This window comes from Rattus rattus, chromosome 16, assembly GCF_011064425.1.
Source record: "Rattus rattus isolate New Zealand chromosome 16, Rrattus_CSIRO_v1, whole genome shotgun sequence".
Lineage (NCBI taxonomy): Eukaryota > Metazoa > Chordata > Mammalia > Rodentia > Muridae > Rattus > Rattus rattus.
In genome coordinates, this window is record NC_046169.1 from 3,737,339 (window position 1) to 3,881,517 (window position 144,179).

The following is a 144,179-nucleotide window of genomic DNA, read 5'->3' on the forward strand; positions in this document are numbered from 1 at the left end:
ACCCCCAGGCATTGCTATTTCTGTTTCTGTGTTAGAATATCAATTTTAGTAGGACACTTTATTTACTACACGAGCTTCAAGGACAGGAAACAAGATTATCAAGCCCCTCAAGAATTCCTATTTGAAAATTTATATTTATGTATTCGTTTTCCTAGCATGAGCTTTTACTCTCATTAAAATTCAAAAGAGATCAGTGACCCAAATTTTTAGAACCACTGTCACAAACCCTGGGCTCCTCCAGAAACAGCTTGTTTCCCCTTTTGATATGTAAAAAGATGTGGGTGGGGGTGGGCCGAATGTCATTTTTGTTCTTGGTAAATGTGAGAATGAAGGTAACTTTTAAAAGACACAGGATTTCTTTCCCCTTTTCTCTTTTTGTTTGATTTCCATGGGAATTTGTACTTGAGAGCCAACTCCGAGTGTGTTTGTGGTGTGAATACTGGGTCAGCTACAGACCTAAGAGTCTGCCGGGGGCAGGGTGTGACTGTCAGAAACAGTACTTTACCGAATGGAAATCTTGCATCAAGACAGGACAAGGATTTCTGCCATTTTTTCAACTTTAGCCTCTTTAATGGGTGCTGGAGAAATGGCTCAGGGCTTAAGGATACTTGCCACTCGTGTCTCTTCCAGAGGACCTAAGCTAGGTTCCCAGCATCTTCAACAGGATGGTCACAATTGCCTATATAACTCCAGCTCTAACAGATCTGAAGCCTTCTTCTGGTCTCTGTGGATACTTACACTCGCACAGACACACAGACACACACAGACACACACACACAGACACACACACAGAGACACACACACACACACACACACACACACACACACACACAGACACACACACACACAGACACACACACACACACACACACACACACACACACACACACACACAGGGCAGGAAGCATTTTTTAAAGTTCCCTAGTGGCCATGGAGTTCTAGACTATTTAATATATTAACCATTTCTTTTAAAGGATGCCATTCGGGCTGGAGAGATGGCTCAGCAGTTAAGAGCAATTCCCAACAACCACACGGTGGCTTACAACCATCTATAATGAGATCTGGTGCCCTCTTCTGGCCTGCAGGCACACATGCAGGCAGAATGCTGTATACATAATATATAAATCTTTTAAAAGTTGCCATTTTAGGTAGATGCCCTAATAGAGGTAGACGCCCCAATACTGACAATTAACCCAATGGTTGGCAGACTGTCCCAGGACAGGTTTGCAATTGGTGAAGTTCTCCTGGCTGCCTCTCCTCATGTTAGCCAGCTTTGAAGGTGCAGTTCTCATTACTGTCCGGCACTTTCCAGCTCACAGACACTGATGGCTGGAAGATCCATGCATTTGCCACATTTTCAAAAGCAACCACAGCATTTTCAGGTCTAGGAGGTTCTTGAAGCACAGAGTACTCATGACTCTTAACACAATGCAAAGCTTGGCTTTGCTGGGCAGCAAAACCTGTAGGAAATTAATCCCTAACGTTAGAAACTGGTCGACCAGCTTCTGGAATTCTGCTGACATGAAAAATTACAGTGGTATTTACTGACTAGCATACGTACTGACTGGGGGCCCATGTGCAGATAAACCAGAGGCCGCATCCTGCAGAGAGACACATGTGGACAGCGGGCAGCCCTTTCCATCCATGTCTACGTACCGTGGAGAGCTCTAGTACCTTGATTATCAACATGCAATCAGGCTAGGCTAAATCCAGTCTCTTTGAAGACAGAAGCATGTACTGCTCCTTACATGCTCAGAGAGAGAATTTCCAACATGGTTAGGCTTTAGGAGTTGGTAATGTATAGAGTCCAGGTCTTTAGAGGCATCGCTGGGCAGAATTGCTTCTGGCTTTTCCCTTGCACAAGCCCCTCTTTGCCCCCCAGTGGTCTAGGAATGGTCTTTGGTTGGCTTTATGAACCTCAAAAGTTACTCTAAGGGAGTAGCACCTGTGATTGAGTTGGCCTTTATCTATAGGATCCTAGGTATTTTCTTGAGATATCATCAATTTCCTCCTTATGGACTATGTAGTTCTATTTCTGTGGTTGTATTTTTAAAACAACACCTTCCAAGCTCTGTAATTAGAAGCACTAACCTAAGTATTTAATAGACATAGTGTGGTGCTTTGAATGAGAATGGCTGCCATAGGCTCATATATTTGAATGTTTGGTTCCCACTGAGTGGAACTGTTTGGGAAGGTTTAGGAGGTGTGGCCTTATTGGAGGAGGTGCGTCACTGGGGGAGGGACTTGAGGTTTCAAAAGACTCCCACTATTCCCAGTGCGTCTGTCTTTCTGCTGTAGGCATAATGTTTCTATGCACTGTGGGAAGGTTACCCTCATGTTGTCCAAATGCTGATTTCTCTGCCCTCATACCTTCTTTCAATCCAGAAACTGCGTTGTTGTTGCTGGAATTTCCAACCCCAATAAGCCCATATAAAAACACACAATCCAGTTATTGTAATTATAAGCTATATGTCTAGATTGGATAGATGTAACACTATACTAACATCCCCCAGCTGTAAGACTCCTTGCTACCTGTGGTTTTTCCTGGCCGCATGGCTCTGGTCCATCATGGCTTCCTCCTCCTCTCCTTCCATCTTCTGTCCTTCCCCCCTCATCCTTCTCTGCCTCTCTACCTGGCCCCACTCTCAAACCTCTGGTCCCTCCTTTCTCTTCCACTGCCCAATCACAGGCTCCAGCCTTTACAGACCAGTTAAAAGGGGAAGAAGGTTCACTCGCGATCTCCTGAGTAACTGATGGACTGGAGCGACCCCTCATGAGCAAGTAGAATTAACACCAGAATTCAAACAACAGCAGGCCAACCCACAACACACAACAAACAACACCAGGCCAACCCACAACACACAACAAACAATACCAGGCCAACCCACAACACACAACAAACAACACCAGGCCAACCCACAACACACAACAAACAACACCAGGCCAACCCACAACACACAACAAACAACACCAGGCCAACCCACAACACACAACAAACAACACCAGGCCAACCCACAACACACAACAAACAATACCAGGCCAACCCACAACACACAACAAACAACACCAGGCCAACCCACAACACACAACAAACAACACCAGGCCAACCCACAACACACCACAAACAACACCAGGCCAACCCACAACACACAACAAACAACACCAGGCCAACCCACAACACAACACCAGGCCAACCCACAACACACAAACAAACAACAACCCAGGCCAACTCACAACACACAACAAACAACACCAGGCCAACACACAACACACAACAAACAACACCAGGCCAACCCACAACACACAACAAACAACACCAGGCCAACCCACAACACACAACAAACAACACCAGGCCAACCCACAACACACAACAAACAACACCAGGCCAACCCACAACACACAACAAACAACACCAGGCCAACCCACAACACACAACAAACAACACCAGGCCAACCCACAACACACAACAAACAACACCAGGCCAACCCACAACACACAACAAACAACACCAGGCCAACCCACACACATTGCAATGCTTAGGTCAAGCATCTCCTGTCTCAAGTCTGTGTAAACAACTCTTACCATTTATTCTCCACCGTGACAACAAATGCTGATCACCCAGTGGCTGAGTAGAAGAGAGAACAAGCGGGACTTCTACCAGACAGGGGAGGGGAAGAGGAGGAGGAGATTCAGATCTGCCCCAAGGATCCAAGAAAACACCATGGGAAGACACATCTAAGGCATAAAGAGCCAGATTAATAGTAATATGTAAGTATTATGGGATCCTGGGTGGTCATTTAGCTGCCCAGATATTGCAGGGCAGCTTGAAATAAATCTCAGTTCCTCTGTGTGGTTATTGGGGACTAGCAAAGGTAAAGAAATAGTCGGCGAATTAATTTACTGATTACATTTGTATTAAAATAATTTTCCGCTGTGCCTTCTACTTGTAGATCAAGATGTGAGCTCATAGCTACCACTTCAGCGCCATGCCTGCCTACCTGCTGCCATGCACACCGCCATGATGGCCATGGCCTCTCGCTCCCTGGGAACGTAAACCCCCATTAAATGTTTACTTTTACAATCTGTCTTTGTCAAAGTGTTTTATCATGGCAAAACTAGGACATACAGTTTCTGATTTGAGGTCACGGCTTAAAATTGTAAATGTCTTAGCCTCACAATAATTGTAAAAGTGAAATTTATAATAATATGCTGAAAATATACCCAAATTACCAGTTTTTACAATGTGTCACGGAGTCAAGTAATGAATGTTGATGAATTAGAAAATGGTGCTTAAGGAGCTGTTAGGATAACTAAAGGAACAAAGGGCCATGGGTGCGGCTCAGTGCTGGACCACGCGCTGAGCATGCACGCGGACCTGGGATCAATCCCCAGCACTACCATAAGAGGTAAATAGAAAAGTCTCAGTATCTTCTCTTGGGGGAAAAAAAGAGACAATTTTAGATTCAACCATAGTTCAGAAAAAAAGGTAGGGTTGGGGATTTAGCTCAGTGGTAGAGCGCTTGCCTAGCAAGCGCAAGGCCCTGGGGTTCGGTCGGTCCTCAGCTCCAACAAAAAAAGAAAAAAAAAAAAAGTGAAGGTGTAAGAGAGGCATCCTGACTGTCATGGAGCACATTAGCATAGTAACGAGGTCAATTATAATCTATAGCAGCATATAATTTTCAAAAAGGTAATTCTAATTCCTCTAAACATAAGGAAAGAGAAAATGAAATATTGCACATGCTATCTAAAGCAATGGCTATCAACTTAAGGTTTGCGACCCCTTAGGGGGTTGAATGACCTTTTTACGTGGTTACATACCAGATACTCTGCATATCAGATATCTACATTATGATCATAGAAGTAGCAAAATGTCAGTTACAAAGTAGCAGTGAAATAATTTTATGGCTGGGGGTCCCCACAGCAGGAGGAACTGTGTTAAAGGGTCGAAGGTTAGGAAGGCTGAGAACCACTGATTTAATGATGTAAATGTGCTCCTTTAGTATTCTAAGATTCCAAGGAAGAGCTGGGTGAAACGGTAAATACCTTTAATCCTAATATTCAGGAGGCAGAGTAATCAGCTGTGAGTTCAAGGCCAGCCTGGTCTATATAGTGAGACCCTGTCTCAAAAAATTACTTTTCAAGAGACTTTGAAAATATATTTTTTCTGCTATATTTTTCATTATTTATGATTTTCTCTTTACAATGTTTCTGGTTTTGCTCTTTAAACAATTATTTAATGTTCATAGCTCTATATATGTGTTTGGGTCTCACCCACCTCATATTCTTTCTTTTCCATTTCTTCTTCTATTCCTCCATCATTTTAACCTCCAATTCTGTGCTCTCTCTCTCTCTCTCTCTCTCTCTCTCTCTTTTTTTTTCTCTTTCTTTTTTTTTTTTTTTCTTTTTTTTCGGAGCTGGGGACTGAACCCAGGGCCTTGCACTTGCTAGGCAAGCGCTCTATCACTGAGCTAAATCCCCAACCCCGTCACTCTTTTTTTTAAAATATCCATTGAGCCCACTTATGGTTGTGCACAAGTACAGGACTGGAGCGTGGGTAGCTTCTCGGCCTCCATGCCTGGAGAGAACCGACTCTCCATCCTCAGGCAGTCTTCACTTGCTAAGAACTCTCAGACTGGGAGGGTCTTCACGAGCCCCTCCCCGTCTATGCTGGGTTTTGCCTAGCTTGATCTTGTGCAGGCATCGTGCGTGTAGTCACAACTGCTGTGTGTTCATGTGTGCAACTGCACTGTCACGCCTTAGCACTGTTTCTCTACAGACAACCTCCTCTGGCTCTTACAATCTTCCTTCCTCCCTCCCTCCCTCCCTCCCTCTCTCGTCCCTTCCTTTCCTTCCTTATCTTGAGGAAGATATCTACACGGTCTTTCTGTGTAGCCCTGGGTGTCCTGGAACTTACTATATAGACCAGGCTGGCCTTGAACTCACGGAGATTCACCTGCCTCTGCCTTCTGAGTGCTGGGATTAAAGGGCTGCACCACTATGTCAGCTACAATCTTCCAATGATTATTCCTGAACCTTGTATGTGTGGGAAATATACAGATGTCTCATTGAGTGCTGATCACTCCATGGTTTCTTATTCTCCGCACATCAACTGGTTATGGATGGATCTCTGTATCAACCGCTGGCTACTATAAAGAAGAAGCTTCTCTGATGTGAGCTGAGAGATGCACTAATCTCCAGGCATACAAATAAGAACTCGAGGTGGTGGGTTGGGGATTTAGCTCAGTGGTAGAGCGCTTGCCTAGCAAGCACAAGGCCCTGGGTTCGGTCCCCAGCTCAGAAAAAAAAGAAAAAAGAAAAAAAAAAAAAGAACTTGAGGTGGTGCTAAACTGGGAGCATGGTAGGGCTAAGGTGGGAGCATGAGGCTGTCGCTGGCTGCTGCTATCTCCCACCACGGTCCCTCATCCCTCATCCACCTGTTAAGGAACTTGCTCACAGGCCTAGTTCACCATGAACGCATCAAGGCGACATGGGCACGCGGGGATGAGATGAGGGGCTATGCGGAGAAGCTCATTGACTATGGAAAGCTTATTGACTCATCAATGAGTGAGCCAGGCATATGGCTGACTTCTGGCTTACTGAGAAGGACTTGATCCCAGCGCTAGCGCCTCAGTTCCACAGTCAGGATGGGAACTGTACAAGAATGCTACAGATCCCAAATCGGAAGGAGCAAGATCGGGCCAAGGTGGCAGTGATAGAATATAAGGAAACCAGCCTCCCTCCCCTGCCTCTGCCTCACAGAGACAGCAACCTACGCTCCTAAACCAGCTGCTCCTGGGACTGCAGCAGGACTGGCACCGTAACCAGGAAGCCAGGCTTCACAGCTCCATACGGTTCAAACACCAGAGACTTAACGGGGGCTGGAGACTTCGTAGGTGTGGTGCCCGTGTTCGTGGGTCTTGGAGCTCTTGTAGTGTGAGACCTGGAAGTAGCATTGTAAAGACGTGTCAAAAGGAGGCCTCCCTGCTGACTCAAACAATCCTCTTTGCACAGCAGATGAAATTCTTGATATGAATATAAAAATAAGAACTCACGGAGCAGTTTATTACAAACTATTTAGTGGAATCAACATATTAGCGTCTCCCCTAGGGTTGACCTATGGCACTGTGAGTCAGTGAACAGCACCAGGCACAGCTTTCGTAGTGTGGAGCAGGCTTTAAATCTAATGAGAAAGCAGGTGGCTACTCCCATAACCCGTGCCAATCTTGCACCAATGGGCGGATCTTACCAGGCTTATTGTTATTGTGACTCACAGGCGTCTCATCTGGGTAATATCAATGGTTACTTTTTTTTCCCCTGATAGTGTTGGGGGTCAAATCTATTGTTTCAGTTCTAATAATTTCTGAAATTGGATGCCCCGTGTTTGGTGTGTAAATGTTTAGAACTGTAATACTCTGGGAGGAATGGTTGTTTAATGAATATGAAGCGACATTCCTTATCGATCTCTCCTGACTAGTTTTGGTTTGAAGTCTATTCAGACAGTTCTGCCTACTTGTTTCTTGGTTCCAGTGGTTTGGCATATTTATTTCCTTCCCTTTACCCTAAGCTGGTGTCTACCTTTGATAGTAAGGTGTATTTCCTGGAGACGGGATGGAGGTGGATCCTGTGTCCCATCTCATTTGCTAGACTGTGTCTCTTTACTAGGGAATGGAGACATTATTAAGAGTTACTGATGGGTGCTGCCCACTGATATGACTCCTTTCTTTTTGTTGCTTTGCCATGTTTTCTCAGACCTATTTGATGAACCATTCTGGGATTATTTATCCCTCATGACCTCTTGAGATATTTATCAGTGTCTTCAGACTGAAATATTCGTTCTAGTATCTTCCGTAGCTCTGGTTTAGTGGCCATGAATTCCTTTAGTCTGTCTTTCTCACAGAACTTTTTTTTTTTTTTAATTTCTCTTTCAATTTTAATAGCAGTTTTCCTGGGTATAACGGTATGGGGTGACATTTGTGGCCATTCAGAACTTGTAACACACATCTTTCCAGGTCGTTCTAACTTCAAAGTTTCTGTCGAGTAACCAGGTGTTATTCTGATGGACCTGCCTTGAAGCTTCTCTCTCACAGCTTCTTTTTTTTTCTTTTCTTTTCTTTTTTTTTTTAGGAGCTGGGGACCGAACCCAGGGCCTTGCGCTTGCTAGGCAAGCGCCCTACCACTGAGAAATCCCCAACCCTTCTCTCACAGCTTCTAATACCCTTTCTTTACTCTTGCTCTCTGTATTTTAACTATAATACATCATGGTGGGGGCTTCCTTTTTGGATTTCTGTTACTGTTCTTGTACCTGGATGAGCATCGCTTTCCCTAGGCTTGGGCGTCTTCTTGAAAATATTCTCTGCACCTTCGCGATTACATTCTCCTCCTTATGCTGTGTCCATAGCAGGAAAGTTAGGTCATTTCTTGGAATCTGAGAACCTCCCGTTTTTGGCTCATATATCTTTTAAAACCTATTGTTGACCTCGTTGACCTTCACTAACAGATTCAGTTCCTCCTCATTGTCTTGCATCCCTGATTCTTGGTTTTTTTGTTTTTTTGTTTTGTTTTGTTTTGTTTTGTTTTAACATGATCCATGCTGTTGGTAGGGTTATTTTTTTTTTTTGTTTTTTTTTTTTTTACATTTATTTATTTAAAGTCCACAAGTTTTTTTACTTACTATAACCTACCCCCCCCGTTTTTTAAATCCCCAGCCCGGTAGGGTTATTTTTTAACAGTTTTTTTTTTTCTTTTCTTTTTTTCAGAGCTGGGGACCGAACCCGTTGGTAGGGATATTTACACTGACATTTTCAGTTCGGTTCCTTAAGTTTTACATTCCCAGGATAATTCTGGTTTGAGTTTTCTTCAGCGAGTCCATCTTCACTTTCGTATATCTTGAATTCCTTGTCTGGTAGTCCTTCCATGTTATTTTCTTTTTTTTTTTTTTTTTTTTTTTTTTTTTTTTTTCAGAGCTGAGGATTGAACCCAGGGCCTTGTGCTTGCAAGGCAAGCGCTCTACCACTGAGCTAAATCCCCAACCTCTCCATGTTATTTTCATTAGGTGCCATCGTCACGGAATTGGCGATTTGTGGAGAATCACGTTGTCTTGGTCCTAGTGTGGTTGAGGAGTCAGTCACTTATCCAGTACTCAGGGCCAGAGCCTCTCGATTTCCAGTCTTCCTCTAAGAGTCAGGTGCCTCCCCATGTCAAATAGAGCCTCCTGCCTGCCTTAACTGTGAGTTACAGGCCTCTCCACAATTGTGTGGTGCTTACCCTGGGTCAGATCTGGTTCCCACTTTGGGATTTCACTGGAGCTCCCAAGAGATATGGAACTTCCAAAGCAGAGCCAATCTGGTACCCCAACTCCAACGTCTATCCGTACAATATTGTCATTGCCCTTGAGAAGTTATGTGAGAAGTTATGTGAAAGCAAGTGTGGGAGTTACATGAAAATGAGTGCAGGTGCCCTCTGGAGCTGAAGTCACCAGTGCCTGGGAGCCTCCCAGTGTGGGTCCTGGGAATGGAGCTGAGGTCTGAGGCAAGACAGCGCAGTACACAACGCTACCACGGAGCCATCTCTCCAACCCCCGTTATCATCTTTCAGTAATGAGATTTTTTTTAGGGGGGGCGGAGGTGATTTCCCCCAAAACTTTCTTGGAAGAGTTAAATTTACACAATAAGGACCAATAAAAAAAGAAAGGCATGCTGATAAGAATGAAAATGGGACTCAGCAGGAACTGTTAAACATGCAGAGGTGGAAGGCCCAGCATGACATCTTCACGGGGTGAATAACGGGAAGAGGAAATCCACCTGGAAGGAAAGGTTGAAGAGTGATGCTTAACAAACCTACTCAGAAACCTAAGGCTTCTTTCTCCCAAGCCGTCAGACACTAATCCAATCAATCACGACTTTTTAGGATTTAAACATGGCACAGATAACACCAGTTCAGATCTGCTTTTAAGGAAAATTTCACCCTGAGCATGGTTTTTCCTCTTTCCTGGGTCCTGTTCTCTTTCCCTGGTATTTCCCCTTCCCGTCTCCCAGGCGTACGCATAAGAGTTAGAAGGTGAGGTCCACGAGGAGAGAGGACGTGTGCTGCTTGTCTTTCTGAGTCTAGAACATCCTCCCATTTCCAAAAAGCCTGGAAACTGAATGTATTGTTTTGTCATCGGACAACAATACTAAGCTCATTTCTAAAAACTCCTTCTGTCTTTCCCCCCAGTGACATCAAGTAAAGGAAACACCATTCACTTCTGTTTTATTTCCATATCAGGCAATATCTCCAGTAGTTACTTATGAAGACGCTGACTTGTTGCTATGCAAAACCCACAGGTAGGGCACTCGATCTAATATTCTTTCTTAAAGGATTTACTTTTCACTTTTATTTTCTGTGCATGAGTATTTGCCTGCAAGTACGTGTGGACGCTCAGAGGTGGGTGGCCTCTCTTGGTAGCCGCTGCAGAGGATTGAGAAGACAGAGTCTTGGAAAAGAGAGAGGTGGGGAGAGGGAGGGAGGCAGAGACCGAGGATGGGAAGAGGTGTTTATGAAACATCAGAAAAGATACCTTTACACTTAACACAAGTCCACCGTCGAGGCTGTGACCCCCAAATCTATCACCCGTGTCCCAAAGTTTTGGGGAGGGGCCCAGGATCTTTATTTTCAAGAGGTTCTCTTAGTCAGTACTGACTCTGACCTGAGTTTGAAGAGCGATTCATCCCAGATCCCTCATCCCAACTTGGTCTTCTTCGACTCAGTGTTTTAATTGTGTCTCCCTTTTCCAACCCAGGGTGAAAAATTTAGTCCCCCAAAGTGATGGGAGCTACAAAGCCTGAAATCTTGGTGTTGACTGATGTGTTTTTAAAAAGATAAAAGAGTGGGGGTGGAGGGGTTAGGGGGTGGATATGTTCAGTAGAGGTATGGGGAAGGGGGTACCTTGGCAGGCCCATGCTACCCCCATCCCCTCAGGGACCAACCACGGTATAGTTTAGAATAGAATTTATTCAGGGTATAGGGAGGGGAGTTAAGAGGGTAGTAGAGTCAAAGAGAGAGAGCGAGAGAGAGAGAGAGAGAGAGAGAGAGAGAGAGAGAGAGAGAGAGAGGTAGATGTCTGCCATGAGCACATGGAGAGAGAGGGTGAGCAAGAAGGGAAAAGAAAGTTAAAAAGAGAGAGGAGGGAGCAAGCAGCCCCTTTTATGGTGAGTCAGGCCTACCTGGCTGTTGCCTGGTAACTGTGGGGCAGAGCATACCTGGCTGTTGCCAGGTAACTGTGAGGGCGGAGCTTAGGCAGAATGCTAACATTGAAGGTCTGTGCTCTTTCTCAAAAGCTTGTAGAGAAGGCTCGTTCGTTTGGTTTTGTAGTAGCTGTGGCAGCACCATTATAGTCTCCACCACCATCTTTTTTCATGACCAAATCCCCCCATCCATGTGTCTGTCTGCCACAGTGGCTGACCTAACAGTCTTACGTCACGTTGCTTACTTGTACAAGAAAGTTTCTCAAGAAAGTTACAATTGCAGGTGCCAGGGGTTGAAGCTTAAGCAGATATCTTTGAGGGAAAACACCATCAAGGCATACATGCTCCTGGTTTGGAAAGATGAAACGAACCATTAAAATGTATGGAAGTTGGAGGCTACGGTGATGGCTGAGCTGAGCAGGGGCCGCTTCTGAAGAGAAGCAGAGTTTGATTCCCAGCGCCCACATGACTGCTCCCAAACCTGTGTAACCCCAGCTCCGGGGACCCACAAAACCAGGCACGCATGTGGCACACACGTGGGCAAGCCACTCACACACAGAAAGTAAAACTAAATTTAAAATACTTATGGAACGAAAGCAGTAGGTCAAACCTACGTTTATCTAGCTTCGTTCTTCTACGTGAGTGTCCCCAGCACCATTTGTTGAAGAGGTTGTTCTTAATCTTCCTCTGGTGTAATTCTTGAAGGCTTCTTTGTCCAAAAAAACAAAAATAGGAAGCTTGCATGCTGTCTCTTTTAGTTATAGAATGCCCGCTGGCAATCCTGGCGCTCGAAAAGGACAGATGTCACTGAGTCATCCACGAGGCACGTGTACAAGGCTTCTGCATTTCCTCCGGGTTGCAGCAATCCTTCCCTGGACCCCGGGCGCGCCTTCACAGGAGTATTCTAAACTGCTGGCAAGTGTGGAGGATATACTCACACCGTCAGCTGCTGTATTCACAGGCGCTTGCAGATGAAACCCGACTGTCGAGTTTTGGCGAATGGAGTACAGCTTTCTGGGAATTCTTTGCTCACTGAATGTGTTTAGCAGTTCTGCCGATTGGGTGCTTGGAAAGCCGCAGATCGATGACTGGCTTTCTTTTTCTGATGTAATTATTACTGCACAAGGTAAATTACAGCACTTTTGAGAGGAATTTAAACAAGGGAATTAAAACATTCATAAGCCAACTACCTGAATAAATAACCACTGATGTGATTTTTTTTGGACCTTAATGTTGTTGTAAAATGAAATAAAACAAACTGTCTTTTACCCCCACTAGATCTGGCACCATAGTGCCCCAAGATACCTGATAGATGTCTTCATCTCAGTCAGCAAAGCCTCTCACCCGCTTAGCTCCATCCCATCTCACGCTGCTGATGGCCTCTCTCTAAGCCTGGCAGCAATCTCTCTACCCATCCAGTTCCCAAGGCAGGCTGCCACCATGCCAGACAAATACATCCCAATTCCGTGGCGGCTTAGTGACTCCGGCCACCACACACACTCTTAAACTTAATTCGCCACAGAAAGAACACACAACACGATAACCTCTGATCCGATTGATAAGATATAATTGCCCACCTAAACATACAAAGCCCTATACACATCCACCCCTTAAGAACATTCATAACAACCTGTAAATGTGCAGAGTGGAATCTTAACATCCACCTCCATGTTCTCTAGGCGGCTTCGTCTCCAGTCTCCTTCCATTTGTTCCAGTCTCCTCCTCTTCCCTCAAACTTTTCTCCTGCCCATCCTTCCTTCTCGTCCAACGACAGGCCTCCTTCAATCTTGTGTCTGCCTCTTCAACTTTATGACATCATCCTACATCTTTTTTTTTCCCCAGAGCTGGGGACCGAAACCAGGGCCTTGCGCTTGCTAGGCAAGTGCTCTACCACTGAGCTAAATCCCCAACCCCATCATCCTACATCTTAATATGTACACACACACACACACACACACACACACACACACACACACACACACACACGCGCACTTCCTCCGTCATGATCCCAGCATATATACCAATCATAGTATGCTATTCCTTTTTGCAAGGATGACAGAGAGCTATACTTCTCCTTTGACTTAGCCACCACTATCCTGTTCTTTTGGGCTAAGCATGGTGGATCTAACACAAGGAAGAAGTGGCTGAGTGCAGAGAGAGGCTGGGAGGTCAGACGGTGAGGGCAGCCCTCAGGAGTCTGATCTGGCATATTCTGAATGCTAGGAAAGGGAGATGAACAGGCAGGGTGAGGAGAGAAGGCAGACTTAAGGAGACACTCAGTTAAGCACGGACATCTCGCACCTTTTAAATTCGTAAAACCGCTCGCACTCATGCTTGGTGTGCGGTGGCACGCTCCTACTCTGGACTGACCTGGTGGGTCTCATTCTGGACATTTTCAGTGAGAACAGGAGCAGCTTCTCCAGTGCCTCCCGGTAGCCCCTCTGTTTAATCATCACCGTGTCAGGGATTTGATCCAATACATGTGAGCAATCCACAGCCCACAAGCCCCGCTGTGGGGAGTGAGCAGCTCTGCATGCTAACAGTGGTTTCTGTGAGACAGGGTTTTGCTAGCAGCCCATGTTAGTTGTGAGCTTGTAATTCTCCTGCCTCAGCTGCCCCAATTCTAGGATATAGCTATGAGCCACCATACCCAGCTATAGGAACGGAGGGTTTCTTTTTGGGAGGGGGGATTCATTCAGCTTACACTTTGCTGTTCATCACCACAGGAAGTCAGCACTGGAACTCACAGGTCAGGAAGCAGGAGCTGATGCAGAGGCCATGCAGGGATGTTACTCACTGGCTTGCTTCCCCTGGTTTGCTCAGCTTGCTCTCTTATAGAACCCAGCACTACCAGCCCAGGGATGGCGCCACCCACAATGGACTGGGCCCTCCCCCCTTGATCACTAATTGAGAAAATGCCTTACAGTCGGGTCTCATGGAGGCATTTCCTCAAGGGAGGAAGAATGGAGTTTTAAGGTTCCAACTCTCAAGTTTTAGGAACTATATCACATCTGGGCCCCCGAAGCTGAGTAACAGCTAGTTTATTAATCTGCCCTTTGTGGTTGCTGGGAACCAAACCCAGGTCCTCTGGAAGAGCAGCCAGTGCTCTTACCTGCTCACGAGCCATCTCTCCAGACCCGACAGAGGAATTCACTTGCTTCAAAAACATTATTACTCGACAATCAAACCCGTTGTCCAACTTTTTTCTTATTGGCCAACAAAGAACACATTCGTAGGAGGGGAGAAATAGCTCACTGTTTGAAAGTGCTCCCTGCTCTCCCTGAGGGATCACCGTCAGGTCCCAGCACCCACACTGGGCCCACACTGGGTTGTAACTCCAGCCAGGGGATCCAACTCCCTCTTCTAGCTCCATAGACACCTGCACTCATGAGCAGTACGCTCAAGTAGGCACTCACACATAAGCATTAAAAAAAATCTTTTCAAAATTCCTAAGAAACGAAGAGTCACCCACTTTAAGGAAGACTACAAGCTGCAGAAGAATGGGAGGCGGGGTTGGGGATTTAGCTCAGCGGTAGAGCGCTTGCTTAGCAAGCGCAAGGCCCTGGGTTCGGTCCCCAGCTCCGAAAAAAAAAAAAGAAGAATGGGAGGCAGGTGGGAATAATTTCTGCCTCAGTGGCAACGGAATACAACATTTGTCTCTAAGACTTCTAACAAAAATACAACTACTACAACAACAGAGGCCGTGTCAACCAGAACCCATGTCTCAGTCTGTAACTCCTCCTCCATCACTCCGTGGGATCTGCTAAACTCCTGTTGAACATCAGGCTTCCTGCCACTGCTCCTGTTCACGTGTTTTACTTATAAACCTTTAATTTTTAACATTTTTCAGTCAGGACCTTGCTATGTAACCCAGGCTAACCTTGGAACTAACCTTTCACTATGTAGTTCTGACAGTCATGAAGTTAACGTGTACTCCAGGCTGTCCTCAAATTCATCTCCCTCCTGTTCCGGCCTCCCCAGCACTGGATCCCAGTGGGTACAAACACACCCGGCTAAAGGGCCTTGTGGGTTAGTTTGCTTCTAGAGGCTGGAGGTGGAACCCAGAGCTTCGCACATGCGCAGAAGGTACTTTAGCACAGAGCCCACAGCTTCTGTACAAACGGACCTCTTCTTTTTATCGTGCTTTATAACAGGTCCTCGCTCTGGAGCCCAGCCTGGCAGAAAGAGTCTGTGTAGCCCGACATGGGCATCAAATTCCCAGCAATCCCGCCTACCTTAGCTCTAAGGTCCAGGAATATAAGCACTACACTTGACAAGAATGCATACTTTAAATGGTCATGTTTGAAGGTTCTGATCCCGTACCGCAAAAAGAAATAAGGGAAAAGCAGTAACTGCACACATGTTGTCATCTTGAGACTTAAGGCAAGGGAATTGAAATGTTTTTATTCTTCGAGTCAGGATTCGATCAAGGTGTTTTATTCACGTGTCCACATGCCGCCTTCTGACCTGTCCCTCTCTCTCCCTACTTCCTTTCCCAGACTCTTCTGCTGGCTGCCTACCCCCTGATAGTCTCCTATCTGCTATGATGTCATGTGTACCTAATCCCCCTCTCTTTCTCTCTTCTCTACCCTTAAGATATCTCTCTATCATGTCATGTCATGGTCCCTTTTATAGTTTCATTCCTACACATTCAAGAACACATGCAAACATTATGTATGTACATACATGTACGCACACACATAAATAATTACACATAAAAACAGAATAAATATGTTCCAATGATGAAAAGATTTAAAAACTCTGAAAAATTAATAAGTGATAACTAGCAAAGTAATGTTAAAATACCTGGACATGTGGGAGGGGGCCACTCAGGGGAACAAAATCAAAAAGAAGTGAGGGAGAGAAGAGCTTTATCCAGTAATGAGTCGACGAGTAAAAGGAAGAAAGTGTGCAGGAGAGTAAGAAAATCATTTAAAAATCTAAACCACGATATAGTATAAACTCTGCTAAAGTTGTAGTAGACGGAGTAAAGGGGGGGTGCGTCACAAAGAATAGACTAGAAAAGCCCAAGACAGCTACGTTCTGAGGTCTGGACAATCAGAGTTTACGCAGAGCATGCGTAGAGTCAGGTGAACTTGAGGGCTCGCGTCTTTCTATGGCTATTCTCTAGAGCCTGAGTTGCCCTCACCTGGGCCATGATTCTCAGCCCGCTAGCGCCCTCTGCTGGCCACACGTAACGTTGCAGTCTCTGTGTTAGGGTGGCTAATATTTTAGCTTGTAGACAGGCTGTCCTCCATGTGTGATGTAAGTCAGGGAAGCAACCACAATGCTGGGAGGTGGAGGTCTTTGTGCTTTCAGGACCCTCTCACCAAGTAGTGTCGATCACCGTGTTGGAGGGAGGTGACTGCGGGTATTAACACACTGCTGGGCCTTCAGAAGTTTTTCCATCTAGGGATAGCGACCTGGCTGCTGAGGCTGACGCGTCTGACACCCTCTGCTCAGAGATAGCAAACTCCAGGGTTATTCTCAGTTATAAGATGGGATCACTGCCACCAACAGACAAGGGGCGGGGCGGGGGCGGGGAGAGGGGAGAATAGGGGAGAGGAAGAGAGAGGGGAGAGGAGGGGGAAAGAGACAGGAGAGAGTGATGTAGGGGAGAGGGGAATGGAAGAGAGAAGGGAGAGGGGAGGGGGGAGGAGAGGTTTTCTTCCTTCTCTGCAAGCTTCCCAGTGGAGCCTCCTCCTCTGCAGGGTTTGTCTCCCCGGCAATCTGCTCTTAAGTGCACAGCTGACTCCCAGGGCATCCTTCACCCGAGGCCTGTGACAGGCCAGCTAAGTCTCCCTGACTTGCAGTTCTTTGAGGAAATTTATTTACTTTTTTTTTTTTTACTTTTATTGGATACTTTTTCATTTACATTTCAAATGTTATCCCCTTTCCTGGTTTCCCCTCCAACAACCGAATATTTCTCCCTGCTTCTGTGAGGGTGCTCCCCCCCCCACCTCCCCACCTTGACATTCCCCTTCTCTGGGGCATTAAGCCTTGACAGGGCCAACGGCCCGGAGAAGGCCCATCCTCTGCTACATATGAGGCTGGAGCCATGGGTCCCTCCCTGTGTACTCTTGGGATGGTGGTTTAGGGCTTGGAAGCTTAGAGGATCCGGTTGGTTGATATTGTTGTTGTTCTTATGGGGTTGCAAACCTCTTATACTCCTTCAGTCCTTTCTCTAACTGCTCTGTTGGGAACCCTGTTCTCGGTTCAATGGTTGGTTACGAGTATCTGCCTCTGTATTTCTCAGGCTTTGGAGCAAACACCTATATTAGGCTCCTGTCAGCATGCACTTTTTGGCATTAGCAATATTGTCTGGGTTTGGTGGCTGTATGTGGTATGGATCCCCAGGTGGGGCAGTCTCTAGATGGTCTTTCCTTCAGTCTCTGCTACAAACTGTGTCTTCATATTTCCTCCTGTGAGTAATTTTGTTCCCTCTTCTAAGAAGGACCACACTTTGGTCTCCTTCTTCTTGAATTTCATGTGGTCCGTGAATTGTATCTTGGGTATTTCAAGCTTTTGGGCTAATATCCACTTATCAGTGAGTGCAAACCATGTGTGTTCTTTTGTGATTGGGTTACCTCACCCAGGATGATACTTTCTAGTTCCATCCATTTGCCTATGAATTTCATGAAGTCGTTGTTTTTGATAGCTGAGTAGTATTCCATTGTATAGATGTACCACATAATCTGTATCCATTCCTCTGTTGAAGGGCATCTGGGTTCTTTCCAGCTTCTGGCTATTGTAAATAAGGCTGCTATGAACATAGTGGAGCATGTGTCTTTGTTGTGTGTTGAAGCATGTTTTGGGTATATGCCCAGGTATAGCTGGGTCCTCAGGTAGTACTATGTCCAATTTTCTGAGGAACATCCAGACTGATTCCCAGAGTGGTTGTACCAGCTTGCAATCCCACTAACAATGGAGAAGTGTTCCTCTTTCTCCACATCCTCCCCAGCACCTGTTGTTGCCGGAGTTTTTGATCTTAGTTATTCTGACTGGTGTAAGGTAGAATCTCAGGGTTGTTTTGATTTGCATTTCCCTGATGACTAAGGATGTTGAGCATTTCTTTAGGTGCTTCTCACTCATTCGGCATTCCTCAGCTGAGAATTCTTTGTTTAGCTCTGTACCCCATTTCTTAATAGGGTTATTTGATTCTCTGAAGTCTAACTTCTTGAGTTCTTTGTATATATTGGATATTAACCCTCTTTATCGGATGTAGGATTGGTAAAGGTCTTTTCCCAATCTGTTGGTTGCCATTTTGTCCTAATGACAGTGTCCTTTGCCTTACACAAGTTTTGCAATTTTATGAGATCCCATTTGTTGATTCCTGATCTTATAGCATAAGCCATTGGTGTTCTGTTCAGGAAATTTCCCCCTGTGCCCATGTGTTCGAAGCTCTTTCCCACTTTCTCTTCTATTAGTTTGAGTGTATCTGGTTTTATATGGAGGTCCTTGATCCACTTGGACTTAAACTTTGTACAGGGCAATAAGAATGGATCGATTTGCATTCTTCTACATGCTGACATCCAGTTGAACCAGCACCATTTGTTGAAAATACTATCCTTTTTCCATTAGATGGTTTTAGCTTCTTTGTCAAAGATCAAGTGACCATAGGTGTGTGGGTTCTTTTCTGGGTCTTCAGTTCTATTCCACTGATCTATCTGCCTGTCTCTGTACCAATACCAGTTTTTATCACTATTGCTCTGTAATACAGCTGGAGGTTAGGGATGGTGATTGCCCCAGAAGTTCTTTTATTGTTGAGAATAGTTTTCGCTATCTTAGGTTTTTTGTTATTCCAAATGAAATTTTAAATTGCTCTTTCTAACCCTGTGAAGAATTGACTTGGAATTTTGATGGGGATTGTATTGAATCTGTAGATTGCTTTCAGCAAGATAGCCATTTTTACCGTATTAATCCTGCCAATCTGTGAGCATGGGAGTTCTTTGAATCTTCTGAGATCTTCGATTTCCTTCTCCAAAGACTTGAAGTTCTTGTCATACAAATCTTTCATTTGCTTGGTTAGAGTCACATGGCTCGATCCCCCTTCCCCATGGCGAATGCTAGTGGGGCAGGTAGTCATGGGGAGATCAAGTTCCCCGTTAGGGCCATCAATGTTGGGATTTAAATCTCAGCTCGAGTCCAGACAGACCACACCAATCCAACATGGTTCCATGTGGAGAGGTTTAATGAGAGAAGAGGAGGAGAGGAAAGGCCGGCCTGAGAACGTGGAGGGAAAGGGAGAGGGGGATGGGGAGAGAAGGGACAAAGGGGAAGAGGGCAAAAGAGCAGAGCAGAGCAGAGCAGAGCAGAGCAGAGCAGAGCAGAGCAGAGCAGAGCAGAGCAGAGCAGAGCAGAGAAGAGAAGAGAGAGCAAGAGAGCGAGGAGGGGCCAAGCAGCCCCTTATATAAGGTCAGGCTCAGCTGGCTGTTGCCAGGTTACTGTGGGGCGGAGCATACCTGGCTGTTGCCAGGTAACTGTGGGGGTGGAGCTTAGACAGAATTCCAACATTTGTAGATCTTAAACCAATTGATTAAATACGTAACAGCACATTTCCATTTTTTTCTTTTTTGAGACAGCGTTTTTCTGTATATCCCAGACTGGACTCAAACCCATGGCAACCTTCCTACTTCAGCTTCCCAAGTTCTGGGGTCCTGATACTCAGGTCTAATTCCCTAATTGGTTTTTCATTTGTCAATAAAGAAGGCGGGGAGCCAGTTGCTGCGGGGGACGGCACAGGTCACACTTCCCAGGAGGAAAAGGCAGACACAAGGAAGGAGAGGGGATTTTTCTGCCATGCTTTGGAGGAAAGAACACACACTACGATCATGTAAGGCCTTGGGACAGCTAGGGCCTCTGGCCTCCACTAGGAGCGGATGACCAACGATGTTGGCAGGGCTAGCTGATAGAAGCCACTAAATTTAGGGTGGAGGGAAGGATGGAGATAATAAACCAATGAGGGCACGCGTTTCCAGATAGGAGGTATTTGCACACAGTAATCATGCTAGCAGACAAGTCCTAAAGTAATAAAGCTGTTTGAGTGTCTTTTAGCGGAGGATTCAAGGGTCTCGGGATCGGGCTGGTGTCGACCCCTCCTGGAAAGGCAGAGAGAGAGAGAGAGAGGGAGGAGGGGGAGGGAGGGGAGGGAGGGAGGGGGAGGGAGGGAGGAGGAGGAGGAGGGAGGAGGGGAGGAAGGAGAGGCTGGGTGGGAAGTGACGAACGGATCCGGGCTGGGATAGGATAAAAGGGAGCCAGGAGGGGCCAGAGTGGGGCAGCTCCCAGGGAAAGGCGGTAGCATACATTAATAACTACACCCAACACGGGGGTTGTACAAGCGAGCCATCGCACAGTCATAAATGTAGCCGACTCTCAGTGGGGAGGATGGAAATGTACCGGAAACACCGGTGTACTTTGCCAACGAGATTCATAAAAGACCGTTAAGATCTAAGACACTTAGCTTGTTTAGGGTCCAGGGTTTGATCCCCACCAAGAAAACAAAAGATAGATAAGATCTTATAAACTTCCCAGGCTGGCCCGGAACTCACGATCCACCTGCCTCTGCTTCCCAAGTAACTGTGGTTGCAGGGCTTGTGTGGCTGTGCCGCACGTGGCTTTAATTTTTCCTGAAGAGTGTGCAATGGTAGATCAGGAAGTTAGTAATGGAATGATTTTTGTTCTTGAACGTCAATGTTTGCATGTTTAACACACAGAAAGTCTGAATGTGTTTGTTTAAATTTTAGTTTTATTTTATGTGTATGGGTGGTACCCCACGGAGGCCAGAAGAGGAGGACATCAGATCCCTTGGAACTGTAATTACAGATGGTTATGAGACACCATGCGGGTGCCGGGAACCAAACTCTGGTCCTTCTAAGAGCAGCCAGTGCTCTTAACTGCTGAGCCATCTCTCCAGCCCCTCCGAGTGTGGTTCTATCTAAATAACGCATAATAGGTCTTAACAGGGCAAGTATAGGACATGTTTACCTAATCCAATTTCAAGGAAACTCAGTTACCACAAAGGGAAGAGTAGGTTGAACCAAAGCTGCCCTGGATCTCACTGTCTCACATGTGCTTGGCTTGTAGCAGGAGAGGGGTTTGACTCCCATTGTAATGCTGACTCCTGCACCATTGCCATAGCCCCTCCAGTACAGAGAATCAGTAAGCCATTCCTGTTCCTGGATGGGGCTGGGGAGATCGCTCAGTGGTTGAGGTCACACATGATTCTTCCAGAGGACTTGTGTTTGATTCCCAACACTCAAATCAAGTGGCTGTCAGTCACATGTAAGTCTAGCTCTGAGAGGGGATCTGATTCCTCTGGGGTCCACAGGTCCCTAAGCATACTCGATTTATGCTCCCACATAACACCTAAAAGGAAAAGAGCGTTTGTCTGTTCTCTGGTGGTCTAGACGTAGCTTTTGTTATGACTGGTTGGGACTTAGGTAGTGTCCCTGTGGGTTGGAGTTTTAGAGGGTTTAGGGAGTTTAGTGGGTTGATCTGTGGGGGTTTTAGAAGACTTTAGTTCCATTCAGCGTGTCCTAATTGTCCTAAGTTTCATCTCCGGTAACCCATCCCTCCTGTCTGTGCTATATGGGGAAACATCCTTCCAGTGACGTGTCACGAGCACACAGGTTTCAACCAGTTTACAGGATGTAGGAAGCATTTCTCTGGAACTTGGAGGGGGGCTTTCTCCCCAAATCACTGAAAAGAATAACCTCGGGTTGATTATGCAAGTAAGGACAGGGGACATTCTTGCATCTGTCACAGGAGGTGAGGCTCAAATTTGGAGAAAGAGGCCTTTTTGAGCCCAACGTGTCAGTTTGGGCTGAAGGATGAGTTAAACTGCCTGGAAATCAAAGTCTTAGCTACTGTGCCCACAGCCCTGATCTTCTAGCCCCATTCTGCCCACAGAGAGTAGCAAGTTTAAGGGAAGCCTTGGCAGAAGTATTCATGTGTGTGAATTAGTCAGATTTAACGCATATGGTATGGCTTTGCTGTTTTAGTTCGACCGCCATAAAGAACATTTTGATAAAGCTTCAGATATTGAGGGTGACTCCCATAGTCTTCGTGTTCTCATGAATTCTCTCAATGCTTGTAACAGTATTGCTATAGAAAAAAAAAATAATAAAATCAGCCTTCTTTTCTGCAGGGTTCCAGAGCCCTGAGCGGGGGAAACTGAGGCAGACAACCCATTTAGGACGGAGAATTCTAAGTTCTCTCACTTCTCACTCTCTGCACATTGTCTAGTTGTCTCTGCCTCTATTCTGATACACTGCAGGAGGAAGTTTCTCTAGTGATGGCTGAGCAGAGTACTGATGGGAGATTAGAGCATTATGTCCTTAGAAGTAATCTTGTTGCTATGTTTCTTTAGCAGAACAGTAGTATTTGGGGTTTCCTCCTGGTACCTGGCCTATTTAGTCTTGGGCTCTTGGCCACCCAAGCTGTGTTGGAGACAGGCCCCTTCTCACGGAGTGGGCCTTACAGCCCATCAGATATGTGTTGGTTACTCCTGGCTGGTCACACCAGCACACCTTGTTGCATGCAGGTCGTCATTGAAAATCACAGGGTTTGCAGGTGGCTTGGTGTTCACCCTTTTCCTTTATAGAGCGCAGAGCACTGCGCAGCATCCTGAATGCTGGTCAGTAGGGTGAAGGCTCCAGGCAGGTACCAGCTCAGTTTCTCCACGTTCAGTGAGAGGAGGCAGAAAGACTGGAAGAGCCAAAGGGTCTGGAGAGGATCAAGGACACATGGCCTCGTAAACATTGCAGGACTGAAGCACACATGAACTCACAGAGCCTGTGGCAGCACGCACAGAGCCTGCACAGGTCTGGGCCTGATGGAGTCCCAGTGTCGAGAGTCCAAGTGGATGCAGGCCTCCATTGTAACCCAGAAGCTCTCTCCCATAGATAACCACTTGCAAAGGAAGCATTGGTTTTCATCAACGGAGTCTTACTGGGTATGCAAACCACTCTTAAGACCAGACCGCAATCCCACCATTGGACAGACAACACAAGACAAACTCAGTAATATTTTTGGAGTTTTTGTTTTTGTTGTCTTGTTTTTGTCTCATAATACTTTGTCTGGGGATTCTTTTTTCTTACCCTACAGGTCCTTTGTTTAGATGTTACGGTTTCCAACTTTTTTTTTTTTAAATGGGATGTGTGGGATGATGTCATTACGCAGGTGAAAGCAGGTACAAGATAGAACGAGGCCTGTCATTGGACGAGAAGGAAGGATGGGCAGGGGAAAAGTTTCAGGGAAGAGGAGAAGACGGGAATGGGAAGGGGGAGGAAACCGCTGACAGAACACAGAGGCAGATGTTAAGATTCGTCTCTGCACATTTACAGGTGGTTATGAATGTTCTTGAGGGATGGATGTGTACAGGGCTTTGTATGTTTAGGTGGGCAATTATATCTTATCAATTGGATCGGAGGTTATTGTGCTGTGTGTTCTTTCTTGTGGTGAATTAAATTTAAGAAAGTGTGTGGCAGCTGGCACACTAAGCTACCACAGAATTGGGATGTGTATGTCTGGCATGGTGGCAGCCTGCCTTGGGAACTGGATGGGAGAGAGATTGTTGCCAGGCTCAGAGAGAGGCCATCAGCAGTGTGATATCAACAGGGATGTCTGTGTGGCTAGTATGTATGTCTCTGCTTCTGTACGTGTTTCTTGTGTTTTTTTTTTCCCTTTGTCTCTTTGTTTTTCCTGTTTGTTTTTATTTTATTTTATTATTTTTTCTTCTTTAGATGCCTGTTGGTTTTCTTTTCTTTTTTTTTAAAAAAGGATTTATTTATTTATCATATATAAGTACACTGTAGCTGTCTTCAGACACACCAGAAGAGGGCATCGGATCCCATTACAGATGGTTGTGAGCCACCATGTGGTTGCTGGGATTTGAACTCAGGACCTCTAGAAGAGCAGTCAGTGCTCTTAACCACTGAGCCATCTCTCCAGCCCTTCTGTTTGTTTACTAATGCAAGCAAGCAAAAAAAAAAAGCTGTGGATTTGGGTGGGTGGGGAGGACCTGGGAGAATTGGGGTCAGGAGAACTACAATTAGGATATAGTATATGAAAAAAGTCTATTTTCAATAAGAAATAAAATAAAACCAGATTTAAAGTTAAAAACAAATTAATTAAAAATAAAAGAATAGCTTCATCTTGTGGCTTACAAATAAACATCATCAGTTTTAAATATAAATATGCATATTTTACCTCCTATCAACAGGACGTCTGACAAGAGACCTCTGTTACAGAATCATACAAACAGATAAATATAGAGAGAAAGCTTTGTGGTAAGTTTCTTATTCTCTAGAGTAAGAGAGTAGAAAAATAGGAGCTCCTTTAATGGTTTTTTCTTTCTTCTCTCCTCCTCCATCTCTTCTTCCCCTGTCATTCATCCCTCCATTCTGTCCTTCCTTCCTTCCTTCCTTCCTTCCTTCCTTCCTTCCTTCCTTCCTTCCTTCCTTCCTTCAATAGCTCTCCAATAGCCCGGGCTAGTAGTCTTCAGTTTGGGATCCTTCTGCCTCAGTCTCCAAAGATCTGTCTTAGTTACTCTTCAATTGCCATGGCAAAACATCATGACCAAAGTAACATATAATTTTTTAGAAAGCGTTAAATTTGGAGACTCACAGTTCCAAAGGTTAGAGTCTGCGATCATCGTGACAGGCAGCAGGAAGACAGGTGGGCAGACATGATGCTGGACCAATAGCCGAGAGCTCACATCTGGTCTAAAGGCAGGAGAAATGACTAACTTACTGGGAATGGCATGGGCTTTTGAGCTCTGAAAGCCTGCCCCCAGTGACATGCCTCTTCCAGCCAGGCCACACCTCCTAATCCTTCCCAAACAGTTCCATTGGTATGCAAGTTTATGATCCTCTGGGGGGCGCCATTCTCATCCAAACCACTACAGGTTACTTCTGGTAAAATGATAACATATGTCTATTTATGCCATGCTACTAGCCCCTCACACAACATATCTCCACACCTCACATGTATTCCTGGTTTGATCTTGAAGCTGAAATTCTAGGTTATGCGTAATTTTTTTTTAGTCTCCCATTTCTCATTTCTGTGGTGTGCATTCTGTAGCTCTCTACACTGCTTATCAAATGGAGGCTGATACACAGAGGGTAAAGAATCAGCAAGTATGGATTCAATCTGGCCCCAGAGTACCCTTTAGAGTACTCTTAATTTCTTTAAGAGAGTGAAGCTGTGTGGCTTGCCCATGCTAGGGGCGCCTGTGAAAGGAGCTGAGTGGGCTACGGTATATGAGAGGTGAGAAATGTATACTGCTGCCATTGTCTGCATGTCAAGCTTACATTTGTTTGATTTCTTTAAAACCCGAGTCCCAGTTTGCTTTCTGTTACTGTGATAAATACCATGACCAAAAGCAACTTGGGGAGGAGAGGGTTAATCTGGCTTACAAGTTATATCCTTCATTGTGTAGGAAAGCTCATGGCAGGAACTGAAGCACAAACCACAGAAGGATGATGCATACTGCTTTGCTCATCCCCCACCTCCTATTTTTATATAATCCAGACCTGCCTGCCTAGGGAGCGTACCGCCCATAGTGGACTGGGCTCTCTTGCATCAGTTAGCAATGCCACACAGATGAGCTCACAGGCCAATCTGATGGAGGAAGTGCCTCAGTTGAGAGTCTCTCCTCCCCTATTTGTTGCTTTGTGTTTCATGCTAGGCTGTGTCAACTTGACAAGAAAACTAACCAGATAGCCTGTGACCTATCTAAAAGAAGGTATTTTAGAAATTGTGGTGGGTGTAAACAATTCTATTAATAAAAATAATTGAGACTTAAGAATGAAATAAAAATTACATAAAAAAACCTAAGTTTTTCTAGACTTCAATCTTAGAGTTTCTGTGGATCTTTGAGGGTGTGCTTTTCTCTTTAAGAGAAGATGCCCTTCATACACATGCAATGTAAGATTATGGAGTGTATGGCTTACCCTGATCCTTTTCAGTCAGGGGTGGCACAGGCTACAGCCTCTCTCAGATGCTGAAGTGATATATACCTGATGTTTAAATGGTCAAAAAAAAAATCCCGAATTTACATGGTATTTACACAGCTACATAGAAATCTGGGTTTAGAAAACAGGTTTGCAGGAACAAAAGGTATCATTCAATTGAAATAAAAGGATTTCTTCCTTCCTTCCTTCCTTCCTTCCTTCCTTCCTTTCTTTCTTTCTTCCTTCCTTTCTTTCTTTTTCTTTCTCTCTTTCTTTCTTTCTTTCTTCCTTCCTTTCTTTCTTTTTCTTTCTTCCTTCCTTTCTTTCTTTTTCTTTCTCTCTCTCTCTTTCTTTCTTTCTTTCTTTCTTTCTTTCTTTCTTTCTTTCTTTCTTTCTTTCTTAAGACTCTACCTCTTTCTTCCTCCTCTACCTCCTCCTTCCCCCTCCTTCTCCTTTTCCTCCTCCTCCTTCTTCTTCCTCCTCCTCCTCCTTCTTCCTCCTCCTCCTCCTTCTCTGACACATGGTTTCTTGGCCATTCTGGAACTCCCTCTCTAGAACAGGCTGGCCTCTAACTCACACAGATCTGCCTGGCCTGCCTCTGCCTCCAGGGTGCTGGGATTAAAGATGTGTGCTGTTAACCACACACTAGTGGAAATTCTTATCTGAAAGAAGACATATTTGTGAATGTTTTCTATCCCTGTGACAGTGTAGGGTAAGATTATAAATCACTAGGCTGTTAGATTTAACTAAATGCTATGGTGGTATCAGGTTGCTGACTACCATGTGGCTTTTAGTTTTCCATAAAACTGCCAGCTTTCTGGAAGCTTCTATCATTTGTGTCTCAGGCCTTCCATTCAAGAACAACATGGACATTGTGATTATTTGTATATACTCAGTCCAGGGAGTGGCACTTTTAGAAGGTGTGGCCCTATTGAAGTAGTTGTGGCCTTGTTGGAGTGGGTGTGTGCATGAGCTTTAAGACCCTCACCCTAGCTACCTGGAAGTCAGTGTTCTGCTAGCAGCCTTCAGATGAAGATGTAGAACTCTCAGCTCCTCCTGCACCATGCCTGCCTGGACACTGCCATGCTACCACTTCGATGACAATGGACTGAACCTCTGAACCTATAAGCCAGCCCTAATTAAATATTGTCTTTTATAAGACTTGCTTTGGTCATGGTGTCTGTTCATAGCAATAAAACCCTAACTATGACAGAAGTTGCTGTGATAGACCTGACCGTGCTTTTGTTTAGAAGAATGTGGATTTTGGGACTTTGGATTTGGAAAGTGGTGGAATGCTTTAAATGGGACTTAATGGGGCATCCTAGTAGGAATATGAAAGACTTTTCTGCTGTGAGTAATTTGAGCTATGTGAATCTGGCCCAAGAGGTTTCAGTGGAGAACTTCAGTATGTGGCCTAGGGACTGTTTTGAGGTATTTTGGTGAAGAATTGTGGCTGCTTTTTGCCCTCGTCTGAAGAGTCTGCCTGAGCCTGAGGTAAAGAGATTTATGTCACTTGCATTGACAAAGGAAGTCTCAAAAAGGCCCAGTGGAGACTTTGTTCTCTGGTTAAGTCTCATGAAAAGCATTTTAAACAAACAGCTGAGAAAGGAAAAATATAAAATATATAGTTTAAAAATTAAAGTGACACCAGGGAATAGAATGAAGCTGAATCCTGTGTTCTAGGAGAGAGCAGATTAAGGGAACAGGACTTTGGGGCAAGATCCTACCCAAATAAGTTTAGATCCAGGCATGGTGGTACATACCTTTAATACCTGGAGATAAAGCCAAACAGATCTCGGAGTTCAAAGCCAGCAGGGACAGAGCAAGTTCTGGGTGAAGGAAGCTTAAGTCCAGGTGTGGGGGTACACACCTTTAATCCAGCTTTGATAAAGTAACAGAATGGGGCGGGGTTGGAGGGAGCTATGTTCCAGCCCCATCAAGCAGCAGAACTCAGCGGTTTCTGCCATTTGGCTCTGGCTTCAGAGTCAAGAATAGAAGGGACGACTGGGACAATTGATGCTGGTTAGCTGGAGCTAAGAAATTAGTGATGACTAAGAAGAGACCAGCATCACCAAGGTGAAATCTTCTGGGAAGTGTTTTCTAAGAGCACAAAGAAGCTGTGTTCCAGAGATAGCCAAGGTTGTACCTCTTGCTACAGCTGTACTTGGTAATGTGTAAGAGTCACCCAGGTAGTACTGGTTTTGAAGGCATGAAGAGGTCATGAAGACCGGCTGAGGCTTTGCACTGTGAGAGGCCATGGAAGGTCAATGGTGAAGGTGCAGCCTCACCTGTTGTTGACATCCAGAACTAGAGGGGTCATGCAAAGGATTTGAGGCTTGACACTTTGAAGAGAGCCTATGAGAGGTTACTGGTGAAGCCTTGTTGCAGCAGAAGACCCCAGTGAATTGGAGATGCCAGTACCATGGGATGATCACCAAGAACAGCAGTGGCAGTGGAGTGGATCAACCTGAGCTTAGAGCTCTACAGAGGGCAGAGCTGGAGAAGTGACGCCAGCCCTTTGGAGGAGCCCAGAAGATCATGTGTGGATCCCAGACATTGAAACAAGAAGCTGGAAGACTGAAGTTGCCTTGGAGACTCCAAGATGCTCAAGAAGCCAGAGTTGTGGGCTATCTGTTGAGGAAAGCTGCTAAGGGAGTGGAATCAGCCCAGGAAAAGAAGTTTGTTTCAGTCAACAAAGATGAAAAGGAGTTGGAGATCCAGAGACGGCTCTGACATCAGCCATGGAGATGCAGAGTTTGGAACTGGTTTCCTGTCTTGCTTTGGGGATTGTAATTCAGTGATTGAATGAATCTCAGAAGAGATTTTGAGCTTTGGACTTTTAAATTTGTTGAGGCTGCTATAGACTGTGGGGGCTTTTGAAGTTAGACTAAATATATTTTTGTTATGTTTAGGTATGGCACCCATAGACTCATGTTTAAACAAGCCTATGGGAGCCAGGGAGTGGAATGTTATTATATATGCTCTACCCAGGGAGTGGCATTATTAGAAGGTGTGGCCCTGTTGGAGTGGGTGTGTCACTGTGAATAAGGGCTTTAAGTCCCTTATCCTAGGTGCCTGGAAGTGAGTATTCTGCTAGCAGCCTTCAGATGAAGATGTAGAACTCTCAGCTCCTCCTGCACCATCCCTGTCTGGATGCTGCCATGCTCCCTCCTTGATGATAGTGGACTGAACCTCTGAGCCTGGAAACCAGCCCTGATTAAGTGTTGTCCTTATAAGAGTTGCTTTGGTCATGGTGTCTGTTCCTAGCCAGAAAAAACCCAGACATTGATGATTGACAACTTTGAAATTAGATAACTGAGTATTCTTGTTTGTTTCTTTGTTTCTCTGATAAAACACTGATAAATACCACCAGGAGAGGGAGGAGTTTATTTCCTTTTACACTTCATGAGTCACACTCTATCAAGGAGAGAAGCCAGGACAGGAACTCATGGTAGAAATTGAAGCAGAGACCATGGAGGAATGCTGCTGGTTACTTGCTCTCTATGGCTTGCTCAGCAGCCTTTCTCATACAGAGGAAGCCCATTTATCTAGGACTGGCACTCTCCACATTGGCCTCCCACATTAACCATCAATCGAGAAAATGCCCCCACCAACATGCCCAGGGTTCAGTCTCATGAAGGTACCTCCTCCTTTAAACTTCCTTTGCTCTGGTGTGTCAAGTTGGTGTCAAATTGACAAAACTAACCCCACGTAGTCGTGGGCCATGGACAAAGATTTTGGGTCAAAACTGAAATATTCTAGACCAAAGACCTAGTCTGTATTAAATTCTTTATTTGGATCATGGATTTGGAGAAGGCCTTGCAGTGATTGTGTCCATTGGGTTTCCATCATTGATGAGTACCTGAGCTGAACATTTAAGGAGGCAGTGATTTGGCATGCACTGTCAGAGGTGTCAGTGGGGCTCGGCCTGTGTTGCCTGCACAGGAGGAGAAAACTCACCTCCTTCACAGCAGCTTGGAAACAATGTAAGGCAAGGGCCAAGATGCCAAGATCCTTTGAAGACCACTCCCCTGGTGATTTAAGAAGGTCCCACTTCTTCCCTAAACTCCCAACAGTGCCAACACTTGGGGATGAAGCCTCCAGAAGCCATTAGAAGGCATTTGTGGTTAAGGGCTTTAACAAGATGCCAGCAACACTGCATAACCAGTGAAGAAGGAGGAAGGGGAACAACACAGAGAGGCTGAAACCCTCAGGGAGGAAGGCAGTCTTGTTCACAGTGCCATTCATAGAATCCAAATGAGAATCGCTCCCTGACGGAAGGAACATTCTTAGTTAAATGGAGGAACTTGTTTTTATGATTTTAGTCAGTGTTAGGTACCAAATAAACCAGGATAACTGTGTTTTTTTTTTTCCTGGATCCTACAGGATAGAAGGATGTTCCATTCACTCTGTAGAAAAAGGTGATACAGGGTGCTTAGATAGATGCTTTCGTTTTTCTCTTCCATGGAACTGGAAAGAAGGGAAGGGAGGTGATGAAGTTCACTTACTGTTTCATGCTTTGGCAACAGAAAAACAGAAACGTCAGTCGTGTCTGGTAAGACAGTGGTGTGCACCCTAGGGATGCCACAAGATGTGCTCAGCCCTCCGGAAACCTACCCACATTCTTTGTCAAGCTTAAAGTAATACACAGACAAATGCAAAATATAAATTTATTCATAGTATTCTTCCCCCTACATTTATAAACTTTCAGTATAAAAGTGTCCAAGTCTTCATAAACATTTTTCACTTTCAAAAAACAAAGCCAGCGCTTCTGGCATTTCTGTGTGGGACTGGGGGGAATTTGTGCAACTGAGCGAATGGCCCCAGATCAGACCCATCATCCTGTGTCACCTTTGAACTCTCCTTGTCTCTGTGCTAAATGAGAAGAGAACTTACCAGCAATAGAAATATTGTTCTAAAGCATTTGAGAATGATAACTCTTTGGGGAAGTTCAAGTTTCTGATTTCCTTTGCTCCGTGGGTACCTTTAAAAAAACGTCTAAGATCTCAGCTTTTCTGAGCTTAAATAGGCCAAGAGGCAACCGGCTCTAGGCTCCCACAGCATGCCTTCTGCTCATCTGGTCATGCTAGTCATGATAAACTGGTGTGAGGAACTGCGTTCAAAGTTGCTATTCCAGAGCCCTGCAGATACTGTCAAAAGTACCAATAAGAGGCTGATGGTTTCATTCGCTACCGAAAGTGTGGTGACAAAGATGTTCATTTTGTGTCGTGATGGTCACACTGGAATAAGATGTCACGGATGCCCATACTTAACAGACAGTGCAACGTGATGTAAGAGAAGGCCATGGCGGTGGCTACATGCGGGCACCCCGGGGCTAGGCGCGCAGTGCTGACTACCTGGAGATCCACCATGTAGCAGTCTACATGGATTTGCTTGTGCGTGCCAGGTCTGGGCTGGCAGGAAGGAGAGGCTTGTGATGCTATTCTCAGCTTGGTCCACAGGTCATAGAGCTGTCACCCGGAATGCGGGGCCAACAGCCGTTGCACTGTGTCCCTGGTGCTGAACAGGTGTCTGCTGGCCAAGATGGAAACCGTCTCAGATGCCATCTTCCCCCAATTGCACCTTGTTTTAGGTAGTACCCTCAAAGTCCAGAGATCCAAAACCACTACGGGGAGACCGGCTTCATTATACTGTCCCCGAGGGCTATCTTGTTCAACACTCCAAGTTTAAGTGAAGAGTCGTCTGTCCACACAATGGAAGCGGATAGACTTTTCTTCTTAACTTTGAAAATGGATTTCCTCCGATGTTTGTGCAGCAACTGTTTCAACTTGTCCTTAAAAAGGGAGGTGGTGAGAGTGTACAGGATGGGGTTTAAGGCGCTGTTTACCGGAAGGAAAAAAACCACGATCCAGGAAGTGATTGTGCCTGGAGAAATAAAAGAAGTTTGAAAAGAAATAGAAAGTGGCTCCTCTCTCTCTGTTGCCCCAGACCCAGTCCCTCCCCATCTCCTCCCTACTGCTGCAACAGAATACCAACTGCAACCTCGCCAACAACATCTGTAGATCCCACACACGTCCTCACCTGACTCCTGTCCCCACTCATGGCTGACTCCCAGCCTGCAACTGCAGCAGGTCATGCCTGTTGGCATGATCTATGTTCCACCCAGCAGTTACCTAGCAACAGGCATGTAGGCCAGGCTTGCTATAAAAGGGACTGTTTGGCCTCTCTCTCTCTCTCTCTCTCTCTCTCTCTCTCTCTCTCTCTGTCTCTGTCTCTGTCTCTGTCTCTGTCTCTGTCTCTGTCTCTCTGTCTCCCTCTCTGTCTCCCTGTCTTTCTCTCTGTCTCTCTCTCTGTCTCTCTCTCTCTCTGACTCCTTTCTCTCTCTGATCCCTTGCTTCTCCCACCCCCCAATTTCCAGGCTTGCTTCTTTCTCTTTCTCTCTCCCCTCTCCTCTACTCCCCTCCTCTCCCCTGCTCCCTCCTTCTGTTGTTCTCTGTCCCCTCTCTCTGCCTCTACTCCCTTCTCAACTTCCCTTCTTCTCATGCCCCCAAGTAAGCTCTCCTCTGGGGGAGCCGTGCCTCAGCATGGGCCTGTGGAGCTGGTACCCCTTCCCAAGGCACCATACCTCGCTCTATAAAACATATCCTTGGCTTTATAGAACACAGCAATGCCTACCAGAAAGCCAGGCAGGCTGTCCACAGACCTTCTCTTCTCTCTGTTCCCCCAGACCCAACTCCCCAATCTCAACCCCAGCGCTGCAGCAGAGTGCCATGGTAGCCCTCCCTGCCCCCTGCTCCCTGCTCCCATCTTCGGGGCATCCCACAGCTCTTCCCTTCCTAACTTTCCTCCATCAACTTGTTTTTTTGTCCCAGACTCCAACTCCAGCAGGCACTCCCCTGCTAACCCAAGGGCCACTACTCACAGGGCAACAAGGAGGCTGAAGACGGACCCTCTCCCTCTACTCCTGCAATCTGATGGCCCCAGTCATGTCCCAGCTCTGTAGCAGGAAACCTGCTGAGGTCTCCCTTTCCTCTCTGACCCCATCCTCAATGGATCACGAAGACCTTCTCCTCCAACCTTCTTTCCCCCAATCCATCCCTCCTAGCCTTCAACACTAGTAGCCACTCCCCATGGACATACGAACTGATCAGGGCAAAAACCAGGTAACACACAGCATCACGTGCTTCAAATTCCCGAGAGGAAACAGAAGCCAAGGAACAAAACACCCACCCCACAAAGACACACCCAGCAGTCGGCGCCTAGATATTTAATCATCGCCAAACCAGATGCTGAAAGAAACACCGGTGTGAAAGCAGAGTCAACAACGGCCAGGGCATTAACTCTCCAGAAGAGTTCATCTATTCTACCATAGCAGGCCAGAAATAGTCCAGCCTAGCCGAAGCCCAAGAAAATGACCCCATATCAGCCTTTATGAACATGGTAGTATTTCCTTAAAGAAGAGGAAATGAAGAAATCCAGAAAAACACAACAAACTAGTTTTAAGGAGATAATTGGCATGTTCAAAACCTGAAGTTGGGAACAGAATCAATAAAGGAAACCCAAACTAAGGGACTTGAGGACCTGCAAAAATTTAGGAATTTTTTTTTTTTTTTTTTTTTTGGAGATGGGGACCGAACCCAGGGCCTTGCGGTTGCTAGGCAAGCGCCTACCACCGGGACTAAATCCCCAACCCCAAAAATTTAGGAATTCTAATGGGAAGTACAGATGCACGCATCACCAACAGGAGACAAGAGACGGAAGAGAGGATCTCGGGTATAGAAGATATGGTAGAAGAAATTGATCCATTGGTTAAAGAAAATGTTAAATCTAAAAAACTCCTGACTCAAAATACCCAGGAAACCTGGGACGCCATGAGAAGACTAAACCTAGGAATCATGGGAATGCAGGAAGGAGAGGAAACCAAGCCTAGAGGCCCAGAAGATGCTTTTAATAAAATCACAGATGAAACCTTTCCTAATCTAAGGAAGGAGATGCCTATAAAGGTACAAGAAGTTTACAGAACACCAAATAGATTGGACCCTGAAAGGAAGTCCCCGCGGCATATAATAAAGAAAGCACTAAGAACATACAGAACACAGACTATTAAAAGCTGCAAGGGAAAAATACCAAGTCACATATAAAGGCAGACCTATTGGAATTATATCCAACGTCTCAATGGAGACTGTAAAAGCCAGAAAGTCCTACAGACTCTTAAGTGATCGTAGATGCCAGCTCAGATGACCATACCCAGCAAAACTTTCCATCCCTGTAGATGAAGAAAATAAGTTGTTTTATGATAAAGTCAATTTTAACAACATCTCTCTGTTGGAATTCTGTCTAAGCTCTACTCCCACAGCTACCTGGGAACACCCAGGTATGCTCCGCCCCACAGTTGCCTGGCAACAGCCACCTGTGCCTGACACTATAAAAGTGGCTGCTTGCCCTCTCTTCCCCTCTCTTACTCCCCTCTCTTACTCCCCTCTTACCCCCTCTTGCTCTTTGTTCTTTGCCTCTTTTGTCCCCTCCCCCCCACTCCCCCAACGTGCCTATGGCCGGTCTCCTTTCCACTCTTCTACTCTTCTCTCATTAAACCTCTCCATGTGGAACCATGGTAGCTTGGTGTTTTATGTCCGGGTACCGGCAGAGATTTAAAACCTGACATTGGTGCCAAAACCCAGGATCCAACCAGGAACCCTAACAATGGTGCCCTGTGAGAGAACCCTAACAATGATGCACCCTGTGAGGACATTGATCTCGTGTGGTGCCTGGCGCCCTGTCGCCGGCTGCAGCGGTGGGAACCTCGGGGCCGAGGACAGGCTCGTCCCACGGCGCGCCTCCGCTGGCCGCCCAGGCACCCTAGCCTGCCCTGGGCCCCGGGCCCAGGGCGCGGTCATGGTCGTGTGCTCCCTCGGAGCTACGGTCCACCCTGGGCCCGGGGCGCAGTCGCGGTCACTAGCTATGGGCTGCCTGCTTGCACTGGCTGTGGTGAGGAAGAATGGAGATGCACGCCACTTCTGCACACAGGACCCGAGATCGCCGCCTAGCGTGCTGCTGTTGGGCTCTGCCGTTAAATCTGCCGCCGCTTCTGCGCACACGTCACACGAATTCGATCGCAGCTGCTGCCTCCACCACTCCATCTATGCCATTGGACCACCACCACCTGCTGGCTGCTGTGGGACTCAGGGCATCCATCACTCCAGCAGGCTGCCCCATCGCCATGATGCCCCGCTTACAGCTGTCCACCAAGGAGAGCGCCCTCTTCAAGCACGTGCTGGTGTGCGCTTTCTTTACCTCGGAACTTGACTTTCTATAGTGTACACATGGTTTCAGGGGAGCGTTCTTGTACTTGGAACGACCTGTGCTGTCTCTGGGGATGAATCTTTTTACTGACTCTCGTTCTAGGACCTTTTCTCTTGGGCGAGACTTTCCCTCTCTCTCCTTTTGAGACAATTTAATGCCAGGCCAGGCCTGGATAAGCTGCTCTCTGGCTCAGGAGCACCGGCTCTGAGAGGAGCCCCAGCGCTAGTAGAGGCAGTTAATCCCTATTCTCACCCACGGGTCTATACGTCTTTACCGCCTGTCCCCATTTTCTGGAATGTTTTGGTCTAATTTACACTAAGCATAAAACAATATCTCGGTCTGGCCCCATCCCCAGGTCTCCCCCTCCTCCCTTCCTCGTTGCTGTAGCTCCTGGTTTGGGTTAACTACACCCACTAAAACACAGGAAATAACCTCACACCAGCAAAATCAAAAGAAGGGAAACACACACACCAGCAGCAGCAGCAGCAGCAGCAGCAGCAGCAGCAGCAGCAGCAGCAGCAGCAGCAGCAGCAGTGACAATACCAAAGTAACAGGAATCAACAGTCATTTGCCATTGATGTCTCTTAATGGTCTCAATTCCTCAGTAAAAAGACACAGTCTAGAGGATAGACATTACCTCAGGGTAACAGGTTAAGATAAACATATTCTGAGCACGTGGACCTAAGAAGCAAGCTGGGGTAGGCATTTTAATATCTAATAAGATAGACTTCAAACCAAAACTAATCAGGAGAGATAGAGAAGGCCATTGCATACTAACCAAAGGAAAATCTACTAAAATGATGTTTTAATTATTAATCTCTATGCCCACGGTTTTTTTTGTTTGTTTGTTTTTTGTTTTTTTTTTTTCCGGAGCTGGGGACCGAACCCAGGGCCTTGCGCTTGCTAGGCAAGCGCTCTACCACTGAGCTAAGTCCTCAACCCCTAAACCCACATTTTTTGTTTTTTGTTTTTTTTAAAGGAAACACTACTACAGCTTAAACCACATACTGACCCTCACATGTCGACAGTAGGAGACTTCAACATCCCATTCTTGTCAATGGACAGGTCATCCAGACAGAAGCTAAATGAACACCGGAGCTAACAAACCTTGCAAACCCAATGGACATAAAAGAGTACACCTTCTTCCTGGCACCTCGTGAAACTTTCTCCAAAATCAACCACATACCTGGACACAAAGTGAGTCTCAGCCGATAGAAGAAAATGGAAGTGGCGCTGACCACAATGGATCAAAGCTGAACTAGGGACACAAAAAAAAAGCTCACAAACTCCCGGGACGGAACAACTGTACTGGAGAAAAGTGGGTTAATCCAGAAATAGAGAAATTAAAGATGTTTTAGAATTCGATGGAAACACACACGCACAGTAATACTTGATAATAATGAATAATAATTATAAATACACAGCCCGTCCAAACCTGTGGGACACAATAAACGTGGTGCTAGGAAGAATGTTCACAGCGCCAAGTGCCCTGCGTGAAAAAGACTGGATCGATCTCACACTAGCAACTTATGCAATCTCATAGCATAGCTGAAGGCTCGAGAACAAAAAGATCCAATCAGACTCAAGAGGAGTGGACAGCAGGAAATAATCAAACGGAGGGGTGATATCAATAAAATCGAAACAAAGACTGGTTTTCTTTCTTTTCTTCTCTTTTCTTTTTTCTCTTTTTGAGAAAAATCAATAAATAGACAGACCCTTATCCAAACTAACTACTAGTAGGTGGAGAGAGAGTACCCAACTTAACAAAGCCAGAACTAAAAGGGGAATGGGGGTAACAAAAGGCACCAAGGAAGTCCAGAGGATCATAAGGACACACTTTAAAAACGCATACCCCACCAATTTGGAAAAATCTAAAAGAAATGGATAATTTTCTTGGTAGGCACCACCTACCAAAGTTAAATTAGGATGAGATAAATGATAAATAGACCTAGAACCACCAGTGAAATAGAAGCAGCGATTAGAAGTCTCCCCCCAAACAAACAAGCAATAAACAAAAAACCCTCCAAAGCAAAAACAACAACAAAACAAACAAAACAAAACAAACAAACAACAACAACAACAAAAACCCAAAAACAAACCAAACAAGCAAAAACCAGGTCCAAATGGTTTTAGCACAGAATTCTACCAGACTTTTCAGAGAAGAGTTAATACAAATATGCCTTAAATTATTCCACAAAGTTGAAACAGAAGGGACACTGCCTAATTCATTTTATGAGGCCACACTCTTCCTGATACTCAAACTACATAAAGACCCAACAAAGAGAATTACAAACCAGTTTCTCTTACGAACATAGAGGCAAAAATGCTCAGTAAAACACCTGCAGACGCTGGAGAGATGGCTCAGCAGTTAAGAACACTGACTGCTCTTCCAGAGGTCCTGAGTTCAAATCCCGGCAACCGCATGGTGACTCACAACCATCTGTACTGGGATCTGATGTCCTCTTCTGGTGTGCCTGAAGACAGCTACAGTGTACTTGTATATAATAAATAAATAAATCTTAAAGAAAAAAAGTCCAGGAAAACACCTGCAGACAGAATGTTCTCATACGTCAGAAGGATCATCCACTGTAGTCAAGTAAGCGCCATCCCAGAGAGGCAACAGACAAAAATCAGTAAATGTAACTCACCATTAAACAGACAGAACGACACAAACCATATGATCATCTCGTTACATGCAGAAAAGCCAGGGACAAACTCCCACACCCCGTCATGACAAAAGTCCTGGGGAGATTAGGGATCCGAGGGACAACATACCTAAACATAATATACATTATAGCACGCCTAAAATATTAAATGGAGAGAAACTCAAACAATTCCACTAAAACCAGAAGCAAGAGAAGAAGGCATCCACTCTCTCCATATTTATTTAATGTAGCACCTGAAGTCCTAGCTACAGGTCTAAAACAACTGAAATAGAACAAGGGGATACCGACTGGAAAGGCAGAAGGGAAAGGATCTTTATTTTCAGATGACATGATTGTATGCATAAGTGAGCCTAAAAATTCCACCAGGGAACCCCTACAGCAAAGTGGCCTGCTACAAGATTAACTTAAAAAATAATAAAAATTAAGAAAAATCAGTAGTCCTCCTACATACAAATCACGAATAGACTGAGAAAGAAATTAGGGGAAACGCCTTTCACAGTAGCCTCAAATAACATTAACAGTCCTGGGCTCACTCTAACTAAGCAAGTTGAAGACATCTGTAATAAAAAAATTCAAGTCCCCAAAGAAGCTATCCGAAGAGGGAAGATCTCCTAGGCTCCTAGATCTGCAGGATTGAAATAGTAGAAATGACCACCCTACCCAATGCAATCTACAAATTCAATGCTATCCCCATCAAAATTCCAACACCATTCCTTATGACAATTCTCAACTCCATATGGGAAGGCAAAAACCCAGGACAGCGAAAAGAATCCTGAACAGTAAAAGAACTGCTCGGGGGTCCCACCATTTCCCATTTCAAGTCCTGCTACAGAGATATAATAATCAACCACGTGGCATTGGTACACACACACACACACACACACACACACACACACACACACACACAAATGGACATGTTGATCAGTGGAACTGAATTAAAGATCCAGACTTAAATCCACACACCTAGAACCATACTTTTGATAAAGCTAGAAACACACAGTATGGGGGGTGGGAGGAACCCTGCATCTTCAACAAATGGTGCTGGTCAAACTGGATGTAGCGCATGTAGAAGAATGAAAATAGATCCATTTTAATCACCTTGCACAAAACTCAAGTCTGAGTGGCTCAGAGATTACAACATACAACCAGATCCACCGAATCTAAGAGAAGAGAAAGTGGGGGTGTCCACAAGTTTTGGAACAGAACAGTTACAGCACAGGCACTGGATCAACAGTTAATACAATGGAATTCATGAAGCTGAAAAGCTTCTGTATGGCGAAGGGCACTGTCAAAATGGCAGCCTGCAGAAAGGGAGAAGATTTTTACCAACTTTCACACCTGATAGAAGAATAGCATACAAAAATATAGAAAGAACTCAAGAAACTAGACATCAAAAAGCCCAAATAATCCAATTTTAAAAATGGGGGAACAGATATAAACAGAGAATTCTCAATGGGCAAATTTCCAATGGCTGAGAAAATTTAAAGAAACGTTCAGTATCCTTAACCATCAGGGAGATCCAAGTCAAAACTACTCCGAGATTTCATCTCACACCCATCAGAATGGCTAAGGTCAATAAATCAATTGACGCCTCATGCTGGTGAGGATGTGGGGCAAGGGAAATAATCTTCCATTGCGGACTCGAACTGACAGTATAGAAATCAATATGGCAGCTCCCCAGAAAGTTGGGAATCAATCTCCCTCAAGGCCTAGCTCTACCACTCTTGGGCATCTACCCAAAGGACACTCCATCCCGGCCACCAGGACATTACTCGACCATGTTCATTTTGACTTTATTCGTAATAGGCAGAAGCTGGAAACAACCTAGATGCCCCTCAACAGAAGAATGGATAGAGAAAACGTGGGGCATCTACACAATGGAGTACTTTTACATTTCCACAAGTCCAGCAGTGTAGTACTCCTCGGCTGTTAAAAAATGGTGTCATGGGGGTTGGGGATTTAGCTCAGTGGTAGAGCGCTTGCCTAGCAAGCACAAGGCCCTGGGTTCAGTCCCCAGCTCCGAAAAAAAGAAAAGAAAAAAAAATGGTATCATGAAATTCGCAGGCAGATGTATGGAACTAGAAAAAAGTCCTCCTGAGTGAGGAACTCAGACTCAGAAAGACAAACGTGGTATGTACTCACTGGTAAGTGGATGTTAGCCATTAAGCAAATGATAACCAAGCTACAATCTGTAGGCCCAGAAAGGCTAGGTAAAGAGGAGGGGTCTAGGTGGGGCGAACGTGGATCTCCCTCAGAGGGGGAAACAGAATAGATCTTTTCAGCAGACTGGGGGCCGGTAGGTATGGGAGGAGGAAGTGGGGGTTTGGTAGGGGCGGAGTGGGATGGGGTGGAAGGGGGGGTGCAGGAAGAGATGGCTGGAATTGGGAGGCTTATGTGGGTGGGGTGGAAACCTAATGCAATGGAAACTTTCTGGAATCTGTAAAATGATCCCAGTGAGGACTCCTCGTAATGGGAGACACACAGTCTCATTTCTTGTAGCCATGCAAGTTTCTCAGTGGCCAGACAGAATTGCACTCAATTGAGTTGTTGGTCAAGCTCTGCCCAGGGTGGAGGGGAGTCTCCTCCTGGCTGCCACCCCAAGACAGTCAGTCCCCTTCTGTTGCCTGCAGATCAAGATGCATACTTCTCTGCACCATGTCTGCCTGGATGCTACCGTGCATTTCTTGCCATGATGGTAATGGACTGAACCTCTGAGATTGTAAACCAGTCCCAAGTAAATGTCATCCTTGATAAGAGTTGTCTTGGGGTGGGGCTGGAGATATGGCTCAGTGGTTAAGAGCACTGACTGATCTTCCAGAGGTCCTGAGTTCAAATCACAGCAACCACATGGTGGTTCACAACCATCTGTAATGAGATTCTGGTGTGTCTGAAGACAGCTACAGTGTTCTCATATGAATAAAATAAATCTTTAAAAAAAAAAAGAGTTGTCTTGGTCATGGTGTCTCTTTACAGCAATAAATCCCAAACTAAGACAGAATGTGTGTATGTATGTATGTATGTATGTATGTATGTATGTATGTATGTCTCTATCTACCTATCTTTCATTCATATTCTTGGCTAAGAACCACTAGCTAGCAAGGTACTTAGGTTTATTTTCTCTCTTGCTTCAGCTTTTTTATTTTTCTTTACTGGACTTCACCACTGCCCACTTTAGAATATTAAATATAAAACACCGAGGTGGGAGTGTTGATTCTCTGTGTCAATGCCATAGGTACTCATGGAGAATTTACTATGCGCAAGGCACTGCCCTAGACTCTGGCCTTGTCAACCAAAGGGCCTGAGGAGGCACTGTGTGTGGGGATGAGGAAGGGGCCTGACCTGGTATCTCTACTTGAAGGAGAGACAGGATTTTAACGACAAACACAGGAATCCAGCAGATGGCGTCAGAGAACACGATGAAAAAGAACCGGTTGGCGACAGCCACCTCCTTCCCGATGTGGCTCCTCACTTCTGCAGTCTGGAGGGCTGTTTTCTGAATGGAGCAGAACATGGTGACATAGGAGAACGTGATGACGAGGAAAGCCAGCAAGTTCACGCCTGTGGGGAAAAGCACGCTTGTTTCACACTCTCCGTGTTGGTCAGCAGGGAAGCATCAGCTATGTGGTTGCTAACGCAGCACCTGGCGGCCAGCCTTTCCCAGAAGCACCCTCTCCTGTGTTCTCAGAGCAAGGTAGCTAAACTTCCCAAGTTTGGGGAACAAGATCAAGAACTGGGTTTTTTATTAGCCTTAGAAGAGGATTTCTTTTTTTTTCTCCCCCCCCTTCAGAGCTGAGGGCCGAACCCAGGTTCTTGAGCTTGCTAGGCAAGCGCTCTACCACTGAGCTAAATCCCCAACCCCTAGAAGAGGATTTCAAAGGTGTGCATTCTTTGTGAAGAATTAGGGCTGGAAACTCAGTTCTAGAATACCAGGAGGCAAGACTGCCTCTCTCTCTCTCTCTCTCTCTCTCTCTCTCTCTCTCTCTCTCTCTCTCTCTCTCATGCACACTCACACATTGGTTCTGTCTTTAGTTCCTGGTAAGTCACCCCTTAAGATGATGCTCTGATTGTAACGCATGTCTCAAAAATAGATAACAACCTTAGCTCCTAGTCTTATACATATGAACAAAATAATCTTAGAATTTATCACGAATGTAATTATTCTTTAAGCTTTGGGCATTTCAATAACATAAAACAAAACATAAAACCAAAATGCATTTTTGCTTACATTTGCCCACAGTAATTTAAGCTGTTGTGGTTCAGAACCCTTTAGACTCCATTTAGAAAAGAAATTAAAAAAATGTTAAAAATATAACTAAATGAATCACTCTTTTGGGGGGGGCAAATGGTTTCATAGATATTCCCTATAACATTGATTTCTTGTTTCTTTCCCTTGCTTTATTCTTGCTGTAATAAAAAAATCCAAAATAGTGATTATCGAATTTCTTTTAACAAGCGTCAAATTTGCATGTTTCCAGAGCTGCTAAAAACACCCCTAAGCCGAATTCAGACTGTGTGGAAGACTCGCACTGGCTGGGGAAACAGTTTAAATTCAAGGTTATTTTTATCCACACACAGCATTTCCTTTTCCACGGGTTCACTGTGTTGTCGTTCAATGGGATTTTATAACACTGGTTTGTCTGAGGCCTCTTGTCAGTGAGTTTAGCTTGGTATAAAATAAAATGATTCTGTTGTAGGTGTTTAATCTCTTTTAGCAGAGTCTCCCGCCTTAGCTGTAAAAGCCAGTCATATCCAACTTCCTTAGCACCTCAACTGGGCCTGGCTGGCCCCTGGAGCTGGGGTCGTCTTTGAACCCATCGTCTTTTCCTGGAACACAACTCTCACTCCTAATCCTGTCTTCACTTGGTTGTGCCTCCCCATCGTTGGAGTTTCATTTCTCCTTTGAAGCCTTCCCTCGTCCTCGGATGTGGACATGCTACACTCTTTACCCATGGTGCATTTCGGCCTGTGCTATGAGGCTGCAGCCGAGGGTCTGCATCCCACTGTCCATTCTGCAATGTCTGTGAGAGCTGCGGCTGGTGTCTCTCTAGTTCTTAATATTGTGTACGGCCATAGAAGAGGCACAATAAACTCTTGGCCCCCTTAAGTCGTGGTAGTTTGAATGTGATACACAGGCACATACATGTCGGAGGTACAGTGAAGAAAGGAGCCTGGAGGAAGCCTAAACAGCCTAAATGATCTTGGGAGAAACACACTTACGAACACATGGCTACCAAACAGAGTGATGTCTGAAGAGAATCATCAGATTGCTGCAAACACAGAGGTTTGTTTTTTTCAGAGAAGGAGGAGAAGGAATCGATGGAGAAATGGGAAGAGAGGTTAGGGCCACCCCAGGATGAGTTATAAGCAAGCCCTTTAAAGTTGACCTTGAGAGTAGTTTGGGGCATTGGTGGGTTTCTGATTGGAGGGAAAGGGCTGTGTTCGTGGCTGGGGCTGTGGAACAGTTTCTGTGAGGAGGGGACTGTGATACCAGTGGCAGCGGGAGGGGGTCAGAGTATAGAGCAGGGGCAAGATCTCAGATGCCGCGCAACAGCAGTGGGCAGAGTCAGGCAGGAACAGAAGGCAGAGGAAAAATATTTTTAATAAAGCATCAAGGAGTTGTTGATGAAGAGGATAAGAGGAGAAGAAGCAGATGAAATGATGTGTCTTCGGTAAAGAAAGGCTGTGGGAACAACCTTCATTCCAAGCAGACTAAGGTGTGTACAATTTAAAACATTAATTAATGTTAAGGTCTAAGTCTGTCATTTATTTATAACAGGAAATATAAGATCATCGTTTCTAAGAAAAAAATCAGAGAATTGAGAAAGCTGAAAAGAACTTGTACTGAGGGGTCCTCAAGAGCTGTGTTTACAAATGGTCATAAATCTGTGGGTGTTTAGATAATCTGCTCTTGAGCTTCCAGAGTTTTATTAATATTTATTTAAATTATAACTACATTGTTAAAATGATTGAACAGGAGTTTGAGAAATTTGGTCGGGTTTCAGAACTGGGCACTAACTTAGAATTTTTCCAGGCCATACTCACTGTGAATGAAAAGCAAAAAGAATGAGGAGCTGTTAAAAAAAAATCACCCAAAGGTCCTGAGAGCGTGTCTCTGATTTCCACACTAAACCTCAGCAATAAAAAGTTTAATTAAAAAAAAAACCTACAAAATGCACGCCAAGAACTTTGTTTGCTTCCCGGACGAACAGATGTGGCATCTGATGATTCGTGCCATTCTGGAAAGATAGATGGCGGTGTTTCTGTGAAACCAAAGATGAAATTTACCTAGGAAAATCCCAAGGGAGTACACTCTACTTCCAAAATCTTCTGCTTGGTCGTAATGAAGTGGGAAGCAGACTCCGTTTTTCCCATAAAAGTTGCCAAAATAATCCTCGCTGGTGAAGGGAACGGCCGCTATGAGAAATCCCGCCACCCAGATGCTGGCAAGGACCACGGCGGTCTGACGCTTGCCCAGGCGCAGGTTGCTGAAAGGGAATACGATGACCAAGAACTTCTCCAGGGTCAGGAATGTCAGCAGCAGCACTGAGACCTCTGTGGACAGCGTGGCCAGGAAGCCCAGCAGGCGGCAGGGAACACTCTCCATCCACAGCAGCGCATACTTCTGATACTGCCCTCGGTACTTGATGTCAAAGACGCCCACGGAGAACAGGTACACCCCCATCAGGCAGTCGGCACCTGCAGGAGCCAAGCAGCCCAAGACAGTTGCCCTCTATTTTCCTAGATCCTTCTTCCCGTGTTAAATGAACCAATGTGACTACCTCCTAGACTACTAACCAGCCAGTGGACCTGATTTGTTTTCGAGTTAAAAGGCTGGAAAGGGGTAACAAACTCCGAAGGGTAGTAGGTCCATGAAAATATGTGTACTACTTGTATGGTTAACAAAATATTCTTGAGTAACACAAATTTCTGCCCATCTTTTTCTTGACAGTGGCATTAGTGGAGAATCTGAGCTTGTTAAGCATGTGGGCTTCTGTAATTGAAATTAATAATAAATTACATTTAGTTTACACATCTGACTTATTTCATCTTCCACCACCACCCACCCCTCTGGCTGGGGGTTCTCACTTCTACGTTGTGACTCCCAGGGCTGTGTTTTGTGCTAATAGCTTGTAACCTGAAATCACAGAGAACAGTTCATTCCCATCTAGAATATATTAGCCCCCCAAGGCTAATTTGTATCGAGGAGGATTTGTTGGATATACAATCCCGTATACACATCACAGACACATATGCCAGACACAGATGATCAGAAGACATTCCATTTATACAAGAAACATACTTACAACAAAGGATTTTGATGGACATAGCGTGAGTTGTATTCTCAGCCTTAATGAGAGATCTCACGGCTATGACGAGGAAATTCCCAGCGCAGGTAATGAAAGCTATAACCCAGACAGACACTCTGAGGATACTGTTAGCCAAGAGGTCCTCAGATGAAGATATACCGTCAGTCGAGGGCATACAGATTCGGACATGGGGAACATAGGAGCAGTACCGAAAGGTTTTCAAATATCTGAAGCCAAAGGAGAAAAAGAGAGTCATCTGGCTGCAGTGATTCGAGAACCCCTACCAGGGCTACAGGCAGGAGCAGGGGTTGGCCCTTGGCTACTCTGCTTGTTATCACCTATTCTCATTCTTTAGCAATTTGCTGGTCTAGGTGGGGCTGTTGGAAAGACTAGCACTGTATGGGAACGCAGACTTCAGAAGCGTGTGGCTGCGTCTGGAGAGAGTCAAGGGTCAGGGGAGTATGAAGGTCTGAAGTTTTGGGGGCTCTACTCCCATCCCTGACCATGTCTGATATGAGCATTCTAAAAAGCAGATCATTATAAAAGAATTTCATCTCTGGACAACACCCCAGGCTTTCGCTGTAGGGAACCTATGTCTCACAAAAAAAAAAAAAATTCTCAATATCGACATTAAGTATCTAGCCTTCTTCTTGTGCTGGCCAAAGGGGAGAGTCTGAGACTAGGAAAATTGAGTCTTGCTAGAGTTGGGAGGAGAAGCAGTTTTGTTTTTTTTTTTGTTTGTTTGTTTGTTTGTTTTCTTTTTCCGGAGCTGGGGACCGAACCCAGGGCCTTGTGCTTGCTAGGCAAGCGCTCTACCACTGAGTTAAATCCCCAACCCCAGAAGCAGGTGTCTTAAGCCCAGGGTTTGTCTCGGAGTTTCTTCAAAAGGACTTAGATTCTAGAGGGGAATGAAGGTGTGTTTGCGGTCAATGCTTTTGTCATCTGGGCATGGGCACTCTTGAGGATTGGAGACGACCAGCCCATCAGGTTTAGGGCCGCACCCTAAACATGTATGTGTAGATTCTCTCCCACATGTGTTCTATCTGTACTCTTCCACGATGTCCTGAGGTTCATAACCCTTCTCTTCCCCCGCCTCCCCCAGCTGAGTATACTTTTACCGTCTCCGGATTCAGTTTCTGCACCAGCAAGTTAGATGGTTCCATGGAACTAGGTGGAGCCCTCTCAAGACTGTGTGCCTGGCCATCCTTAGCTGCGCAGCCTCCCTCCATACAAGCAGGGTGGCCTTCTAATCTTGCACAAGCCAGACCCATGCCCCACAGAGAGCCTTGGCTCCGCTTTTTCTTTCGTTATATTTGGTTGTCTCAAAGGCCACGTGACTGACCATCCAAACCCCTCATCTATCTCTTTATCTCACATATCAACATGGAATCAGTAGGCATTTACTTCTTGGCTCATTTACTCTGACTTCAAGGTTCAACGAAAGTACTCCTGGCACGTTCTTCCTCTCTCTCATCCCTGCATCCTCAGCCTCCCTATGTGCCTGCCGCACGCTAAGGACTCAACAAACGTCTCTTAGATCTCAAAGTGTGTTGGGGTCGTTGAGTGCTGGGCTTCTCAGAAACATACAAGGCAAGTTCTACCCCAAGCAGCTTATAGTCCAGCCTCTTAACAACAGTTGGCATCCAATTAAAGGACTCTGACATTATTGGTTTCTTTTCCTACCCTGGACTCCTGGCACAAACTTGGTTCTTTTAGGATTCTATTATGCTCAGTGTCTTCAGAGAGAGAAAGCCAGGTTGGCTCTCCCACTGTGACCAGGGGCAGGCAAGGTGGGGTTGGGGGATGGGCATGGGGAATGGGGGTGGGGGGATGGGGGATAGGGGTGGAGGATGGGGAGAGGAGGTAGGGATGTTTCAGCAAGTGAAGGCCAAAGGAAAAAGACAGCAGGTCTTTCATCAGGGTTGTAGCTAAGCTAACTCTTTTTTTCTGTTTGTTGTTGGTCCCCCCATGACCTTGGCAGTATACACTGGCTTCACCAAATTCAGAAAGTCTGGATCTCTCTACTCTAAGACAGACTCACATTCTGCCTGCAGCAAGAGTAAAGAACGGCCTCATGAATTATTTATCTAATGGTGCCACAAGGAAGGGAAAGGAGCAAAAGCATGTGGGATTCACATTGAACGCCTGTCTTTAGGCGCCACACCCCCTGCACAGACACAACACAAGTGCTGTCCCCAATGAGCACCTGAATTCACCTCAACACTCTGATCGACTGGCTGCACCCAACTTGGGATCTTACATCGATTTCTCCCTAGTTTTGTGGATGACAATGGTTAATTTCGAAATCAGGAACATATAGATCATATACAGTTTATAAAGAAATGGTCACGTTAAAAAAATAAACACATTTATGAACACAACTTACACAGTGCACTTTAGCCAATATATATTCAAGTGACTTTACAAAACTGATAAAGATTAATTACCTCCATGTGCAGTGCACTTTTAATAAGAGAAACAACACCTGGAATCTACATAGCCCACATCTGAGAGCAGCCGACTGCTCACTCATGTGAAGTGAATTAATGTTTCCAGGTCTCCTGAGTACCCTTTAGCCAGTGACTTCATTTGATGTAATGTGTGGCATTCTGGTACCCTGATCTCTTATTGGGCCTCAATTGGATAAACATCGTGTTTCCAGAGAGAAGGGTCAGTCATGTCGGCACATCATTATATTGAACTCTATTTGAACAGGGACCAAAGGTGACAAAATTAAAAAGTTCTCAATAGGAAAGAAGACGTTTGTTGCATACAAACACAGTTCAGTGACAATCAGACAGTTCCCTTCAAGCATACATACATGTGAGAAAGGTTCTTCATGGGCTGGAACATTCCGGTGTTTATGTTTGGAATCTCTATCCTTTCCAGGTCTCTGGAAGATACATACAATAAGTTTCATGTTTTTGTTTGTTTGTTTGTTTGTTTGTTTTTTTGTAAGGTTAAACTTTGAAACCGTTTCATGTTTGGGTCATGGCTCAAATTGATACTTTGAAATGTAATGTTACCAATTCAAATGTGGCTAAAAACTTCATAGTCGAAGTTCTGAGAAAAATTCTCACTAGTTGTAACACCTGCTGTAAGCGAAGCTCTTGGGTCACTTAGACGCAGAATTATGCTTTAATATAAAACTGGTTTTGCAATGGCAAGGGGCTGTGAGAGTGCGGCTCAGTGGTGGCATGCTTGCCTGACAAACACAAGATTCCGGCTTCCACCCACAGAAGTAATATTTATTTAAATTATTTAAATATTTAAATTATATTTAAATTAATTTAAATTATTATTTAATAAATAACCGATCGATCAAACGGCAGTAGTGTCTGGTATTTAACATTATTTTTGTAGTCTGATTAATCAGCACTTCCATGGAAGTTCATGGGTTTCATTCCACACCTAGAACTTCTGATCTGAAAACGTCATTAAAGTGAGTCCATTGGGAACCTGGATTGGCATATTTACTTCTCCCTGGCCTATGTGTCTTTTGAGTGCGAAGATGCTACTCAGAACCATCGTTTACTAATACTCCAGAGGAACTGCCATTCTTGTTTCCAGCCAGGGTCTATAACACGTCTTCAGAGGGCGCCAGCAGGCTTGCGGACATTCTGAGTTATTTGGGAAGATGGTTAGCACCCTCGACATTTTGAGCTTGTCCGGGCACTTCTGAAGGTATGGGTCTCAGAGACCCCTTCAGAACAGTGTAAAGGAAGAGCCACAGGCTTCTCCGGAAGCAAACGGAAAAGGAAGTATAACGCCACGAGAACCTCCTGCTTGTAGCATGTGATCGGAAGACACCTTTAAAAAGCAGGATTTATCCTGATGCTTTTAGCTGATTGAATACAGATTTTTTTTCACAGTATGTTTTTGAATTTTCCTTGGCCCAGTGGCTCCTTCACAGGAGAATCCCTTTGCTCTCTGACCAGAATTAAAACGTGAAGAGATGCTGATACTACAGAATTATCATGTGGCCCCTCTGGGAGAGCACCCCGAGTTCTTCTAAGACCCCCCTCACCCCCTCTTCTTTCACCTATTCTTCAGCTCCCTTGTTCGAGTATCACCACTGACATTTTATGTGGATTGTGTGGTTGTTGCAGCACAGGGACCACTATAGCCTGTATGTAAGGAAGTCCAATATATGAACCAATGTCAGTTAGTGTTGTATTCCAGTGAGTCTTAGAAACAAACAACTAGACAATAAATAAATGAGAGCAAGAAGAGAGGAGTGTGTACCTAACAGTTACTACTTTGGGAAAGGGATCAGACAGTGGCGGGAGAGTTTTCTTTTTAGAAATGCGTGCAGTGAACCTAGGACCTCATGCTGGTCAAGTGTTTTGCTACTGAGCTACATTCCCCAGCATTTTAACTACATTCTTACACACGACAGCTTTGCGCAAGAGATTCAGTCCCGAGCGAATATCTTGTGTATTGTATGGATGCATCACCTGTCAATTAAAAAAACTACGGCCTGTTAAAAAGGGTAGACCAGAAGGTGGGACTTCCGGTAGGCAGAGAGAATTCTGGGATAGAGCCAGACGAGGGAAGACTCGCGGGGGAAGACGTGAGGACAGATGTGTGGTACTCGAGCAGAGGTAACCAACCACATGACAGAATGTAGATTAGGATAAATGGGTTATTTTAAAGTATTAGGTAGTCATGGGACGAGCCTAGCGATATAGCCTAGGCGTTTGTAAATTTATTTTGAGTGAGTCGTTATTCCGGGGAGCTTGGGGCTGGGGACAGTTCCATGCAGGTGGGTATTTATAATGAAATATGATGACATTGCCCATTAGAGAAGAGTCATGTCGAAGGCCTGAAGTCAGCTGTTAAGTTAAAAAAACAAAAACAAAAACAAAACATGTTAGGGCTGGAGAGCTAGCTCCGTGGTTAAGAGCACTGGCGGCTTTTCAGAGGACCCAGGCTCACTTCTCAGCACCCACATACATGGTGGCTCACAGCCATCTGTAACTCCAGTTCCAGGGATCCAGTGTCCTCCCCTGGCTTCCAAAGCCACTGGTGTTATGTTCACATACCTGCCCTCACCACGAACAAATAATAAGTCTTTAGAAAAATCACACGATATCTGTAGACTTTGGTTAATTACACTCTAGCTTCCTAAGAGCAAAGATCATGCTGCCCCTCAGTGGACGCCCACTAATATTGGCTAAAAGACCGCTAAATCGGGTGTTTTAAAATAGATTTCTATTAGAATAGAAATAGAAATCTATTTAACAAAAAGAAACGTGATATTGAAGATTAGTCTCCGGAAGAAGCCTGGTGTAGTGGAACAAACCAATAACCTTAGCTCCCGAGAAGCAGAGGCAGGAGGATCAGAAGTTCAAGACCATCCTCAACCGCATACAAGCTTGAGGCTAGCCTGTGCTATGTGAGACCCTGCCTCAGAATATTAGACAAACAGACAGAAGCTCAACTTTTTTAAACAAGCAAAGCAAAACAAAAACATCAGTCTTTGGAGTCAAAGAAAAAAAATGAGTTAGGCTGAAATAGGTAACAAGTGAACCTTAGCCAACAGATGGTCACCCAGGGGAAAAAAAATCACAACATTTATAGAGAGTAATTGGTGGGATTTTTGGTACCACTAGAACTAAAATGGCTGAAATTGTAAAGTACTAAAACAAAACTAAATTGTTTGAATGCTTGTCTTTGTGGGGCTGTTCTCAATAATTACAAAGTAAAGACTGATTTTTTTTTTAATCCTATAACTTCTTCAGGGAGATGGGACAGTGGAAAAGAAGGAAAGTCTTAGAGAATTTATTTCTGTCAGTCTTTTCCAAAACATAGCCATTACAAATTTAATTCTTTACGAAAATCTCGGGATTCGATTTTCTCTCTGAGCCCAGTTCTCTGGATGGATGGATATGCAGCTTCAAACAGAGTGGTTTTTACAGAACCAAGCGGCCATAACTGCAACTTTGCTACGACTTAGTTCATAACTGACAGCCAACAGTGGTGCTCAGGATCTCCTGGACACGCCTCCTGGGGATGCCCGCCCCAGCTGGAGAAAGAGCACTTAGAATCAAATGCCTCTCTAAGCAAGATAGCCTCCCTACTGTGGTAACCGGCACAATGAGAAAGCTTTACTTACAGAGACTGAAGTTGTTTGAGACTTCCAAACTGGTTCTTGTGGACATACAGAAGAGGATTGGACGACAGGTTCCTTTTTTCCCATTAGAGGAAGGGAGGGGGACAAGTATGGCTGTTGTTATTATATTGTAAGGCTAAGATGTTGCCACTTAAATCTGATGATGAGGCAGGGGACTTACAGCTTTTGGAGAAGGTGAAGGTCGCTGAAAAGGTGGGCTGGTAGTTTTGCTATCACATTGCTAGACAGGTCCCTGTTGACGACAGTGAAAACCAAAAACAGTTAACACTGGGGATAAATAGCAGGGAGGTATCTCTCCCCACCTTCCCACTGGACACAAGAGAAAACATGAAACCAGTTCAACCAGGCTTTGAACTTGTGACACAGCAAGACCCCGTGAGTCAGCGGGGGTGCGGGAGATGGGGGGTTGTTTTCCATGGCTGACAAACCGCATGGCTTCCCGCTCATCCAGTTCCTGTCTGGAATTTCCTCTCGCCCCTCTGCCAGCACATTCTGGCTCTGAGATCTCTAACTAATTTCCTCTCTGGAGCACACTCTGCACATCTGTCACCCACACGTCCGCGAGTCTCACTCGTTCCACACGTTTATCCAGCCAAGCTTTTTGAGGTCAAGTCTGGAATCTTCTGTCTGTTATTGCTTTCCATCCAAATGAGCGTCAGCCACTCGGTAGCTACTCAGACAATCTTGAGTGGATACATGTATATATTCTAGGTACACCCCGCCCCCTGTTAGCGGGGATTGAACCTAGGACCTCATGCATGCTGGTCAGGTGCTTTTCCACTGAGCTACATTCGTATGCATTCTCACATAGTTCTGCTCTAATGAAATATACCACTGTCCAATCCAGAAAGAAACCACAGGGTAGTGACTCTAGAGAGTGTGGCAGAGAGAGAGATCTGTCGCAATTGGAGACACAAATCTGTGTCCAAGTAGAGATAATGTTAAGGATGGAACCTTTGTACAACTGCCTCGTCAAGGATGAAGTAAAATAACTTATAAAACCGTAACTGGGTGTTTTGCCTGAGTGTATGCACCTGATGTGTATGCAGTTCTCAGAATAACCAGGAGAGGGCACCAGATCCTCCAGAACTGGAGTTACAGATGGTTGAAAACTTTGATGTGGGTGCTGGGACCCAACGCAGGTCCTCTGGAAGAGCAGCCATTGCTCTTACCTGCTAAGCCATTTCTCTAGCTCCCAAAGCATAGCATCTTAACTCTTTTTGATATCTTGCGATAGATATGGGATAGCTGGCTAGAAATAACTATAGAGCCCCTCTCCCACCCCCAAAAAAGTTTACTTATAATAACGGAGTTAAGGTTTGGGCGCATTCTGCTCCCCAGTGGTTTATGAAGGGAAGGCTTGGTCTACAGTGTGACAGTGGTGGATCCGTCAAGAGGAAAGGCCCAGTGAGGAGTGTGTAGGCCATTGATGCATACCATCAGAAAATATTGGGGTAGTTTTATGGAATTCTGGATAGCTCCTGTAAGAGAAGTTAAAACCCCAGCAGGTCTGACCCCCGATTATCTCTTTCGCATCCCCTCTCACCATGATGCCCCCCCCCATACATTCTTATGTTGTTTGCAGCAGAGGCTGAATTGGTGAATCTGGCCGCTATTGGACTTTTCAGCCTTTAAAACCATGGGCTAAACAAACCTTTTTTCTCTATAAGGCACCCAGCCTCAGCTGTGTTGTGACAGGGACAGAGAATTATATTATATTATATCATATCATGCCATATCATATTATATATGATATTATAAGGGAAGGAAAAAAAAACATGATTGATAAGGGTGGGGGGGAGCCATCAGTCTTGGATATGGAAATTAGGAAGTGCTAGAACCAAGCCAAAGGGTTTGGTTTTTGCTTTAGTAAAAGAAGTACAACTTTTCATGTGGGAATAAAGCATGGCTAGGAGAACCATGGCCTTGTCTGTCATCTTCAGGAGCCCACAGGTGACTCAGCATAAGTGTAAGACAAAACTATATGGGGAGATAACAGGAAAATGCATGCGTCCCTGGATATAAGATATGAGGTCGTGCACGGACTTCCAGGTCTTGTTTACCCAGAGCACAGTCAAAGCATTGAAATCACAGAGGATGCTGCTAGAGATGTCACATACCAGGTACCCACCCCAGGAGGTGGCAGCCTGCAGTCTCCTCTGTGACACTGACATTTGAGAACTGAGCAGGTGATCAAAGCTGTGCTCAAGATCACAGGGTGACAATTGCTGAGAGAGTTAGGGAGCTGAGGAGGGAGGTCTACATGGACCAGGTAAGAGCTGGTGCTGGAGAGAGGCTCCCGGGAGACACCAGCAGAGATGGGGTCTGAGAACACAGCTTTAGGAGGGAGTGAGCAGAGGGTTCGAGGCTGACTTTAGGACTGGCTGTTGGGGCGGCTACTATTATTATTAAGATGGAAAATTCTAGCTAGAATAAGCACGTTTGCAGCAAACTACTGTTTAGCATTCTGTGTGGAAGACTGCAGCCAAGCACGGCATGTTATCATGCCAGTACAGTGTTTGCTGGGACCAATAGAATCCCTGGGAAGGACAAAACAGTATACAAGAACACACACACACACACACACACACACACACACACCCCACACCACACACGCACGAACGCACTCACGCCTTTCCCAGAGTCCACTTTTCCTTTGTGCTCCCTCTGTCTGAAGCTATGCCCAGGTCAACTGTTCTAATGTAAGGTAGCTCCCTGAATCCTGGTCTGCATCCATTCTGCTGCAGACCGAAAGCCATTGAGCAGCAGCTCTCATCCTTCCTAAGGCGGATACCCTTTCATGCAGTTCCTCTTGCTGAGGTGACCCTCTTTAATTTAACTTCTGATAAGTTATTTTGTGCATAAGGATGATTGTGAGTGAGTCACTCCTGGGCCCTTGGTGCTGTCCCAGCTTGGGATAAGATGCTAATTTACTCTTGAGAAAAAAAAAGCTTGCAACTCAAGCCAGGTGAGGAGGCAGCGATGGTTCAAGAGCTTAAAGAGGTGCAACCATTGTCCCCAGGCCCTGCCTAGCAGGGAATTCTTTCCGAGTGCTTTAGGTGGAAGGCATATATGTGGACCATCAAGAACAACACAGGTGTGCATGGGTAGAGAAAACATCACAGAGGGCACGGTGCAGGGGATGTCATGCACAACCAGCCCCTCCCTCTTCTCTCTCTCCACCCACTTCCTGTTCAGACAAACTCTCTTGTAGCTGGGGCTGGCCTTGAACTCCTGATTCTCCTGCTTCCACCTCCTGAGAACTGAGATTACAGGTGTTTGAAACTAGGTCCAGAGTTTCAATTATTTTCCCCCGTGGGGGTGGTGTGTGGGAGTTTGTGTTCTACCAGGTAAGAAGAGGAATAAACAAGAAACACACACACACACACACACACACACACACACACACACGATAAGCCCCTCACTGCCCTGGCTTCTGCCTCTTGTTTCTGTAACCCGCAGCCACGTTTCTTCAGCAGAGCCTGACCAGGAATGAGCCCCCAAGAGAGTCACTTCTGAATGAGCCATCTACAGTAGTTTGCCACAAAATCATTTTCAATTCAAGAATGGAACATTGTCTATACTGGTCACTTTAAATATTTCTGGACTTCATTTATGATGCCCACTAATTATATGTAATTATTATAATTATTTAAAAATACCCATATTGAGTTATCAGCCCCATCCTCCAGAGCCAGGCAGGCATAATGAACGGAGGAAAGGCTATTTAAGGTATCAGTGGCCCTTTTAAAGTCCCCATCTTAGTCTAGTTGAGTCCTTAGTCTAGTTGCTGTCAGGTGTCATTGGTTCAGTTCTGTGGGGTTTTAGTATCTATGAATTCATGGCTAAACATGTTTTCCAGAGTCTTAAAGCTATAAAACATGTATTTGGACAGAGAAAGTTATCTGAGTTGTCTGAAAAACTTTCCACAGGTCTCTCTTGGTTAGAGTCATGTCTGCATGCTTCACCTGCTAGCCTCTCAGGGGACAGTCACCCTCTGGTCAGATAGAATCAGCTAACAGCACATCAACCACGTCTCTCTTCATGTGGCAGCCACTGAGAGTTAACCCTAGCAGCCATTAGAGAAATACCATCCGTGTGTATGAGGCTGCGGAAAGCTCACCTCGTCCCCAACATGCACGCATGCACTCACACACGAAATTGACCCAAGGGAAGTAGGCAGAGAAAGTAGGGCGGGCTGGCTCCCTTGTCAATCCCAGCACACGACTGTAATGTGCTCTTGACGTTAGGATCATGCGGGCTTCCTTAGTTGGTTTTTAGTATCCGATAGTCTACAGGAGTTCGATTGTTCCAAGTAGAAAGACAGTCTCACTAGTCATTTAGGTCAATAATCTCGGAAGAGCAATCACAGTCTTCCTAGTAGACCATGCTACTTACAGTTCTCCTAAATTTTTTAATGAAGAAAATGTCTTCTCTGGAACAAAACCAATTTGATTTCTAGGCAGAAACCTGTAAAACATGGTGAGAGTCAGCGCTGGGGGTTTTTACCTGCTGTCCCCCTCAGTTCCTGCTGGGAGATGACACTTGAATAAGCCTCCCTTGAGGGCTCAATGGGATAGTTTTCTGGTTTGTAACCAGAGCCAAGCAAAACTTTGCTCCAAGGATACCCTCTTCCCTCAGGAAGCACCGCTGGGAGCAGTTCCAGGCACGGAGAGTGATCTGTGAAGTTATATCTTGTTTGGTTTCTGATAATTCTTAAAACTATCATTTTACACACTTCCTTTTCCCTTATTTTTCTCTGGTCACCTGTGTAATCAGCAAGCGTTGCTGAGTGCCTACTATCCCCAGAAAACTCCAATTGCCAGAAACACAAACTAGTTGCCAAGGTTCGGACTGGCCAATTCATCTGCCCTCCCTGCCCCCAGGACAGGCACAAACAACAATCAGAATTGTCAGTCAGAGTCTGCGGCCAATCGAAATGCACTTAAATCGCCCCCACTTTCTTCCGGTACACCGACCCAGTCGGTGAGTCTAGCCACTTTGCAGTAAAGGATTTCATCTCACAGTAAACAAACACATCATTCTTTGCCCCTTTCCACTACTGAGAAGTCACATCAAGGCTGGAAACAAAGCAGGACTTTGAAATCCAGGGTCAGCCTTTTTTTCCACTCTCCCTGTCTACCGGCTTCTGGTATTGCACGAGGTCCGCGTGTACTTACAGAACCGTGAGCGAGTCGCACGTCAGGAAGGTGGAGTTCGTTATGAACTTTATCCCATTGTTCGCCAGATCCCTGAAAGCCACAGAGGGAAACACTTCAGGCACTTTTGGATAAGTCATTTGCTACCTTAAGGGTTGCTTAGTGTTGGTAGAATCATTCTGAACTTTATCTTTCCTTCATTCTATTTTATTTTGGGCATCTTTTCCTAATTTTTGTGGGCTTTCTATAATTTATATGGTTTCTGTTTTCTTTCCAACCGACTATAAAAACAACAGTAATAATAAACCTAAGGGAAGGGCAATTAGATATTTGGGGTGGGAGTGTCTCTGTGTCTCCCCCCTCTCTCTCTCTCTCTCCTCCCTCCCTCCCTCCCTGGTTGGTCTAGAACTCTTATGTAGACCAGGCTGGCCTCAAACTCACAGAGATCTACCTTCCTCTGTCCCTGAGTGTTAGGATTAAAAGTGCACACCACCATTTCTTTTTGAGGCAGAGCCTTGTTATGGGTTAGGTCTCAGCCTTGAGATCATCTGCCCCTTTATCTTTTTTGTTTCCCAGCATGTAAATGAATTTTTTCAATTCCTAAGTATTTTTGAGACTAAGTCTTAAGGAGCTTAGGTTGGCCTCAGATGCTATGCAGCTGAGAGTGGCCTTGAACTTCTGACCCCTCTGCTTCCACCTGACATGTATGAGCGAGGCATATGAGGCAGGGAATAGTGGGTGGTGGTGAAGCCATGAGACTCCCAAGTGGGTATCAGTTACCAGGCAAGAGAGAGTGGGAGTGGCTTAGCAATCTACCTAACAAAGTCTTATTGGTCACCTATCACGTGGTGGGCGTGGTCTCAGTCCTGATTGGGCATGGTATATCCCTGTGTGGCGTGGAAACAGGCATTTGCTGAAGCGGATCAGTGTGTGGAGACAGCATTCTGAGGGTGATATTCTGAGCTTTGGAGGGGAATGTTAGAGATTAGCCAAAGGGATGACGGAGAAAGATTTTCCCAGCTTCAAGAAACACATGAGCCTAGAGATGGTTGAGAACTGTGGTTTGCTTTGTCTAGACAGAAGGGACACATGGAAGACGGCGGAAAAAGAGCAGACGGGCAAGGGGTGGACGGTGCTCAGAGAAATAGTTAAGGGATAGTAAAATTATTTGGTAAAAGCAAGTAAACATACAGAGACTTTGAAATGTCTCTTCTCAGACAATATCAGCTCAGCACTGATGTGTTGTTAGTTTGGTTCTGCCAAGCAAGAGAAGAGAAACCAAGTTACAGTGGACTCATGGAACTAAAAAACGGGAAGAAGTAACAATTAGATTCTGGTTTGGGAGAGAGATCCTAGATGGATTTTAAAGGTAATTCTGCATTGAAATCACGCTAGCCTCCTTAATCCTAGCATAGAAGCTCGATCCCTAGTGAATACTCACACCCAGTTGAGTTGAGGCATCTGGGCGCACAGCCTTTCAGGAAGGGCCTCCAGCCGGTTACTCACCATGGACCTTCACGCAGAGAAAACGGCAGTTAGCCACGATGGCTAAGCTATATTAACCACAGGAGGTTTGCTCTGCCACAGCTTTGAAAGTCGTCCACTGTAATCTATGTATCAGGATGAAACCTCCTTTATGTTCACCTTTACAAATTGTGCTTAAGTGTGTCTATGGCGAGCACTCTAAGGGGCTGTATGTTTACTGTATACATCCTCAGACAAGGATTCCTCGGCTTAACTTTATGATGTCAAAGCAAGGAGCGATAACTGAAGTTCACGATCGTTCCCCTTGTGTGCTGCCAGCTTGTAGTGACTTCCAGCACCATCAGTTCTCGAGATGTTTGCTCAGGGAGGCGTTAATCATTTACAACATTGAAGAGCTGCACTGGAAACAGCATTAAATGGAAGATGTGACAGCAAGGGGAACTGTCGAAAGCAAAGAGATTGTGAACGTGCTAAGATACACAGTTAACTTATGATGCTTTGGTTCCTGTGGTAAACAGACCAGTCACGGTGGGCGCTGCATTTCCACTGTGAAGGAACAAGGCAAGCCCCTGGCCATCAGTTATGCTAGGATATTAACAATAGACACACGTAGGAAAACAGCGGTAGAGCGCTTGCCTAGCGAGCAGGAAAGCAAAGGCCCTGGTTGGTCCCCAGCTCCGAAAAAAGAAAAAAAAAAAAAAAAAAGATATACACCACAATCGGTCCAGCCATCACCTTTGACTTAGCAACAGTAACTATAGCCTGAAGTTCAGCAAAGATGGCTTCGATGGTTTGGTTTTAAGATATTTTCTTTAAGGCTTCTTCATAGACAGGTTTAGAGAGACAGAGAGACAGACAGAGACAGACAGACAGATGAGAGAGAGAGAGAGGGAGAGGGAGAGGGAGAGGGAGAGGGAGAGGGAGAGGGAGAGGGAGAGAGAGAGAGAGAGAGAGAGAGAGAGAGAGAGAGAGAGAGAAAGAAAGAAAGAGAAAGGCGGGGGGATACTTACAAGAAAAACAAGGAGTTTAATCCAGTAAAGGACCTCTGTGAGATTCTGGTGATTGGGTTGTCATCTAAAATTCTGACAAAACACATCAAAATATTTCTGTTAGTGATTCTGAGAAACCCAGGAAAAATATAAAAGGCCCATGAGAAACCGGACTCCTAACACCTGGCCAGTTCCTTCCCCATGGGCCCTTGTGTCTTTTCCTTGATTCTAGGTGGGACGTTGTTTGCTCTAACTTCCTGCAGCTCTTCTCTCAGCACACAAGGTTGGAGCAGATTTCTCTGTCTGCATCTGCCTGACCAGCATTCACTGGCTGAACTGGGCTCCATCAATGCTCTGAGCTGCTGGTTGGCCAAATGCAGGAGGGGTACACAAACTCCCCTTCAAATAGTGTAAGGGCACTGAACTGTTCGTCTCTACAGGGAATCGTGAGTCTTCATCACAGAGAAGAAATAACATACGGTGAAGAGACAGAGTGTTGAACCAGATTTAAGCATCTCTCAGTGTTTGCGTATGTTGGAAGTTCACACAGCGCCTGCTAGTATGAACAATTTTCATGCTTTTATATATCTGATAGAAAAAATTTAAAATGCACTCCTTAGTGACCGGTTAGATAGGTCATCTTTTTCACATGCTAAGTTTTCTATTTAAAAAACAACCTTATTTTATTTTCTTGAAATGGTCATACTCACCCTCCTCCTCCTCCTGCCCCGCCCATTTCCTCCTCCCCTTTCCCTATCTATGCAAACTTAGTGTCCTTTTCTATTTTTAAATCCTTCAAGTTCAGTATGTGTTGCCCGTGTACTCTCTGGTGTGGGGCTGTCCAGTGAGCCTGGTTCACTTAGCCATAGCCACACCCTTAGAGCAAACAGGTTCTCCCTCTCCTGACAGCTGCCCATTGCCAACAGCTTCTCAGGGTGCGGGGTGGGGGGACTCCATGCCTACCTCCCCCACGCCCCTCCCCCTTCCATTCCTATCTCCCCCCCATGCCCTCCCCCTTCCATTCCTATATCCCCCATGCCCTCCCCCTTCCATTCCTACCTCCCCCATGCCCCTCCCCTTCCATTCCTACCTCCCCCATGCCCTCCCCTTCCATTCCTACCCCCCCATGCCCCTCCCCTTCCATTCCTACCTCCCCATGACCCTCCCCTTCCATTCCTACCTTCCCCATGACCCTCCCCCTTCTCTTTTTCTTTCCATGGGAAATATATTTTGAGGAATTGGTGTGGCATCATGAATAAAGCACCAACAGGCAGGTTGGGTCCTTTAGCAGATGTTGTCTTGTGCCCTTCAAGGAGTAAGTGATAGTATAATTCTTAGAAAAATCACAGTTTGAAGATTTACTTTTGTTGTACGTGTATGGGTGCTTTTGCCTGGGGGTGCATAATACAAAGGTATCGTGTGCGTGCCTGGTACCCACAGAGGCTGGATGGACACGTGACAATGCCCAGAACCTTCCTTGAAAAGAAGGCACCACTGAGACAAAGGCCTGGGATGATAAGGAAGTGGGCTGGGACATTAGCCCGGCCACCAGGCTCACATAGGTCTAGATGACACTGCAGCCCTGGACTTTCCACCAGCCAGGCCAATTCGCAGACACTGAGCAAGGTAGCACGGAGCCTTCTACAGCGCTTCACTCAGTGCCAAGGGAAACATGACAGCAGCTGAGAGACGCCTGGAGATGGAGTTGCTGGCTTGGGGGACAATGCCACGTGTTAGTGGCTTCTCAGGCTTTTCTCTGCTGCCCTGGGGACCTTTGTTTCCCAACACAGATGTTTCTAACAGCGGGGAGTTCTTCCCTCTCAGGGGTGCATAGCAACCTTGGAGATTTTCTTGTTGTCACAACTCTTAAGAGAAGTTACGTTGCTGGCACGGAGTGAGCAGAGGCCTCCTGCAAAGTACGGAGCATCGTGACTTCTCTGGAGCAAAGGATTAAATACGTCAAGGTGTCAGTAGTGCTGGGGTCAAGGACTTTCTGTTCTGGGTGACACTGGACGGATACCTTGCTTGGCCAGGCTGTCATTGGTGCTGAGGCTCCCCTGTAATAACACGACCGGATTCCTTTTTTGTCCAGCCATCACCTGACCTACCCATGTCTGAATTGCTTGGGCAGAATGCTCCAGATTCTATGTGAGTCAGAAACATAATAAACCAGAGACATCCCAACCTGGAAACTACCCAAGCATTGTTGTAAATCACTAAGGCTGTGTCCATTTGTAGGAGAGAGAAAAGCCAAGATACTTACAGCCAAGCGAGCTGATGCAAGTCTTTGAATATCCCAGGCCTGAGAGAGGTAATGCAGTTATGGCTGAGATACCTACAAACAATATGGGTGAGTTCATTAGGCAGACGCCACACTCCAGGCAGCCACGTACAATTAGACCATTGGGATTTTGTAGTCGGGATATCTGCTTCTTCAAGCACATTCTGAATGAGCAGAGGCAGAGGCAGGAGGTGGAGGGAGGGATGGCGGGGGCTGGGGCGGGGGGGGGCTATGAAGCACCCAGAACTTCAAGCCCAGACTGGGTCACACTATGACCAGGGCGAGCAGTGCAGCCAAGAACAACACTGGGGATGGTACATTAGGTTGGAGTATAGAGGAAGACAGCCGAGTATGTAGAGCAGTTCTTACTTGTGTCCTTTTTTGGTTATATTCTTGGTACGTTACTATTTTAAGACGTATATAGTCAGTGAGCAATGGAGTGGAGGGGATTGAAATACCAAGATGCTGAGGAAGTGGTCTAACAGCAAGATGACAATATTAAGCTTGGATAATTAATTATTTACATACAATGACAATATAGGCAATTTTTTTTATTTTGGTGCAGGAGCTCAAACCTGAGGCCTCGAGTCTCACATTAGGCAAATGCTCTGAGCTACACCTCAAAGCCTAATATGATTATCTTGTCGTCTTCTAAGATTTCTCCCATTTCTCTGCACCCCTTAGTTCAGCACGAAAGCCTACCCCTGCCCGAGTCCACCTTTGCAGTCTTTTCTTCAAACGATCCCCAGGGTATAGTGACGAAGGGGCTACTCACAGTATCTGTAGATTATGTAATCCAAGGAACGCTCTCCTGGAGATGTGTGTGATGCAGTTGTGCTGGAGGTATCTGGGGGAACAAGACAGGGAAGTTGGGTGGTTACAGGGTGCGGGCTTTAAGCTTAGATTGTGGTGTAATGAGCAGTTTTGCTTTTTCTGCCTAAAGGCAGTGGGTGAAATTGGACGAAGCAAGACAAGGGATGCAGTGAAGACTAGCTGTCTGTGATCTGTGCCACTGAAGTCTCGAGTGGGGTGCGTGTGCGTGTGTGTGTACAGGTGTGTGTACATGTGTGTGTGTGCTCGTGCAGGTGCATGTGTGCGTGTGTCTGGTGCAACTAGTCTTTTTTTATTCAAGAAGGATCTCCCGCAACCCTCTTTTCTAGCTTGTAGTAGCTGCTGGCCATGAGAGACTGAGCCTGCCTTTCTTCGGGATGTGTTAGCACCATGCTGCACCTTTACTTCCTCATTTATCTCCACTGTGTTCTCATGGATGGAAGAGGAGCCCTTTGAGCCTTCTAGATGAAAAGCAAGAGGCAAGTGAATCAGCAGCCTCTCAGGGTTCTGGCTGCTGAGAACCAGGGCTCTCATGCTCTGTCATGGCAGGGCCCGAGTGCCAGCAACTTGAAAATACAGAATTGATTCAGTAATAGCAGGACTGGGGGATCTGTGGGAAGAACACACGTGCCTCCTGCCCTCAGTAGTCCACCGTTCAACAGCCTTGGATCTGTATTTTCTAAAGCTAGCCTGGGCGGGAAACAGCCATACTGACAGTAGTGAGGACTACACGAGTGGGTCTTGCTTTTGTATGGTGTGTGTGTGTGTGTGTGTGTCCTGTGTATGTCTGTGACTGTCTTTCTATGTGTGTTTGTATCTGTGTGTGTGTGTGAGTCTGTCTGTCTGTCTGTCTGTCTGTCTGTCTGTCTGTCTGTCTCTCTCTCTCTCTCTCTCTCTCTCTCTCTGTGTGTGTGTGTTACACTGAGGATTGAACCCGGTCCCTCATGCAGGCTAGGCAACCATTTAACTACTGAGCTACACTACCCAGCCCTACATAATCTGCTTTACTTTGATGTCCCTCATTTCCCTTTGTATCGATGCACAAGGCTGTGCTAATTGTTATGGTGTTCTACTGCAAAACCACGGGCAGAGTGTGTGTTTGCTGCCTAACTACAGTTTGAATTTCATTCTACTGCAGTTATTCCCTTTCAGAGCTTTTTCCTTAGGGTCATGAGTATGTTGCAAAAATAACATGAGTTGACCGTTCTTAAGCCCCAAGGCATCAGAAGAAGAAGCCAAGACTGACTTGTAGTTTACTAGGCATCCCCAGTGCAAAAACAGTCGTACTTCACGTATCCTCCTGTGGAGAGCGGTGCTGATGCAGGGCGTGCATCACACCTGTGCCCACACATCTGCATCACACCCATGCCCACACACAAAGCACCAATCCCAGTCCTGCAAAGGGAATGTGAGAGGAAGTATGAGCTCCTGTATCCTAACCCCTCCCTCTGACCCCAAACACCTGCTTCTTGCACTGTCTGTGGGGAGCCGCATTCCAGTGCAGCAGAAACCCTCTTTGGGCTTACGATTCTACTCTGCATAGGACAGACAGACAGAAGTGATGGGTATCTTTCAGACATCAGAGGAGTGTCTAGGAGGATGAGAGAATGAGGTGACTTAGATAGCAACGCCAAGGGAAACCAAACAACACAAGGCGTGTGACAAGTTAGTAAAGGTCCACTGAGGCTTCTCTTAAATATGAAATCCACTCCCCACCTAGGCCAGTGCCATTCTATTTGAGATGGTTTTTAACCCGAGGGTGCAATACATGCTTTTCCTACTGGGTGAAGAGATGGGCGCAACTGTAAACCGTGAGCATGACCTTTGGCTTTCCTATTAGAAGTCAAAGGAAAGAGATGTTCAAATCCAGGACCTATCTCCCCACAATACTCAACGTTCCAGTTCCTTAAACAACAGACAGTAGAGCCGCTAGTCTGAGCGCTAGCTATTGGCCGTCCCTGTAGAGAGACTGAGCCTCGGGTCTCAAGTCTCCTGAGTAAAGCCGACTTAGGCTCCCTCTGTGGTGTCTACTTCCTTTTTCCAGAAGAGCCATTTAAAAGTGTGAGAATGAGGGGTTGGGGATTTAGCTCAGTGGTAAAGCGCTTGCCAAGAAAGACCAACGCCCTGGGTTCAGCCCCCACCCCAGAAAAAAAAAAAAAAAAAAAAAAAAAAGAAAAGTGTGAGAATGGAAACATGATTTGGCAAGCAGCACCTCGTTCTATTGCAAACCGAGACACGAGTCCGTTAAGTGTATCACACTGAGTGGCTCGCCTACAAACAGCTTCCTGGATCACGAATCCCTGGACTTTTTTTACTTTTCAAGTGGAACACCGAGGACTTGTGTACCAAACTGAAGCAAATAAATACTTTAATGACACACAGGCTCATGAGCTATTTTTAAATGTGACGCGATGTATTTCAGAGCCAGGCAGGCACCTTTAATTATGTTTCATTGCCAATGATTGATTGCATTTAATAAGAACCGAGGTTAAGAAATATCTACTTTTTATAAGGCTCACTTTACAACGAGGAGGAGAATGGCTTTTGGTTTCCATGGAGGCGGTGACCAAGCATACAGCCGGCCCCATAAATCGTATTTTATTTCTCTGAAAGGTCATCTCAAACTACTTCTGCAACTTTAGAAAAGCCAGGTATTTTAAAAGATTATTAAGATAGCAAAACTGGTCCACAGTGAAGCAAAATTTATATTCATTGAGCAATGCTTACTCATCTGGCAATTAAAATTAAATTTTGATGTAGGATATTTTTTTTCTCTCAGTGTCAGAATGACCGAAACCATACCACCGGGATTTGGAGGGGTCTAGACTGGAGATTCAGAGGACAGGAAGTTCTGTGCTGTCTCAGGTGACACACTGTCAGCAAGGAGGGCTAGCCTCTACCCTTTGGGCACCAATTACACAACTGTTTCTATGTTCTTCCTTCCTGTGGATAACAGCTACCCCAAATAGGGATGTGGATGAAGGAGGACTTGGTTAGAGATGTCCAAAGCCAGGTCTGTTTGAATGGGCTGATGATCCTCTTCCTCAGTAAAAAGCAGAAAGCACAGGGTAGAATCACGGTCAGGGCAGGACAGTGCAGCTCAGCAGAAACCCTGGGATGTACTGACCAATTCCTCTCCCTCCCTAGGTCTTCATTGTGATCGCTTAAGTACTGTTGGGGTCATTAGAAGCCATGGCCTCTGCTTGTGATCGTCCTACTACTGAATTACAGTTCTTAATTGAGTCCCTTAACTTCTGTACACTTTGGCTGACTTATGCCCAAGGTGGTCTAATTAGGAATTCTTTTTTTTTTTTTTTCCTTTTTTTCGGAGCTGGGGACCGAACCAGGGCCTTGTGCTTGCTAGTCAAGTGCTCTACCGCTGAGCTAAATCCCCAACCCCTAATTAGGAATTCTTACAGCTTCTATGACACCTGATGAGAGAATTTGTTCAGGTTGGCTCCTTCATGTCCCCCGAAGGCTTATGTGTTAAAGGCTTGGCTCTCATCTGGCTGCTGCGGTGAAGGGCACAAATTGAAGAGATGGGACCAGAGAGAGGTTTTCACCCTAGCTTCCCTCCTCTTTCTCATTTGTCGCCTGGTAAGGAGCTTTGACTGGATCTGGGACTGCGTAGATGGCCAGGGCAGGCAAGATGATGACGCACACCACCCACGGCTCTGCTGGTGGGATTCCTCCAGGGAGCGTCTTTTCTTTGAGAGAACCCATCTTGAATTTCATGAACATAGACTCACTGACAGAATTTCCAGAGATTTTCCTTTATGCTCGGTGTTGAAGGATAAAACAAGAAAATATTTCTGCCAAGGATTCAGCACGTGAAGGATTCCTTTGATGATATTAGAACCTAGACAGTTGGTCCTCTTGGCAGATGTGGCACCTCCAGTGGCACAGAGGAGCTCATCTCAGACGGATTGACAGACAATCACCCAAGCTACGAACAAGCCTGTGAGTTTTATATCCAGGAATATCAACAGGAGGCACCATACTGACCTATCTAATATGACTGTTTAAACGCTCTAGTCTGAAGACCTTGACATAGATTAGTGAGGGGCTGGAGAGATGGCTCAGTGGTTAAGATCACTGCTGCTCTTCCAGAGGATTATGGTAAAAGACGTACACCCACAGAACAAAAAAGAAATGACATCCTTTAAAAGAGCAAACTGAGGATCATGGATTGCTTTGTGAGGAAGGGATGAGGCAAAGGCATCTGGGTCATATCAAGTGACAGTTCATGAAACTTGGGGTGGAGACTGAGGGCTCATCACTATGCCCCACAGAGACCACCCACCAGTTCCAGGTCCTAGGTGTTTCTCTTGGACAATAATAGCATGTGGTCCCTTTCTTTCTCACTGAAAGTAACTATTTATATACTAGTTATTGATATGCTCTCTCCTCAGATATAGTAATATCATTGTTACTACCACCACCACCATCATCACCACCACCACCACCATCATCACCACCACCACCACCATCATCACCATCATCACCACCACCACCACCACCATTATCATGTCTTTGCCCTATTACTCTGGGACTCAGGCTGTATGCTGCCATTACACATTTTAACATGTAATGATTGTTCTTGCCTAATCTTTCACTCTTTTTCTAAATTGAAAATCAGATCCAGCTCCCCCGATCCTGCAGTGTTACTCTCGAATAACATTGAGGAAAGCTGTGAGGCCGTGTACTGAGACAGTTTATCCAAAGCCCAAGTCAACCATCTGAAAATGGTTAAGTGGAACTGTGCTCCAAACTACGGAATGCCGACGACGAAGCCTCCCTCGCAGTGCTTCACCTTCTGAGCTTAAGTTTAGAACCAGAGTTAGCGATCCATGTAAGAACTACTCAAATACAGTTCTGTTCTCAGATCATCACATCTTAAAACATCACAAATCTCCCCTCCACAGTCACTCACATCTTTCTGAGTTCTGTGTATTTGCTGAAAACCTTGACTGGAAGTCTGTGAATTTTGTTTTTCTTAAGAGACCTGAAATAAAAAAAAAATCAAAACATTTGTTTAGTTACTTTAAGGCAAGCCCACAGTGTAGCCCAGGCTTGCCCAGGCTTTCTTTTATCTGCATCCTCTCACCTTAGCCAGTTAGTGCTATAGACTAGATATGGGTGTGATGAGTTCACTCTTCCCCTCTTATCTCTGAGTAAGTCAACAAGATATAAGAACAAGTGGAAGCCAACCCCGCAGAAGGTCCCAGCCATCCATGTGCCCAATGAGGACATGACTACAGGTCCCCAAGGGTCCCAAACTTCTTTCTGCAAAATTCAGGAAAGTTTGCATGATCTGCAACCCTAGCGTCATACATCTTCCTATCTTTGCAGTCTCGACGGATTATCAGTTTTACAAATGAGATGCCATAGGCCGCTCCCTTTCTTCATCAGCAGGGACACAGGAGACCCAGCCTGGGAGTCAGAGCCTACTGGAAAAGCCCTCCAGGCCATAGATATGAGGTAAGCATTAACGAGGCTCCTCTGGGAAATCATATTTTCCCGAGGGGGAAGCATCCACGTGGTGGCTCACAACCACCTGTAACTCCAGTTTCAGGATCTCTGACTCCCTCTTCTGGCCTCTGTGGGTACTGCACACATGTGGTACATATACATCCACACAGGCAACATTCATATACATAAAATGCAAATAAATACATCTTTTAAAAAGTACTTTTAATTATTTGCTAATTATTATTACTATTATTACAAATTATTACTTATAATTTATTTCAATAGCACTGTAGGGTTTTATAAGACTTTAGGTACAAATATCTTGTTTTTACTCACAGTAATGTTACGTTGCTGGAAACCTTTGGCACAGCTTTTAAGTCGGCGTTTACGCATTCCAGTTCATTTTCTCTGCAGTAACAGTGCTGTGGGTACCGGCTGAGAACTAGGGAGAAAAGACAAAAAAATCATACCAGAAAAAAATACACTTATTTATGACACAACAAGCATTTTTCTCTTTTCATCAACTCTAAAACAATTTATATCTATTAATGGATCCATTGAGCCCTTCAAAAAGCAAGTAAGAAATCTCTCCAAGTCAGATACAGACCAATGAAGTGTTCCTCTCATCTCTAGCTCCTGTAGTCATCTCAGACACATTTAACAGGTGAGCAGGAAAAAAACCACAGGCTTAAATAACACCAGACCACGCACTAAAAACATCCCATGTACGAGTAAATCTCCATGATGATGACTTTCTATGTCACCAGTCATACATGACAGAGGAGCAGAGGAAGACAGGATTTCTGCAGAAGCTTTAACTTCTCTGCTGACCTCTGGGCATTTGATTTGATGCAGTTAAGGAAGCGGATGGCAGTTTTCATTCATCATTATTGTAATTAATTAATAAGTTGTTTAGACATCGGGTCTTCTTATACAGAGCGCTGCCTTTGCCTTGACCCCTGAGGTGCACTGGATGGATGTGGTGTGGTGCGGGCACAGCCTGGCACCCTCCACACAACCGTGAGTATAAATCTCCTCGGATTGCCCATTCTATCTCATCGAGAGTGAATTTAGCCACAGGTTGGCAGCAAATTCGCCACAGCCATCACCGACTTCCCACTTACTGCGAGAGATGCCTTCAGTGTAAAACGTTTTGGATGATATTGTGCAGTCTACGTGATAATCAGCTCATCCCAATAAAAATAACATTAATATGTTTTCTTTAATGTTTATCGACATCAAGAATATTATGGATGTCTTATTAGATTGAAGATTGGTCAGAAAGTACTTGCCAACAAAAGACTTCCATGTGGTAAAGCTGGGTGTGCCGCTTAAAGCAAGACCACGGTGAGGCTCAGTGGTTCGAGCAGAGATGGCTCAGTGGTTATAAGCACCGGCTGATCTCCCATAGAACCCAGGTTTGGTTCCCAGCACCCACATGGTGGCTCACAACCATCTGTAACTCTGGCCTCCTCAGGCACTAAGTATGCCTGCGACGCATATCCATGCAACCAGGCAAAATACACACATAAAAAGGAGCAAATCTTTAAGGAGGCAGAAATGTGGGCGTCTATTCACCCTCTGTATCCTGCAATGCAGTCAGGCCATGGCCCTCTTCTGTGGAAGGTCCAGAAAGGCTGGTCCCACCTCCTTCCACCTTACTCATCCAAAGACATTTCTTGGACTTAGCTTCGGAGCCTTTGTCTACACTTGACTTTGTCTACACTCGATGTCATAATAGCCAGCATCAACTTCGTTCTTTCCACCAGCTTGGCACAGTGGTGCTTTCAGCCCAGATCCCTGCTGGTTGTGGATCTGTCTTGTACCCAATCTAAGACTCTGTAGTGTCTCTGCCTGGCCTTTGGGACTTAATTGCCAGTAGCGACCCACTCCACCCACCCAGAGATTCTGACAGTTGCAGCAGACGTGGTGTTCCAAGCTCGGACCTGCTTCTCTCTTCCACGGTCTGCCTTTGAAGGGACCATTTTGGAACATCTGGTCCTGATCCTGAGTGTTCCCTCTTTCCTATTAAAAACTAAAAGACAAAAACAGAGCCAACCCAACCATACACACAGATTTGCCATTGTGTGTCAAGTGAGCTCCAGACGAGATGCCTTAGGAAGAGACTATTAGAATTTTTGACTTTTAATTTCTTACTAATCTTGACATCTTTTTAAATTGTACTTTTCTTTTTTGTTTTTATTTTTTTCAAGTAGTGAAAAGTTTTTATTTTGTTTTTGTTTGTTTGTTTGTTTGTTTTTTAAAAATCTCAGTAAGGCAAAGCTTTACTCTTAATAAGAGTAAGCACCCAGGCAGGACGGGAACCTGGTCTTCATTCTCACACAGGTGACAGAGTCTTTTCCCTATGGGCGGGGTCCTAACCTCATGGTCTTTCATGATTGGCTAGTTTTTTAAAGAATTGACATAAAGGAAATGAGGGGGTTGGCCACTTCAACTCAAAAATGTAGCAGGTCCTTTGTGCAAACAAAGGTTTCACAGGGTGTGCAGTGGGGCAGATAAAAAGAATCATGAATTCCCTGTCACAAACAATTTTTATAGTACTCGGTAGAAAAAGACTCATCTACTATTCCTTACAAATCCTTCCTTGTCTCTTAAACATTTTTTTCCTTCAAACTCTAAGATATTGTTCATTCATTCTTGGAGTAAGAAGCTGCTGGGAGGTGGGGTGTCTGTTTAATAACAACTGATAAGAGAGAACCCCAAGTAGGGCCCTGGGACAAAAAATGAATTATTGCATCTAGGGCATGGTTTAAGGGGAGCCCCTTCCTGTGGGCGGCCCCTTGGCCAGGAGATTGACCTGGCCCATTGGAATGTTAGGCCTGCACTAGGCCAGAGAGTCTACTCTCTTGGTCAGAAGGGGTCTTCTCCTAGCAGGCCTCATGGCTACCTTTACATCCCGTCTCCCGAGAGACCCCCACATCATTTAGGAGCAAGATCAGTGAGCAGAGCTCCTCAAACACGTTTGGTATCTTGGCCTTTGGGAATGATGAAGCGGCCATGAGTCCAGAGGGCATTTCTGACTTTCAGTCAAGCAAGAAACTGGTCATTTTTCTTTCGGGTCTTTCCCTTAAACAGCCTAGCCAATTTCTACCTCCAGGTATAAACTATTTGTTTTATTTTATAATTTTAGTGTGTGTGTGTATGTGTGTGTGTTGTGTTGTGTGTGTGTGTGTGTGTGTGTGTGTGTGTTTGTACCACATACATGTAGTACCATAGAGGTTGTGAGCCACCCTGTGGGTGCTGGGAACTAAAGCCAGGTCCTCTGCAAGAGCAGCCAGTGCTCTCAACCTTCAACCATCTCCACACAGCCCAGCCTGGCTTTGAACTCAGGATCCTCCTGCATTAGACTCCAGATCATAGGGTGGATTGCATCCACCCTATCTGGCATAATTTAATTTTGATATATTATATATCCATGTGTAAGTCCATAGATAAGTTATGAACTAGTATAGTAAAATGCAGACTGCAGTCTTTCTCAGGTATAGGACAGGATTGTTTTCAGGGGCCTTGTGGATACCTCACTTCACAGATGCTCAAGCCCCTGTAAAAGTCCAGCAGATTTGCACAGATCCATTAGCAGATCTCTAGAGGCTCCGTGACGCTGAGTACAGTATAAATGCTGATGACACGGTTGTCCCCTGATTACATATTTTACATTGTCATGTGATTGTAGCGGTGAATAATAATATACATCCAGGACTAGTGATTAGGGAATTTTCTGTACACGTTCACCTCAGATGTAGTTTTGACCAGACTGTTTCTGCTTTGGAGTCGGTTGGCTGCACAGTCGTGTAGCCCTGAGGAAGCGCACTGACTGGCCACCTCTGTGCATTGCTTGGTAGAGCATCCCGTCCTGGCAGAGCCCCCATTTCCTTCAGTGTCTCCCATCCCTCCCTGTGCAGCCCGGAGTCACCACAGCTCGGTGAGAATGACTTTCTAGCTACATCTGAGCTATTTGTGAGTTGGGAAGACACCTTAATCAACACTGCCCTTTCTGTGTCTGACACATCGTGTGAGCTATTTATTGAAAAAGAAAAATCAAAGGAAACGGAACCTTGACATTTGTCACAATTACTATTTGTGCATTCTCATGACCCGCACAGAAACACAAGGAGTGAGCATGCATAGACATAGACCCAGTCTTCCTCCCCTCCCCCACCCCAGGCCCACGGGCAGACAGCAGAGTGGTAACCAGGGAAGTACATTGAAAGGACACTGACGTTCTGAAGGAAGCTGAGACACTACAGCAGTCCCCACTTATCCACAGGGGACATATTCCGAGACGCCCAGTGGATGCTTGAAACCAGAGATAACACCAAGTCCTGGACTGACTGATTTCCCTCTGCCTACATGCCTCGGGGACATTTATAAGTCAGGCCAGTGAGACTGAGTAACAGATAATTCCATAGAAGAACGATAACAGGATACCATGACAAATACTATGTGAACGTGGTCTGTGTGTCAAGTCACTGGCACCGTCGTTACTGTTTGGGGTCTGCAGTTGATGGCAGCTGTTGACAGCAAAACCTTAGATAAGAGGGGGCTGCTGTTCCCAGAGAGATCCACGCGACACAGTCAAGTTTTTGCAAAGCGGATACCGTCTTTGAACCAACACCACTTACAGCACTCCTCTGTTAATGTCACTTTATTGACATTTCCATGGACTGTGCCAAATATGGTCGTCCATCCACTAGTGTCACCTGTGGGATGGTGAGTGAGACGCGTCAGTTAGTCTGCAAATCAGATACCACACCACAAAAACAAAAGTACAGAAATTTCATGAAACCAAACCAGTTTATATATAAAAAACTTGTCAAGCAACGGGATGAATGATTGATTCTTTTCACGAGGATTTCAAATGTGTGCTTCCCAACTTGTGCAATGCCAATATTATTTTATGTGATTATAAATGTCTTGATAAATACTGACGTTTTGGGTCTTTGACCTGACTTTTAGGGATTTCCTAAGACCATTGATTCTGTATTCCACCAGAGTACTTTGCCAAGTGAAGGTGGAAAGGGTCTGTGCGATCGGTCTACAGAGTTCTGATGGGATTGAACCTTCCTTCCTTTGTTTCGGTGCTGGGGTTTGAACCCAGGGCCTCACAATGCTCAACACGGGCTCTACCACTTCTTGCTAGAACTTATCTTTAAATAAAGCAAGACCCAGAGTACCTTTTAGTAAAAAGCGTGGGGTCCTATTGAGAGAAACAATAGTTGCCTCGGTTTGTCTCGCCTTAATGTCAGTTTGTCATTTGCTACTGTGCAATTCTTACTTGCTATGTCCTTTATGGGATAAAAAAGTCACATGTAAAGAGAAATGGGCCTGTTTTGGAGCATCCTTAATTGAATGTGTTCTGTAAAAGTGTTAAGATTCACACTGTAATAGATGGTACCAAACTCCACATGAATCAAAAAGTAAATTTACACAGTTACTCGCAGGCGCCTTTGATCCCTGATATCTCTGATTTATCTGTATTCCCTTTTTCATATCCTGAATTGTGCTGCTGCGATACCTTTAATTGGATTATAAACTATTGCACGTGCTTTGTTCAGTTTGGGGTCAGAATGGCCTGGTGGCGGGTAGGTAGATAAACAGATGTGGCCGTTGATTCCCTTGTAGCAAAGAAGAAATCTCTTGGGCTTGTTCATTGATAATCAGAGAAGTAGCTCTGAACTGAGCACAGATTAAGCACCTACTGTGTACCCTACTGAGCACAGATTGAGTGCCTACGGTGTACCCTACTATCCTACTTTATGGTGGTAGATCTATTTGTAGGGTGCTGGCATCTGCCAAGAGGTGGCAACACAACACACGTGACTACGTGGCGGGAGACTTACTTACCCATGGGAATGCCCAGGAGGAGAGGGACACCTGAATGGAGTCTTTTTGCCTGTCTTAGGTATTATGGATTGAACTTAGTTCCTGCTGCATGCTTAGGCAAACATTCTCCCCCGACAGGCCTCTGAACTGAGTGTGAAGGAGGAACAGGAGTGGGCTATGGCAGGTGTCAGGGTAGAACAGGAGTGGGCTGTGGGTGTCAGTAGGACAGGAGTGGGCTGTGGGTGTCAGGGTAGGACAGGAGTGGGCTGTGGGTGTCAGGGGTGGGACAGGAGTGGGCTGTGGGTGTCAGGGTGGGACAGGAGTGGGCTGTGGGTGTCAGGGGTAGGACAGGAGTGGGCTGTGGGGGGTGTAGGGTAGGACAGGGGTGGGCGGTGGGGTGTAAGGGGAGGACAGGGGTGGGCTGTGGGTGTCAGGGTGGGACAGGGTGTCAGTGGGCTGTGGGTGTCAGTGTGGGCTGTGGGTGTCAGGGTAGGACAGGAGTGGGCTGTGGGTGTCAGGGTAGAACAGGAGTGGGCTGTGGGTGTCAGGGTAGGACAGGAGTGGGCTGTGGGTGTCAGGGTAGGACAGGAGTGGGCTGTGGGTGTCAGGGTAGGACAGGAGTGGGCTGTGGGTGTCAGGGTAAGACAGGAGTGGGCTGTGGGTGTCAGGGTAGGACAGGAGTGGGCTGTGGGTGTCAGGGTAGAACAGGAGTGGGCTGTGGGTGTCAGGGTAGGACAGGAGTGGGCTGTGGGTGTCAGGGACAGGAGTGGGCTGTGGGTGTCAGGGTAGGACAGGAGTGGGCTGTGGGTGTCAGGGTAGGACAGGAGTGGGCTGTGGGTGTCAGGGTAGGACAGGAGTGGGCTGTGGGTGTCAGGGTAGGACAGGAGTGGGCTGTGGGTGTCAGGGTAGAACAGGAGTGGGCTGTGGGTGTCAGGGGTGGGACAGGAGTGGGCTGTGGGTGGGGTGGGACAGGGGGGCTGTGGGTGTCAGGAGAACAGGAGTGGGCTGTGGGTGTCAGGAGAACAGGAGTGGGCTGTGGGTGTCAGGGTAGGACAGGAGTGGGCTGTGGGTGTCAGGAGAACAGGAGTGGGCTGTGGGTGTCAGGGGTGGGACAGGGTGGGCTGTGGGGGTGTCAGGGTGGGACAGGGAGTGGGCTGTGGGTGTCAGGGGGTGTCAAGGGGATGGGACAGGGGTGGGCTGTGGGTGTCAGTGGGACAGGAGGAGTGGGCTGTGGGTGTCAGGGGGGACAGGAGTGGGCTGTGGGTGTCAGGGTAGAACAGGAGAGTGGGCTGTGGGTGTCAGGGGTGTCAGGACAGGACAGGAGTGGGCTGTGGGTGTCAGAGGTGGGACAGGAGTGGGCTGTGGGTGTCAGGGTGGGAACAGGAGTGGGCTGTGGGTGTCAGGGTGGGACAGGAGAACAGGAGTGGGCTGTGGGTGTCAGGGTGGGACAGAACAGGAGTGGGCTGTGGTGGGTGTCAGGGTGGGACAGGAGGGAGGGGCTGTGGGTGTCAGGGGTGGGACAGGAGGGGCTGTGGGTGTCAGGGTGGGACAGGACAGGAGTGGGCTGTGGGTGTCAGGGGGGACAGGGAGTGGGCTGTGGGTGTCAGGGTGGGACAGGAGTGGGCTGTGGGTGTCAGGGGTAGGACAGGAGTGGGCTGGGTGGGACAGGAGACAGGAGTGGGCTGTGGGTGTCAGTGGGACAGGGAGTGGGCTGTGGGTGTCAGGGGTAGGACAGGAGGGGCTGTGGTGTGTCAGGACAGGACAGGAGGGCTGTGGGTGTCAGGGTAGGACAGGAGTGGGCTGTGGGTGTCAGGGGGCTGTGGGTGTCAACAGGAGTGGGCTGTGGGTGTGTCAGGGACAGGGTGGGCTGGGGGTGTGGGTGTCAGGGTGTCAGGAGGTAACACAGGACAGGAGGAGGGGCTGTGGGTGTCAGGGGTAGGACAGGAGTGGGCTGTGGGTGTCAGGGTAGGACAGGAGTGGGCTGTGGGTGTCAGTAGGACAGGAGTGGGCTGTGGGTGTCAGGGTAGGACAGGAGTGCGCTGTGGGTGTCAGGACAGGAGTGGGCTGTGGTGGGTGTCAGGGTAGGACAGGAGTGGGCTGTGTCAGGGTAGTTTTCCATCTAAGGCAAGGGTGCTCTCGAGTACCCAGGGGGAGAGCAGGTTATAGACAGAGGCTTGGCCCTGCAGACGTGGCCCACTCAGATGCTGGCTGGCCAGCGCTGAGGAGAGCTGCTGCCTTGTGTGCAGACTGGAAGGGCTGAGTCTCAGCGTTGACGGCGACTGACTTCACACATCAGCCTCAGCTTGGCCTGGGGGTCCTGGGTACTGAACTGGGCTGCTTTCTCACACTCCCTACACTTGTCAACTCCGCTCAAGTCAAGTGGCCTTTTCAGTTCATTCCACTCAGCCTCGGAGCCTGTGACTGGAATTCTGTGCCACAGAATGTCCTCCTTCCCGACCTCCCTCCTGCCTTCCTTTCTTCCTCCTTCCTTCTCCCCCTTTTATTTTGTTCTCACTCAAGTCAATTCACTTTAATTAAGGTTTTCCTTAAAATGATTTTCCGAGATGCTATCCATCTCTTTGAAATTCACGGTCCTTCTCTCCCTGGGTTTGCCCTATGCACTGCACTATTGTTTCCTCAGTTCGTGTTGTCCTGGGAGCTCCAAGGTCAGGCTCCTCTCGATTCTCCCTCATTTCTGTGAGCCCAGGGTGTCCCAGCACTGTGAGCAGGTCCTGGCCCGTAGCCGACGCTCAAGGTCAGTCTGCACGGTCATTTAATTCTCCAGGTGAGCCCAGTGACAGTTTACAGACATTCTCACAGCTGAGCAAAGTTATTGGCTACAAGGAAGCCTCTTAAAATTGAATTATGAGAACCAAAGTAGAATTTAGAATGTCATTTCGATTTTTTATGGGACCATCTCTCTGGTTTTAGCAAGCTCTGGGTCTTTTAACAGTCGGGTCATTGGCCGGAATGCCATGGGCGGTGGTTATTAGATCCCCTCCCGGTTCCCCTCACTCACTGGCTGACCTGCGGTGTGGTGGTTTGGAGGAGCACATGCAGGGAGGTCGGTGTAGTAGGGGAGGACTCACCACAGTTGTCCTCATCCGCACCGTTCCCGCAATCATCCACGCCGTCGCAGTGAAAGGCTCGGGGTAAGCACTTGGTGAGATTCCCACAGGGGAAATACCCTTTTGGGCACAGAGGAGCCACCATATTGCTGCCAGCCAGTGTGAAATCTACAGGAAAGATGAGAGGGCAGACTCAAAAACCTTACGTTAAGGAACCAAACGTGGAGCCGGAGAGGTGGCTCAGTGGTTAGGAGCACTGACTGCTCTTCCAGAGGTCCTGAGTTCAATTCCCAGCAACCACATGGTGGCTCACAGCCATCTGTAATGGGATCTGATGCCCTCTTCTGGTGTGTCTGAAGACGGCGACAGTGTACTCACATACACAAAATAAACAAGTTTGTTTTTTTTTTTTTTTTTTTTTTTTTAAATCAGGAAAGAAAGAAACCAAACATGATTGTGGCTAGGACTTGCTGGCATCGTCCTGTGGTTACAACTCTATGAGCCAATTCGCCTGGGGCCGTTCTTAGAATACAAATATGGAATAACATCGTAAGTGAGCACAATCAAACACCAGCCATACCATGGTTTGAATCTTCACGTAAGAGAGGTAATGGCAAAGAAAGCCGAAGGGGTTGACTGACTGTTGCATGGAATCAGGGATGGATTTCCAGCTTGAGTCAGAAGGCTACAACCACATTTAAATGGGAACAAAGAAATGGATTTATGCTGTTATTAAGTTTTTCATAAGAAAAATGTAAGGTGACTTAGTACACATCCCATTTAATGGGATTTAAATGGGAGCTCGGGAGAGAGATCCTAACCTTCATTAACGTAAGAGCGACCACCCTAGCAGTAGCTCTCATGTTAGGAAGGTACCGAGCACCAGCACTCTGCTGGGTAGTTATCTCAGTTACTCCTCTCCACCTAGAGAGACTCGGATGGGACCATATCGTCCTGCATGTCTTAGCATCTTGCTCCGGGGCTGTCTCCTAGGTGACTTGGGTAAAGTTTGATTCTACCTTCTGATGTCAGAGGCTACTAGTAACCATTCTGAAATATGCCTTCCCAAGAGTAGAAGCCATCTATGAAGACATTAAAAATAATCTCCCTGGGAAGAGGGCATAACACACGAACAAGTGTTGAACCCAAGTCTAGTTGGACAGAGGGGTGCAGAAGGAAGTCCAGTGACCTTCTACAAGGCCACATACCAGGAAACAGGGTTCATGAAACAACCCCAGACATTCAGATCTAGTAAGCACGCGTCCAAGTGAAAGAGCGTGCTTTCCAGCAGAAACAGACACACTCTTTGCAAACTGACTAATACAATTCTGGAAGTCTTGAGGGCAAGTTGAAACTTTACAGATTTGTTTTATATTAGTTCTTTGAGAAGGCTGTTCAGCCCCCCTCCCCCAAGGTTTTTTTTTTTTCTTTTTTCTTTTTTTTTCATTTAAACCCACGGAGTCCAGTTTGTGCTGCTGGTGTAGCCTTGGGAGATTTCAAGGAGAAGAGACAGAATGAAACCATATAAAGGGTGAAGAGGTTGGGGGATAAAGGGGAAGGCTTATGTGGGGTGTGGGGTAGGAGGGCAGGGGAGAGGAGGGAGGGGTACAGGTAGGGAAGCTAGCACTTGAAGGCGTTTCACAAAGACACCTTCTGCCCCAGTACACACAGACACACACACATAAAGAGGGTCAATGCTCGATTACACCCTATCACAGAGCTACAGTGTCCCACCAGACACTGCAGGCTAACACATACACCTTCCCACACTTAGAGAGCAAGAGGACTCTGAAATGGCTAGTTTATTAGGACCTCCCGTTGAAGGGATGTGGAGAGGTGTTGGCCAGGTGTGCCTAATGATGACTCACCGCCATGACCAGGAAGCTCCTTGGGTGAAGAGAACAATAGCTTTCCAATAGGCTTTAGCTGGGCCTGCCTTCACATAGTATCCCCTACTGTGTTGGGTATTTCCCAATTATCTCATTGTGCGCAGGTAATGCAGTAACTGACAAACTGCTCATCTGGTTAGACCCTTAGACCCAGGACAAGAGACTGAGGGGCATATTTTACACATCGAAGCAGTGCTGACCTCCAGGTTCTCCCAGCAGCCCTCAGTCCCTACCTGGCACACCCCGCCCCTAACTCTGAGTTTTCCAGCCCAGGGGCTGGACTGCGGTTCTCCTTATATGATCCAGACATTTTGGCCTCTTCTTCCCCTCTCCCCCTCTTCTTCTCCCTGCTCTGCGTGCATGCCTCCCCCCACCCCCACTCTCCCCATGGTGACTTTCCTGTCCTCAATCCTTGGGACCAGTGAACTTGCCTGAGAGAAGCTTCCCAATAAACCTGCCTTTAATATAATCTAATCTGGCTCAAACTGGCTCATTTCACTGGCAGAGAAATAACCTATCAGCGACCATTATGAAGATGCATTTATCTGTGTCTGGGGAAACATGGCCCTCTGGGCCCTCCAGTAGATGGTGCCTTTCAGAGAGCTTGCATCCCAGGAATGTTTTGGGAGACCTCCCTGCTGGTCTTTCTGTTCACAAAGGATGCGGGTGTTAACAGGCAGGTGTTGATAGAGCGTGGGCGCTCAGGCTGCCTGGCTTACAAGTGCACACTAAGCTGCCAAGGACGTCACTGGAGAAGACAGTTGGATTATGTGAGCTTTAAGCTCATTAGTCGGGATGATCCCCAGAGAGGGAGAAAGTGCACAAAAGCAGGGCAGCCGATCTTCCCCAGGGACAGTGATGTCATCGAGCACTCCCCGAGGCTCTCCCAGATGCATCTTCTGGAACTTTCCTGGTGGAGGAGGCCAATCTGGAGTGTGACCCAATAATGTCCGGTGGGGGTGGGGTGAGGGTGTCAAATCCGGGAGGGACAAGAGAAGTGGAGGAGAGAGCTGACCACAAGTGTCTCCAACTGCTGATTGTATCTGTCAGGATATTTCCCACTCAGTGATGGCATCTTCCAGGGACATTTCAAGCATAAATGGGATATGAAAGCGAAATAATGACTGAACTCAGATCCTTCCCCTTTGTCCTCTGTCTCCGTTATGTCTGGTATCACTTGGTGCTCAATTATCTTTAAAAAAAATAAATAAATAAACTCCCATAGGAGCTGAGAAAGGAAAGAGTCCCTTTCAAAATTTGACCTTGGGAATGCTGTGGGATCCCCTTTCGATTCTGAGTGAATAAAATTCAGGGTCCTGTGTGCTGTACTTACCATCCTCCCGCATAAACATGAGATTTAAATAATAATTAAGAGTCCTGGCAGTGTTTGGGCACACGCCAAGGGAGACCCACTGGCCATCTGTGGGAGACGCACTCTGCAGCCTGGGGCTCCTGCCATCGCTGGCTGAAGTAGAGCGAGGCAGTTTTACCGAAACTCGGGGTAGGGGGGGTATAAAATGGAAGTTGCCAACAACAAAGCAAAGCTGGTGGCTTCCAGAGGTTTCCATGGGACCCCTTTGGCTGAGTTCCAGCAGTGGGGAGATCTGGGCTCTACGGTCAAGGTCCCTCCTGTCCCCAGTCAGTACTCCAGACAAGGCTGTGCACTGGTATGATGTGAGAGCCCTGCAGCTGCCCTTCAGAGGAGCCAGCTGGAGCGCTGCCCAAGGCGCTTTGAGTTGCCAGTCAACACTTCCTGGGCTCCTGAGAGGGGATGTGTGAGAAGGACCTCTTAGGTTTGCCATGTAAAAATCACTAAAGACGGCGGTCAGGCCCGTTTTGATTTTCAGACAACAGTAGTGCTGACTGGAACTGAGGAACCAGCCAGCCTCCATCTTCGGCTTAAAAGCCATCTTAATAGTAAAGACACTCTAAGTTCATTCCTGTTTATGATTAAACCTCTGTTTCTCAAGGATTGGCCTGTGCCCCGCCTGTATCCTTAACGACACATGGTTCTGTCCCACCTGTTCCAGGCATGGCAATCATGTCTTTGTTTCAAAGGGCTGACAATAACCACTTTGCAACCCTACCTTTCAAAAGGTTATATGGCTACCTTGATACGATACCTGCTGTTACGGCTACCTTGTTATGACACCCGTTGTTATGGCTACCTTGTTATTCCCACCTTAAAATTATGTCTTTGTTTCAGGCTATTAAGACTAACTTGTTATGTTTATGTTTGTTCCTATAACTCCACCTATTTTGCACCCCCAAATCTTCCATTTAGAACCCTCCTACCCCACCCCACCTCCCCAGCTATAAAAGCCTTGTGTTCCTCACATCTGATGCTGACCTCTCAAATCCTGCTTTGGGGAAGGCAGCCCATGAAGTGAATAAAAAAGCTTGTTTTAATGAATTTGGTCATGATGATTTGGGTCGGTGGTCTTTCTTCTCCCGTCTTTGGGGTTAATGGTCCCCACACACCAGCGTGTTCCAGAGAGGGCATTCCACAGAGGTGACTGGCTGAGGAGACCATTTCCTAGGTGACCCGTATGGGGCTGCTCACCTCAGTGAAGATGAAGAATGTTGGTATTCTGTCTAAGCTCCACCCCAACAGCTACTTGGCAGCAGCCAGGTATGCTCCGCCCCACAGTTGCCTGGCAACAGCCAGCTGTGCCTGACACTGTAAAAGGGGTTGCTTGCCTCCCTCCTCCTCTTGTTCCCTCTTACCCCGACTTCTCCCTTCTTCCCCCCTCTTGCTCTTTCTTCTTCGATGCTCTGGCCCCTTTCCCCACCGGCCCCCCTCCAAGTGCCCATGGCCGGCCCCTTTCCTCTCTTTTCCTCTCATTAAAACCCCTCCTCGTGGAACCATGGTGTTTGGGTGTCTTCTGTCCAAGCACGGGTCGAGATTCGAAACCCTAACAAAGATGACGCTGTCACTGAAGAAGGTCATATAGCAGACAGAGCCTCAGCTATGCACTTGAGAGTTAACCACTGGGACACCCAGGAAATGTTAACTGGGCCATGTCGGTTGCCAGTCAACAAGACAGCACCGCGGGTCTCCCCTGGGTGCTCTGAGTGGGATGCAAAGGCTCTACAGGCAGTTTGCATGTGATTGGTCCGTTTTCTGGAAGCTCTTCTACGTCTGGCTAGTCAGAGCATCTCTAAACACATCCTTTAGAGCCCAGGCTAACCACAAGCATGCAATGCTCCTGCCGTAGTAGCCTGGAGTGCTGCAATCACAAACCCGACATCATGCCTGCCCGGCTGTGTTCTGGTGTTTAAGATATCCATCTTGTTCAGTGTGATTAGAGAGTCTTTCTGAAAGTTGCCCAAGACTGAGAAACTCAGAGAATGCCTAGTGAGTGGGTGAAGGACGGAGGGGCAGGGCTGAGTGTGCGGTGACAGGCTAGATGAATCCCTGACATGGGCAACACTGGGAAGAGAGAGGATTGACCCCTTGCTCCTCAAATTCTGAGTCATGGATTCTCCTGTCTCAGAGAACCTTCATGGACGGCTCTTCTTCAGGTGGGGGATTCTTCCAAATCCCATCAGTTTACAACTTCCTCCGCACCCAGGGTTCCTGACACGCACCTGATCAGGATGCTCCTCGCCCAGGTGCAGGATACCCCTCACATAGGCTGCCTACGCTGAGCCATGTGGAGGCCCCATGGTCATCCAGGGTCAGGGAGGATGCCTGGAGGGTGAGGGCTCCTACCTGCTCACGGTAATGTCTCCCGAGCCTACACTCAGCCCCAGCATCTCAGATGCTCTCTGCATTAAGTACAGCCCTTCTGTCCTGCGTTTCTGTATCTTCTCCGTGTCACAGCCCCCCTCCACATTAGTCTTATCCAGCTGGTTCTCAGAGACATAGCTTAGAGAGAGAGTGTTTGTCTGGTGAGGTCCAGGTTCAATCACCACATCACAACACGTACATGTGTGCCTGTGTGATACATACACACACACAGATACAAACGCACATGTGTCCATGCGTGAATAGGCACACACAATGCAGACACATGCACATAATACACACATGGGCACACATGCACAAATGTGCACACACACATGTAAGCACACACACATGCAGGCACACACAGACACACACAGGTACACACACATGCACACACAGACCCATAAACATACACACACATGTAGGCACACACACAGGCATACACACATGCACACACAGACCTATGAACATACATACATGTAGACACACACACATGCATACACACGCATACATACCTCTCTCTCTCTCTCTCTCTCTCTCTCTCTCACACACACACACACACACACACACACACACACACACACACACCACAAACAAACCAGAAAACAATCAGGCCTCATATTAAAGACAAGTTAACAAACCAAATGCTGTTATGTCCAGTTAGTTACCTTTGGGGCTGAGACGCAGTCTTCTCCCCTTTAAAAGGACATTTCTCAGAAGAAGCCATTGTCACCACCTGTCCCCTTTCCCTCATCACCTGCAGTGTCCAGCGTTGGCCTGTAACTCTATCTGAGTTCCCACCAAGACCAATGTTGGTCTGACTGCTGCCCGTCCCCGGTTCTCCCTTTGAAGATAAAATCTCGCGGTGTAGCTCTGCCTAGCCTGGAACTTACTCCGTCAACCAGGACGACTTTGAACTCACAGCAATCCTCCTGCCTCTGCCATCCAAGTGCTGTGTTTAAAGATGTGTGCCTAATCCCCTCTGCTACCTCATTGGTCCCCTTGAAGGGTCTGACAAATCCCACCTTCACCAGACAAGAGGCTTCCTTCCCTGGCTCCGTGGTTCCTCACTGCCCTTCTACACTTCCGCTTCCGCAGTTCCTCTATGCTCTGCTATTACAGGAGACTGCTGGCCTGCCCTCAGGGACCTAGGGACGCTTATGTTTACATCATGACCTGCCAGCCAGGTGCGACAGGTGTGTGCTGCTTATAAAAGGACCTATCTGGCACTCAGCAGCTCTCTCTCTCTCTCTCTCTCTCTCTCTCTCTCTCTCTCTCTCTCTCACACACACACACACACACACACACCCCACCCTCTCCCTCTCGCTCTCCCTCCCACCCCTCAGCATCCCTTCCCCCATCTGTTCTCTGACCTGCTTTTCTCGGCCCTCATGGCTCTGCTCCTGTCTGTCTGCCTGTCTACATACCTCTACCCCTTCCCAGGTCCTCACTCCCCCAACAGACCCCTTTCACACCAGGTCTGTTGCGTGGCTTAATTACTCAGGGGTCCACCTTGACATGGGCCCGCCAATGGTACCCCCTCACCATTGAAGTCAATCCTTCCAAAGGGTTGCATCTGTTTTCCGAGACTCTAGCATTCATGTTTAGGGGCCGGTTGGGAGTTCCTCCCTGACAGCAGGGCTTCGGAACACAGTGTTTGCGATGTTGTGTGAGAAAACAGTCTGGAAATGGCTGAAACCCTCGGAGAGGTCAGGCCTCTCGGTGTAACGCAGACATAGTCCCCTCATTTGTCACTTGCCTATGACTTCGCTGTCAAGACGGGGGTACAGGGGGTGGAACTCCTGGACCCTGGCATCCAAGTAACTCTACAAACAGAACGTAAACAATCAACTTGCTTTAAATCTGTAAAGTCGTAGCTTGCCGCATGATAGGCTTCCCAAGGCAAGGATGCTTGCTACTGCTGGTTCAATATTAAACCGGAACCCTCACCTAATAGCGGTAATCAAGAGGCCGAGACAGTGTAATGAATACCAGAAGGGGCGTTACAAGTGTTGCTGTCTAAGGATGATGACTTTAAACCCGAATGTGCTAGAATAACAAGCTAATAGCGATAGAAGAAAGATTTCCCACACAGCCCGATAAATGGAAATAGTAAACAATTAGCAAGTGACCGGCCATTTTTCTTTACATCACCATCAGCCACATACTCAGGGATGGAGCCTAAAGCGCGTACAGCTGTGTATGTAAAGTGTATGCTCTCCTTGAGATAAACCAATGATGTGAATAAATGGTGGGAAAATGAAAGAAGTGCGAGCAGATAGAACGCAAGGGCTGGAAGACAGGGAGAAGCATTTAAAACGCGGTCTCCGGGGCATGACTCAGACGTTGCAAACACGATCGCCCAGCAGCTGTGGTTGCCTGCACTGGGCCTGCGTAAGACTGAGCCTGCGAGCAATCAATCATAGATTGGGGAGGGACGCCTGGGGCCCTACCTCTCCCAGCTGCACTGCTGGTTCTGGGGAGATCCTGCAGCAGGCAGGGTCATTGTTTCCAGTTATGCATCCAATGGGACCCACCCGGCTCCAGCAGATAGTACCAAGCCTGTGGTTTCCAGGGCTGGCCTGGGTTAAAACGCCATCCCACGAGACAAAAGGAAAGAGACTTGGAAGTGAGAAAGGGGGCTGTAGAGAGGAAGAAGGGCACCGGGTTCCTGGAACTGGCGTTAAGGGCGCCTGTGAGGCAGCGTGTAGATGCCGGTAACCAAACCCCGATTCTCTGGAAGAGTAGCAAGTGCTCTTAACCCCGGAGCCTTCTCTCCAGCCCTCCTTAGGATTTTCAAAGCAGTGATACACAATTTGGGGAGGCTACGGAGTCACGCAAGCCCTAATAGACTTCTGGGAATACCCACGAGAACGCCTGCTTTGGAAAACAGCATCTCACCATCTGCTGAACTTGAAGCTTTGCAAACTGTATGAATCACCAGGCTCTCTCTGAGTCTGCAGAAATGTGTGCAGAGTGCGCCGGAAGACAGCCCTCCGCCCCCACTCCCCATCCCACCCCTTCCTCCGGACCGTTCTCTAAAGCATCGCTCATTACATTCCCAAACTGGGAACGACCTAAATGTCTTTGAAAGAGAAGGTGTGTAAAAAATATCACGGGGATCCCTCAGTGGCATACTACACAGTCTGGAAAAGTGTCAAAGCAATTTCACTGGCTAAGCCTCCTTTACTTTCTCTGGCTATCTTGTCTCTTGTCAGGAAAACACTCCCGGAAGTGTGCCTTTTATGGTGGAAAAGCACTAAGATTTTTTTATGCCCCGTCCTTTGCATTGGGAATACATTTTGTTTTCCTTTCCCGCTTCCTCTTTATTTCGCGTTCATTTCTGGGAAAACCTCCCGAGCCTTCCAAGACTGTCACTGCAGATTACCGGTCTCCCTCCTCCCTCAAACAGCCTTTCTTGGCGATCCTCGCAGTGTTGGATTCTAGTTGATTTTGGTTTTGTTTTTGTTTTCGTTTTGTTTGTTTGTCTTTGTTTTTTGTTGTTTTTTCACACTGTGGGACCAGTCTTGTCTGATGGAAAGAAATTAATTATTCATTTTGACTGCTTCCATAGCAAGGAAAGTTCTCAATTCCTAGCATGTGACTCGTGTCTCAGAAGTTGTCATCCACACATGAAATACTCAGGACCAGGCAGATCTGTTTCTGTGAGCGAGGAACCAATAGCACAGTTCACACACGCAAGGAGGCAGACTGACCCCAGCATCTGTGACCCCCGGTGCTGTCAGCAAGGATGATCTTAGCTTTTATTACAGCAAGAGCAGCACTTGGAAGAGGAAAGGCGAGACTGCTGTCAAGGAAATGGCTTCACTAAGGAAGTCCAGCTTTCCGTGAGCTCCCCAAGACCCTGATCTTCCTGCCTTCAGTTTTATATCAAGCCATCTTACCCTAGGCAGGAGTCACTCGTTTGCATCCTTGGAAGAGAACCTGGCTTCCGGGTTTTAAAATATCTCACTCACTTACAACATAAAAGGGAGTTGGGTGTAGAAATAGCTACAGCAGGAGGTACATTGTTTGTTTATTTGTTTGTTTGCTTTTTGTGTTTTGACTATTTGATTAAGACAAAGACTCGGAGAATCTGTGAGCGGGAGGTAGGAGCTGCACTTCAGTGGCAGAGTGGACAGAGCCCTGGGTGCAAACCCAGGCCACGCTTTCCCCCTTAAACAAGAGTCGGAGTTACAAGCAGTCGCCAAGCAGACGTTCTCTAAGACACAACGAAAGAGGTGTAGGTGAGGAATGACAGGGACAGGGACTGAGGCACCAAAGCCCCTCTGCTAGCCATCTGGAATGACATGATTAATTTCTTCTGTAGCATCAGAATGACAATTAACATTAAGGCTGTCATGTAGGTAAAACTTGCATAAAGTTTTGAATTACTACCCGTTAAAAGGCTGTGTACTGTTAGCACGGGGCTAGCAATTCCTTTGTCAAATATTTGTCTCTATTACCTCCAAATTAAAAAGACAAAACGATTTACAAATAGAATTAATACGATGAATGATCCAGGTTAATTCAATTAGCCATCCAGATATACACAGATTATATAATGAAATATATAATGATTACCATATTCTTTTTTTTTTAAGTTGACTTGGGGGTGAAGAGCTGGCTCAGTGGTTAAGGGGATTGGTTGCTTTTCCAGAGGACCTGGGTTTGGCTTCTGGCACCCACATATCGGCTCACAACCACCTGTAACTCCAGGTACATAGGATCTGGCGCCCTCTTTTGGCTACTGTGGAAACTGCATGCACAGGACATACATGCCGATAAAACACCCTTGTATATAAAATAAATAAAGTTAATTTTAAAATTTGAAAGCAGCACATTGCGACATGCTCGCACACATCAGGAATCTGATCTACGGTATACGCACAACAGAACCATCTAGTGTGTTTCTTTACTGTGTAGCATCTCAGGCCCCTCCCACACCACAGGTCTATTTCTTTAATGTCATCCCTGGTAGTTATTAAATGGCGGTGATAACTCCAGTGCTGTGGATACTGAGCAGCTGGGATTATCTGGTGCGCTGAGAGTCAAAGTAAGAGTCGCAGCTACGATTTCACATTGATCAGCTGACCCTGAGTCAGTCTCCTTGTTAGAATGCCACCTGTCTATCCAGTCTCTCGGCACCATACAGCTCTTTACTCCGTGACTTCCCAGCTCTGTTGTGTGTACCCTCTCGTGTTTCCTCCTTGATACAGCACAAACTCAGCAATCAAAATTAAGAGTGCCGGCTATTTTTGCAGAGGTCTTGGGTTTGGTTCCCAGCACTCACATGATGGCTCACAACCGTCTGTAACTTCAGTTCTAAGGGATCTGGTGACCTCTTCTGGCCTCTGTGGTGTCTTCAGATTCTGAGAAAAGCACCCCACTCCACCGTGGGCAAATCCCACATATGCTTATTACGTAGTTTTCCCAAAAAAGCCAAACCTTCTGTGGCGTTTTAGCCTGGACCTCAACGATAGCTTGGGGCAGCTGAGTGCAGCCACTCTGAGCGAGCCAGGAAAGAGCCTCTCTGACTGACCACCCAAAGTGGTGATCTCAATAGAACCCTTTGCTCACAGCCAGCAGGAGAGCAATGGAGAGGACATGGGGAAGGGGATGGATCATCCACGAGACAAAATGTCTGCACTGTTAGAACGAGCGAGGGCTCAGTCTGCCTAGGAGCCCACTTGTAGAGGGTCAAAAACAGGAAAGAAAATTTAGGGCCACGCACAAGGAGAATTTATATTGGGAGAAATGGGGAATAAGACAGCTTTAAGAAGTCGTTCAAAATCCAAATCCTTAAAGTCCTCAATGAGTAGAGGCTGGGGAGGTGGGTCAGTGGTAAAAAGCACTGACTGCTCTTCCAGATGATGTGAGTTCGAGTCCCAGCACCTGCATGGGACTGTAACTCCAGACTCCAAGGGATCTGATTCCCTTTTCTGGCCTCCGCGGTAGCGCTACACCACATTCAGGTAAAACAGATGCAGTACCCAAAACATGCCAGAAGAGGGCATCAGATTCCTTCTAGAACGAGTTACTGATGGTTGTGAGACACCATGTGGGTGTTGGGAACTGAACCCAGGTCCTCTGCAAGAGCCACCTGTGCTCTAAACCAGAGCCATCTCTTTAGCTCCATTGTGCATACATACATGTTTATGTACACATTTTATTAATTCTAGAAAGCTCACGAATACACAGTATTTCCTGCTGAATAAAGCAAAATTTTATAGTCAAGTGGACTAGTGTTCTACAGCAAAAATTAGTGCGTTTCTTTTTACAATACATGTTTAAAGGAGTCTAAATTGTCCCTGACTGATTTAAACTAAACTTGTAGAAGAATTTGTTCAAACTTCATTTTCAGAGCCTCCTATATTTCAGAATTGGGACAAATCACTGTAGACCTTAAGAAGAGAGCTTGCTGGGGCTGAGGTATTAAAATAGACGGTACAATGAATATTTGGTTCGGTTTGAGTTTTGTGGCCCCCCCCCCGGTCCGATCCCTCCCCCACCCCCACCCACCACACACAGAATCTTACTGATGACTGTTGGCTAGGCCAGGAGTTGAGGGGCAGCCACCGCTCCAGAAAGGAAATCCGAGCTAATAGGAAACAGAAAGCTATAGGAAGTCCTTCAGGGGGCACGGGCGGGGGTAGGGAAGCCCAGCAAAGGCAGGAGGTGGCGAGAGGACTATTCGAAGAAGGGTCTTGCTGAAAGATAAAATGGATCCCCAAGTGGGAACGCAGCCGCAGATGTGGACAACCTTGATGGAGCAGCTTTGCGACTTAGGGCGGGATGAGACAGGATCAGCAGATTGCTGAGCCCTAGGGACGGATGTAACAAGAGGACTGAAAAACACAGACGTGGACACCCAGGAAGATTTCAGAGGAAGGAGACCGGGAAGACAGCTGAGAGCTCGGCTAGGATGTAGACGAAGTGGGACACGGGAGCCGCGCAAAGGGGACCGCACAGGAAGTGAACCTGTGCAGCAGTCCCCAAATGCCTAACACACCACGTGACCCGTGCTGTAGGCAGCAGAGTGTGCCCCTTCTGTTCTGGCGATTTCTATCAAGCTCCTCCCTCCCTGGCTTCTTCTCAGCCTCTAGCAACCGTTACTCATTATTACACATTCAGGTAGATTCTTTAGACCGCCTACGTTGACGCATGCGTATTATACTTTTTGTTCTGCCTGGGAGATAGGTGCTCACGCACTCCAAGCGTGAGGAGACGTGTAAGACAGGGAACTGTAAATGATCCTGCTTTGATGGGTGCACCCCGGACTCCTCACACGGACTCCTACTGATGGGCACAGCCATCGCATGCCAGTAAGAAGTAAGACTGAGGCCAACAAAAAGGCCTCTGGAGGACTTGCCTGTGAAGAAATGAAAAATGTACGCCAAGGGTTTGTTCTGATTTGAACATTGCGTCGCGGGCACATACGGATGCCTCACAATTTTTACAAGGCAGTTAAAAAAAGGTGAAGTCACAGTGAAAGCAAAAAGCAAACAAGCACAGCAAAGGCAGACTAGACTAGGAGCAGGGACGAAGGGAGCAGGAGTCACCACCAGGAACAGAGGCGAGAAGCCAAGGTAAAGACTGGAGGTCAGGAAGGCAGGGAAGAAAAGAAGGCTGGAATTCTGTCGGTTATCAACCCAGCTAATGTAAGCTCTTTCTAGTGTTAGCCTTTCGAAAGGCTCTTTGTCACGGGAAAGCTAAATCAATTGTTTTTGGAGGACATTTTCTATATTCAGAACCCTCCTAGGTCTCTGTCTCCTCTGAAAGCCATGAGAAATTAACAGACTGGAAATTAAGCACACAGAAAAAAAAAATGTTTCCACTCGATTACCCTGCCCCACCATACCTCCACTAGCGTTTCCCCTGTAAAACAAACACATTGATTCTGCTTAATTAGCAAGTCCCACATTTACTGAATAAATAAAATGCAGAGTCGGGGGGATGCTGGCTCATTCTAAAAGCTGCATGAATTTTTGATTGCATAACTACCTGGCCCCACATAATTTGTTACTAGCTGAATTTTATTTGAGACTGCATTTTTTAAAAGATTTGAAAAGCACACAGTTTTTCAATATTAGCTTGCTGGCTAATTATTAGCGTCCTAGTTTTGTGTCTTGGGTTCGAGTGGAAGGTGTTCTGAACGCCTCTACTGTAGCTGGCTGTGCTTCCTCGCGTGCCCCTGCAGCGGGATATGCAGAGTTAGCGCCTCTGGAGGACACACACCTGGGAATGCTTTGACTTTGGGGGTCCCAGCTCACTCACCCCAAGCAGGCTCTGTTTTTGCCTCAAGCGAGCAGACCTATTTTTCCATTACTGGCGAGAAAGGATTTCAAGAGGACTGGATTGAAGTACAATTGATTTTCACAGCTAGGCACAGCATGGATGCCGTTGTGTGAAATTAAAATGTAGTTGGAGACGCTTTTCTGTAGTCTTAGCAAAGAAGTTAAATGACCCATAGTTTGGAAAGCACTCCCTTAAGGCCTAGGTGCAACTTGGCCACTAGGGGGCACTCAAACACTGCTCACTGCAGAATGGCGCCAGGGCTGGGCTTCCTATATTGATCAGATTTATTAAAGAATAGCAAAAGACTTGAGGATATAGCCGTTGGAAGTTGTCAAGCAGGGTTCTCCGTACTTGATACTTTAATTTTCTACCTAAGTGAACCGTTTGAGTTTAACTGTTTTGAGTTAACACTGATTCTATCCATTCACTAAAAGTCTTCTTAGGGTGGTTTAGGGCCAGTTAGCAGCGATCCAGAGTGAATTAATTAATGATACATTGCAGACGTCATGAGAGATGTCAGGATGTGTTGGCTGTCGTTGTCGGCCAATGTATCAAGACAGTAAATATCATTTACTTCTTAAGCCCTTGAGTGACCGTGGCCCAAAGAGAAAACAATCAATTGTGTGCCTTTAACTGCCGTAAAAAATGACCGACCCAGACTTAACCACAGAAAGTAATTTTTATTCTGAGGAAAAAAAAATAATAATGGCCTTTGTTCGGTCATAACGAAGAGCATTACTATTTTAACTGTCAAGAACTGTATGAGAAGACGCGAAAGCTTTGGCCATTAAGAAACAAATAATTACGATTTCATAAGACATCAGTGCTGACTTACACTTCTGAAGTGAATTATTGTAAATGTAATGGTTCAAAATGAGAGAAAGTGGCGCAAACTTAGAAAATAAAACAGAGAGGAGAATTAGAATTAATCAATGAACTATTTTTAAGGTTCAAGGGATAAATTTGAAATCAGGCACTGCAAAAAATCCAGTGATCTTTTTAAATTTTTTTTCTCTTCCTCTCCCACTTCTCTGAGCCCGGTGTGCTACAAGAAACCATGCGCTGTCACTTCCAAGTGATTTGGGGGTCAGAAGGGCCAGTGCAGGCCTCCTCAAGGGCACAGAGTGATTAATTTGGTGAGTGGTGGTTAGAATTTGCAGCATCTTTTAAAAGAGCCCGCGGACTCTTTAAATCACTCGTTCTTAACCAGCCTCCAAAATTGAATCTAAAGGCTTCTGCCTTTAGATCTTCAATCGAATCCTGTTTCTAAAGCCCTGGTTTCCTGAGAGAAGGATTTACCAATTCTCTTTAGAGAATAGGTCTGAATGCAGAAGTTAGAACACTAAATCAAAACTCGACTGGGTACCTCGGGGTGGGTAAGGCCTTTGCTACAAAGTTTCAGTGTCCTTACAAGTTCAAAAGAAAAGTCTAAACGTTAAAAATCTTTTGGTAGTTGTCCTTAAATCCTGGATCTTATGCTCAGAAGTTACATTTGTTTGTCCTAAGTGGTGCCTTTTACTTAGATGAAAACTGCCCATTCATAACTCATTTAATTAAATTGAATTATTTTTTAAGGAGGCTAATGATAATTTCAAGTTCTAATATTTGTTCTGGAAAGTTTGACAGAACAGCTATGAAGTAACTGAATACATTTTGAACCAAAGCAATACTGAGTTTGTTCCTGTGCCCTGGGAAGAGACGAGAAGCATCTAAACTTGTGGCAAAATTAGGTTTTTACTTTAGTTGTTCACAGCACTAAAGCATTAAGGTCACCGACGGGGAAGTGAGCACTTCTCACCAACTTTCTAAATCCTAGAGCAGGTAAGAGAGTGATATAAAAATACATATTATACCAGTTATATTTTAATAACTGGTTTACATAAGTGAACTCTTAGAGTTTTTTTTTTTCTTTTTTCTTTTTTTCGGGGCTGGGGACCAAACCCAGGACCTTGTGCTTCCTAGGCAAGTGCTCTACCACTGAGCCAAATCCCCAACCCCCTTAGAGTCTTTTGGATTTCCTTGGGGTTTGTGGTCCTCAGTATAGAGTAACCGGAACAAACAAATATACAAAAAACAAAAACAAAACAAAAAACCCAGCAACTCCAAAACCCCATAACCACTAACAATTAATTACATGCACTTTATGGGCCTATTCAAACAGGTTGGGTTTATCCAAACTCATCTTTTAGTTCATGAATGTCCCTTGCTCTGGGAAGCACCTTTCCTCTGCTAGAATTGATATGCCAACACTGATCTTCAAAATACAACCCATCCTTAGTTTTAAGGATATTAAAAAGTCCCGTTTCTGGGAGATACATACTGCATTTAAAAGCTGCTGGGTTCTTTGGCGCTCCAGACAATTAACAGTCACTTCAGGGGATGCACGGCGGGACGCCTATCCTTCAAACACCGCACTGGGTCTGTGGTAAACACCCCAGAACTACATAACGATTTTCTAATCTCCGGGAACCATAGTCATTTATAGTGAGAAAGTGGCAGCCTTACCTTTGACCTCCGTCAGAAGGACGACATGAAGTAGAAGCCACATTGCAGCCGGCGTGAGCTAGAGAGGTGTCCAGTGTCAGAGGAAAGACCTGTAGATTTGCAGCACTGAGCTTGTGGACCTGTCCTCCTTGCTGCTCAGAGGGAGTTTTGACAGAGTCTGGTGCCTCCCATGCGTCTGAGCATGCTCAGCTGAACCCTCCCTGGCATGAAGGGACACCGACCGACCGACGCTTGTCACTAGGGAGCCTGCTTCTTTTTCCGTCCTTCCCTTTCTCTTGCTTCACGTTATTTTCAAAGTTGAGTTCTGTTTCTGGACATTACACTCATCACAGTGTGAGAAGGGCAATTGAAGTAGCTCTCCAGCCTTATTGATAAGCAATATTTTAATAGCTTCATGTTTTTGCCTTAAAGCACCTGGAGTGGTTTGCACCCATTGTTAGTGTAAACATAGGACAAATTCCAGAGTGTGGAGGAGAAACAAGTCCTCACAGATGCACACATGGAGAACTGTACAAAGGGCCATACTGAGAGGTTTCCAGGGGACATTCAGCAAGATGGTAAGAGTTCCCAGGGTGGCCTTGTGTTCCTCAGATGAAGCATTCGCCTAGTCCTTTGAACTTTACTTACTTTCCCCACAATCCCGATCTCGTTTTAAAGCACAGAACTCCCCCCATCGCATGAAGTTCGGAATCCCACATCTACTCCAAGCCACCTGTGACTTTTTCCCTCACACCCCAAAGACAGCTTTTTAACCAGCCAGCTTTGTGTAAGCCACAGTAGGGACTTCAGTTGATCCCAGTGTGATCCTAAAGAATGTTCCAGAAAGACAGGTGGGATTTCCTTGTCAGAGTACAGACTTATTTTCCCACTAACTGGGAAGCGTCCGGGGAGAAAGGCTCTGAGTGCTCGCCTCAGAGCGGAGGGTTTGGGAGCCGAGAGAACCACTGTTGCTTGCAGTGACTGGCTGCTGGCAGCTGGGGCCAGCCTCGCCCCGTCTTTCCTTCCAGCTTTGGCTAGGATAAGAATTCAAACGGAGTTAGAGATATAAAATATTTTATTTATCACGTAATGAAGCTGGTTCTCCTGCCTTTTCAGAAGTGAGTTAAATTTCCTCCGATGCTCCTCCTTGATCCAGACCAAAGGAGGAGGCAGTGGAATCAAACATGAAATACGTGAAGGTCCCCTGTTATGTTTAAAGAAACTTTCGTTGCTGTTAGTCTCTGAACTTGAGGTCTTTGAAGATAACCTCCTCCCCGCTGCAGTCCCCCCAAACAAACAAACGACAACAACAAAACCCCTCTGTGACTTAAAAAAAAAAAAACAAAACAAACAAAACCCCCACCATGCGATTAAATGACCCTATATTTGTGTTCTGCCAAGATGACGGATGCTGACACCTGGGGTTAAAGTTTAAAGCATAAATTTTAAAATGCAACTAAGCACCACTAATTGGCCACCACAAGGCGGTATTTGAAGTTTAAATATATTTTCCGCAAGGATGGCCTCAGAGAAAGAAAACGGTGTCTAGACTTCAAAGCATCTGGTCTTGAATTCTGCATTAATATCAGGCCCAAGCTTAATATCTTCTGAAATTGCAAAAGCCAATTCATCTTTTCCCACCAGGGCGGCTCAAAGTTAATCTTTGAAATGTTAGCCCCAGAAGAGTCCAAATTCAATAACTATAAATAGTAATTAAGAACTCCCCCAGCTCATCATTGATGTTTGAAGGCAGAAAACCCAAGCCTGCGGATGTGTTCGTGGTTAACACATTTTATCTGCCAGGCATCCTGGGTGCACGTCTGGCCTTTGACCTGGAACGGGAGGGGCTGAAATGCACTCAGGGCGATGATGTACTCGGTCAGGCATGGCCGAGTGAATTCAGTCTCTCACCGGAGAGGTGGACTCAGCATGGAGATGCCAGGGCTCGCTGCACGCAGAGCTAGAACGGGACACTTGGCAAATTGGTTCAGAGGCGTACACGTGTACTTCATCGATCTTGTCTTGAATCAACTCACTTTCTGCTGTTACAATCTCCAGTCGGCAGCGCCTGGACCTTTTGATGAATACGACAAGACCTCATGTAAACACATGACTTATTATCCACTCCAATTCACTGGGGTTCTTACTAATGGAGGGGAGTTTATGTTCTGAAAATTTGGGGACCTGATTCTGTCTGAACAGGGAGTCTGTGTCCCCTATAAAATGCAGTAATTTTTATATATGTTGTTGAGATCGCTATTAAACAGGAGAGTCAATCCCCTCTCTTTGAGACGCTTTCCTGATCAAATGAGCTGTACCTTGATGTCTTTTGATCACCCTCGCCCCTTCATTATTCTTCCCCCCTTCTCACTTTTCAGTAATTCTTTGAGAATTCTGTACAGTGTACTTCGGTCACTCACACCCCCTTACACCAACTCCTCGAAGACGCACATCCCAAGCCTGTGTCCTCGTTTTGATTTTAAATCCAAGTCCAGCGCGTGCCGCCGTGCACCCTTGAGTGTGTGGCCAGCCACCGGAGCATGCTTGACCTAAGCAGGGCCACACCACTAAAGAAAACCGGCTTCTTTCTGCCAGTATCTGTCGACTGCCCACCGTTCCTTAGTGGACTTGGTGGACTCCGCTCTTCTTGCCGGGACTTTGGCTTCTCTATGGCTTAAGAACGTCCCGCTGTCTTGGTCTGCTACATTTTCCTTATCCATTCACCTGCTGCTGGGCCTTTAGGCTGAGCATCTCTGTTGTAATCTGACCTCAGTTCTTCTGAGTCTGTCCTCGGAGAGGGAGGGGGTGGCCAGTGCGCTGCTTGGTTTCACCAACTCACGGAACCATTTGGAAGCAGCCAGATTGAAAGGGTGTGAGGAAGGAAGATGGCTGCTGTCTGCTTGCTTGGTCTGTCCTTCCTCTCTCTGTGTAGGTGTGCTGCTTTACTTTCCAGGCTTCCATCCCTGACTAAGGATCGGTGGCTCTCCGAGTGGTCTGTCTGTCTGTCTGTGTGTCTCTGTCTCTGTCTCTCTGTCTTTCCTTCTGTCTCTGTTCTGTCTCTCTCTTCCTCCCTCCCTGTCTCTCTTTCTCTTCCCATTTCTGTGTCTCTGTCTGTCTGTCTCCCCCTTCCTCCAGGTCCTCCCTATGTAGTCATGGCTGGCTTCTTGCTTTTGGAGAGCCTGCCTCTGCCTCCTGAGTGCTAGGATTAAAGGTATACATCACTGCTCCTGGGCTGGTGTGTGTGTGTGTGTGTGTGTGTGTGTGTGTGTGTGTGTGTGTGTGTGTGTGTGTGTTGTGCTGTTTGTTTGTTTGACGATATGGCTAATTCGGGATCTCAATGTGGTTTTGATTTGCATCCTGCTAGTGACTAGACGACATCAAGGACTTCCTCGGCTCTACAATGGCTGTTAAACAGTCTCCGATGCTTTGGTTTCAAACCATCCAAATCTCGATTGATTTTGGTGAAAAGTGCAGCCAGGCAGGCACTTTTTTCTCTTGTTTGTTGAGAAGCTGTTCTACTTAGTCCGAATCGTTCATTACAGAGAGACTGCAATGTTCTGCCATTGAAGACAAAAACATTTCAGCCAGGGGAGACAGCGTAGCTGTTAAAAGCCCTGGCTGCTCTTACAGAGGACCTGGATTCAAATCCCAGCATCCCATGGCAGCCCCCAACCATTTGAAACCCAGGGTTCTGATACTGTCCCTAACCTCTGAGGTCACACACACACACACACACACACACACACACACACACACACACACAAACACACACACACACGGTGCATGCACATACATTCAGGGAAAATACTCACATATAAAATAAATCAATTTGAAACCAGACAAAAACAAATTAATAGAAAAGGACATCTTTCCTTGTGGTTAGTGGAAGATGAATCCCTCCATCTAAATTTAAAATTACAAATACAACTTACCTAACTATGCTCGGAAAAGTTTGATTTTAATATCAGTTCAGAATTATGTGATGACTGTATTGTTGGTTGGCCATAATAGTCGCTATCTTGCCAGACTTTTCCTTCTTTTTTTCTTTCTTTCTTTTCTTCTGTTTTCTTTTTTTGCCTGAGACAGGATTTTTTTCAGTAGCCCTGGTTGTCCTGGAAGGTGCTCTCTAGACCAGAGATCTGCCTGCCTCCTCCATTAAAGGCAAGAGAGGCACCAGCCCCCAGCAAGCCACACTGTGTTTCAATCAAGGCAGTTACTAAATTCCCTCCTACAGTCAGTGCTCTGTGGCTGCAAAGACACACCGTGACCAAGGCAATTTGTATAAAAGAAAGTATTTCATTGGGGTCTGGCTTACAGTTTCAGAGGTTTAGCTCATTATCGTCATGGTGAGTAACATTGCGGCATGCATGACATGAAAGAGAGAGAGAGAGAGAGAGAGAGACAGAGACAGAGACAGAGACAGAGGCACAGAGAGAGGCAGAGAGAGAGAGGGAGAGACAGATGGAGAGACAGAGGCACAGAGAGAGGCAGAGAGACAGAGGGAGAGACAGATGGAGACACAGAGAGAGAGAGACAGACACAGAGAGACAGACAGAGACACAGAGAGACAGAGAGACAGAGACAGAGACACAGAGAGACAGAGAGAGGGGGAGACAGAGATGGAGACACAGAGAGACAGAGGCAAAGAGAGAGAGACAGAGACAGAGACAGAGTCAGAGAGAGACAGAGAAAGAGAGAGACAGAGACACAGAGACAGAGAGAGAGGGAGAGAGAGAGAGAGGGAGAGAGAGAGAGAGAGAGAGACAGAGAGAGAGAGAGAGAGAGAGAGAGAGAGAGAGAGAGAGAGAGAGAGAGAGAGAGATCTGCCATGGACTTTTGAAACCTCTAATCCCACCCCCAGTGATGCACTTCCTCCAACAAGGCCACACCTCCTAATCCTTGCAAACAGATCCATGTATAATATACAAACCTGTGTAGAGCTTTCTTATTCAAACCCCCCCCCATACCTAAGGGTGCTATAGGCACGTAAACACCTCTCACCACTACAGAGTCTGCTCCCCTTTATCACGATTCAGTCCATTACCAACTTAGTATCATCTTCTGTTTGTAAAGGGCATGCTGGCAGCTCACGCATCATGACACAACTAGGTAAGACTTTCCCTCCAAAAGAGGGATTTGTACAGCTTAGCTAGAGCCCTGAAGCTCACAGCAGCGGGCCAATGGTGACAGTACTCATCTGGGCAAGTTACTAGCTGCAAGTTGTTAGGGGGGAATAATCTGTGTAGCTCTGTTCTACAAGTATGGTACCTGTGACTATGATTATATGTTAGCCTCTCAATGTGGAGGTCATGGCTTAGGGATACTTTACATAACCCTCTCATAAATGGCCACAGACTTCTTGGCAGAAGGAATGCAGAATAACAGGATCCCATCAGCCTCTGTGACCGTTAGTTGAGCAAACCAGTCACCCAGTCTTGAATCGTCAAGAGGATCCAAGCATACTCACTATGCTGTCCCAAATCTAGAATAATTTAAGTCATGCTCCAATGATCTGGAATTGTCACTCTTGGCAAGAGCCGCTATGAGGCATGCACAGAGGGGTCAAACCTGTTATACAGATATCCACTGCTGGTGGAGCGGTAGACTAAGTATTCTAATGGCCTCTGCAGTTCAAGATAATGGCATCTACATTAAGGAAATTGAATTACCTTTCTGGAGACCAGAAAATGAAGTTAAGTCTAAAGGGAAAGAAAGACAAAAAGTGCTGGAATGTTTGCAAAGAGCAGTAAACTAATATAAAAGGCTCAGTGGTCTGATAAATAGACGTGGATACTAGAATTGTTATCTTCTAGCCCTCGAGTCTCTGGCAGGTTCCAAGAGCTCTCCTGCAGTCCCTCTAAGGACTCAGAAAGGTGGAGACCAGAGCTGCAGCCACAAGAATAACAAACTCCCTGGGAAAGCACTCTCAAGTTACTTTCTCACACCTAACCGACGTTTTAATGTCAGCCAACTATTAGCTCATTATCAAAGGTCAATTAAACACACACAGGTAAGAATCAACAGAAACAACAATACTGAATTTGAGCCCTAAACACTTGGTCTGTTGAGAGGGCCAGGTTTGGGATATTAAATTCCTCAACAGGGGCCATAGATGGAATCATAGGAAAAGAAAGAGAACCAACCATGCAAAAGAACCACAGAGTTCAGCGAGCTGGCTCGGCAGTTAAGAGCACTGGCTGCTTTTCTCGAGGGCTCAGGTTCGATTCCCAGGACTCACAGGGTGTCTCATAACTACAATCGCACTTCTATGGGATTCCTACACCACCTTCTGGCCGCTGTGGAGACTGTACACACATGGTACACAGACACACATGTGGGCAAACAGTCATGCACACACACACACACACACACACACACACACACACACACAAACACACTGAAAAACAAGTAAACCCTTTAGAAAGAGCCACAGAGATGTTAAGAAACGAACAATCTATTTCTGTGACCTAAGAACTCAAACAACAGACCACGCAGTTCGGAGGAAAGAATGAAAAATTTCAATATATAGTTAATCAAAATGCCTAAACGGGGAGATCAATAAAAGTGAAGAAGAGATAATATTCAAGGAACTTGGGACCGAGAGAGGGTAAAACACAAGGATCTGTGAATACACAAACAACTAATAAACGTTAAGTCTACCTGTAGACATTTGCTTTTAAAATTATGGCTTTATAAAAAGATAGATGTTTAGAAAAGTCCAAATTCTAATATGTGCAGGCTTGTCAACAACCGTACCAGACGTCAGAATAAGTGTGGGAGTATTCAAAGTTCGGAGAACCAAAAATGTATACTCAGAACTGCTTTTATTAAATTTAGTTTTTAAAACTGTGTGTATATGTGAGGATGTACATGTGGGTTCAGGTAACTGAGGAGCCCAGAAGCGGTAGGGGGTCCTCTGGGAGCGGCAGTTAACAGGTGGTTATGAGCCGCCCAACATGGTGCTGGGAGTCAAGCGTGAGTCCCCTGGAAGAGACGTTCACACTCTCAACCACAGAGCCTCTCTCCAGCTCCCTAGGACTGTTACAGGAAGTCTAGAGAAAGCCAAGAAGGGGACAGTACAAACAGCTAAAGTGAGGGTGCAGGTGGGAGTTTCAGCGGAACTGCTAGGAAAGGAACAATCGGAGTTGTGCGGGTCGGCGAGTGCGTTCTGAGTTCTGTCCATCTCCTCTGAGGACCGAGGTTAAGACGTAATGCCAGCCATCATCCTCACGGTGACTCAAGACACCAAGTCATGTGGAACATCACTGAAGGAGAATCCAGTCAACCCCAGATGGGTGACAGAAAGCCTGCAGGGCCATGAGCAATGCAGACCTGTTTGCTTCCCTAAAGCTACCAAGAATTTAATGACACTGTGGTTGCGACTTCCATAAAAATCTGGTAGATGCTCAGTCCTGTCAACCATTGGTCCAACGCATCCTTAGTGTTCCCAGGGAAAATCTTGATCATCACCTTGCTTAGACGAATGCCCCACCGATGGCTCATTTTCATAGTTAACTTGACTGAAGTTAGAGTCACACGGGAGACAAATCTCTGTTGTGTCCAGGAGGACACTTCTAGATGGGTTTAACTCTGAAGATAAAACCCAAATGGACATGGAGACCCCAAGATGTTGGAGACGCCAGGACAACAGGATGTCCCCGAAGGAAACCTGTGAGCACAGAGACGAAACAGTAGGGCGACAGCCGGCATGGAGGAAGAACTGGAGAGGCAGGGCTGCCCAGGGCGGTGGGAGCCCATGTGATGCTGCGGTAGACGGCTGGTGTGGACCTGGTAGAGTTCGGTGTTTTTCCCAGTGAGTTTTGATATTGTGTTGATCATGTTTTTCTTTGGTATTCCCCTGCTCATTCCTTTTGGATAGAATATTTATTGTGTCCCATTGTATAAGGGATGTAACTTATTTGATTGTATAAGGGGCTCGCAGTTATGAGCCCTTTGTTTTGAGTAAAAAATGTATTTAAAAAAAAAAAAAAACCAGTGCTGGGATTGTTAGAGACTATGGAGTTTTGATGGTGAACCAAACACATTTTGCATTATGAGGTAGCTGTGAACCTTTAAGGACCAGAGTAGAATTCGTTTGGTTGTCACGTTAACAAGGGAAGGGTGGGGCTTGTGTTGACCAATCTTCTTTGCTAATTTGATTGGATTTAGAACCATCTAGGAGGCAAAGCTATGGGTATATCTGTGAGGGTTCTTCTAGAAATGCTCAACTGGGATGGGAAAACCCATTCTGAAGGTGGGGTTCCCATTCCATGGGCTGGGATCCTATCGATAAAAAGGAGAGAGTGATCTGCCACCAGCATCAGCAACAGCACCCATCTTCCTTTGTTGTCATGACATGATGGATGATGAGACCAGCTGCTTCATACACTGGCGGCCATGCTTTTCTCTGCTGTGAGCCAAAATGAATCTTTTTAAAAAGATTATATATACGTAATATACAAGTACACTGTAGCTGTCTTCAGACACACCAGAAGAGGGCATCAGATCCCATTACAGATGGTTGTGAGCCACCATGTGGTTGCTAGGATTTGAACTCAGGACCTCTGGAAGAGCAGTGCAGTGCTCTTAACCACTGAGCCATCCCTCCAGCCCTGAAACTCCTTTTCTTAAGTTGCTTTTGTTGTTTAAGTTGATGTTATCACTGCAACAAGGAAAGCAACTAACATGTGCTATGTATATGAAATCGCCTGATCGATAAATTTAATTTCCTTATAGGCATTTTCTTCCCTCGTTCTTTCGATGAGTGGGATTTTACTGAACAGCTAAGTTTACTAAACTTCTGAGCAGCGTGCGAGTCCATTGGCATGCATCATTATGAAGAATATTTACCTGCTACACATCCAATAGATTAATAACTCCCAGAATAAGTAAGGAAATAAGAGAGCCAAATAAGTAAAACCAAATCAAATAACCTCATCAATAAAAGTGAAATTTCGAATAAGTATGACTGTTCAATAAATGAATATATGAAAAGTATTCAGGATCAAATCAAAACTCCTTTAAGATTCTACGTACCCGCAGTCAAAGCAACTTATTATGAAAGGAATTGGTAATGAATGCTGGGGACGAAAGAGGGACTCGCATCCCTTGCTGATGTGAGCGCAGACACCAGGAGCCACTGTGCAGAGTCCCCAAAAAACAGAACTAGTGTACGATTCAGAATGTCCTTGCAACAGCCATTACGGGATTTGTTACACCCAAATTTCTTGGAATAAATTATTCAGCAATTAATTCCAGAGCTAACATTCCTTTTGTTACCTACAAAAGGGTTCCTGAGATATTAACTCAATTTCTTTCCCTCCTTTGGAACAATGCAAACTGCGCCTGAATTTAAATGTGTGCTTAGTCAAGAGCCCTGGTCTTCTGGTGCACGCGTTTTACAGCTTCTGGGTGACTCATCTTAAAGCTTCAGGTAACACAATAAATTAGAACTTTACTAGGTGGCTGTTTAAACCTTCAAGCGAGTCTAAAAAAAAAAAAATGCCTTTATAGACTTCCAACGTATCACGAGGTAATGATCTTTGATTTAAAGTGAACAGTCGAGAAACATTTTTTTTTAAAAAAATCTACATTCGTTTTAAATTCATTATGCCAGCCCTTCCTTTTTTTATAAGATCATAAAAAGCAGAAGCTTGCTAGGACCCCCAGAGGCCGTCGTCAGCGGAGTCTGTATGCTCAACACTGTCACGAAGCTTCCCATACCGTCCATATATTGCTTTTGCTTGAGTCACAACACAAATCTATGCGCCTCCCTTTTGTTTCTGGGCCTCCCTGGAACTCAGGGGACCCCTAAAACAAAAAGCTGGAGACATCGCCAGAGCTGAGAGGAATGGAAGGTTCCAGGCTTTCCCGGATCCCTGCTCCAGCCGCCATCCCACAGCCCCGGATCACACACTGCGTTCTTTTTCTTTCAACATTTCACATTTTTTTTTCTCTTTATGTGTTAGTTACACAAGGCTAAAAATGCCGGTGTTCAAATGTGCAACACTACATCCCAGAAGATACTTCGAGTGAGCTAGAATTTTGATGACGTTTGAATGAAACCCCTTGATACTTTTTATAAACGCACCACCGGCTGCCCTGGAACTTGCTCTGCAGTTCAGGCTGGCCTCAAAGACTCGCCTGCTTCTGCCTCCTGAGCGCTAACGTTGGAATTAAAGGTGTCCATCCCCATCATCCGGCTGGCTCTGTTTTTGTTGTTGTTGTTGTTGTTGTTGTTGTTGTTGTTGTTGTTGTTTTGTTTTTAAGGTACTTAAGGACTTGATTGGAGTCCTCTGCAAGAGCAGGATCTGCTCTTAACCAGTATTGCCGGATTTGAATTTAACAGATCTTGACTTCCGGTCCCCTCAAGAGCCATCTCCGCAGCCCTACAAGTTTTAATCAGTTCTTTAGATACATTGAGCAGAGCAAAAGTATGTCCTACCCAATAATGGAACATCTATACACATCGAAGTGACTTTATTAGATTATAGATTATATACAATTAAATGCATATTTGCATAATGATCAACTTGGCATTTTCTTTTGTGTTTGACAAAATGAATCAAGGCTAATTTCCTGAATCTGGCAATCCGGTCACTCCAGCAACTGTTAAAAAGGCTGTTAATGCTTTATTGAGTTATCATGAAAGCTTCCCTACAAAACACACACACACACACACACACACACACACACACACACACTTTCATTTACTTTCAAGACTGGGCTGTGATAATGTGATATAGTCATGTGATACAATGACGTTGGGACCATGGGGAAGCACCCTGAAGTGTGCCCACTATAACCGGAACACATTGTCATCAACTAGTGAATGAGTATTCAGGAAAATGAGTGCAGGGGTGTTCTCTTGTGCACTGTGTAAAAACATCATTTGTCAATAAAAAGCTGAATGGCCAATAGCAAAGCAGGAGAGAATAGGCAGGACTTCCGGGAAGAGATAGGAACTCTGGGAAAGAGTCAGGTGTGGGAGATTGGCCACCGAGATGGGCAGAAGTCTGTCGCGTGAAACTGAGGAGGTAACCAGCCGTGTGGCAGAATTTAGACTAGTATAGACAGGTCAGTATAAGTTAAGAGCAAGTTGGGGAACAAGCTTAACTTAAGGTCATAAGCATAAATAAATAAGCCCCGTGTCCTTAGGGAACTGGGGCGGACAGAGAAAAGCCCAAACTTTTGCAAATGAGTGACACATGTTCTCTTCACCTGAACATTGTGACCGCTAAGGTGCGGTTTTTGTCCGAGGTGCTTTCCTTGAGGACGCTCACACCCTCGTAGCACTTTCCCCATGGAGACTCTGATCATCATGGGGCTCCGGACAAAGGGGGGTCTTAGCTGTTGTGATTCTGTCAGGCCGAGGAGCCTGCCCTGCAGTTCTGAAGCAGGGCATAGGTGCTTCCTTTGGTGGGCTCCTGCTATCAAGAACGACAGCGGTGGCATGCACTGCCCAGACCCTCCCTGCCTTTCTCATGATTTCACACCCACCCCCGCCTTCCTCTCCTCAGCCAGCCACTTCCTCCTCCCCCTTTATCTAATTAGTCAGTTTGACTTGTCCTTTCTTCATGAGTGCCCAATAGTGGTGTAAAAGAAAAGTTTATTCTTCTCATGTAAAGTAGTGCAAAGAGATGAATGTCTGGGGCAGGATGGGTAGCCACCATGGTCACCAAGGATTCACTCTGGCGGGGGGTGGGGGTGGGGGTTGAGGGTGAGGGTGGAAGAGGAGTAGGGGAGGAGGAGGAGGGGGGAGGGGGAGGGTGAAAGAGGAGTAGGTGAGGGTGAGGGTGGAAGAGGAGAAGGAGGAGGGGAAGAGGAGGAGAGGGAGGAGGAAGAGGAGGAGGAGGAAGGGGGGGAGGTAGAGTCTTTCTTTCTGGTTGCAAGGCTGCAAATCAGGAGTCAGTTACCAGGATGGAGGGGGAAGTGCTGTTGCAGGGTCTCCCTTTGGAAAGTCTTCCTGGGAACCCGCTGATAGAACTTTTATGCGTTGCTCTCAGTGCTCAGCTCCCTGTAGTCTGACCACATAGAGACAAACACTGAATTACATTAACTGGACTTTCCCCCCACCGTTTTCGCCTGTGCTGTATCGTATTACTGGAAACTACGGTCCCCAGAGTTAACTAGAAAGCAAGCTCTGAAGTGAGCAGAGGGCTTGCCTCCCCCTGTCTCTCAGACTGGCCTCAAATTCAAGGTCTTGCTTCAGCCTCTGAAATCCTGGACCCGCCACACTGTTATCTGGCCTGGTGTTGGTCTCCTTAAAGAGATCTCCTGCTACAGAGTGCCAGTGATAGTTGTCTCATCTAAAAATCTTGCCCGGGGCCCGACTTTGCAACATGTAACAGAATTCTGAATAGTCGCCAGCACAGCATCTGTAACATAATCTTCTCCCCAAGCCAACTGATTTGCATCATGAAGTAAGATTGTCTCTCTCTAGAAACCATTTGGCCCCAAGACACCATGAACACTACAATTCAGGATACAACGAAGCCTTTAAATAGTTTACATATACAGCGGTTTGCAATTCCGGTAAAATCATTCCATAAACTTCAAATAGGATTTGAAGAAACATGTGAAAATTACATTTATATGTGCATTTTTTTCTCATTTTAGCTGAAAGGTCTGAATGCTGAATAGGTTTGCTGAACACAGTTGCCAAGTCAACAAGAAAACCACGGCTTCTGAAAATCTGTCCGGTGCTCTGAGCAGAGGACCCCGCAGGCTTCTTTGTGTTCTCATCTGTGTTTTCTGGCCCTTTCTTGGGGGTTACAATTCATTTCTTCCAGAACATCAGACTCAGGACATGAGTGCACAGTTGAGAATATTCGTTGGAAAATGCACTGAAGCGCTTCAGACTCCGGCAGACCTCCAGCCCATGGGCAAACGACTTTCCTGGCTCATCTGGTTCTGAACAAATGCCCTCCGTATGAGTGTGGGTTTGGCAAAAGCTCCTGAAGCCTCCGTTGTGATTTTATTTCTAGGATTATTCCTCTAAAGAAGGATTGCAGATGAGCTGTGGGGATGAAGGCATGGAGTGTTGTAGGTCAATAAATCATTGAAGATGGTGGGGATAACCTCCAGGTGATAAACACCTGACACTCCACCGTTACAGCATGTGACCCTTAACCCCTGACCTCTTCTGGGTCAAAAGTAGAGCTTTTGGCTCCTTCTGTTTGTTTCTCCTCTTCCTTCTAGAACTCTGTGGAGTACACAGAACACCCTCGGGAAATATCTGCTACCGAGTGGATGAAGTGGTGTTTTCCACGTCACCCATCTCAAATATCCTTATTTCTGTTCGTCTCTTATCACTTTTATTCTTATCTTTTTTAAAGATTTATTTATTATATGTGAGTACAATGTTGCTGTCTTCAGACACATCAGATCCCATATACAGGTGTTTGTGAGCCACCATGTGGTTGCTGGGAATTGAACTCAGGACCTTTGGAAGAGCAGTCAGTGCTCTTAACCGCTGAGCCATCTCTCCAGCCCTTATTTTTTTTTTATAATTTACTCTTCCCATATTGAAATGAAGAGGCCACACGATGCAATCGGATGGAACTTGAAGACCTTAATTAATCAAAGCATCCACAATTCTTTGCTAGGCCACGAGTAAATAGATAAATTTAGTGCCTTAAAGTGCTCGGGAAATAACCACCTATTTTTAACCCTTGGTTAATTCTTTTCTCTAACATTTCAAGTCCTTGATATAAACATATTTTTTTATTCCTTATAATTAACCGATGAGAAACGTTTCTTTTAATTGCCTTATAATTAGTCAACACCATTAACTGTTCCAGGGGATCTGACACCCTCTTCTGGTCTCCAAGGACACTACACAGATATAATGCAAATACCTACAGACAGGCAGATACGTTTTTTATATTAAACAAATATAATTTTATGTTTGTGAGTACATTCAGACAGACCAGAAGAGGGCATCAGATCTATTTACAGATGGTTGTGAGCCACCATGACCATGGTTGCTGGGATTTGAACTCAGGACCTCTGGAAGAGCAGTCAGTGCTTTTAACCACTGAGTTACCTCTCCAGCCCCCAAACAGACAATTAAGCATTATTTTAAACATGTAGCTCATGAACAGGGAGGATGGGGGCATTTCAGCTCCAAACAGAATGCTAAAGAATCACTCACCGGCCAGTACCATTTTATTGAGTGAGATCTGTTATCAGAAATGAGAGTAGCGCCTTTAAGTTCAGTGTGGAGCAGATGGGTGATACTCCCTGCCGACCACTGTCTCCTTCACTCATGTCTATGTAGGACCCTTGTGGATTTGAGTTCAGATTTCAGGGACATCAAAGTTCACACAGTTGTTTTTGATCCATTGAGTCATCATGAGCAGTGAGTTTGGAAAAGAAAACGGTTCTAAAGAGGAAGATCTCAAAGTACCATCAAGATTACAGAGAAAAGGAGACAAACCTTTCTGGAGGTTTGAGAAGAGAAAGCAGAGCTCCGGAGACCAAAGGGTAAGGCCTCAACCATGGAGACAGGAATTCCACTGTGCCAAGTGCAGGAGTGGTGATGGTGGTGATGGTAGTGATGGTGGTGGTGGTGATGGTGGTGATGGGGGTGGTGGTGGTGATAGGGGTGATGGGGTTGATGGTGATAATGGTGGTGGCAGTGGTGATGGTGGTAAATGGTGGTGATGGGGTTGATGGTGGTGATGGTGGTGATGGTGGTGGTGGTGGTAGTGGTGGTAATGGTAGTAGGGATGGTGGTAGTGATGGGGATGATGGAGGTGGTGGTGATGGGGGTGATGGTGGTGATGGTGGTAGTGGTGGTAGTGGTAGTGGGGACGGTGTTGGTGATGGTGGTGATGGTGGCAGTGGTGGTGTGTTTTTGTTGACAGTCCTATGAAGTAGTCAAATCCAGCTCCTAGAATGGGCAATACCAAGGAATTCCACGGATAGCAAACAGCTCACATGCCAGGTGGAGGATTTAAGGTGCTTGGGTTCACTCAGTGGTCTGAACCTACGTCCATCAGCGTGGCGGCTCAGTTGGTCCCTCCCACCGGAAGTGGACTGGCCTGCATGTTCTCAGCCTCCACTGTAACTGCATGCTCGCTGACCAGCTTGCTTGATTTTCCTGGCAACCCATACACGTATGATTGACAGCTTAGAAGACCGAGAAAGCCCCCTTCAGTACCGGCAAGCTTTCTCGTCCACCTTGTCTTTAATCGACACCCACTGAGGAAATGAACTACGGAACTCGTCACAGCTCAGCACTCTCAGCGTCCCAGGGGACAAAGTCAGAGAACCGAATGCCAAAACTGGGGAACTGGGTCACCCCATTACACTGGATGTAGCTTACAATCCCCTGAAACCCCTTCCAAGGAGACTGGAAACCGCAAGCAGATGACCGGCGCCCCCCACCCCCACCCCACTCAGAGACCTGTCCAGTTGACTGGAGCCTGCACTGACATATACCCAGCAACATGCAGGGCACTTAAGAGTTAAATTTAGAGAACATCAGCGTTTCTACTTCCTCTAGCCTTAAAACTAAAGTCTTGGTTCTAAGACCTTGGGAGGTTCTAAGATTATAAAAAACACACAAAATAAACTTCCCCGGGGTCTTGGACTTCTTAGGAAGATAAGAGAGCTGAACGGAGGGGAGGACATTCTGGAAACTTTGCCAGAGGAAATTGCTCCTCCTCAGTAGTTATGGACAAGATTCTGATCACCAGCTGCACAACCCCAAGCTCACACACCTAGGCTCGGCAGAGAACCTAACTGTCCAGCTTACACTGATCCTAAGCAAACTGTGTTGCATGGTCTTTTCCTTTGAGCTGACTCTCTCCAGGAAGCTTCAATCATGAGTACCAAGAAATGTCCGTTTATTTATTGTCTTAGTCAGGGTTTCTATTCCTGCACAAAACATCATGACCAAGAAGCAAGTTGGGGAGGAAAGGGTTTATTCAGCTTACACTTCCACATTGCTGTTCACCACCAAAGGAAGTCAGGACTGGAACTCAAGCAGGTCAGGAAGCAGGGCTGATGCAGAGGCCATGGAGGGAAGTTACTTACTGGCTTGCTTCCCCTGGCTTGCTCAGCTTGCTCTCTTATAGAACCCAGGACTACCAGCCTAGGAACCACTCACAGTGGGCTGGGTCCTCCCACCCTAGATCACTAATTGAGAAAATGCCTTACAGCTGGGTCTCATGGAGGCATTTCCTCAAAGGAGGCTCCTTTCTCTGTGCTAATTCCAGCCTGGTAAGAGTAGGCCACTGGATTTATTGTTTGGTTTTGGTTCCATGTCAGTCAGCCACACTAGGAGCCTATGTCCCTTGTTAAAAAGTTGCGCCAGAGAAATGGAATTGCCTGTTGAGACAATTGTGGAAGACACATTATACAGCCCTGAGCTGGACTCCAGGTAACATTGTTTCTCTGCCTCCTTTGAAGGAAAATGCCAGGATGCAGTCTCTGAGGGGTGAGCGGGACACTGAGGTATTTCTTAGAAGGAATATACTGTAACTTTGAAAGAAATGGAACATTGTGATATAAACTATTTTTCCTCCATCCCCACAAGTTGCAGGTCCAGAAAAGCACAAAACCTAGCTGATAAACTTGTCAAATAAATCAATTACCCAGAAACACATATTTATATATGTAGTTAAAACGCTATATTGATAAGGATTTATTACGTCATAAATTATAAGAAACCTTCAGAATACCCTGAGCCCTGTTCAATAAATGAATGTTTTCTTTGAAAATTTCAATATATAAAACATACCTTTCAGGATTGTTTAATGGTACACAGTGGCTATTTTTTTTTTTAATTTTTATTGTAGTTTATGTGTATGGGTGTCTTGCTTGCCTATATGTCTGTGCAGCACCTGGAGGCCAGAAGGGAGCATCACATTCCCTGGGACTGTAGTTACAGAAGAGGGTTGTGAGCAGCCAGTGTGGAAGTTGGGGTTTGAACTCTGGTCTGTTGTAAGAGCAGCCAGCACTCCTAACTGCTTACCCACCTCTGCCGTCCCCACCACGGCTCTATTACCTGGCTTGCCCCGTGCATCTTTCTGTTCTGACATATTTGTGTTTAGGCACAATTTCTCAGCAATGTTGAAGGAAACACAGTTTTCCTCAGATGGGACACTGGATTCAAATGAGCTGCTTCAGTAGCACGGTTTCTCAGGCTGTCTTTCCCTTGTTGGTGGTGAGCAGTACAGTTGTGGGAAGAGGTTCTTTGCATAGAAGCCACTGGCAGTTCAACGGAAGTGACGTGAGATGCCCACGACTCATTTGGTGTTATTTTAGGTCACGCCATTGCCTTTAAGTTGAGCAAGATTTAAGTGTGTGCTTCGCATCCTCAGTTCTTTGGTAGCGTTTGGTAACGAGGAAGGTCACACCTGTGTTCTTTGTATTATTCTGAGAATCACTGCTGCTTGTCTTTTTTCTTTTTCGTTTCCTTTTTTCAATTTTGTCATTTTTGTCCCAAGCAGGTATCTTTAACTGAAAATATACTGTTAAGATAGATTTTTGAACCCTTGCCCTTCCCAGCACGTGAGCTCAAATTTGATCTTTTGTTTAAGGTCAAGTCCATGTTCTGTGAAGAGGAACTAGGGTAAGCTCTTAAGATTCTAGAATGCTTAGCTGTGTGTGCTATGAAACTACTGCCGATGCCACTGGGCTTTACCAAGAAATAACAATCCCCCCACCTCCCGTTTTCTGTCTCTGGTGACTTTTCAATTATTTTTTTTTCTTTGTTTTCAGAGCTGGGGACCGAACCCAGGGCCTTGCGCATGCTAGGCAAGTGCTCTACCACTGAGCTAAATCCCCAACCCCCAATTATTATTTTTTAATGAAAGAATTTAGAAAAACCATCACCAGTCATTTAAAAAAAATTTAACTTCCAAAGAGAGAGAAACGGCTTAAGAAAAACAACATCCCTCTTCTAAACACATGGCACAAACCAAAATCAGTTGCGGCCTAATTAAGTAAACCTTAACTGTGATGAGAAAGGGCTCGCTCACGTGTCATCGTAGCATGATAGCCTGCCCTTGGGCTGTCCTTACTGAAGCGTGACAGAAAATGTGTCACACTCTCGATTGTATAGCTGAGGTCACTTCCATAAAACAAATAAGCCCTGTCTAGTGACCTGTGCCACATGAAACAGTCCCCCTAGGGCAGAGTAACCTATTTCAATTCCAGCCTCCGCACCCCCCGCCCCGCCCCGCCCCGCCCCGCCCCGCCCCGCCCCCGCCTCTCCATCAAGACTGCTGTGTTAGTGTTTTCTGCAAGCTTGAGTCATCTGGGAGAGGGAGCCTCAGTTGAGAACACGCCTCCATCAGATTCACTTGTAAGCATGCCCGTGGGAGCATTTCCTTGATTAATGATTAATTGCGGGGTGGAGGAGCCCACTGTGGGCTGTGTCACCCCTGGGTTGAATCTGAAAGCAGGCTGAGCAAGACACAGAGAGCAAGCCAGCAAGTAGCATTCCTCCATGGCCTCTGCTGGCGTTCCTGCCTTGGCTTCCCTTCAACGATGGGCTGTAACCCATAAGCCAGATGAACCCTAACCTCCCCAGTTGCTCTTGGTCACGCATTCACCACAGCAACCGAAGGAAAACTGGGACAGTTACTAAACGCACACCAGCTTTCGTCTGCTCCGTCTTCCTCATAGATGGAATCCTGCAGCTCCTCTGTGAGTAGCCTCCTGAGGCACTCTCACATCAGCAACACTCCTCCACAGCGCACGCAGGAAACCCCAAGTCATCACTGGTTTCTGCCCAAGATCGTGTCGAGACCTATCCATCACTCAGCACAGACAACCATCTGGTCTGGTCAGCCCACAGCAGCTGAGCAGAACGACGACGTGAGGATGCCTGTGGATGCTTCTCACAATGAGTTCCTCTGTGCGCTCCAGTTGGGAGTGGACTCATCGGAACACAGGCATCTGCATGTCCAGCAGCACAGACATTGACAAACCTCTCCAGAGAATGTCCTCTCTCCTCCATCTGTGGCGTTTGTCCAGAGATAGTTTGCCGGGGCTCCTTGGGTGTCCTGTCTGTTATTTCCCGGGTCCTGTTGAAATATGGATCAGTACTATGCAATTTGACAATTATTCAAGTGTTTTTTCCTTGTTTATAGTAATTTTTTCAGACTTGGAAAAGTTTGCTGTTGTTAAATGCCTGGAAATCTCCCCGGCTTTGGGGAGACCAGGAAGGCAAATGAGCAACATCAAACCACTGTCTCAAAGTGTCACCCCAGTCGTTTTAACTTATACAAATGCTGTTGCTGCTGCTCTCCCATTTGCATAGTTTCCTTAGGATCCAGTTCACTGCAGGCTTGCAAGGAGATTGATGCATTTAACAGGTCTCCTGATACATAATTCCAATTTGCTTTTCTAAAGGTTGGAGTAAATTTGCATTTTTTAAAAAAAGACTTGTTTTCTCTGTGTCTCTTTGTATCTTCCTGTGTCCCTCTCCCTCCCTCTCCTTTCTTCTTCCTTCCCTCCCTCCCTCCCCAACCCTCTGTCTCTCCAAGACAGGGTTTCTCCAGGTACCTTGGCTGTCCTGGAACTCTGTAGACCAGGCTGTCCACAACTCAGAGTTCTGCTTGCCTCTACCTCCTAAGTGCTGTGATTAAAGACATGTGCCACCATGCCCTGCTATGTTCTTTTTTTTTTCTTAAAAACAAAACAAAAACCAAAGTACAACGTCAAAAGATGCCTTTTATTTTATGTGTATGGTAGTTTTGATGCATTCCACATATGTGCAGTACCCGCAGAGGCCAGGAGAGGGCACTGGATTCCCCAGAACTAGAATTACTGATGATGGTGAGCAGTGGGTGCTGGGAACTGAATCTGGGTCTTTGGCAGGCATAGCCAGCGCTCTTAACCACTGAGTCATCTCTCCATCTCTAAATGTACATGCTTTGATGATGTATGGGCATTCTAAAGGGCAAGACCTTTTCTCCTCCGACTTGGGGAAGCGCCTGGTATTTGTTTTAACTTGAATAGGTTTTACTATTTTTCCAAGAATGCACTTCCTTTCTGCAAGCTGCAGGGTGTTGGGAATCCTCAAGTGCTCCAGTGAACGGAATTCACCCAGATCCACTGTATTTAAATAAAAACCGCTTCAGTTCCTTTGGGTAGTTGAAACATACAGTCTGTCAAGGTCCCTTCTAGATACCCGCGGGCTCGCGTGTCCCCTGGGTGTTTTTTTCTTTTCTTTTCTTTTTTTTTTTTTTTTTTTTGTTCTTTTTTTTTCCGGAGCTGGGGACTGAACCCAGGGCCTTGCACTTCCTAGGCAAGCGCTCTACCACTGAGCTAAATCCCAACCCCCCCCGGTGTTTCTTGATCCCATGGATTAGATCAGTGGAGTTCTGGGTTCTTCCTGTCCTGCTCATCGTTTTAACATTTAAACCCAGGAGGCGGTCAGCAGGACCATGCTTAAATAAAACATTAGCCAACTGTCTCCTGGATCGCAAACCCTTCTGTTCTCAGGCCCGGCTGTGTATTGAGGCTGCCTCATTACTTCCTTCCTCTCTGGGTCTGGGGTACTTCCTCTCCGAGCCTTTCCTGACTCTGTTTACCCAGCCTGGCTATGCCTGAGGGCCTCTCTAGAGGACGCTGGTTCATCTGCATTTTTACTCAAGTCAGGGCGGTTTTCTCTGCGTTAGTTCTGCCAAGAACTTTTACATTTGTTGCTGCTAAGGTTTCTACTTCTTTAGCTGTTACCCCCCACCCCCACTTGTGCATTTCCTGATCCATTTCTCACTAATCTGCAGATGGCCTGATGCTTCTTATATGTTAATGTCGTTCGTTCATTTAAAGATGCCCAAATTACAAAAAAAAAAAAAAAAGCAAACAAACAAAAAACACAACAACAACAAAACCAACAACACAAGCAACAGCTGTTTTCTCTATAATAAATGTATGCTTCTCGGGAAATTTACCCAGTCCTGGAAGGATTCATAAATCTTTCAAAATATCATTACATACATGGCTTCGAGCTCCCAAACAGAATGGCAAACCTCATCCCTGGGTATGGCAGAATAAATTTCCTATAATCAAGTTATTTATCTCTCCTTTATCTTGGCCCTCAATACCCTTATCTCTTCCCAAGCCCAGTTCTACAGATGATCAAAACCTGAACCCTATCTACAAGGAAAAAACAAGGACACTTGCCTGAGAGATTTCTTCATTTAACTTTGAATCTCATTCTGTAGGATTTGAGAATGATCTCATTCTAAAAATGATTCTATAACATTTGAGCCATTAGCTGCTCTTTGAGGACGTTTGCCTTGTTGGTCATCACTATGCCGAGAAGAAGTAGACTTTTTTTTTTTTTTTTGGTTCTTTTTTTCAGTGCTGGGGACCTTGCGCTTCCTAGGTAAGCGCTCTACCACTGAGCTAAATCCCCAGCCCCAGAAGTAGACTTTTATAGTGTGACATTCAAGATTTCCTAATTTTTAGGACATCTCAGCAGCCACAGTTATTACAAATTAACAATAATGGCTGGACAGATGGCTCAGAGGTTAAGGGCACTGGCTGCTCCTCCAGAGAACCTTGGTTCCTTCCCAGCTCCCACGCGGTGACTCACAAGCACCTGTAACTCCAGTGCTAAGGGATCTATCGCCCTCTTCTGGCCCCTGTAGGCACTGCATGCACATGGACCATATATTCACATGTAAACACTCATACACATAAGAATAAAGTTAATAGTACATACCCAGAACTATCAGGTTGTCTTCAATATGCATGCAGAGAAATTCTCTTTATAGAAAATGTCATTTGAGAATGGTATGAAAAGGCACGCTGTAGAAAATCAACAAGGAACCAGACTAAATATAATAAAAGTAAGTGTACTTATATTCTAAATACGATTATAATTACTTTACAAATATAAGTCAATAAAATCAAAGCAAAGGGGTTGTGAGAGCTAAAATTAGAAGGAAAAGTAAAGAAAACCTATGTCACTAAAATCTACGACTTTTTTTCCCCTTCAAGGGTTACCGTCTCTCGGCTGCTGAAAAGCAAGAAGGCTCGGTGTACATGAAATCCCAGTCAGTTTTGATTCTGTCATATAAGTGCTGTGAGAGAGCCATCAGCAGAGAGCCCCAGGCAGCATGAGACCCTTTGTCTATTTCCTCTAAGTTTGACCATTGGACATAAGGGATTCGATGTAATGACAGCAAACCGGAAGAGTGAGCAACGCTGCTTGGTTCGGGTTTGTCTTGGCACCTTCATAACTGGGAAGATGAAGCTACCCTTCCTCTGGTCACAGACAGGGCACTTCTTGGAAGAAAGCTTTGGTGACCTGCCTCAGGGGTGAAGGGAAAAGGGAAGGCAGGAGTGACTGTCCTGCCTCTGCTATTTCCTCGGACACAAGGTGCTCCTCCAGAGGACCTTGGTTCGGTTCCCAGCCCCCACAGGGTGGCTCACAAACACCTGTAACTGCAGTGCTAGGGGTTCTAGCGCCCTCTTCTGGCCTCTGTAGTCACTGCCTGCCCCAGATGCTCCACACAGCCTGAGGCGTGGGATGCGTGGGATGAGGTCGGCTTCTAGAACCTTCGAGGTGCTGGCAAGGTCTCTGTGAGTCCTGAAGACTCAGGTGGAGTTTTAGGTTTCCTTTTCTTGTAGAGACCAGGAGGTGAAGGCCAAATGGAAGACAGAAGAGTCAAAAACAAGGCACAGAGAGATGTTGGCGGGCAGCAGAACGCAGTTTTCTAGATGGTGGCCCAAACCTTCAAAATGAAAGAGCGTTAGCGGTAGATAGATTGCTTCCCCAGAGGCCACAAAAAAATTAAGCACATTTTTCTTTCCCCTACTTCAATTTACAAAGGCTAATTATCTTATTAAGAATTCTCCTTGATCGATGCATGTGTAAAGAAGAAACGCGCTCTCCTGGCTCTCGCCTAACGAGACCATCTCAGGCTGTGGGAAGAGAGATAATGGCGAGCATTCTTCTTAGTGATGAATGCATTCGTTGGTTCTGAACCCAAAGCAAAGTGTGTGAGATGGGAAAATAAGGAGCACCCAGCAATCATCTCAAGCAAAGGCGGAACAGGTAGTGTATAGCTACGGTTTGAGACGAGTAACCATGGCAACACTGGGCATCAGAAGAGGAACTGGAAGCACAGACAATAGCCGAGGAAGAGAAGCGAAATAAACGTCCTTTGCCACTGTGGTGCTGTAGACAGAGGAGGGGAAATTCTTCCCTCAGAAAAGGTTGATCGTGGATGAGAGTCCGGGCAAATGAGCTTTTGGAAAGTTCCACAGCCCTTACCGGCTCGTGGCCCATTTAGATCATTGAAGCGAGACCTATACAGCAGCCTTGCTTTGGAGAGGGATGTCACATTGTCACAAATAGAAGAGGGGATTTCAACTGAGAAGTTAGTTGCCTTCACCGGATTGGTCTGGGGACTTGTCTGTGGTGGGCGTTTTCTTGACTACTTGATGTGGGGCGGACCCAGCACACTGTGGGTGGTGCTAAAAAAGGGAGCTGTGCAACCCAGAGCCGGAACACACATAAGAGGTATCCCTCCACGGTCTTTGCCTCGGTTTCTGCTTCAAATTCCTACCTTAGCTTCTTTCAGAGATGGAGTGTTAACCTGTAAACCCTTTCCCTCCCGAAGTTGAGTTTGGTCAGTGTTAATCACAACAGAAGAGCTAACTAGAACACACATATCATTTCCCAGTGACCTCGGGACACCATAGCCAGGAGCAGTGCCAAGTGGGGGAACAGTTTGTGAACTCGGCAGACGTAGGAGACAGACACTTTTGTATATTCACATCTCTTGGGCTCCATAAACTTTCTGTGCAGTGGCTATGAGGGAAGGGCCTCATAATCCTAACTTGGCCCAGCACAGTGATTACAACCAAAGTCCCTTAGGTTTGCACCTTAGGGAATGGGTGTTGTGACGTGAAGGAGAATGGAGGACACCATCATTGAGAATCAGATCTGGGCTCTTGTCTTACTCCATGTGGAAGGTGCTATGGCCAGGAATGAAGAGGCAGGTCCGTCCCTCCCAAGCCCCGCCCCCTTGTTCCCTTTAGCCCCGCCCACCCCTCACCTTGCTCATGCTCTCAGACAGAGTAGCAGAGACTGTCCCGACTCCATTGGTATCCTACCTATGTATAGTTTCCCTGAACAGCCACTCCCGCACGGAACAGGCTCTGCCTGTGGCTCCTTCCACTGCCATCTCCCCCTGTGTAGTAGCATCTATGGTACTGACTGGTAGGACACAGCTGCTCTAGGCCCCTGGCCAGTGCTGGGGCTGCCGCTTCCAGAGTCTCTTCCTAATGATGTATTTAGAAGCAACAGTGCTGGAAAAGGTACCCGCTGCCCCATGGGGTGAGGATCACCCTTCCTTGGAGGAAGCTACCTACTGCCACAAGGATCACCCCTCCTTGGATGCAAACCTCAACACAACAACAACAACAACAACAACAACAACAACAACGTCAGAAAAATTCCCCAGGTGATATGATGCTTTCAAAAGAACCTGCTTCTCTAGGATCAAATTAAAAAACAAAACAAAACAAGACAAAACAGCTCATGGTTAGGAACACTTGCTATTCTTCCAGAGGACCCATGTCCTCAGGGAGCTCAGAACGTTCTGTAACTCCAGCCTCAGACGATCCACATCCTCTTCTGGCCTCCACAGCCTCCCCTCACCGCCCCCCTCCCCAGCATGTGTTCACAGAAATGTACACACATACACATAAATATGGGGGGCCTATGAGGGGTTTTTCATCATAGACCTAATTCTGTCCCTTTCCTCTGTTTTCTCCCTCTTCCAGCCCCAAGAAACAATAAATCAACATGTCTACCTCTCCCTCCCCCCTTACCCTTCCTCCTACCACCTTACCCCTCTCCTCATCCCTTACCCGCCCCCGACCCCTTTCCCTTCTCCCCCTCCCCTTCCCCTTTCTCCAGCCTCTAACCTTCCCTACCAGTTCATAATCCGGAGAGAACAGCATCTTTACGTCCCCTCGCTGCAGTGGAGTGGGCTAGGGCAGCTCCAGTTCACTAGAACGCGCACAGGCCACGCACCTGATGCCGTGGCCCTCTTTGAGGTGGCACGCTATGGTTCCTTTAGGCATCGTGTAAGGGTTTTCCTAGCACAAGGGTGTCTTAGCAATAGGGAGCCAAGAGATCCCCCAAAGTCACACCACGCCACAAACCTCACGCAAGAGATTTATTAGGGGAGAAACACAGGGGGTTGGCCACCTGTGAACAGGAAGAGACAGCAGAGGGCTGAAGAGGAGGGCTTGTATGGGGCTCTCGGAGCGTGTAGAGTGAGCTAGTGGAAAAGAGCACAGCAACAGGTTCTTTCGTCTGCCGAATCACAGGGCCTAGATTTCTTTTTTTTTTCCATGTTTCTTTTTTTTCGGAGCTGGGGACCGAACTCAGGGCCTTGCGCTTGCTAGGCAAGCGCTCTACCACTGAGCTAAATCCCCAACCCCAGGGCCTAGATTTCTAAGCCTCAGGGGATCAAGCCAGTGGGCAGGGTATTGTCCTGTGGCCCTGGTCTTGGTCTTAGTATCAAGTCAGGGGCAGGGTGCTTTTCCCTTGTCCCCAGTCCCTACATAGTGTATTGGATTCTCTTGTACAACTGCCATTTAGGGGACACCACGTGCTCATGTCAGACCTCATAGGTCAAGGAGACTTGCCACTCCGCATCACACACAGGAAGACTGACATTCCAGAACACCCCCTCCCCCAGCATAGCCACACCCCCTCGTAGATCGAACTCATTACAAACCATTTTATTCATAGCAGGGCAGCGCGGCATTCAGTGCAGTAAGAAAGCACGCCATTGGGTTCCCGATGGGAAGAGCGCCATGTTGGAATTACCGCTGTGGGCCCTCCACCCTCAGCTAGCTCTGCTTCCATTGGTATTGTCTTCTCAGGGACGGCAGACGCAGGGCAAGCGCTTCTTCAAAGCTCACCTTTGGCTCTGTCATGTCCCACCACTGGTCATCAAACATCTCTTTAAGCCAGATAGGATACAAATGGCAGACTGAAAAATGGTTCCATCCAAGACTAGAGTCTGTGTGAGTTAGGAGGACTCCAGGGAGGGGTGGGAGTTCAGAGCGGTTGGTTGAACCAGTGCACTGGTAGTTCAAGAATTTCTCGAGTGGCAAGTGTCACTGGAGGATAGCTAAGCTTGTGTCGTGGGTCTGCTTAAATCCAGCATACATCCAACGTAACTCAAACACCAAGTCAATGCAAATGACAAAAATGTATTGTCATTAAGCCGCTACTGATTGACCAGGGCCACAGAACAGGCTTGGGAGCTGAAGTAGACCCTGAGGGAACGTTGTCCAGCACATTTAAAGGATAAAACCATAGGGATGGGGGGGGGGGATAGCGGACTCTAGCCTTGTCCAATCATATTTTCACATAAGGAGTCGGACTCTAGCCTTGTCCAATCATATTTTCACATAAGGAGTCGGACTCTAGCCTTGTCCAATCATGTTTTGACATAAGGAGTTGAGCAAGGGAATTTTTGCCAGTCAGGCTAGGAGCTGCTTCCTGGGCATGAGAACACGAACTTGTTTGACCCTGCCAGCAAGGTGGAGAAGTCGTCCTTGAAATGGCTGGACTCAGACAATTGTCTTCTTACAAGTTGTCTCTGAGATGATTGGACTCAGGCAACTCTTTTCTTATAACAGAAGCAACTGGTCAAGAGCAACAAGAGGGGCTGGGGAAACAGCTCAGCTGGAAAAGTGCTGGCACCGTATGTAACTAATATGTAAGGAGTTACATACTGTAAGGAGTGTATATCTGAGCTCAATCCTCAGCACTCCCATGAAGATGTGCACATGTGGCCATGCACATCTGTAACCCCAGCACTTGGGATGCAGAGGCAGCTGGAGTCTCAGGGCTTCCCATTGGCCAGGCTAGCTGAACAGTAAGTTCCTGCTCAGCAAAAACCCTGTCTTACGAAAGAAGGTGAAGAAAAATAAAGACACAGACACTGACTTGCAGCCCACCTCTCTCTCTCTCTCTCTCTCTCTCTCTCTCTCTCTCTCTCTCTCTCTCTCTCTCTCATGTGCACGCAGTGCAGGTGAGATGCTCACTCTCACAAACAGAGAGGGCAAGAAGGAGAGGGAGAGAGGGAGAGAGGGAGAGAGGGAGAGAGGGGAAGAGAGAGAGAGAGAGAGAGAGAGCAAGAGAGGGATGGAGAGAGCAAGAGAGAGCAGGAGAGAGCAGGACAGCAAGTGAGAAAGTGAGCACATGAAAGGGGGGGAGGCTGTAGGCCTGGTCATCCCAAGACTATCCCCATAGATATTGATGCTTAACTGGCGTTCATCTTTGTGAACTTTCCACTGGGCTCACATTTCAGTGCACAAGCCACAGACATGAAGTTAAAAGGACACATTAGCCTGTCCCTCTGTGCTTCCTGAAGAGTGTGCCCAGTGTGAAAGGTGCTAAGTGTGTTCTAGGGAGATGGCAATGGCAAACACTCGGAGAATAAAGAAATCAAGGCTTTACAGAGAGGGAGGAAATTATAATCGAAAGCATACAGACAGCTGTAATGTTTGACAGTCAGAGACATTTCAGTCCAGGGAGATGGAACGCAGCCATCTTGCCTCAAGACCATTACAGAAATCCCAGGCTACTGATGAAAACGGAAACAAAGCGTCTGCCATTGCACTTCCTTAGCAAAAATAACATTTAGCGGAAGTGGGACGAGAATTCTCCAGGAAATGATTGCACATCGTTTCCTTGCTACAGCTGAACCACAGTCCAAGGTTGTGTGCTTGGCTCTCTTTTCTCATAATGTCTCACAATGATGATGAATTCAGTTTGATGTCTGATTACACCAAGTAAATCTGCCAGAAACACACTGAAGTCTAAGTGTTAAAATAAGGCTGCATTTCAGAATGTATTCTGAGCACTCGTCTGGCGGTTCTAGCAGCAGAGTGCAGCTCTGTATATATAGTTCACTGAAGGCTGGCCCCTGTGTGTGTGTGTGTGTGTGTGTGTGTGTGTGTGTGTGTGTGTGTGTGTGTGTGTGTGTGTGGTGGTGAGAGGGAGGAGACCTGCCAAGCCAGTCAGAGCAGCCGAATCAACCCTGTGGATTAATGGGGTGACAGATGCTACAGCCAGATGCCAGGCCGCCCTCGCCTCTTAGAATGCACTTTGAACAGGTTTTGCCATGAATTGAAAGGAAACAAAGGAAACAGGATAGTGAGGTGGAGGATCGATTAAGTCCTGGAGAACTTGCAGAACTTATGGATGGTCTGTTAACTTTCTCCTGTCGTCCATACAGATGCATCTATGTATCTGTACACATATTCACTTTGTGAGTGGCTTTGTACGCGGGTGAGCGTAGTGGATGTGTGTCGTGGTGTATGTGCACGCGTGTGTGAGGGTACATGTGCACAGAGGCCAGAGGAGGAAGCTGGGTGTCTTGCTCCACCAATCTCTCCTATTCCCTGGAGCTAGACTGGCAGGCCTCGGGCCCCAGCGAGCCTTCAGCTTCTGTCCACCACAGCCCTGGAGTCACAGATGCATGTGCCTGAGGGTACATCCACCTTTCTAGGTTCAGCCGGGGAGCTGCGTTCCAAGGCATCATCTCTCCACACCTTCAACACAAAATTCAAGTTCTAAACATCCATGAAACCCACCTAAGTCCCACCACCTTCACGGAATCTTCTAGGCTTCTCCAAACCTCTCCATCCTTTCTTCTAGAATGTTTTCATTCAGTAAAATGTTATCAGTCATTGGTGATGGACAATTATTCCCCAAAGCAGTAAGAACAAACATAGAACGAGTTAGACGAGAGACTGTAGAAGAAATGGTGAAAATGTCTGATTCCTCGAACTTGCAGGGTTTGCTGTGAGGGCTTTCTGTGACTAACTTCTGATTCCCCATGACATTGTGAGGCAAATACTATTCCACCTCAAAGAAGTGGAAATAGAGGGGCAGGTTGATTTAACTATTGCTGTGTTAGTCAATGGCAGAATGGGATTAACCGGAAACCAGTTCTTTCTCACCCATTACTCAAATGCTCTGTGCTCTGGTTTCTTGGTCTCCAGAACAAAAGCACACTAGTCTACACTTGCCCTATCTAATGTATACAGTTAGCATGAGACTCAAATGGAAGCGTTGGTCTAGAATACTTAAAGAGTGAAATCAGCCCTACTAGCACTAATGCAAAAACATTTCTTATCGTAACATCCCTGGATTGCCTCGTATGACGGACTTGGTTCTCAGGAGGACGTCCTGGGATGCATAGCTCTGGTGGTCATAATTTTATGCGACCTTAAGATGCTATGTAGCCACAATGCCATTTATTTGATTTTATGAGGCATGCAAATGTGTGTTGTACTGTTGATGGCTCCAGTCCAGGAGTGACCCAAGGCTACGTGTGCTCACATCTCGAGTTTTCTTCACAAGCTTTGCTCTGTGATATTATATAGAGGCCAGCCTATGCTCTGGGTCCAGAGGACTAGAGGGGACAATTCTTTTTTCTGGTCTCTGTTTTCCCTTGAGCTCTCCAGCACCTCTGCTTTGTGTGGGCTCCACTTCCTAGACATGAACACATGGCAGAGAGACACCACAAAACTCCTTCTGAGAAGGGGTGCTCCTGACTTTCAGACAGGCAGAACGCACTTTATCTCTCCCATTCCCAGTCACCTCTGCAGCCATCTGGGATCATAACCCATTACCCCCAGAAGTCCTTTCCAGTCTGCTCATCTGTGATTCACAGAATCTTTTCTTCACATTCAACCGGAGATCCCTTAACTTAAACCCTCCTGGACTGATTGAAGGTCAGCTTTTATTTCTTACTAAATCCGACTCCGGTTTCTTATATGGATACATAGTTGTTCTAGCCACAGATCTGGTCACTCATCTGGAAGCCATGGGTTATGATGTCATGCGGCGGGTGACCCCACTCACAGTATCCCTGGTTTCTATGGTAAAGCATGCAATGTACACTAGTATGTACATTTTCCTAAACTTGCTAACAAGATTCTTTTAACTCTGTTGACCCACTACCCTACCAAACCATTGACATCACGTCTCTTCGTATGAACAGAGTTTTACAAACTCCCCAAAGATCCAGGGATCAATGGACAATCAGGATGTTTTGGCAAAGAGCACGCGGGTAAAATTCCTTGGGTTATAACTTCACAGAAAAAACGAGACAAGTACATCCTCCTAATACATTCCAATGACATTTTAAAAAACGTTAACTCAGGATCCACAACACTGCCAAGAGCATCCTATGCAAATTCTGAATTGCTAAAATGTAGAATTATTCGGCAATCCAAGAAAGGAAATTACCACATGCCCGGAAGCATAATTTTTACACGATAACACAGAATCTCTCTTCATGATAGAGTCAACCAGGAGACCTTAGAAATCATCTAGTTCAATTTATGGGACAAAGGAGCGTCCCAAGGCTTCCATCCATAGTATGTTGCTACTTACAAAGAAAGAAGCCAGAATAGGAGACCCTCAGTCCCTCGGCTCTGGACTCATTGACTAAAGAGTCTGATGCCAACAGAGATTTGTGCATAAGGGACACACTTTGATAAATCAAAAAAAGGTCTTCCTGCGACTCGTGCTCAGCAGTTCAGTAGGGGTAATAGAAACCACATTTTACTCCAGCCCACCGGCCTTTCTGAGGTCAGTTGTCTTGGGGATTGAACAGCACACCCGGGGATCACTTCAGATGTCATAAAGCATCTTCAGGAGGCCACGGGGCAAGGAGACTGAAACTTCAAGAGCAGAAGCGTTTTCCTGTGTGAACCCCCCGCCTCCCCAAAGGCAGGCTTAAAGACCCACGTTTAAAAGCCCACTCAGTCTGTTTCATAAAAAATATAAAAAAAAAGCGCCATCTTCCACGAAATTCTTTGAGGAAGAGATTCTCAGACTCGACACATTGAATGTGCAAAGATTGCCATCTGCAAATAGACCTGTCAGTAGTCCGATAAAACTGTCGACACACAACGTAAAATCCTATCGCCTCCAAATATCTTCTATGACACCTGAAATACATTTTGTATATTTATTATAGGACGCAGGGGCTTCCTCCATTTCAACGCAACCGAGAAGAACATGAAAATTTCGTCTTATTTGTTCAACACCAAGTACTTTAAATTACTTCCTGAGCTTTTCCATGATAATCTAATTTATTTCTGCAGCAGCAGTCGATGGAAAATAAAGAAAAAGGACTCAATTTTAACCAATGAAAATTACTAGCATTTGTCAAGGACAGCCTGGCAGTTTTTCCAGATACCACTTGCTGGTTTTTTTTTTAACTGTGATAAATTAAGCAATAATTTAAGCTACAAATCTTTTCCTTAAAAAAATGTGGAAGAGATTCATATTTGAGTTAATTTATCCAAAATGGGCTTTTTTTTAAATTGGGAACTGTTGTGGTGATGCACGCCGTCAATCCCAGTACTCTGGAGGCAGAGGCAGGTGGATCTCTGTGAGTTTGAGGCCAGCCTGGTCTACAGAGTGATTTCCAGCACAGTCAAAGCTACATAGTGAGAAAACTACATACCCTAACTCAAAACTACCGAAACAACAAAAGAAAATGAAGTGAAAAATCAACAAAAGACAAACACCAACCAATAAAGAATAAAAATAAACCTTTTAAAAGACTTTCTAAAAAAGAAATTACTGTACATTTTGTGTAAACAGTATATTGATAACAGTTTTTAAAAAATTTTTGGAAGGGAAGGGTGTTTGAGAACTTTTTCTATTGATCTGTGACTTCAGGGTTAATATTGTAACATTTTTCTTAATTTCCTGGAAAATATCTATGAAATTTCAGAGTCAAACTAATTTCTCTAATTAAGAACCTTTCAATAAAGTGCCATAAACTACAGAGGCATAGCTAGCTAGCTTGCTTAGTGAGGGGTGGGGTGGGGCATGTGCCTTTTTCCCTGCTCTGAGCTAGCTTGCTTCTTTCTTTCTAAAAAGTTTATTATTTGTTTTATGTAAGTACACTGTTGCTGTCTTCAGACACACCAGAAGGGGGCATCAGATCCCATTACAGATGGTCGTGAGCCACCATGTGGGTGCTGGGAACTGAACTCAGGACCTCTGGAAGATCAGTCAGTGCTCTTAACCCCTTGGAAAGACTTCCTCTGTCTTTGCTTGTACAGTTAGATAACCATGACGAAGTGGCTGGCTGAGGATAAATGCTACACTTACCTCTGGGATGTAGCTGATTGGCTGGCTATGCTGGGGGGGCAGGGCCACATTCAGGCATTCTTTTTCTGAAATATTGATCAAGGTTATGTATGTCTCTGGCACTGTTTGAGGCGCTGGGATACAGAAAGTAAGGTTCTCTAGGAGTCAGCAGGCTAGCGGGGGCGGAAATACGGGCAATGATTGAGTGGTAGATTGATTAAGTGATGCATTGTGGGTATGTGGCACACTCTGGGGCAATGTGAAAGAGGTACCAAACAGAAGTATGATGCTGGGGAAGGTCAGGACAAGCAGGGATGACACCGCTGAAGAGTGGGAGTGGAGCAGTGTCCTAGTTTGCTTTCGGTTGAGAAGATAAACACCAGGACCAAGAGCAACTTCTGGTTTATTTCAGCCTCCACTTAGGAAAGTCAGGGAGGGAACTCACACAGAAACTGAAGAAGAAACGGTGACAGAAGGCTGCACACTGTCTCGGCCACTCTCTCATGCTCAGCCTGCTTAGACAGCCCACCTGTCTGGGGATGGTGTCACCCACAGTGGGCTGGACCCTCCCACATCAATTATCAATCAAGGCAATCTCTCCCAGATACGGCTGCAGTCCGGTATGATCTGTGAATTCCTCAGCTGAGGGTCCCTCTTCCCAGGTGACTCTGCTGTCCAGGACAAAGAATATTCCAGGAGGAAGATGGAGCCATGTGGCCAGTCTGAGCCCGCGGGGCTGTTTTGGATGGGAGATGGGTAGAGGTGGGTACTAAGGAACATTATATATCCCTGAGGGACACTGGACTTTGTGCTGTGGACAGAGGGAAACCCACACAGAATTTACAACAGGATTAATGCTTGTTTAGAGTGCTGGCTGTTAGCGTGTGGGATGGGCTCCAAAGGGTCCACGCTATAGTTTCGTCAGTCCTGTAAGAGCATGTGGTAGTCCTAGAAACTACGGGCAGAGTATGAATCAAACAGCAATGCCACATTACCAAGTCCTCTGGCCTCATAACCAAGTGAGAGTTGACATACGATGAGAGACCCAAAGCCATGACTGCACACATCCTGTCCACAGACTTGGCAGTCACACGTGCATGAAAGTTCATATTTATTAGTCTGTTATTTTCTCTATCTTGTCCTCAGACAGAAAATCTCCATAAACAGCTGTTCTATAACAGGTGGGTGGGAACCCAGTTGCAAAGCTCCGATTTCAGGCTTCCGGAAAGAACGGAGCCCAGACCTGAGAGGAGCTCTCGAAGGTGAGCTGGCATGCAGCCTCAGCAAGGCTACCAGCTCCCCCTCACTAAACCAAGAGGGCTGCTTCCACCATTAGACACCCCAAGACTGTCCCATGCACCCCCTGTTCAGAATCCTGCTCCTCAGGACCACTGGGTGGTGCTGTGGAATATGGCTGCAAATTCATGTTTTCACGGGCTGGACAGTACACTGGGCTTTAAACCCACCCCATTCTCTCCCCGTCCCATTTGTTTTTAAAATGAGAAAGGACACTTATTTCCCAAAGACTTCTCCAAGCTCCATTATTTCATGCTGAATTAAAACAATGACAACAACAGAAACTATCTAATATGTATATGCTAAGGACGAGGCTGCCTCCCAATGACTTTTTCTGTGAGATTGGACAGATGGTTATGAAGTTTCATGAGACTCGGGTAGGGAAGCACTAGCAATAGCCATTCCACCACCACCAAAAACTGTAAACAAGACAGACAAAGGGGACTGGGGAGACGGCTCAGCGGGTTAAGAGCACACACTGCTCTTCCAGAGGACCCGGGTTCTGTTCTCGGCGCCCACATGGAGGCTCACAAACACCGTAACCGCAGCTCCAGATAATCCAGTAACCTCTTCTAGACTCCACATGCAAGAGGAACACGTGCTTCACAGACGCAAACGGAGGCAAAACATCTGTATACACAGAGAATTACAAATAAAAAATAAAAACCAACAGCGGGTTTTGGCTGAGAGCATGCATTTTGGCTTTGTGCTTTTGAGTAGCTGCCTGCCTGCCTGCCTGCCTTCCTTCTTCCTTCCTTCCATCCTTTCTTTCTTTCTTTCTTTCTTTCTTTCTTTCTTTCTTTCTTTCTTTCTTTCTTTCTTTCTTTCTTTCTTTCTTTCCTTCTCCCTCCCACCCCCAGTCTAGCTGATAAAGTCCTCCAATGGCTAAGAGCCATCAGTTCACTTACTCATTCCCTCACTGCTCCAGCAGGTCACTCACTGTTTCTCCTATGAGGTCTTTGTCACTGTTACTCTTATGAGCGCATTGCCAATGTTATTCTAAGAGTTCACTGTCACTGGTACCCCATGAGCTTATTATCAATGTTACTCCTATAATATTATTGTCAGCATTACTCCTATGAGCTTATTGTCACTGTTACTCCTATGAGCTTTTTGTCACAGTTACTCCTACGAGCTTATTATCAATGTTACTCCTATGAGCTTTTTGTCACAGTTACTCCTACGAGCTTATTATCAATGTTACTCCTATGAGCTTATTGTCATTATTACTCCTAAGAGCTTATTGTCACTGTTACTGCTATGAGTTTATTATCACTGTAATTCCTATGAGCTTATTGTCACTGTTGCTCCTATGAACTTATTTCTTTACTTCCCATTTTCCATTTGCCTAACTTCTTTGCCTGCTCTAAGCACGCACTTGGTCGTTTTCTTTCTTTTTTCATTCATTTATACACATAGGACTACGAAGATGCCCAATTGCAATGTTCTTCTTATGAAAAAAGGTATCTGTGAAGCAGGAAACAGACATTTCCAAGCATTCTCCTGGGAGGAACAAATATCTCACATCTTTTAAAGGTTTCTTATCAGCCTGTCTTGTCAGGAAACAAAGACACTTCTGTATTATTTTGGACTTGCCTCTTCGGACATGCTGAATGCATTTGCTCTTTAATGCCCAGCACCCTGGATTTCTTATCTTGGTCATGGTCAGGTTAGCTCTGTGGCAAGGCTTCTGGACAAGGGCTCATTTACTCAGGATTTAAATTGACTGTACCTCCTTCCCTTGAGTTATCATAAACCAGGCTACCATTCTGGGGCCGCTACTTCTAACCAACTTTCCATTTAGGAAATAGGATATTGTTCATTTTCCCATTTCAAACAAGCACAGGGTTTTGTTTGGATGGACCTCCAGGGCAACCTGCCTCCACCTCAACTAATTTTGCCCATTTTAAAGAAAGTGTGAACCCTGCCCAGAACACATCTTCACGTGAGCCATGTATGCCAAGCTTCACGTTCTGGTCTTGGCAGGTGGACCCTCAGCTTCGGTGGGGCCAGAGAACTCTACAGGGGCAGCCTGTACAGTGTCAGCAGCTGTCAGTCTGGGACCAGAGGGACCCTAGAGTATCGTCATGTATGGAATCATCAGAGCAGACTCTATCCGGCCTGCATCCTGAGGGACTCATTGCAGGCTCCGCCCCTTCCAGCTGGGTCTCCTGGATTCCTGAGGCTTTGCTTTACCTTTAAGAAGCCAATCCCTGTGAGGCACCGACCCTCTCTGCACTGGCTCCCCTGGGCTGCTCAAAGATCTGAAAACTTTCCGTCCAACGTTTCACACAGACCTTCAGGAATGCTGGAAGGGCAAGCAAATTTACAAAGTTCCCTCAAAAGATAGTTGCTATATAAGTTGTACAATAGATTTTTTGGGGAGGGATTCAAAACGCGTTGCACTGTTTTATATAATATCTCACTGTTTTGTCATTAATTTTTATCTGTAACAAACTCTTGATGCAATTAATTTTTCTACAAGGTTATGAAGGGAAGAGCTTTGGGAGACTACTGCTTGCTGTATTAATCAGTTTTTCAAAGAAACTACATGCATGTGTCTATGCATGTATATGTGTGTGTGCATATGTGTGTATGTATGTGTGTGTACATATGTGTGTATGTGTGTGTGTTTATGTATGTATTTATATATCTATATTATATGTGTGTATGTGTATACATATGTGTATGTGTACGTGTTTGTTTATATATGTTCACATATATGTGTATATGTGTATATCTGTATGTGTATATATCTGTGTGTTTATGTGTATGTATATGTTTTTCTTTTCTTTTCTTTTTCAAGATTTATTTTATTTATATGAGTACACTGTCGCTGTCTTCAGACACACCAGAAGAGGGCATCAGATCCCTCTGATTACAGATGGTTGTGAGCCACCATGTGGTTACTGGGAATTGAACTCAGGACCTCTGGAAGAGCAGTCAATGTTCTTAACCACTGAGTCGTCTCTCCAGCTCCATGTGTGTGTATACTGTGTGTGTGTGTGTGTGTGTGTGTGTGTATGTATGTATGTATGTTTACCAAGAGACTGTAATATCCCTCTGTGTTTACAAAGGATCAGACATTCCATCACTTCTTATCTAAAAACTAGAGACTCAGGAAAGCCAATGGGGGTAAGTTCTAATCTGTGATCAAATACATGAGAAGCCAGAGCTAAGGTGGTAAATTCTGACTCCAGGCAGGGTGAGGCAGATGCTCAGGCAGTCAGCAGAGAGAAATCTCCAGCTTCCTGAAGCTTCTTGTCACTTGGTGAGTTGTATGATGACCATTTGTACTGGGAAGGAAGCCTGTTTAACCAGCTAGTCAGCATGGTAACATCTTCCATAAATACTCAGAAACACTCCTCAAATCCACATGGAAGCAATGTGGGTGTGCTATGGCGCAGTCAGGTTGACACATAAAATTACTTATCATAAATCCATTTCTTACTAGATTGGCACCTCTATCTATAAACCACACTTAATCTACACATATACACAGCAACAAGATTATAATTCTGCCTAACATGATACAACTATCTTACTTATAACCCAAAGTATACTAATGTCTGTCTCGGTCAGGGTCTCTATTCCTGCACAAACATCAGGACCAAGAAGCAAGTTGGGGAGGAAAGGGTTTATTCAGTTTACACCTCCACGTTGCTGTTCATCACCAAAGGAAGGCAGGACAGGAACTCAAGCAGGTCAGGAAGCAGGAGCTGATGCAGAGGCCATGGAGGGATGTTACTCACTGGCTTGCTTCCCCTGCCTTGCTCAGCTTGCTCTCTTATAGACCCAAGACCTAGGGCCTGGGGACAGCACCACCCACAATAGGCTGGGCCCTCCCCCCTTGATCACTAATTGAGAAAATGCCTTACAGCTGGGTCTCATGCAGGCATTTCCTCAACTGAGGCTCCTTTCTCTGTGATAACCCCAGCTGTGTCAAGTTGACACACAGAACCAGCCAGTACAATGTCTTTCTCAAAAGTAAAGCCCATGGGTGATGTTTTCTTTTTTAAAACAATATTTGAACACTGTGACTTGAAGTCAGTTCATCTTCAGCAACACTGTGAAGGAAGGAGACCACAGAAAACAAAAATATTTAATATGTACTCATCTACATATAACTCATCTACATATATTATACATACATGCATATTCATAGCAGAATAAGAAAGATATGCTAATGACTCAGTCCTAGGTAACAATCACACAGCCAGAACGTGGTCACAGGGTCATAGCTGGCATTTTCAGTCACAGTCTCCTCCTGTATCAGTATGTCCTTGGCCTTCAGAAATAATCACCATCGCCATAGTTGGTCCTGGAGAGGTAGCCTCCATTCCAGAAGGATCTGATCAGTCTGGAGTCTTGCTCCATTTTTTACTTTCATTTATTCCTTCTTTCTCTTTTCTCCATTCCCTCGCACACTCTCCCCTCTCCCATATCTCACCAAGTAGTCTAGGCTCATGTGGGCCTTGACTGAACTATGCCTAAGTTCCTTTTGCCCCAGCCTCCCGGTTGGTAGGATTACGCACCAAAGCCTGCCTTCCTCCTACGTGTCTCCTCCTCTTCCTATACTCTAGGCATCCTGGGCTTCTTCTTGTTCTTCAAACAAGCCAAACACGACCTACCTCAACCTCGTGGCTCAGCTGCAAACTTCTTCTCAGAGTCTGGCATAGTCAAGTGTCTTATCACCTTCAAGGTTTTGTTCAACTGTCTCCTAGGCTAGCCTAGTCACCTTATTTAAACTCCTGTCACATCCTGCTCCTACCCCTTCTCTCCCACTTTGTTCTGTTTTAATTTTCCTGGACCATTTACCTCCCCTTCTGACTTCCTACAGTGTGCCTTGTGACCCCTCTCCCTCAACTTCTCATTGTCTGTATTTCTCAGAGATGTGTGACACCATGCTCGCTCAATAAGCATCCCCCTAAATGGATCCATTCACAGGCTGTGCTCCTTCTTAGGGATTCAAGATAAGACTTAATGAACATCTGCTCTGTGCTCAGAGGTTCGTTCGCACTGCTAGATTCGATGTTAAACACCGCCAGGCAAAACGGTATCTGCATTTGTCAAGCACGGCAACACACCAAGAAATTTAAGGTAATTCTCCCAAGGCTCTTAGTTAATTACCAAGGCGTCAGACTTTCAGGACAACGAAGGTGCTAACTTAGTATTTTGTAATTATCAATAGTGAATTTTAATTCATTGATTTACATATCTTAGGCTTTTATAACTAAGCAGCTAGAGAGACCAGGAGGCACATCTGAGTACATCTTGATTTCACTTTCAAGGCACTTTGCAAACAGCACGCATCTATTATGTACTCTATGAGGGCCTGGGAAGAGCAGAGACGTGACTCTATTACACTCCGGATGTGCCGTCTAGAGCAAGTCATTGAATTTTTCTGGATGGCTGCTTCTTTATCTTTAAAACTAACGTAGAATATTATGTAAATGCAAGCACTGTGACGAGAAAAGCGGTTATGTGCACAGATGGTTTCAGAGCTCAAGGAAAAGGCAGAAACACCAGAGGTGTGAGAGCACAAAGTCAATGTCTTTGTTTTTCTGAATGAGCAGTCTATTTAGAAACCGGTCCCCCGGTGTCCTCTGTTCTGAAATAGGGACGATCCAGAGAAGGAATCTCAGTAAGGAGTATTGGCTGTCAGCAAGATAAATGAAAGGCAGGTGCTCTGAGCTGCCAGGGCGATCCTGCGCATTCCTTGAGAGTTCATTACCTTCTCTCATAACTAAAACCAAGTAGTGTGAAGTTCTTTTAAAGGTAGAAGCAATAAATGTAAAATATAGCCTTCTTCTGTAGCGAAAACAAAAGCAAACGTATACATGGAGGGAAACAGTAGATCAGTCATTTGAAGTCAGGGGCAAATCTTTCTTTCACAGTGACACGGAAAGGCCAGGGTCTCTCATCTTTGCCACCAACAGAGAAAGGTTGTGGGAAGGTCTAAAGGCATCATTTAAACCATGCACTGCACGAGTTTGGAAGAAATACGACAGCTTCAAGCTAGCAATGGCCGCTGGAGAGGTGGCTCGGGGGTTAAAATCTTTGGCTGCTCTTGTGGAGGACTCAGGCTTGGTTACTAACTTAGTCATTGCTATGAAGAGACACCATAAGCATGGAGCTCTTATATAGGAAATCATTTAATTCAGGCTGGCTTACAATTTCAGAAGTTTATTGCATCATCATGGTGCTGGAGAAGGAGGTGAGAGTTCTAGATCTTGATCTGTAGGCAGGGAGGAGAGACTGTGACACACTGGCCAGACTTGAGCTGATAAGACTTCAAAGTCCGTCCTCAGTGACACACTTCCTTCAACAAGGCCCCACCTACTCCAATAACACCACCCTAATAGTGCCACTCCCTACGGGCCCAGCATCCATACATTCGAGTCCTTGAGCGCCATTCCTATTCAAATCACCGCGTTTACAAAACCCAACTGGTGGCTTACATCTGTCTATAACTCCAGTTTGAGGGGACCTCTTCTCTGGCCTCTGTGGATATCAGGCAAGTATACATACACCCAGGAGTACACATATACAAATAAATAAATGAATAAATAAATAAATAAATAAGTAAATAAATAAATAAATAAAGCCTAACTATAGCTTTATCTTCCTCTCCTCTCTAAGGGTAACTATGCCTTGAATGTAGAGACTCAAACTCCTGGGTACTGAAAGGATTCAGTTGTAGCTTTGGTGTGTGCGGTCCCCTGCTTTTTCTGATACAAGAAATCAAGTGCCCACTAGACACACATTGCAATCAATAGTGGCCATAACTTTCATTTTTCTGGCAACTGAACCTCTCTGAAGGTTGAAAAATGTCCTACTTCATAACTTTCCACTGGAAGCTAGCTTCCTACCGTGGAAACTGACAACTTCACCTTGACCTTCCTTTTGCCGATGTAGATTGTGCATGAGCAGGTGACCTCAGGCTGACTCACTAACCAGGAGCCTCAGTGTCAAACGCTGAATCAAGATCCAGGCAGGGGAAGAAGCAGCAGCCAGCTGGGAAGCATCTCCTCTGAAGGCAGGGAGCAGTGGTAATCACCTCACTGAGTTTCCAGTCACAGGATCATGCAGGAGTGCTGAATCATGGGGACATGCAGGATTGCTGAGTCATGGGGACATGCAGGAATGCTGAGTCATGGGAGCATGCAGGAGTGCTGAGTCCTGGGAGCATGCAGAAGTGCTGAGTCATGGGAGCATGCAGGAGTGCTGAGTCCTGGGAGCATGCAAGAGTGCTGAGTCATGGGGACATGCAGGAGTGCTGAGTCATGGGGCATGCAGGAGTGCTGAATCATGGGAGCATACAGGAGTGCTGAGCTATGGGGACATGCAAGAGCGATAAGTCATGCCATGCAGCAATACTGAGTCATGGGGGCATGCAAAAATGCTGAGTCATGGGACTATGGAGGAGTGCTGAATCATGGGAACATGCAAGAGTGCTGAGTCATTCCTCAAGTGGGAATGGTGTGCTTACTAAACCATTTTCTTCTTGGAAAGAGGAGGAGGTGAAGCTGTTTGCTTTGAGCTTTTCTCACCTTTTCCCAAGCTCATTTCTTTAGTTGATTGACAGCGATTCAATATCTTCTTTGCAATCTCTCTCCTTTTCTCTCTTCTCTCTTTCCCTTTTCCTTGTCTTTTCTCTGTCTTCTCTGCCTTCTGCCTTCTCCATTATCTTCTGACTCTTTACCTTTTCCTTCTACCCCAAAATGTGATCAAGACATGGTGTCTGGAACAACATTTTAAAGAAAATCAGGCAACCCAAGGGTTATCTAGCTGGGTTTACAATCGTCAACAGTGACATCCCAATAGGATTCAGGGATGGAATCTGACTGCTTTGTTTCTCAGTCATCAAAATAGGAAAATACCAGTGCTAGAAAGGTGGCTCAGAGGTTATGTATGGCGCGGGCTACTCTTCCAGGGGACCTAGGTTCAATTCCCAGAGCTCACACAGTAGCTCGCAACCGTCTATAAATTTAGTTTGGGGAGATTTGACGCCCTCTTCTGGCCACTGCAGGTGCCAGGCAGGCAATATGCCCATACACTTAAAAATGATAATTGACAAAACACAAAATGTCACCAGTGTTTGTATGTGATGAAGCACCCGTCATGGAAGGCTGTGAAAATCATGGAGCATTCGAGTGGCAGAGAAGGCTTGGTCTTTTCTAGTGAGTCCCAAATGGGAAATAAGTAAACCCAGGCACTATAAGCTATGAATAGCTGTAGAAGTTATGGTCCAATTTCTCAGACTTGATACATAGATTCTGGGTTTGAGCTTTATTTTATATTGGTTTGGCCATTGTGTCGATGTATCCGGTTTTCTTAGCAGTCTTAGGAAATAGAAATTCCAGGCTTATTCCTAAATATTCAGCTACTGTTGAGTTAAAACCACCGCCGTCCTATGTCTGTGCTAAAAATAGTTCCCGCAACAAAAGACAGCGATAACAATAAAATACTTTGCAGCCACGGGGCTAAAAATCCAAAGCTATTAATCTGGACTAAAAAAAAAAATCTATACGGAACCATCACAGAATCACTAGTGTAAGAGTCAAAGCTTCAAGCATCAATAAAGGAACCTGTGGACTACGAGAGATGGGGAACAGGGAGTGCGTGACATATCTCCTGAGCCTCTGTATCAGCCTGAAATCTAGGTTTCTCGTCTATTGAAGGCATAGCTGGGTATTTTAAAGAGCTGTGGCACCCTGGAAGAAAAGACAACATTTTCTGTGTTCTTAATGTTTTATTTACACCAGAGTTACATTTACATCAGTGTGGCATGAAGGGAATATAGCAAAGTTTTACTCAGGAGACCAACGCTCACACACTTGTACACTACTGTAATGCACGTGGAAAGTACGGGAAATGGATTTGGAAGTAGAAGAAAAGAATGAGGATTTTAGGCTTGATTCTATATGTCAGCTCAAGCCTATTGATTTGCCTTAGTGGCCCCTGAATGATCTGGAGGTTCCTGGAATCAGGAAGATGGGCATTTCATAAATCAAAGGGAATGTGAACATGGGAAACCACTTGAGTTGGGTTGCACAGGACTAACTAGAACTAGCAGGGTAACCACAGCTGTTTCTAAATTATCTTGAGGAAAAGGGAAAACCAGGGACTGTGGAGAAATAATACAGTAATAATATCCTGTGAGACCCCAGAGACCCACACTCCCTTATCAGCTCACTCTCAGGAAACCCTAAGGCATTATCTATCACCAGCTGGGCTGAAAAAATTATCATTAATCGTAGAGGCTTCAGGGAATAGCCAATGATATGTGAACTCCAGGAACCTGTTTCTGTGGAACCGGACTTAATTGGGGTGACACGGAAGAGCAATAGTAAGGGAATCCTCCCAGGGTTCAGAAACTTAAATTATTTTGCCCCAAAGGATCTCCAATGAATCGCTGACTCCAGTTCTAATGGCCCTTCTGGGAAACAGACACATGGAACGAAATAGGAAGTCTGGCGAGAAGGGCGCCAGAGAAGAGTTATGCGGATGGAATATTTGAAAAGGTCAAAGTGTAAGTGCTTGAGTTCCACATATGTGCTTTCCCAAGAGCCCGTAAGCCCAGGGAATGCACTGAATCAGGGAGGCAAATGGCTGATTTTGTGAATGTCAGTCAGATCTGTCCCATCGTTCTTGTAATACTTTTCCAGTGATTTCCAACAGAGAGGCCATGATTCTAGATGTGGTACTTTAACACTGGGTCCAGTAATGTGTTCTATGTTTGAATCCCCTTTCATCTATAAGAATACCATTTTATTGATTCTAGAAACTTCCAGGCCATTGACATACCGTATGACCAATCAGTAGGAATTAGCTGACACATTAACATCAAGCTTAAAATCCCATTGCTTTCTCTCCGTCTTCTACCTTCAAATCCGTTTATGGCACCTCCCTATGCTTTCCGGTTCTGTTGTCTTTGTCTTCCAGAGTGCCATGACTTTTTGAAATGCATAACTGTAGCTTTGAGAGTTGAGAAGCCTCCATTTTGGGTTAATATAGACAGAGGTTTGGCAATCTGTCTCAAGACTCTTCCCGCTAGTGACTATAACAAAGGGTTAATTGATTGGAAGCTGGTGCTGCTGTCTGATCTTTTTGTGTCCTTTAATCACAATGATCAAAAAGGCAGGATTTTGGAATTGTCAAATGACATAGTTGATGCCGATTGGCAAGAGAAGAGTTGATACCCTTACTGTCTGGAGAGGAGTTTCATCTCCATGCTGGATTTTGTGGGTAGATTTATGCAGTATTTACTTATTTTGTAGACCACATCTTCATGTAATGGTATATTTTGTCTTTTAAAAATTATTATGCAGATCTATTCCATACATTTAAACTAATAAGCAGCATGCTTGTACAACTCTTGCCAGGTCATTATTTACAGTGTTTGAATTGCTGTGAAGATGCTTCCAGAAATCACATATTTGTGCTCCTTAAGAATATGACTCTCTCTCATAGATACAAGGAAATGAATGAATTGGTTGAAGAATGTCTAATTTAAGAGTACAGACTCCCATATTACCTTAGAGTGGAGGTATGATGGAGCGAAGAAGCCAGTTTCTCCCTCAGAAATCAACTCTAATGATCTTGTCATCCTCCACAGCTCTTCCAGTGATCCCAAAACCCAGGTCTGGCTTTCCTTAGGGAGCCCTTGGTGTCACCAACGCCCCATCAAAAGTAGTCACTTAATGGCTGACTAAATTAAATAAGCTTCTAAATTTGACAAGATTAAATATGGTTCTAAATCTAGGGACTTAGTTGGTAGCGGTGTGTCTTGGCAAATTCTGCTCCCTTGTGTTCTATTGATTGAACCTCAGAGAAAGAGTTTACTTCAAGGACACGTGTCCAAAAGTTTCTTCCCCAGGTCTGGAGGTGAGAAGTGCAAGTAACATCTGACCTTGAATCTTAGGGCTATTGTTCATTCGGACACCATCACATGAACACAAGGAAGTTTTCATTGCTTGTTGTTTAAGAAGGAAAGATGGTTTAGAGAACATAGAATAAACTCTAGGTTTCATAGCCCTGTGTCCGATTTGCAGCCGTCCCACTAAGTTGAAGTGGTTGACGTGGATCACTCCACGTGCTCATGACTATCTGTGTAATGGGGACTACAGGTGTCTTCTTCCTAGACTGGGTCAAGGGAATAGTATAAAGCCAGAAAAAAATGCCCATCTGATGGTAGGTCAATTGAGGAGGCAAAGATACAAAAAGGCAATCATGGGAATGTATTTGTCAGGGGTGCAGAGGTGACTCTGTAGTGCAGAGCTCTTACGGGGACCAGAGTTCAGTTCTCAGCACACACACGGAGGCTCACAACTGTTCGTAACTCCAGTTCTAGGAGATTTGATGCCCTCTTCTGGCCTCTGTGGGATGACACACACAGAGTGCACATACATGCGTGCAGGCAAACAGTCACACCCATAAAAACATAAGTCTTTTAAAAGAATGCATTTGTCCAGGATGTAATACCAACAGACCAAAATTCCTCGTGTTTCTATACAATATCAAGGAATGAGAGGAAAAGAAAACAGGAGATACTTTTGTCTGTATTATCAGTGAAATGAATGACACACCCAGTAATTAATTTTGCCAAGATGTGAAGGATTTGTCCAATGGAAGCTCAGAGCACTGCTAACGGAGATCACCGAATAGCAAGCAGTCCAAGCTCCCAGATACTGTAGTGACTGTCGTCCATCGTCAACACTGCCTGTGCGTTCTGTAGATTCAGAGAAATTATTATCAAAGTCAGTATGACAATTTTAGAGAAATCAAAAAAAAATATGCTTAGAATGTGTAAGGACGGGTTGGGGATTTACCTCAGTGGTAGAGCGCTTGCCTAGCAAACGCAAGGCCCTGGGTTCGGTCCCCAGCTCCGAAAAAAACAAAAAAGAAAAAAGAATGTGTAAGGACTCTCCAGGGACCTTAAATAGCTAAACAGTCTGAAAAACTGAGAACACAAAGGATTCATCCTTGCTGAGTTCGAAACTTACTACAAAGGTAGACTAATCAAAACAACATCAAGGACGTGAAGATGGACATATTGACTATAGGAAGAGAGCAGAGAGTTTAGGGAAGGTCCTGAATCTATACAATAAATAAATCTATGGCAACTCATATCTGTCAGTCTTAAAAAGAAAGCAGGGAAATTTTCCCTGATAATTGGATTTGACGGCAACATCACAAAAAAATCACGGGAAAGAAAAATAAACAAAGTAGACTTCATGAAAATGAAAAATGTCTGTGCACCAAAAAAAAATTAGTGTAAAAAGCATCGATAAGAAGAAATATTAATAAGTCACATGTCTTAGAATAAATTAAAATCAATAATATATGTACCACCTCTCTCTAGACAAGAGGAAAAGACCTAGTATCCAAATTGGAAATGAATGAATGAGTTCAATAAACATTTTTCCAAAGGAGGTATACAAATGATCAATGGCCACTCAGGAAGACGCTCGATGACATTGATCATGGGGGCAGCAACAAACAAGGCCACGAGGAGATACTATCTCAGGATGAGTAGGGTAGTTATTATCAAAGGGGAAAAAAGATTATTGTAGAAGATGTGGAAAACAGAAGAACCTTCCCACACTATTTGTGGGAATATAAAATAGTATAATAACTACAGAAAATAACCCATGTTTCAAAAAATTAAATATTAATATGATCTCCAAAAGCCACACATGGGTTTATAATTTTCCCAGTCTGCTTTCTGATGCTTTGCAAAAACACCCTGACCGAAACCGACAGGCAGGGAGGGGAGGGAGATTTCATTTGGTTGACATTTCTAGGTCAGAATCCATCACTGAGGGAAGCCAAGGCAGAAACTTAAAGAGAAGTTTGAAACTGGAAGGCTACATTTCTAGCTTGCTCCTTCTGCTTTCTCAGCTACCTTTTTGACCGGACCTAGTCCTACGGGCATAGAATGGAAGCTAGCACAGTGGGATGGACCCTCCCAGACAGGGCCGGAAGTGAGCCCACTGGGCTGGACCCTCCCAGACAGGGCCGGAAGTGAGGACAGTGGGGCGGACCCTCCCAGACAGGGCCAGAAATGAGCACAGTGGGGCGGACCCTCCCAGACATGACCGGAAGTGAGCACAGTGGGGCGGACCCTCCCAGACAGGGCCGGAAGTGAGCACAGTGGGACGGACCCTCCCAGACATAACCGATGCCACTGATGGAGGCAGTTCTTTCGTTTAGGTTCCACCTTCCCAGTGTGCTAGTTACTTTTCTGTTGCTGTGGTAAAACCCCATGACCAGGGCAACTTGTAGAAGGGATAATTTAAGTGGGATTATGGTTCCTAAGGGATGAGAGTCCATCATGGCTGGGAGGCGTGGCAGCATATAACAGCCATGGCAACTGGAAGCAGGAAGCTGAGATGTCCCATTTTGAACTCTAATCACAAAGCAGAAAAAGCCAATAGCAAGTGGTGCGAGACTTTAAACTCAAAGCCTGCCCCCAGTGATGTACTTCCTCTGGCAAAGCTACACCTAACTGTCCCCAAACCGTGCCACTAACTAGAGATTGAGTACCCAAACACTGGAGCCTGCAGGGGGCGGGGGACGGAGGGAATGTTCAATTCAACCACCACAGCCAGTCCACATCATCGACTACCTATCCATTGGTTTGATTTCAATTGTCCGTTGTCATGGGGAGGAAATCTGTTCTGGTTGATGTGTTTAATGCAACACTGGATGAAGAATGAGGGATAAATGACAGCCTTCAAGGATTTAGTATCAATCAAATGACTGATGGCCAATTATGAGCAACCAGGATGTTTAGAATGTGTATCCCACCTGGAGAAATACATAACCACAATTCTAAGAGCTCACTTGACTTAGTAAACACCTATTACTGACTTGGAAGCCTAAGGCTGGTGATATTTATTTGAACGAGTTGGCATGAAGACGAGTAAGCCTCAGGATTCTCTAATACTCTGATACGCTGGCAGGAATTGCGTGTGCAAAGCCAGTTTGTATGCTGCCCTTGTCCAATGCCCTTCTTTGGATTTAGCATCTGTAACACGAAACCATGAACGAGAAAGTACTAGCACCCTGTTGGGTCTGTCTGCCCCCGACATAGCACTGTCACTGGGGGCTCCAGGGACAAGGACTCTTGACTTCTTGGCCATGCCCACCCAGAGTGGCTTTCCTCTCCTGTAGATGCCAACCTTCTGCTGTTTTTACCAGGACACTATAGGGTGCTTGGTATCCTTTTTTGTGTCCTGTATGTCAATAGGATGGAGAAGACAAGGGTTGTTTTCTGCTTCTATTTTCCAAGTTACGGTCACGTCACTAGCAAGTAGATCTACAGAACTCATCAGAAACCCTCCTTGGAGTGTGTATGGCAGTTTTGGACCCTCAGAGAAGTTATTTCCAAGCCACTCGATCCGTGCTAAAGCCAATGGCATCTTCCTCCCCATTTCCGGTTTACATACAACGCATTTCTGTAATTCTTTACAGTCCAGACGGCTCAGCGTTTCTAACTCTTCATCCTGCAAACTAAACTCACTTTATTTAAGTAAATACCTCAGAAATAGTTCGCTCCCACCAAAGCTTCCTTCAGAGTACACAAAAGAGGAAACCTAGACTCCAGGGTGACATTGGCTTTATGTGAGTGTGGAGTGAAATAAAACACCACAGATTTCACGGCATAGACAGGAATGGCTCCTGAGGGTCGGCGAAGCACGTTCCACAAGACAAGCTCAGAGTGCAAAGCTTTGTGAACGGAATCAGCTTGCCGATAAGCGAAGGGAACGAAGAAGATGTTCTACAATCCAAGCAACACCCTGCTTTTCCCTAATTCAATCAGTCCATTTACACCTAAGTACATCGAGTGGTCTATGTGAATCAAATAGTTTTGCAGATACCGAGTTTTCTGGCCTCAGTTATAAATACCGAAACCACCTCCAGGTTTGACTGGGGAACACGGGGAAGTCAGGCCGGTACAGAGCAGGAGGCTCCCTCCCTGATGCTTCATTTAATGATGCTGAAGACTGGGGGAGAACCGTAGCTGACAGTCACAATCATGGATCCTGCATATTGCACTGTCAGCATGCAGTGGGATGGCGTTCACTTGTGCAACAGTGGTAGAACTACGAGTGGGTGCAACCAACCACTTCCGGAATGGACTTAAGACCTGTGCCACAGGAGGGAATCCATGTTTGCTACTGTGATCCAGTCCAAAATCCTGTGGCTAGCTTGCCATGGTATAGCAGCTCCATGTTTGGTCATAAACGAAGGAAAATAATCTGACATCACTATTATTTCCTCAAGGGCTCAGAGGGCACTGCAGAGGAGGGTGTCTAAGAACCAGGAGGAGGAATGGAATGCTGTGTGAGTGTTTCCCCTGAATCCAAGAACTTCCTGCTAGGGGGAGCAAGAGGACTTGCAAAGCTCTCAAAACTTAGGAGACTCAGAGAGCTTGAAAAACCGACTAGGCCTCCAAATTTTCATTAGGGTTAAATAAGTCACAGGCAGTTGCTTTGGGAGACAAGGCTCTTCGGTAGATCGGCTTGAATGCTGTGCAGGGAACTCAAAGGATACATCCTCCGACAGTTATCAACTATGCCTGGGAGTGGGTGGGACACACTGTGGTGATCCAGGTGCCTTTGAGGCACCAATGTTCCTGTAATAATCCCTTAGCCACGTTCTTGAGAGAAATCTCAATACACTCTTTGGCGCACGGTCTGGCAAGATGACTCAGTGGGTAAGGTTGGCTTCTGTCAAGCCTGCCAACCAGTGTTTGATCTCCATATGGTGGAAGAAAGGAAGGAGAGAATTCGCTGCTACAAGCTATCATTTGACTTCTACCTGTGCACTGTGTCCCACAGAAATAAATAGAATATAAAATTATACACATAATCTATTATCACTTTTGGTTTGCCAAGATGGAGAACATTGTATAATTCTGCACATGGTCGATTAAGAGAAAAGCCAGGGGGCTGGAGAGATGGCTCAGCGGTTAAGAGCACCCGACTACTCTTCCAGAGGTCCTGAGTTCAATTCCCAGCAACCACATGGTGGCTCACAGCCATCTGTAATGAGGTCTGATGCCCTCCTCTGGTGTGTCTGAAGAAAGTGACAGTGTACTCATATATAATAAACAAATCTTAAAAAAAAAAAAGAGAAAAGCCCGTGTTCTCCCAGAGGCCTAAACATGCTCAATGAAGCTCAGCACTCTTCATGGGGACATATTGGTGCATTTGCACAAGACATAAAACAAAAAAAAAAAAAAACAAAACAAAACAAAAAAAAAACCTAAATCTGAAATTCACTTCCAAACACTAGCACTAATATTGTTACTACTCAAATTTTAGAAGCCCATTCATTTGTAACTAGGAACAAGCTAAGGTGATTGCTGTCTTTTCAATGACGAATTGATGGTCTAAGGGAAATAAATTAAAGACACACACTTGCACATGCATGCGCACTCACTCACGTACACACACACGCGTATACACACACCACACACACACGCGAACACACACACATACACACACATACACACACATACATGTACACACAACCCTGTCTCCCTTCCGTTTCTGTATTAGTTTTTTGAGGACTTTGTACACTGTCTTTAAGCATCATTCCTCCCAGATCTACCTCCCTTTCTCTACCCATCCACCTTTGTGTTCTCAAGTGTTTTTTGTGTGGCTCATCTACCATTGGATGTATTGGCTGCCACTGAGCATGGTCAACCTACCACTGGTTACACCCTCCTCTCTCAGCAGCTTTCAACCACCAATAGCTCTTCATTGTGGGCGGGACTTCCTGCCCAGCTCGCCTCGCCATCCGGGGATTTTCTACTCAGAGCTTGCATAGGTCTGGTGCGTCCTCTCAGGACTGATGTGAATGCCTATGTGCATCTGCTCAGCTCTATCTAGAAAGCACCGTTTCCGTGCAGTCAGCCATCACCTCTTACAGCCTCCCTGTGTCTTCTTCCACAATGATTCCTAAACCTTAGGAGGAGGGGGTGTGACATAGACATCCCATTTAGGGCTGAGTCTTCTCTCCTTCCCAGATCCCTGACCAGTTGTTAATCACTGGATGAAAAGGTTTCTCTGACGAGGCTTAGAAAGTTAGAAAGGATGTTATTCTTAGAGGATATTAATATACAGACTATCTACAATGACCGTAAGTTATTACTTGATTTAATACGGGCGTTTAACAAGATATATATTTATATCCACGAGCAAAATGTTCATAAACCAAAGACAGGTAGAAAATACGATTTCCTACAGAGTGTATTAACTATTTTTTCTGTTACTATCATAAAACGCTATAACTTAGGCAAGTTATTAAACAAAGTGTTTAACTGGGTTTATGGTTCCAGAAGGTTAGAGTCTAGATGGTGGAGGGAAGGGAAGGCGCAGGAACAGCCACCAAGAGCCATCCCTAACAGCGTGCAGGACGCATGGAGAGGTGTGCTTGGGAGTGCATTTGGCTTTTGAGAACTCAAAGCCCTCCAGGGACAACACCCCCTGCAATGAGTAGGCCACATCTCCAGGTCGTCCTCCAAGAGTTCGTCCAATTGGGACCATACATTCAAACATATGGGCATATGAAGACCATTCTCATTCAAACCACCACAAATGTGTAATTTATTATAGCCAAAAGTGTTTGTCAAAGATCATTAAAAGCAACTCATGA

General features: G+C 45.8%; 1 protein-coding gene and 1 pseudogene across 1 annotated transcript; one reads left to right on the forward strand and one right to left on the reverse strand.

Annotated features, from left to right (window-relative positions):
• The first annotated feature begins 6,377 nt into the window (after positions 1-6,377).
• LOC116885151 lies at positions 6,378-6,872 on the forward strand (annotated as a pseudogene).
• A 23,960-nt stretch (positions 6,873-30,832) lies between these two features.
• Positions 30,833-93,155, reverse strand: Rxfp2 (relaxin family peptide receptor 2). The gene is made up of 18 exons (XM_032886638.1): positions 93,098-93,155; positions 76,697-76,843; positions 72,407-72,484; positions 68,100-68,205; positions 67,225-67,296; positions 62,236-62,307; positions 61,443-61,514; positions 59,201-59,272; positions 58,147-58,218; positions 56,727-56,798; positions 55,945-56,016; positions 51,707-51,778; positions 51,529-51,600; positions 48,232-48,303; positions 45,408-45,637; positions 44,389-44,799; positions 41,443-41,661; positions 30,833-32,062 (listed from the first exon to the last, which is right to left on the reverse strand). The coding sequence occupies exons 1-18, from the start codon at positions 93,138-93,140 to the stop codon at positions 31,803-31,805; spliced, it is 2,214 nt and encodes a 737-aa protein (XP_032742529.1). The 5' UTR covers positions 93,141-93,155; the 3' UTR covers positions 30,833-31,802.
• Between the last annotated feature and the right edge of the window lie 51,024 nt (positions 93,156-144,179).

What these genes read in the sequence shown, in the direction of transcription:
- Rxfp2 (XM_032886638.1), bottom strand. Translation starts at nt 93,140, where the DNA reads ATGTGGCTTCTACTTCATGTCGTCCTTCTGACGGAGGTCAAAG. An exon ending in CCTTCTGACGGAGGTCAAAG is followed by an intron (nt 76,844 to 93,097) that starts GTAAGGCTGCCA and finishes TCTTTCCTGTAG; the next exon opens with ATTTCACACTGGCTGGCAGC. An exon ending in TGCGGATGAGGACAACTGTG is followed by an intron (nt 72,485 to 76,696) that starts GTGAGTCCTCCC and finishes ACCATCCCACAG; the next exon opens with GTGACACTAGTGGATGGACG.